This window comes from Rattus rattus, chromosome 4 (genome assembly GCF_011064425.1).
Source record: "Rattus rattus isolate New Zealand chromosome 4, Rrattus_CSIRO_v1, whole genome shotgun sequence".
NCBI classification, from domain to species: Eukaryota; Metazoa; Chordata; class Mammalia; order Rodentia; family Muridae; genus Rattus; species Rattus rattus.
This window is the reverse complement of record NC_046157.1, coordinates 171,351,996-171,496,174: the sequence shown is the minus strand read 5'-3', so window position 1 is coordinate 171,496,174 and position 144,179 is coordinate 171,351,996.

Below are 144,179 nucleotides of genomic sequence, written 5' to 3'. Positions count from 1 at the left end.
AACAAAGAAGTAAAATTAAAGACAAAAAAAATCAAACGTCTCAAATGTCCTCTGAAACTATTCTGATGGCTGCAGCAGCAGAGATTGGAGTGGAAGGAAATGTATTATATAACTTGGACATAATGAGAGAAGCAACATGAATAACATGAAACTAAGGACCTAGGATCGCAGTTTGCCAACATGAATCATAATGCTCTAATTAGCAGTCTTCTAAGTGGCTGAACCTTTAATGAACTATCAAATTCATTGCGCCATCCTGTTTGGAACATTAAAGCATGAAGTTGTGGTAGTTTGGATATGCTTGACACGTAGGAAGGAAGCACTATTAGGAGGTGCATTGTTGGATAAAGTGTAAAGGGGTGGGAGTGAGCTTTGAGGTCTAGGCATAAATTCCTCCCAGGGTGGAGTCTTCTCCCAGCTGCCTTCCTATCAAGAATTCTTGGCAACTCCAGCACTATGTCTCCCTGCAGGTGGCCATGCTTCCAGCCATGATGATAATGGACCGAACCCCTGAAAATGCCCCAATTAAATGGTGTCATTTATAAGAGTTGCCTTGGTCATGGTGTCTGTTCACAGCAACAGAAACCCTAAGACAGGAGTGAAACAACAAAGGGCAGTTCTCCTTTTTGAGTGCCACTTGTTGGATTTTGTTGTTTGTGTGTTTTCATCTCATTTTCTAGTTTCAGAAGACTTCCTGCAGTCTCATTTAGAAATGTCTGAGTGGCAGAAACAATATAGCTCGAAAGGAAGAGAGTTAAGGTTTCATAACAAAAAATTTAATTGCTTAAAGTCACAAGAGGATTCTTGAATGAAAACAAAACAAAAACAAAGCAAACCAACAAAAAAAGTGAGACAAATCTTTGTCATCTGTGCCCTTTGAAATCCATCTTCAAGATAATTTGATAGACATGCTTGCTAATGTACCATTTTCATATGATTTAGTCATGACTTCTGATTAACCCTCATTAGAAATTGATTGACAGGTCTCATTCTGAGGTTTCATTCTTCTGAGTCCACAGCTTTAACATCGTCCAACCATTGTGGCAGTTTTGGGAAAATATATATTATTAAATATACACACAGACAGAAAGACAGAGTAAGGAGAGATAAGGTAATGTTAAGACAACTCAATTCTTTATTATAGAAATTAGAATACACACCTCAACAACTGGACACTGTTGCTTTTGTCTACTTCTAATTTGCAGACAGAACCCTTTTATCATAAATATTCTGAGCATTTCAGTCAGGTTTTGGTGAATCTTGAGCCAATAATAGTCCTCTCCCCAGACAGTGAGTAATATCATCATGATGAGGGACCAAGGTTGATGGATGGCCTGATTTGGTGCTGTGACTATAGTAAAATCATCCTTTCCCATATCCACTTTCCGGATAGTTTCTTAACTTTGAATTATGGTAGCATGCTTGTCTGGCTGTTAGCATTTGCTTAAAAACAACATCATTTCCCAGAGTTGTAAATGTTGGAACCTAATATACTCTAAACTATCACAATCGTTTTTCAGGAATTAGACAAAAATAAAAGTACATAAAATATCTACAATATTATTTTTTTACAAATACAGAAACTAGCTGCAATGAGTAATATCACTGTATTTTCATTTAGTTTTATGTGTGGTTTGAAAAAAAAAATTGCACACTACATATCAGCCTTTAAGATGAGGGATAGAAAATGCCTTCAGAATTGACTAAAGCAATCACAAGGGGCTTAGTTGATTAAGATAAGAAAATATATTAATCTTTTACTTCCTGCCATAATGATTTTTCTAAGTTTAGATTGTAACTGTGGTTTTGTGTCATACACTCTGATAACCTCCTGGTTAACTTTTGTGAGTCTGACAAAGGATTTCCCAGGGCTTTACATCAGGATCACTGAATGATGATGATTTCCATAGAATAATAATTTCTACATGAATAGAGACTGAAAATATTCATTGTTGATGATAATGACTTCCACCTTCATTATAACAAATTTTCATTGGAAAAAATGATTAGCCGACTTCATAAGACATAAGAGTGGTATAATAGAACTTTTAGGGTGACAAAGACTGATTTTAATGAACACTTCATGAGAACCACATAGTTAGACTAATTTATATAACCTCCCTGTGCTTATATTTTGACTTCTGAGAAAGCAAAGAATATCGCTAGCATTCTCCAGGAGGAGTTCATCTCTAATCAAGCGATTACCTCAGCATTAACTAACTAGTAAACATGACACAGGTCTCCATACCGATTCAGCTCCCTGACATGTTAGGAAATTGCTTTAAAGGTTTAACTCTATGTAAATAAAACAATCCCAACTTTCTTAACCAATTCTTACCTATCTCAATATGAAAGCTTTCATTATGACAGCAACCTGCTTTTTGGGCAGATTAATATTTAATGTAACTGGGCCACAAAAACCACCAATGCTCAAGTCAGAGTTAGGCGGGAACGTTTCTGTGAATGAGGAAACGTCTAGGTGGAAATCCCTGGTTTTTTATGAACTCACTTGGTGTTTTCTATGGGTTTACATGTATGGCTGTATTACACATTACATATGGGTGTTAGTTTTTTTTTTCCTATGCAGGAAAATGTTTAACTGTCCACCAACTTCTGCCACTAGCCTAAATATAATTTTGTATATTTCTCATTTTTTTCAGATGAAAATGAAGCAGGCTTCTGACTCCATATTACTTTCTCTTTTCCCTTAAATGCTTATTTAAGCATATTATGGTTTTTTGAGAAAATTGACTACATGTCAATGTTGATAAACACTGAATTACATGATGTTAAGTGTGTACATATCCACAAGATGTATGTCTCTGAGACCATGTAAATGATTTGAGGCTGTAGCTTTTTGTCACCACTGGGATATGTGGGATCTGTAGAAACTTACATGTGTCTGATCAGTGAGTCATACATGCTTATCAATTCCATCTCTGTGTCACTTACTGAGAGCTGGGAAAGCAACTTCCTTGCCTGGCTAAAGGTCTTATTTATTAGACTAATCACAAACTAATAATTTTCTGATAATATTTTCTGAAATTTAAATAGTATTAGGTCATCTGTTTGATGTACATATACAACAGTTTGGTGATTTTTCATGTGTGTGTGTGTGTGTGTGTGTGTGTTGTCATTCTTTACATACTGATTGGTTTGTTTTTCTCTAAGGGTATTATCATATTTGGAATTATTGGTATAATTATATTACCAACTTATATTAATGCTAGTACTTTATATGGAATAGTACATGTCTGATTTTCCAACCCTTACATTATTTTTCTACAAAAAAGGCAATATGGTATAAGATCTAAGTTATTTGTAAACTGTACAATACTCAGTTCAATAGCCACTAATTAATTTTTTCTAATTTTTCTTGTGACAAATGTCAGCGGTGACTTTCAGCTCAGCTTCTCTCTTCAAAGGCGTCATGCTGTATGGTGACAAATGAGCCAGGATTGCATTTTATAATCATGTTAATAACGTCTATTACTGCAGTTGTCTTCACTTCTAGATAAATTGGACACAGCTCAAAGCATTCCATGAACTAGGCTTGTTTATAAACAACCAGTGATTTTGATCCTTGGCACTAATGATTCATATTTGAATTGGATAATTATGTCATACACAACCACCAGACTCAAGTAGCATCCCAATCCTTTGCTAATATATAAACTACGCCCTGACTTTATCTAATTTACCCCAAGTGATGATCACTACTTTTGATACAATCGAGAGAGAGAGAAGAGAGAAAGAGAGAAGAGATTATAATATTATTACATCATTTCTCCCTTTTTTCTCTTCATGTAAATCCTTCCCACATACTCCCGTTTCTCTCTTTCAAGTATTTGTGCTCTCCTATCATTAGTGTTACTATTTGTACATCTACAATAAACTCCAGCACCTGAATCGCAGAGACTGTGAAAATGGATATGGGAAGATTGGAAAATCTAAAGCTATTGGAGTATTTGCTGTGAAACTGTGTTTTCCTGTAATGTCAGAAGCTATGCCTATAAATCTCACCAACATGACTACCAAACATTGAGCTGAACAGGGACAAGAGACAATGCCAAAGTGGGTGGGAAAAGACTAAGAAACTTCAAGCTTACACACAGAGCTAAAGGAATGCTGAGAGTGGGAGAAACAGTTCTTCAGTTAAGCGCACATTGGTTGATTTACCCAATGCTAAATGGCCAGCGTCACAAACATACACATACCTGTAAGATGTGTGTAGGTCAAACTGGCCAGGTCATACTTAGACGTATACATGTATGTGCCATAATTCATTTGAACAAAAAATTATTTTTTCTCACACAGAGAAAACAAATGGTTCCTCAAAGTGGATCCCACTCATAGGACATAATTTGTAGTTGAGTATATTCAAGTTTTTCAGCTACCAAAGTTGATACTATGAAATTCGGGAATATATTAATATAAGGCATGTTTCTTCTAGACCTGTCCCACTTATTCCTAGTTGAGGTATATTTTACATTCTCAAATGGTTAATTCTACTCACATAACATTCCTTATTAAGAAAGAAGAAAGGAAAAAAGTTTGTATACACACACACACACACACACATACACACTTTTGAGACAGAAAACGGAACTAATTAGAAAATTAAACTTTGAGGCTTATTTTTCTGTTCTTTTTCATTATCTCTTCTTTTTCCTATATTTGTGAGTAAACTGAAATGCTTATAGATAATATGTTAAAATCTTTCATGTTGCCAAGCTCATGCAGTTTTCTATTAGGTACTTAAAACTGTCTAAAAAACAAAACAAAAACATTTGGCTTTGTACAGAAACTAACTGCATTATCATACAGCTGGGACTCCCAGGGAGAACCTGTTCTTTTGCTCTATTTCATCTTATGCAGTCTATCTCTACTGTGAACTTAAAATATAACTATGTATTATATCTTTACTACAAGTTAAAACAACTTTTTTGTTTTAAAATAAACTGGAATTCATGAGTGAGAAGGAATAGAACGGGAGCAAGATAAAAATTTAAATACTAGGATGGGAAATTGCAGAAAATGCTACACTCATGAATGCTGTCAAACACATAAACAAGACATTTTAGAACTTTCAAATTTGGAAACAAAGGCTGTAGAGGAAAATACCACCATTATTTCAGTTGTTTGTCGTCAGTACCAACAACCCAAAAATGATCGCGGCTTTCCATACTCTGTGAATTATCCCATGGAGAGTGACTGAGTCCTTTGTCCTTAAGAAGTGCCCAACTCATTTCTTCCTCCTCTGTTTTCCATTCCATCCAGTTCAAATGAACAGGTAAAGAAAAGAGAAAACTATATGTGATGAATCTGGGACGTGAGCAGCCAGTACAGATGGAGAGAGCACAACTTCCTCCGGTGTAGCTGGAAGCATCAACAGGCACAGTAACAATGTATCCTGTGCTAACATTGTGTGTGTGTGTGTGTGTGTGTGTGTGTGTGTGTGTGTGTGATTGTTGATTCCTGTGAACTTTTCCACAGACTGGAGAATAAAGATCTTTCAACCTTTAGTCATGTTTGATTTGTGCTAGAAATGAAGTGGAGAAAAACTGATGTACCTCTTAGGTGCCAAGAACACTGTGGTCTATTAGGCTACATGAGAGAGAGCAAGTGAATGAATGAATCACATAAGCAGAAGCATGATCATATATTCATTTGTGTGAGAAGAAACATGGGGAAATATCCCTCTTCAGGCCTAGAAGGTCTTAGCACAACAAGATGTTCCCCATATCTCTTTCAGTGAACATAGGGTACGATCAATAAGAGCTACATTGGAAGGAGATCAATCTCTGAAATGTCCTCAAATCCGACTTGGCCCCAATAAGGTCCATGCAGTACAAATGAGAAAATGCAATTAAGTATGCAATACAGAAAGCATTTTAGAGACCTCGTTAAACATCTTTCTTTTCTTCAACTATCGGTTTCTATTCTAGAAATACTGTATTATTAAAATTTAACATTTTCTTATGCTAACATATTGTAACACTGGTGAATTTTCTATTCCTGTCATCCAATACTAGCTCAGAGGACACAGTCATTTGAGATTAGAAGACAGACATCCTAAAGCATGTCTGGCATTTGGATAACATCACTTTCCAATAGAACAAGGATGACTCCTCCATGATAAAATTAAAGCAAGGTAATGTTTTCATTAAACTTTTAGATTAATGACACTTCTGCATTGATGGTGTTAGCATCCCTAACCTTTTAAATTATTCTGATCATAACTTTATGTCCTATGCAACTACTAGAGCACAACATTGTTCCTTTTCATTTTGAAGTAGTATTTTATAAAATACAGGCACAATTAGACTCTATATTCTATTGTTTCATATTTCTTAATGCATATATTCAACTTTCCTCTTATTGTTTATATACATAAGAATAATATGTTCATTTTCAATTCTGAGAGGTTTGTTATTTTTCAATTTCTCTTCTATAAATATATACATCTAGAAAATTCAAGACAGGGAGGGCATCGTATCTTATACTCTTACCACTCAAGAGGTTGATGGGCCATGACAGGCAGTTTTAGGTGAACTAGGGCATGATGAGATTTTAGCCTCAAAAGGAAAAATAAAACACAACTAACTGGTTCAAGAGGAATGGCTAGTCTTCCAGAGGACCTGAACTCAATTCCAAACCCATATAGAAGCTCACAACCATTGAAAGCATTGTTTCTAGGATATCTTCTTCCCTTTTCTGTCCGCTATTGGGTGCTAGGCATCCATATGGTGAACACACAGAAATGCAGACAAAACACCCATACACATACATTTTAGAACCTACATAATAAAACTCTTTAATAATGGCTAAACCTAGAGGAATTTTTAAAATTTTGTATTTCTATCTCTATATTTTAATACATTGAACAAATATTTGCTTTAGGATAGAGAACATATCCTGCTTATGAATTATTGCAACAGATTATTTGATTAGTCCAAACATTTAACTTATCATCAAGTTAAATAATGAGAAATGTAGGCACAGACAGTCCTCTTCCAGTTCACACAGTTAGCAAATAATAAAGATGTTATCATATTCAGATATCTGAATTGACAGCTTCTTGTACTTCCATTCTGGGTACATAACCAGTAGGTTTTGGACTTGTTTTCTTAATGAAATTATGTCTGTGTAACAATTCTGATTTTATGTATCACCTTTACCTGGGAGAAAGCATCCTGTAAATTAACCACCTGAAATATTAACATCAAAATGAGTAAAAGTAACTTTTTAAAGACTCTTTGCTACATTATCTTGGGGGAAATATATCTGATTTTTAAATACAAGGTATGTCTTGAATGCTTAACTTCTCGTAGGCTGGGGAAGTGTGTCACATGGTTATTCTGTCAGGAATATACATAACTCTTGTCTCTCATTTTTTTCAAATCTTACCACATCCATACTCCAAAATATGTGAGGCCTTTGCATCACTGGGCTAGAGTTTGTACATGTATATACTGGATGTTGCTGGAAGCCATGAAATCTACATTTTTCACCAACTACCATCACAACCAAAAATTCACTCCAGAAAGCGTTTTACTAAAATCACCAGGAAGCACCCAAGATTCAGTCCAAAAGCAAATTCTGTTCCTCAGCTTTTATAATTACTTTAGTAGACTCTTGCCGGCTGTGCATTTACTCTATCCAGGCGCTCCCAGGATACAATCTAGATTTCCTCCTTTCTGTCTGATTACTTTTAGATCTTCTCTATAGATTTTTTTTTTACTTTTTGAATATGTTCAAAATATAAATCTAAGTGCTGTTATTCTATCGATTTTTATCAATTTAGATGATGGCAAGCTTATCCAAAGCTTCAATTAAACTCTATCTACTGATGGATTCGAAATCTTTAATCAAAAGCCTGACCTTTCCATATGAGCTTCAGATCCATATTTTATGAGCCACCATAGACCCACTTAAGATGTTGTCTTAAAGTTCTCAAAAGCAACCTCGTTTCAACATATATCTATAATCACAAACAAGGGTTTCTATTGGTTCCAACTTATTGAGTGGAAATATTGTGTGAAGCTTTGAAAAAAAAAAAAAAACAGGCTTTTTAGTCAGCCATTGATAAGACTCATTCCCTCTATCCAAATCATCAGAATGCTCTATCTGCTTTCTCTCTCAAATAGTTTCTAAGAGCAGAAGAGAAACAAACTCTCTGATTGGGTCATTTTACTGGACCCAGATCTCTCTGCTTAGCTTACCTAAAGCAGCCTACTAAAACTGTATCAGGAACTGGAAATGTGTCAGGTAGGATGAGGGCCACAGATCAGTAGTTCTCTTAGTGTCCTTTTCCAGCAGCAATGTTGGAAGAGATCCTTCCTGGTTCCTTGTCTCTTCTAAACGAGCATCCTCGACTCAAAGCTGTACATGCAAAGGTGACAGGAGTCCCTTGCGCACCTCCTGTCTGGGCTGGCTAGACTAATGACCTCTCCATGCTTCACTCATTATCAGTCAGTTCTAGTAAAATCTCCAGACTAACAGCTCAGTGTCATGCTCTCTGAGGAACTGCCATCTCTCTACAGGCTCTCTGCCTCTTCTCTCCCTTAAGCTCCCACCTATGAATCTATAATAAAGTTTCTATTGAAAATTCACCCTCTGTGGTAGGCGGTTTCATTAGTTGAGTTTATAAACACGGCCCTCGAGGATACTGACTCAATGGAAATTTTGTGTGGTCATGACCGAGGGGTCCTGTAACTCACAATTTGAAGCCCACCTGAAGCAAGAGAGAAAGCCTCCGTCAAACTCAGACACAGCACCGTTCCCTTATCTCTGTGGTGGCCTAGGAGCATGGTCACAAATAATTCTTGTTTGAAATCCTTATCATTCACTTTTGTGTGTTTTCCCATTTGAGATTCTTGATATGTGTGTGCTTTTATTTGCTCCTGTAGATATCATCAAATGTCACACAAGGAAGGGCTGGAGAATATCTTATCTTACTCATGTATTTTTGAGCTCCCTGCTGCACATGGGACAGCCTCTGTCTGTCTTTTGGATGATGAGACACTTGTAGCCACAGTTTTTCTTTGGCATCAGGTAGCAGACAAGTACGTTTCAAGTGCTGGTGCACACAGCTGACTGTATTCTGACAGCACATAAGCAAAAGAGTTCAGCTGAGTCCAGTGAGCACTTCTGAGCCATCAAACAATGGGCAATTTAAATTCCTCTATGTCATTTCACGCCTATATGCTGATCACCGAGTCTTGATAAGTGGTGGTAAGCTTTTCTAACCTGCACATTGAGCTATATTTTTGAAGAGCAATCTCAGCATATCATGTCTGCTTAATCTCTTGATGGCTGTCAATCATGTTTTGAATAGCAGTACTAGACAAGAACATGAAAACAAAAGGCAGTACATTCTGGCTTGTAAAGATCATCTCCAATTTAATCTTTTGCAGATACCCCATTGTCTCTGCAGGAGAGTAGATGCTTTCCGTACATGCATTTTTCTCTATGCCTATTATATGGACCTGTACAAACGAATGGTTCCCAAGTTTGTATCTCCTGCAATTTCTGTGTATTGAATTACTTATCTGTTTTCAGTCAAGTCATCACTTTCACAGGAGAAAATATATTCACCACTGGCAAAGTCATAGCACAAAGGAAAAGAGCCTTCTAGCATAATGCGCCTCTCTTTGCTGGGGTCATTTAAATTTTGGTCGTCCATGCCTATGTTTATTGTCTGTGACTTTTCTGTGAGACTGTTAACTTTAGGAACAACCTGCTTGTTTCCTTTTCACTTCCTCATTTGCAGTGATTGACACAGTGTCTGGAACATAGAAGATACTCTGTAAATGACTGTGGAAGGAAGGAATGATTGGGAAATAAATTGGCTGAGAAATGTTCAGAATTTACTGTCTCTTAATCATTACACCAAGTTACATATTACAATTATGAAACTGATTCCGTATCATGAAGAAGTACAGGTTGGTGAAGTTTAGCATGCTTAAGAATCTATTGAGTTCATATGCAAATGATCCATTTTGATCATAAACAATGAAGTAAGTAAGCTATGTTACCCACAACCTTGAACTTACAAGGATCAACCAGGGTATATTAAATGCGCTAATTTTATGTAATTTATTTTAATAAATACTGTCTGTCTAATTTTTGACAGTTTTTTTTTAGGTAAAACTGTGTTTTGTCTACTACATTTAAAATATTTCTAGTCAACTGTTGAAAGGTACTCAGAAAATATAAACTGACTTTTATGTTCATCTAAGAAAACAGTAAATGAGGAAATAAATACTTGCAGAAATCTACGATGAAAGAAAAATAGTTATTCTTCAACAACAAGGAGTTTTGGTTATTTTCCATTTTTTATGTATTCTGCCCCTTCTCCTCCTCCCTTGTCACTAGTATGTGAAAGTTAATTGCATCTAAAGAATGAAAACCTCCTGTAGTGCTCAAACAGAATGGATCTATGATTTTTTAAGAAGTATATTCCGAGTGGTTCAATCACTACTTAAGATGACTTTGGAATCTTTTCTTGCTCAATTAAAATTGGGGATTCAGATTTGAAATAAATCGTGATCAAAGTGAGCATCTCATCTGTGGATGATTTAATCCCTTGGCTCCCAACATGACAAACTGTCCAAGCAAACAGACGAAAATTTTAAAACTTTGTAGTGACATATGAACTTGGCTAAATTAATTAAACTAAAAGTCTTTAGAGTTTACTGGTGAATCATAGACATGGGTGCCTCCCCCCCAACACACACACAGAAAAAAAATGAAATGAGAAACAATTGAGAAAACCAGTATAGTATTTGTTCGTCTTTTGATAAAAGGACCCAGAAAATCAAGATGCTATGACCACATAATTGCTAATTTTTCTTATTTATTTATTTCCCTCTTACATTTTCTATTCTGAAATGATTTTACAAGGTGTGGCATAAAGTAGGAGATGAAGAAGGGAATGGAGAGATGGTGAACAAATAATATAATAAATTGAGATTTTCATATCTCCCCTGTGTTCCTAAGGAGACATCCATAAAAACCCAAGACCAGGCAAACAATAAGTTTACTTATTCAGAATTTCAAAACCCAAGCCGGAGAGTACTCAACGTGAGACGAGCATGGAAGCCTTTCCCATGCCACAGAGTATACTTGTAGAAACTGTCTTAATACTGTGAGTGATTCCTTCCCTCCAGCCATCCAGGTTAACTTTCCTTTTCCACTGTGGCTAAATGTAAGAGTAATGATCAACAATTACCACTTAATATGAACACTACTGATTATTAAAAGAAAAACCACTGTTTTAGCAGACAAAGTAACACTTTCTGTAAAAGTAGCATTTCTGCGAAAGGAGTGGGCATTCATTTTTGTAGTCTTAAATACCTGCCTGAAAATTCATCTTTGTTGAGATAGCTTTGCTTTAACAGAGTGAAACTATGAAGTCGACTCATTTTGAAGATCTGTAGTTAAGTTTCAAGCTAATCTGTTTAGACATCATACTGGCCAAAGATAATTCTGTACTGCTGTGTGCTATAAATTTGTAAAACTAAGATGTGGGTGTCTAAAATAGACACACACACACACACACACACACACACACACACACACACCCTTGTTTGATGGAACACATAACATTTTACCACAATACTTATTAAACAAAAATTAGATAAAATTAAGTTATACTTGTCCTTTAAGGTAAGTGATTGTAGAGGCGTTTTAATCAGCAACATTGCTATTCATCCCGGGATCACATTTACAGACCTAGGTTTTTGTGGTCTGACTGGGATGACACACTTTTAATCACTCTGTCTAAAAGACAGACATGTCATTAGAACACACTTTAATCACAAACAATGAAGGAAAAATTTAGTTTATAGAAGAAAGCAGTCATGTTTGAAAGTGTCATATAATTCAGGAGCAGACAAAGTGATGAATCAGGGAAAGATTTCACAGAATGAGTCAGAGATAGGAAACACTCAGTTTTTACAGTAGTAAGACTCTGAGATGACAATTATCTCTAGTAAATAAAAATTACTTTTACAAATAATAGTATTTAGGTTAATTTAAAATATTTATAAGCACAAATCAGAGAAAATAGGATAAAGATGAAAATAATATAAGTTATTAAGTTATTAATAACTTTATAGGCAAGTACAATTTATTCTCTACATTTGACTAATAATTGCCCCTCTCTGTTCCTTTTGAAAGTGAGACCAATAGGTATCTTAGGAGTTTAAAACAAATCCCACCATGTTTGAATAGATATGTATGTCTTTCAAAGTATGTACATGTATACCTGTGTATAAGGACATGGATTTAGTTTTGCACAAAATTCATGAAATTATGAGTAATATTTCATTTCCACTTTCTTTTTCTTGATTTATACCTAGAACATACTTGTAATGGAACTTCAAAGACTTCTATGGTCACACAGAAGACTTATATGTACTGTAGAGAAAAAAAAACAATGCTTCCACTTCTGTACTTGACTTTGAGTTAGTCCAAGTTTCCCAATAGAATTTTTAGGTTATCTAGATTTTTGAAAATCTTCAGTCATCCAGCTGAGCAAATGCCATGATCTTCTACAAACAATTGAATGTTCTTAAAATTCTAAAACCACAAAACTTGGGCCCTTAGGCTCTTAACCTCTTCTTAATCAGGATCATCTACCAGTCATCATGTTGAATACTGTTAATCACACTTTGTTAGGCAAAATTTACAAAGTAAATTTTAAAGTGCATTATAAACCACACTATGTACAAAATTTGGCTTTACATGTTGTCAAGATTCACAAAATATCTGAAGAGGGCTGTGTATCCTATTTTTCACACATGTTCATAGGAGACAGGACAAGTCTGCTGTAGCCCTGATTTGACAGGAAGGAATTATCTTCAGTAGATGACTTCCCCCAAAAGTGGTTGATTTATTGTGGTACAACCTTGATTCTAGAAATGCTGAGCATTTCCTAATTGGTAGTGAACAGGCTGGCCATTTACTTTAAAGGGAGATATTTCTACAACCTTCGAATGCTGATAGTTATTGAAGGATGTATTAAACACTTATTGGAACCAAAGATTCAGATGATTCCTTTCTCAGAATACATCTGAGAAACACAAGAACCATTAGGACAATTTACCACCATTTATCTTCTGTATTTGCTACATCTTAAGCAGAGAAACATTAGTGAACTTGTTGTTTGGAAATGCTTAAATAGAACCAAACCCTGAAATCCTGAGTCTAAGTGCTGAAAAGTCTCTTGTAAGTATGGAGTATTTGTGATTTGGGAACTAAGACAAACAGCTGGACTGGAACAGTTGTCAGGTTGTTAACATATGGAAGGCATAGCGATAAAAAATGCATCAGAATTAAAGCATTCTTAGAAGATTATAAATGTAAGCTCTTTGAAACAAAAGACTGTTTATAAAAATAATTACATCATGCTCCTCATTTAAGAAAGCACACCAACTTCTTAGAAGTGTCGAATATTCCTAGGGGAGGAAAAATACTTCTTCAAGGGCCACAACATAGCAAACATTCTAAAATTAGTATCCTAAGATATTTACTTGCAAACTTTTGTTTTCACTTACCAATTTTTTTAAAGCTGACATATGCATAGTGATTAAACTCAGGCTTGGTTGTTGTTTCTGGTGAATATCATCAGAAAATGCTTGATGTAAAGATAGCATTTGAAATAAGACACTAGGTTGTGCCTGTAGGCCTAGGTCTAGATCTAACAATTTACTGGATAATTATGCTTTAAATATATTATTCGGGACCCAGAATTCTTTATGAGATGGAGTAAGGAGCTATGATAGCCCTTTGGCCCTTTGTACTCCAGAGAATATCAAACAATATTTTTAAAAAAATTTAAGGAAGAATTACTTATGTTATATTTACTATGTTTTGTACATGTGGGTTTTTTTTTTTTTTTGGTATAGAATTATATCACATACACTTAGAGAACTCTAAAACTTCAATAGTCATCCCTTCTTAATTAATACATTCTTAAAAATACTGATACAGTGTCCGTTGCAGTATTCCATGTTTGTAATTCTAAATGGGATGTAAAATGTAGAAGGATAATGATTTTAACTTCAACCTGGACTATAGCACAATTTTCATGGCAGTTTGCGTTATAGAGACAGCGCCTAAATTCTTGCATAAAGCAACCATTCAACAAATAAATCATTGAATTGCAAAACCATTTAAGAGAAGATATGAAGTTCCCATTGAAGGTTAATAGTGTAAAGTCTACTCGTAGGATTTACTAAGTGCATGAGGAAAGAGATGGGTAAAAAGATGGTATTGTCAGGTGATTTTTTTATTTGATATTTTATTTATTTATGTTTCAAATGTTGTCCACTTTCCCTGTTTCCCCATCATGAACCCCTATCCAACCCCCCTTCTCCTAGCTTCTATGAGGATGCTCCCACCCACACCCACCCACTCCCACCTCACTACCCTGGCATTCCCATACACTGGGTATCAATCCTTCACAGAACCAAGGGTCTTTCCTCCGATTAATGCCAAATAAGGCCATCCTCTGCTACATATACAGCTGAAGCCATGGGTCCCCCATGTGTACATTTTGGTTGGTGGTTTAGTCCCTGGGAGCTCTGGGGTGGGGGGGTCTGGTTGGTTGATATTGTTGTTCTTCCTATGGGTTGCAAAGCCCTTCGACTCCTTCAGTCCTTTCCCTAACTCCTCCATTGGGGTCCCCGTATTCAGTCCAATGATTGACTTTGAGCATTCACCTCTGTATTTGTCAGACATTGGCAGAGCCTCTCAGGAGATGGCTATATCAGGCTCCTGTCAGCAAGCACTTCTTGTCCTTCTCAATAGTGTCTGGGTTGGTGTCTGTATATGGAATAGATCCCCATGTAGGGTAGTCTCTGGATGGCCTTCCCTTTAGTCTATGCTTCACACTTCCCCCCATATTTATACAGGAGTAATTCTGGGTTAAAATGTTTGTGAATTGTGGGTAGCTCCATTCCTCAAACGGGGTTCTTGCCTAACCTCTGAATATGGACTCTACACGTTTTCCCTCCATATATATGTATATATATATATATATATATATATATATATTCCATATGGAAGTTAAAACAGTCAAACAAGTAAACATATAAAACCTGCCGTTTCCATACCTACAACCTCAACTTAACTGAGTCACTTACCTTGTCCTGGATCCCAAGGACAGTTCCGAAGTAGCAAATTTAGTGTAACTTTATTAGTAAACTTTGCAGAGAAAGGACTTCCGTATTTTCTGTGTAGTTACAAACATACCCATATTTTCTATTCTCGCCTATCACATTTTCACAGAGTGACCAACGATCTTTTGAAACCTGTCATAGGTTGAAGTGATTTGCTGTCAGTTGCAAACAGTCACGTTACCAGTATCTCTCTGCATGTAGTAACACCTTCATGGAGAACTTCTCCCAACCTGTATAAGCTAAACAAAACAAAGTTTATTATAACACTACGGGGATTACTTACAGAGACTTGTACATGCTAAGACATGGGCTCAATCCTTAGAGTAAGGAAAATAAAACAGTGTTTTTAACTTAATATGACTGTATCCTATGGCATTGCTCACATGTGCTCTTAATGATATATAAGTATGTTTTCAGTAATGTATGCTCTGTTATTTTTATATTTAGTGAGATTCTCATATTTGTCATTTTTTAATTTTAAGGTACCTATAATAATTTTACTCATGTTATATATAGACCTATCTATATCTGACATCACTAGGAAAATAATACAACTTTCAAAGTAACAAGTCATGGTTTACAACCTTTAATCTAGGAGTTTAATAAACATTAGAAATTAATAAAATACAATATTTTATGAAGAAATCCCAAGAGAAACCATTGTAGCAGGTGAAGAATCCATAGATACTGGTCCTATAAACTAAGATATCTTTTTAATGGAGTAATACTCCTATGTCTCATTCGGATGGAGGATAAATCAGCATTAAATAACTATGCAAATTAACAGACCAAAATCATTTGAGATAATTGCTTGAGATTAAGCCTACAAAGACCTTTTGGAGGGGTGAAATATTTTTCTTGATATAGCTTGAAGATTCTTGGAGAGCATACAATTGTTAATATTCTCTTACTATTCATTAGCTACATAGCATTAAATTGCTACCAAGATTATGAAGGTCACCTCTTTCTATGGAAGAAAAGATTGAGATAAATGAGCTTTGTCCCATTCCTTTCCTCTCTCCCGTTAGATTCCTTTCTTCTGTTGTTGTTGTTATTGTTGTTGTTATTGTTGTTGTTATTATTATTATTTTCAAAGTGTGCATTATTTATTTATCATTAATCATTTCATTTGTTTACATCTCAAATGATATCCCATTTCCCGGTTACCCCCTCCACCAACCCCCATATATTCACCCCCACCTGTACCCTTTGCCTGTATGGGAGTGCTCCCCCAACCACCCACATTCTCCTGCCTCACTGCTCCAGCATCTCCCTAAAATGGCATCAAACTTCCCCAGGACCAAGGACCTCCCCTCCCATTGCTGTTAGGCAAGTCCACTCTCTGCCGCGTATGTATCTAGAGCCTTGGATCCCTCCAGGTACACTCCTGGGTTGGTGGTCTAGACTCTGGGAGAACTGGGTGGCCAGGCCACCTTAAGTTGTTCTTCTAATGGCGTTATAATCCCCCTCCACTCCTCCAGTTTTTCCACCAGCTCCCCACAAGTCCCTTGAGCTCGTTCTGATAGTTGGATCCAGGGATCCACATCTGTATTGGTCAGGTGATCTCCGGACCTCCTCAGTAACCACCACACTAGCTAGCTTCCTGTCAGCAAGCTCCTCTTGACCACAGCAAGTGTTGGGTTTGGTGTCTGCAGACAATGGATCCCCAGGTGGGGCGGTCCTTGCTTGGCCCTTCCTTCAGTCTCTGTTCGTTATTTTTGTCCCTGTTCCTCCTTTGGACAGGAACATTTCTGTGTTAAAAACTTTGAGATGGGTTGGGGCATCAAACCTTCCCAGATCCAAGGACCTCCCCTCCCATTGCTGTTAGGCAAGTCCACTCTCTGCTACATATGTATCTGGAGCCTTGGATCCCTCCAGGTACACTCCTGGGTTGGTGGTCTAGACTTTGGGAGAACTGGGTGGCCAGGCCACCTTATGTTGTTCTTCTAATGGGGTTATAATCCCCGTCTGTCAAGCAGGGCCCATGCCTATCTACTGGAGGCGGTCTCTACGGGCTCCATCTCTAGCCGCTCCGCACATTTCAGCTAAAGTCATCCCAAACTGGGTACCGGGAGCTTCACGTTTCCCTGGTGTCTGGGACCCTCCAGTGGCTATACCCTGTTCCTCATGCCCTCTGCTGAAATCGAACCCTTTGTTCGATTTCATGTGAGATCTTTCTCACATCTCCTCTGCCTCACGTTTAACTCGGATTAATTTAAAATGAAAGTCTGTGTAGCCAGCCTTTGGCTAAGTGGTGGGGTCTTCATTCTTCCATCTGTCTCAACCCCTTTTCTACCAATCTTTCAACACAACACTAGATAGCAGAGAAAACAATGGAAAGGAAAGGAAGGAAATAACCCTGAATAAAGTCATGGGCTTGAAAAAAAGTATTGCCTTATAAACCTAGTTACCTTGAGATAGCAGAATTCTATGCTGAAGGCTAGCTCTTGTGGACAATTTAAACCACAAAATGCCTTCTGGATTAATAAATATGAAGGTCTCCCATACCGTGAAGATCTACTTTTTATAGCAGAACGTGTAACATATTCAGTTCTACCTAGGATAATAACTACATTGGCAAAACTGAGACTTTTCGAGAAAAACTAATTAGATTGTCCATAAAATAATATATGACATCACTTAACTTGTTACATTTATTTTCAAACTTTCATTAATAAAAGTAAATTTTCATTTCTCATAGGACACACCACCTACAAAATCACTAGGAATTCAGAAATAACCAAGAGAACATTGTAGAACATTGCTCCAAAGATAGCACTATTTCCTGAAAGCTTTTGATCAGAACATTTTCATTAAAACATTGCTACATAAATTTGTCTTATGTCATTTCTGTTTCCAGATACTGTCTTTAATGTGCACCATGAGTCGGCTAATATCAAACCAAGGTCACAGTAGTAGAGCTGAGGCCTGGAGAAAAATATTTAACACATTTGATTGGGTTGTTGTTTTCCCATAAGGCACTCTACAAACTCTTACACTTAGGATCACTCACAGCACCTCAAACCTATGTTTGGAAATCATGAAAGAAAGGAACAGAAAAATAAGAACAAATGTGTTACCTGAAACTTAGTTGACATTCTAAAGGAGCTTTGCTGAGTGTCCTCGGTGTTCTTTCAGACCCAAGAGACTGTTAAGTCTGTCCCAAAGCTGCCATTAATTCCAGGGTCTTGTTGCAAATATTCCGTGGGAATGGCTATAAGCCAACAACTCTCAGCTCAAGGTTGGACAACAGAATGTCCTGGGAAGAGTGAAAAATCAAACTACTGAGGATCTGAATGGAAGAGTTGCGATGTTCATTTTTTAACACCTTCTTGTGTGGTGTTGTCAGAGACAGAGAGCAAGAGAGGGACAGTGAGACAGAGAGAGACAGAGCTAGACATAGAGAGACACACACAAAGAGAGACAGATACAAAGTGTCAGGGAGGCGAGATGGGATATGTTATGTTTTCCCTTGAAAGGCATCTCCTTCTTCAGATCCCACCAGTGATAAAGATTGGTTGTTGAGGTTTGTGTCAGGGTCTCCCCTTCATCCTACAAGGCATTTTCAGAAACAGTGAGTCACATGCATTGGGCTCCCTGGCTTAAATCCTGCCATGAAACTAACACAACCATTCTCCTTCCAAGGAGACACTACATAAGCATTTGTTTCCATCCACACTGGGAGCATGTTCTACTGCATCCTCGCCCCTTAACGGTTCCTTTCATCTCTAATTGTGATACTCTACTAGTATTTCTGAGTTCAATTGTTATATTCATTGTGCTAAGACATGAAAGTGAATGTGAGATCATACCTAACAGAAAATGTGCAACTATAGTTACTGAATTAGCTTAAGGAATCTCCTTGACTGTTAAGGGATGTTGTGTCATGTATACTGAGGAAAGAAATGCCAAGGCTATTCTATCTGGCTGATTCCAAAGATAAGAAAACTAAGGGTCACATGTAACAATATTCGTTTTCCTTAATGTGGGTATAGTCTATACAAGATCTGTGCCAGTTAATATGCAACATACACTATAACAGTTGTTCTCAGAATACACATAAGTAATACTTCAAAAACAGTAAAACTTTATCAGAACTAAAGTAATCTACCTGTATTAAAACCACCAAATCATACCTTCGGTTCTTATGATTTTCCTCTGAGTTACAGATATGTACATTTTTAGTGTAATTTTTTAATTCTATTAAATTTTTGGCAGCTAGAGTCACCATTATTAATATGAGTTAAACACTCTGCTTAAAGAAATTAACAGCAAGTTGATTCCATAATTCTAGCTTTTGGGCAGCTAATTAAAAAATGGAAGGAATAAGTTTGAAACGTCAATGAGAGATTTCAATTAAATTACTTAATAAACATAAAGCTTTGTAATTATTGACAGACACGCATTGCGTGCAATATAGTTAAGATTGAGTAATGTACATATATTTGGCTTTCACTTTTCTGAATAACGTAAAGCTCATGCAACTTACAACCATGTTTTATGTGCTTATATAGTAGCCACATAGTTTTAGATTAAGAAATAAATGTCACACAATAAAATACTTTATGATTTCATAGGGAGTAAATTATGTTGTTTTCACAGTCCCATGACAGGATACATGCTCAGAGGGATCATACATTTAGGTATAAAATTTATATGCAATTCATTCCTTATTTAGAATTATTTGGAGTTTGAGAGAGACTGCATTGGATTACATATTGATTTATTAACTATGTGTATTCATATCAATCTACTATTTCTTTATTGGAAAACATTTTATGTCGATGACTTTATTAAAATAAACATCTCTAATCAGAGGAGAAAGAAACAGAAAGGGATAAAAAGAGAGACATGTATGTCTAATTGCCTCATGCCATCAACCAATGAGGTAATCTTGGTCATAACACAATTGGCTTTTGAAAGAAAAGCTTAAAATTTGTTATTCTCTAATTACATACACTGACATTTTAATAAATAAGACACTAGAAATTTGGGACTTAAGCTTATACGTTTTGTTATTTTTATTAATTTCAGTTTTAATGCTTTTTTTTACAGTCTGGATTTTATCCCCCTCCTGGTCCACCCTCTGACTCTTCCACATCCCATACCTCCTACCCCCATTTCCACGAGGATGTCCCCACCCCACCAGACCTCCCCAATCCCTAGGGCCTCCAGTACCTTGAGGGTTAGGTGCATTTTCTCTGACTGAGTCCAATCCTCTGTGGTATAGGGTTTGGGAGCCTCATATCAGCTGGTGTATGCTATCTCGTTGGTAGCCCAGTGTCAGAGATCTCAGGGATCCAGGTTAGTTTAGACTGCTGGTCTTCCTATAGGGTCACCCTCCTCCTCAGCTTCTTCCAGCTTTTCTCTAATTCAACCACAGGGGTCCACAGCTTCTGTTCATTTGTTGGTTGTAAATATCTGCATCTGACCTTTTCGCTGCTTGTTTGGTCTAGGGGACAGTCATTATAGGTCCCTTGTGTGTGAGCTCCATAGCCTCAGTAACAGTGTCAGGTCTTGGGCCTCCCCTCGAGTTGGATGCCACTTTGCGCCTGTCACTGGACCTTCTTTTCCTCAGGCTCTTCTCCATTTCTATCCCTGCAGTTCTCTCAGACAAAAACAGATAAGGTCAGAGTTTTGAGTGTGTGATGGCAGGCAACCCCTTCCCTTACTTGATACCCTGTCAGTCTACAGTAGGTGGACTCTACAAGTTCCCTCTCCCCACTGTAGGGCATTTCATCTAGGGTCCCTCCCTTTGAACCCTGAGAGTCTCTCACCTCCCAGGCCTCTGGTACATTCTAGAGGGTTCCCCACCTTCTACTTCCAGAGGTTGCCTGTTTCTATTCTTCCTGCTGGCCTTCAGGACTTCAGTCCTGTTCCCCCACTCAATAAATGATCATGTTTCCCTCTCTTCCCCTGCATGTACCCTTTCCCACTCGGCCTCCTTCCTCCCTTCTCTCTCTTGTGATTGCTTTCTTCTCCCTCCCAAGTGTGATTGAGGTATCCTCACTTGGGTTTTTTGGATAGTTAACCTTTTTGTGTTCTGTGGTTTGTGTCCTGAGTATTCTGTACTAATTTCTTTATTCTGATTTTTTTTTTTTTTTTTGCTTTTTGAGGTTAAGGAGGAATTTTCTTAACTTTTGTTTACCCTATACCAGACCTTTTATCTCCCTGTATCCTGTGTAGATTATAGGCATGACTTTGTAATTTTATTTTTTTAATCTTGACATCATAATGCAATTACATTATTTCTCCTCTCTATCACCTTCCTCCAATCGCACTCATAAATACTTCTTTGCTTCTTTCCAAATAATGTTTCATATCTATACATACATATATATACATATATACATATATACATATATACATATATATGTATGTATGTGTGTGTAGTGTATATATGTATATATGTATACATATATTTCTAAACATGACATGCTTAGTCTGAAAAATGTTAGCTATATGTATGCTCTTAGGGTTGACCCTTTGGTATTTGATGACAAATTGGTCTGCTTTTCCTAGGGGAAGCCTATTTATTTTTCTGAATCTCGGCTTTCCCAGAGGCCTGTCAAATTGAGGCCTCATGGGCTTTCTTCCAGTTGCTTTGGGATGTCTCCTGTTAGTCTTTTTCAACCCATGTTTAGCCCTGAAATATATGTCTTACCACATACCTCAGAATTCTGTCCTATAAATAAGAGGCAGATTAGTGATCTCAAAAGTTACTACAAGGACTACCTCTATTTAGATATGTACTGTGTCAGACACCGGATGCCTGCCCTATTGGCCAGCACATACAAATTTGTATTTTATATTCTTGTCCTTAGTCAACTATGTTCAAGGTGGTATCTTTTGCTGCTTCTTTGCCTTTAATACAGTTTCACATATTCTCACTTTCACATGATACATTTTCTAGTAATAATAATTGTAAAAATAAAGCATTCATTTTGTTTTGCTCCATTTTTGGTTTTGTTTTATTTGTTTGTTTGGTTGTTTGTTTATTGGAAACAAAGTGTCCAGAGTTTGACTGTGACTTAGGGTTCCTGAATGTTACTATGTAGCTTATACTGACCCCCAACTCCTAAGTTCCTTACCTCAGCCTTCCAAGAGTTTGGATTACAGATTTGTTCTATTCATCCTGGTTCTGGAAACCTTCCTGTTATTCATTCTTAGTTCTCTGCCTAGTAATTTCAGTCATTGACTTTTTCAAATAAGCACATGTGATATTTATTTAGTAAATAATGAACTAGATTGGAATAGCTTAACTTTCTATTAAATATAAGCTGATGTATTAACATGACTAGTAGGATACTTAGAGTTTTATGGTTTAGCAATAATTCTTCAGTGGTGTGAAAATACAGACAATAAAATATTAACAACGAAACATGTCGTCCTAATATATGTTAGAAATTCTACACACAGCTTGGAGTTAGGGTAGAAATTCTATTATGCAGTTTGGAGTTAGGGTAGAAATTCTACCACACAGCTTGGAGAAATGTGATGTATGGTCAAGATGATCCAAAGGAACCTCCTTGGAAACCTAAAGCATAAAGGCTAAGGTAGTTAACATCTCAAAAGAGATCAGTTCAAGAAACAGAATCAGTCCTGGGAATAGGCATGATCATTTTTAGGAAGAAAAAAAGGATGAAGCCCAGAAAAAATGAGAAGCAATGTTGACATGAGACAAAATGGAAAAGACATCGGAGAATTGTCATCCAGGGAGATCATACAGAATATTATAGACAGTAGCCACCTTGACACTTTGTTTTGGTTTGCAATTGGAAGCCACTAGAGATTTCTAAGAATAGAGTGTGTGAAGTCCTCTTTAGTATATCAGGAATCCTATGGGAGTCCTCCTTATTAAAGTCTAATCTGTCAAATTCTAATATATTTATAACTTTAATGAGCACTAATATTTTGAAGGTATTATACATTCAGTAGGTATCTTGTAAATCATTGGGTTTTTATGCCACTATCAACAGCTAGACTCAGAGGTACAGGTGTAGGGAATAAAACTTTAGTGGAAGAGTCACCCCGCACATCTCTAATCAGCCACTGCTTATAATTAGCTAGGAAACTCTTCACATGGGTACCTTCATGTTGCTTCTCTCTCTAGGTCTTCAGACCCCAGAGGAAGCTTGCCGCATTTATTGGGTAATAAATTAACAGCAAAGTGCTTCCAGCTACAACATGCTTTTTAATTCCCTTACACTTGCAGGCCTGCCTTTCCGTCTGCAGCTCTCAGACAAAGGAAGAAATATACAAAGTGAATGCTGAAAGCATTTTGTCAGCTTGGTAAATCATGGGAATTTTTTTTTTCTTTCTCTTGCTTGGTAGAAATGGAAAGTCCCTTTCAGCATAAAATAAAACTAAAAAAATATCAAAACCTAAATACTTAATACCAAAATATGTTATATAGACAATCCAGAATCATGCCTTTTTGTTGCAAAACTGAATTTAACACTCAAATTCCCTTAAAGTTCTATTCAACACTCTTTCTGAGAAATATCAACTTCAGTAGAAAAGAGTTTTTCAAAAGTAACTACGGTCTTTAAGTAGACAACAACATTCACTTTCTCAGATACTAGACAGCGGAAGAAATTGCTATTATAAAAGACAGTACTGTCCCTAACCCAAGTGACTTCTGAGACAGTTGCAGAATAATTCTGAAAAAAAAAAAAGCGCCAACTCGGAGGTAATTAAGAACAGAAAATGTCGTCAAAGGCAACCTTCTTCATGGGACATAAAATGTATCAAAATAAATTAATTGAAGTTATGAACAAAGATACTATTCTACTTTAGATAAAAATGATGAGATCTGTCATTTTTTAAGGTAGCTAATTCCAACTAATTCTGAAAAGAACTCTGGTAATATAGAAAATAAGAAGGGAAGAAAATTGCTTCTGTTTCTTCTACTTTGTTTTGCAAATGCTATGTATTTATTATATGCACAGAAGATGTTTTTGTGTTACAAATTCACGGTGAAATAAAATGACAGAAATGTTTTTTTTTAATGATATTTACCTCAAACGTTTCAAGATATGTCTCACTTGGTAAAGATGCTTGCTAGGAAACTCGATGGCGTGAGTTAGATCACCAGAATTCCTATGGTGGAGGGAGAGAACTGACTTCAGCAAATTATTCTCTGACCTTCAATGACACATTCCTGTGGAATGTTCACGTACATGTATGTACACACAATCACTCAAAGATATTAAAATCGAATCAGGAATATCACAGCTTCTTGGCATTTAATTATATATTATTTAAGATACCTTCCTAAACTAACATTCTATAATTTCTGTGATGCTTAGAAACTAGAAAATTCCATATGATTTTTCAAATGTTCTTTAGCGTTAGTTGATCATTTTCATAATCCCTCCTTTAGCCTGCTCTCCCATTTCCCTCTCTATCTCTCCTGGTTTCGACTTTACCCTCCCCACCCCCTCTATTCTATTTCACTTTCCTTGGAAGTGATTCTCCCATCCACAAAACTATTCCTTAGAAGGTACCTAACCTCTTTGGCTAATTATATTGAAAAAAAAGGTTTTCCCATATCTTTGATACTTATAATAATTAATTTGTTTTGACTCTATGAGATCAATCTATCTTAAATTACTACTATATCTTAAAAATAATTTTGAAAAGATAGAGACCATACCTTATCTTTCCTGAGAGAAGACATCTCACTAGTAAAATGAGGTGTATCTTTTTCTTTCAGCTCTAGGAACTCAGTGGTACAGACACATGCATGCTCTGTTCATGTTGCCTCGGGCTCTATTGACATACATGTATCAATGTAGCTTTGTTCAGAAAGACTAATTCCCTTGGTGCCCACCAACCCCTCTGGCTCTTAAACTTAAATCCTAGTACTGTGGAAGATTTACATATGTGAAACACATATGTTTTACATATGTAAGTTGCATATATACATACATGTATAGATGTGTATCATATATATCACCCAAAGACCCAAGGTTATTGCCAAGTTGATATGTTGCCCTTTACAAACTGACAGCAGCGCCTCATTGAAGCAAAGGAAAAGTGGATGTACACCCTCATCTGTAACTCCAATATATCTCTAATTCATAAGCACTTGCAAATAAAAATCTAGTTTTCTCCAAGTCTCACTTTTTCTAGGGAAACAAAATACTCTTAAGGGCAGGCTGCATGCCCAACAGTAGACGGAAAACAGAAAATGAACTCAATGGCTTCTTTGAAGGTTCTTTCTCCCACAATATCATATCATGGCTTTTTCTTTCTTACTTTTTTAATTTTATATTTTTCATTTTTATTTTTATATATTTTTCTTTTTTTCACCTTCCAAATACATATAATTTCACCTTACCTGTACATATAATTTGGCTTCTGGTGTTTTTCTTCTTATGGAAGTCCTGAATGTGAGAAGGAGGGAGTTGCTGTCTTTATATTTGATTCTTGGGCCTTTTCTTGTGCTCTTTTCCTTGTCTTTGTTTCGTCCTATTTAGATGGCTTTGTTTTATTTTTTTATGGCTTTGTTTTCTTTTATTTTACTTCTATCCCTTGGATGCCTGTTTGTTTTTCTATGAGAGTTGAAGGTGAAGAACTGATGGGAGTAGAGAAAGGGAAAACTATAACTAGTATATCCTCTATGAGGAAAAAATATGATTTTCAATAAAAAGAAAGAAATCAAGAATCATGATGCAAAGTATCACAAATATTTCAAATAAGTTTGTCACTTTGGATCCCTGGTATATCAAAACAATAGAGTAAAATAATTGTTAAACACAAATACACATAGTAAATTTTTACTACATTTTACTATCTATATTGCTGGTATATGTTAATCATGTATCATCATGTGTATTGGTATGCATGTGTCACAGTGCATGCTTGATGATGGTCAGAGGAAAATTCATGGGACTTGGTTTTCTCCTTCTACAATGTGGGTCCTGGGTATTCAACTAAGGGGGTCAGCACTGGCTGTAAGTGTCTTTACATACTGAAAGGTTTCACTGGCCTTCAAATGCGTAGTAAAAAGAAAAGTAAAGTAGGCTATTTTAGTGGGTATACATTTGGAGAAAATTGGCAAGCAGTGATGCCCATGGACTAGCATCTAACAACATCCACGCAGTAAGTAATGAGCTTTTTTTTTTTTTTCAAGTCATTTAACCCTCGCTTATTGAGTCATTATAAGAGATTTTCTAATTAAAAGTAGGAAGATGTAACTGTGTTTTCTTCATGGCTTCACTTGGTGACAGAATGCAGTTTGATTTAAAGAGAGACTTCCAATAGACTGCAGCTGACTGATGGGTTATCCTCAGCTTAGGTCACGGAGTCCAACTTTCTAGGTACTCTCTGCAAAACCCTTGAACTTTCTCACAAAAGTATAGTCTTAGACAACAAAAGTAATAACTCTTAAAGATCCATAGCGGGCGAAGGCTAGACAGATGTCCATAATCAGTTCATATAAAAGTGTATAGAAGAAATTGACACCATCAAATGATTAAATGTATTATTTAAACCCTAAAAAAGCAACCCTCAACACACACCTTGCTCAGACAATGGGAAAAGATAAGAATTATTGATGACTTAGAAGAAAACAGCACTTACATTTGTTTAAAATGCAATTAATACATTGCAATTTCCAACGACGATATTATTATTAAACAAAAATGGTAATTGCAGAGTTACTGGTGTTCAATAAAAATGTTAATTTAATAGTGAGTGTGTGTATCACAGAGAGTAGGGTTGATAAGAGGCTGTGTTTTACGGGCCGTGGTAGCTCCTAAAATTTTAAGGTACTTAGCTACCCCACCAGCCTCTGAGTTGGTAAGAACGCATCTCATTATCTGTCTCTGCATCAGTGTTCTCCATAGTCTTAGAACAGACGTTTGGAAAATAATACTTTATTTCACTCAATTATATGTATTTTAAAAGGTTTTAAATTCTTTCCAGATGTTTTATATGTTTTGAAAAACATCTAATTTTATTGTCTATAAAGGGGGCAAATTCACATAATTTATGATCTAGCTAGAATGTTAAAATGTTTCAGGTTTTTTTTGTATCAACTGATAATATGTCCACACAGCAATTGATTAAAATTTCAGACACAAAGAGGAAATGATACTGTGAGTTCTTGAAGCTCCAATGGTAAACATTGGCAGGAAATTTTATAGTGTAGAATAATTAAGTAATAGTTTAGAAAGTATCTATGAATCGAGACCTGTAAGAGATAAACAAAAATGTTGGCAAAGACATTAAACTTACATTGTCCCAAAAGCCATGGCTGGTTTGTGGAGTCACGTGAGTCTATTGCATGCCCAGCATTCAGGTTTAAGGTGACTATTCAAAATGGAAATTAGGTACCTCAAAGCTTAGCTTAGTTCTCTGCTTAACCCTAAGTGTCTGAAAAGTCACATATGATAAAACACATGCGAATGCTGCTGGCTTGAATCCTATATCCCTGGATATATTAGTATGAAAAACGAACAAGAAGCAGGAGAAAGCTGAGCTCAGGTGTGGCGAGGTGTGTCACCACAGTTGTTACTGATATTGGTAATGGATCTTCTCCCTAACAGCGACCTCACATAGCAAGCTCCCTTCCCTATGATACTGGGAACTTTATTCTTCTACCTGAGAGAATCATCAGGTGTCCTGAGTTAGCCCTTGAATATTCTTTTCTATCATCTCAGAGGATTCACACTCCAGTGACTAAACCACGAGTACTTTCCTGTATGTACTTGCCTGCATTTAAAAATGAACCAGTTCACATTAGTAAATGAATAATGTCCTAAAACTCCATAAGGACTTTAAAAGAAACATTTCTTAAATTATATTTACAGACAATTCTCCATTAAAATCACTTCCTTTTCTTATGGAAAACATACTAATTTTCTGTGATAATTTGCCTTTAACCAAGTTTCTTACATTCTCCTCCCTCTAAATTTAAAATACCAGACAATCACACAAAGTACACGTTTTTCTTTTCTCCCACAACTGCTTCGATAGACAAGGTGAGGAGCTTTGTGAGGGGTAAGGGGGAAATGTCAATAGGAAAACCAACAACATTAAAAACAATAAAAAGCACACAAGTGTTTACAACAGGGAAAGTGTAAGGCATTTATCAGGATTTTTCAAGAGACACAAGCAAAATAATGAGAGAGACAGATGCAAATACAAAGGATCTCAGGAATCAACCATTTCTTCTGGGGTCCCTTCACAGTGTTATCAGTCACTTGGCTCAGTGCACGAATGGGGGTGGAGGAGGAGTTCCTGTTACAGATGAACCGGAAGAAAGCTTTCTATCTTCACAGGATGCTCTCAGTGTGGCTCTCAAAAGACCTTCACCTGCCAAGCTACACAGGCAAATGCTCATTTTATCCTATCAGTGTTAACCTATAAACATATACATTGTTTTGAGCAAGTATTTGGTACCATAATCTAGAAAATTGATAGCAATAAAATAGATAATACAATTATCTATTATAACATAGCTACCAGAATCATAAAAATGGTGTGGGAGGCTTAAATATATATGTAACCTTAAACATAATTTCTCCAAAAGTGACAATAGTATAAGGACACAGAAGCATTTTTATGATTCAATTTCATACAGAAAAAAAGACAGACATTTAGCCAATTCCTTTTCAGAAAACAATGTAAATTTAATTGTAAATTGCAAATATTTATATTTAATTTCAGTTAATGGCTACAAACTATAATCCTTGAATCTTGGAGAGTTTGGCCTTTGTTTTCAGTCTCCCTCTCCCTCTCTCTCTCCCTTTCCCTCTCCCTCTCTCCTCCTTTCCCTCTCCTTGCCTCCCCCATCCTACCTTCTACGTACATACAAACACACACACAAACACACATATAAATTTTTATACATTGTATACCCACATATAAATACATTGATAAGTGTGTAAATGTGGCCCATGCTTGTGAACTCAGCATGGAAGAGGTGGATGCAAGACATTCAGGTGTGTGGGTCACACCTGAATAGCCTGGATAGCTTGGGATGACAGCGAGATCAGAGGTAGGCTTACTTTCAGGACTCTGTCTCATGGCAGGTAGTGGGAGAGACTGGAGATAGCTCAATGAGTAAAGAGCTTGTTTCAAAACACGAAGGTCTTCAGAGCCCACTTAAGTGCGAAGGCGGATAGAGGAGAAACCCTAGGGTTTAAGAGCCAGTTGCCCTAGTGTAGACAGAATCTTACCTCAAAACCTCTAAGGCAGAGACTGACACCCAAGATTATCCTCCTGCCCCCACAACGTATGCATACTCATACTCACAGTACACACACACACACACACACACACAGAGAGAGAGAGAGAGAGAGAGAGAGAGAGAGAGAGAGAGAAAGAGAGAGATTATTTTAAAACCAAGAGCCATTTTGACTTAAAAATTAATAATTTCAACAACCAAACAAAAGATGCAATTGCTTAGTGATACTGCATTGCATTTTATATTCTACCTTTCCATATAGTAACATTCTAGTGCTTGATGAAGTCACTTTCCTTAACACACTACACAATGACGCTAATTATTTTTAATAACATGCTTTGATGTCTGTCTCCTCGGCGATATAAGTCATTCCTTTATGGTCATTGTAATGCTGGGCAATGATAAGCTCAGTAGACCCAGTTAATACAAGTGAAAGGTAAGAGTTAGCTAAATAATGTGTACCACATACTTGTACGAGGCACTAATTTAGAAATTTGGAGCAACCAAAGGGAATATCAATGAGGAATAACCTAGAGCAAGAAGAACTCAGTTTGATGAATTGGTCTATATTAAAGAAGTTCTCAGACTTTTTTTTTCTTTTCTCAACTATAGCAATAAAACAGACAAAACTTTCAAGTGAGAAAGTAATATTTTACTCTTGGAAAAATGAAAACTTCGAACCTTTTCCTTAAGGGAAGAATTTTGCATTTAAACCATTGGCTCTTTAGAGACTTTTCAGGATGAAAAAAAAATCAAAAGATTCATTTTACTTGGAGCATTAAAAAAGATGAAACACAAGGGGCTCCTGGTAGTTCTCTCATTTGAGTTCAGTGTCACGATGGCTTGATAGGGCCTGAACATTCATTTAAAAAGATATGCCAAGTAATTAAAAATATTGCAGGTAAGTTGAACATTTGACCTATTTGCTTATTTTAAGCTCTGCCTCGGGATCACTCCTATTCCATATTGGAGGCTATTCTGCAGAACTTATAGGCCACGCATATATTTAGCATGATGAATGCCTGTGCTAAAAGGCTACAGGGTGTCCCACCTGAGGCAGCATTTTATATAAATGTGGAAACTTAGTGTGAGATTGAGGTTTACTGTAGCACGCTAAGGAATTAAGAAAAGTTATACTCCAATATATGAATATTCAGGAGGAATAGCCCATAAATGTATTGAGTTTCCATCAAAACTCTCAAGCTGGATGATAAAATACGGCTTTAAATGAAAGGATTTTATTTTCATTGCTGTGTTTGTTCAACATTATGTTTTAATGTCCTCATTAATGTATTCATTTATATGTTCAACTACTCATTTATTAACATGTGTTGTCCAAGCATCAATCCTGTCTCCAGAAGCTCCACAGTCACACATAGTGGAGAGGAGGAGACGATGACAAGTTCCAGTCTTTACCTCGGTATCTAAACACTATAGGAAAATAAGTACAGGAAAACACAGGATACGTCTTTTTGTCCATTAAAAAGAAAACTGGAAAAATTAACTTGCAATGATCAAATATTTATTTCAGCTTCTAGCTTTGGAGGTGGCTTTGTTTGCTTGTCTGTTTCTTCATGACAGATGGCCTCCTTGTTTTGGCATTTGTGGTGAGTCAGGACATTGCAGCAGGTCCACAGGACAGACTAAAACCCCTCACAAACAGAGCAGCAAATCAAAACTATTGATTAAAACAAAAAGAGCAAGGGTGGTGGTTGGAGAATGTTAGGATATGCAATCTGCTCTAAGATCATTCCCTCAGTGACCTAATGACCTCCTATAAATTTTCTACTCTGAAACGCTGTACCACACACACCTAGACACAAAGCTTTTAATGTATGAGCTTCTGAAGAATAGTTATGGTCTAAATCAGAGGCCCTCAGCCTCCGGGTCCTGATTTCTTTGGGGGTGGAGGGTTGAACAACCCTTATACAACTGAATATCAGATATTTACATTGTGATTCATAACTGTAGCAAAGTTAGAGTTGTGAAGTAGCAATGAAAATATTTGCATGGCTGGGAGTCAGTCTCCACAACATGAAAACCTGTATTACAAGATCAAAGCATTAGGAAGGTTGAGAACAAGCGTTCTAGACCATTGGAGGTTTTGATGGTTAACACTTTCTGTGTGATGTGGGCACAACGTGATGGATCAGAAGGACGAAGTGTGCAGTTTGAGCAGACGTGCTTTCACAAGCCGCAGTGAGTAGCTGCTTGCCCAGAAAATCTTAAAGGATGGGAGGAGAGAGATATAGCTTGTTGGGAAACAGATCATTTTGAAAGAAATAGAAACAATATACAAAACCCCAGAAATTGGAGTGTGATTGACATTTGGAAAACACCAGACAGGCCCATTGCTGGTGTGGAAATCCAATGAAGGAAATTTGAGTCTTTTTTCTTTTTTCTTTTTTTTTTTAAGAAAACAATTATGTTTTTGCTAGATATGGATCTAATGGAAGACAGCAGTTGGGAATAAGATGATATAATGTAGGTTTCAATAGGAAAACGTAGCTTCTGCACTGAGAATTGCTAATACGTTAGCTAGTTGTAAAGCTGTTGCTCCACTCAAAATCATTACCAATAACCCAGATGAGAAATGATAGTGACAGATTAGGTACTAGACACTGGCCATCTGCTAGATGTACTCTGACTCTACAGCAAATAGAATCTGATCACCAGAGACACTGCTGCCCCTTTCGTTTGAAGAACAGACTTGTTTGCTTGTTACTAGGGGTTGCCAGTTACAATATAGCATTCCCAGCTTAATTTGAATTTGTGATAACCTTATAATATAATTTTTAGTATATCACATGTAATTTAGTTTTCACCCAAATTCACCCTATGTAATATATAGTACCAGAGTTATTTTAAAATGGGATTTGTATTTGAAATCAAATCTAACTGGGCATCCTGTGATTTTATTTGACAAATACGGGCATCCTAATTTAATTTATCACTCTCCCTAGTTCAGTGAATATTTACGTCTTGCTTTTGTTGAAACTGTTTTATGCCTTTCTGTGCATGCAGATGCATCATTCTACTAACTCCAACCCTCTCAAGCAATGACTTTTCCTACAAGGCCCCAGGATCCGGTGAGTTTTTTTTTTCTTTCTCACTAGGGTACTTGCTTTATATCAGTTAGAGAATGATCTGAAGGGCAGGATAACGGTTATCATTTTCTCTAATCTCTGCCACAGTGACCGATCATATCTAGCATCCTGCATCCTGTGTCTTGTATCCTGCACCCTAAGTAATGGAGAAGGCACTACTATGCTGTGTCTCATTGTTCTAGGGAACACCATTAAAAAAGACACTTGCTCAACTATGTTCAGACAAGCTTTATTCATAATCGACAGAAACTGAACGTGACCAAGATGTCCTTCAACCAAAAAAAATCTAATGAAAATGTGGCGCATTCACACAGAGAAATACAACTCAGCTATTTAAAACAAACACATCATGAGCTTTTCGGGCAAATGGATGAAGCCAGAAAACATCATCCTCAGTGAGGTAACCAGGACACAGAGAGACATGCACAGTACATCCTCACCTGTAAGTGTATATTAGCCGTAGATCACCATGTTTCAATCCACAGACCCCATAAAGCTAAATAATAAAGTGGGCCCAGGAGATGATGCTTGAATCTGACCAAGTAGAGGAAAAAAGAATACACATCTGAGGCAGACGGAAGAAAGGAACTGGGAGGGAGAGGGGAGGGGAGGGGAATAGGGGTGGGGATCAGATGTAGTTAGAGGTGGGGACAGAGGGCTGGGAGAGAAGAGGGAATTTGATGTGAGGGCCCATCTCTCGGACTAGTTAGGGACCTGGAACTGAAGAGGCTGCAGGGACTCAATGCGAGTGAACCTAGCTGAGGTTCCTAGCAGAGGGCTGTATAGAGGCTGATGGGGTCACCTGCTGTAGCCAGGGGGGATTTCACTGGAGGGAAGGGTATAGCAGCCCATACACAAAACCAAAATTTATCCTACATATAAAAGATGGAGCACAGGTTGAGGAAATGGCCAACCAATGACTGGCCTAACCTGAGACCCAACTCATGGGGGAGAGTCAACCCCCGAGAGTATAAATAATGCTCTGTTGTACTTGAGAGCAGGAGCCTAGAATAACTGTGTTCTGAGATATTTCACCCAGCAGATGACGGAGCAGGTGCAGACACAAATACCCAAACATTAGGCAGAGCTCGGGGAGTCTTGTGGAAGGGTCGGGGAAGATGGAGGGAGTCGGAGGAACACCAGGAAGAGGTATACAGAGTCAACTAACCTGGGTCTATGGGGCTCACAGAGACTGACCCAGAAGGGACTGGATCTAGAACCCCTACACATTTGCAGCAAGTGTGAAGCATGGACCTCATGGGTCCCCCTAACAACTGGGGTAGGGGCTGTCTCAGACTTTGTTGAGTCCCAAAGATCCCCTTCCCCTACTGGGCTGCTTTGCCTGGCTTCAGTGGGACTGGCAGATTGGTATCCATGGAGAGCGTCTCCTTATCTGAGGAAAAGGGGTTGGAAGGATGGGTAAAGGGCGAGAGGTTTGAACTGGGAAGAGAGGAGGAAGAAGGAGGGTCTGTGACCAGGATGTAAAGTGAATAGATAAAGGAAAGAAAAACAAAAAAGGGAAAATGAATTAAAATAACAATGACAAAAAATAGAAATTCACTTTGAACTTGAGGTTCCCAGCTATTTCAAACCGCTCCTGCCTACACTGTCCTTTGTTACCGGTTACTGTTTTTCAATTTTTCACATGTTTTGTTCAGTAACCTCTCTTCTTTCCAAGATCTTCTGAAGGCACGGGATGTTTTTTCATATGTAATTATTTTAAACAGTAACTTGACAAACATTTGAGCTCACCTTTTTTTATTTGTCTTGTGAACTTTTATCACTCTCTGGTGGCTTCAAGCCAGCATAGGTATTTGTGATTCCTGAGCTTTTCCATCCTTTCCATTGCAAATTGTTCATTACCAATATTGTTGGAGACAATATTTTCTTCTACCTTCTACATGCCAGGGGAAATAAATCATATGCATCTTGTGAAAATTCACGGAGACAATTACACCACATTTCAATCCAAAGAGACTAGAGAAAGGTGAATGCTGGCCTGGTTGTAATCAGCAAGAAAAAAAAAAGTTGCCACAAAGGAGAATTCAAATTAATATATATATATATATATATATATATATATATATATACACAAGTAGGAATCCTAGTACTGAGAGAGGAAGTAGACACAAGCCCCATCTGAACTCAGAAGCTATTTCCAATTAAGAATCACCCACAAAGGAAAAATTAGTTTTCCCACACATAAGGAGAGGTCCCATACTGAACAGTAAATGGCCAATGCACAATACACTCAATGTTATCCTTTGAGGGTATATGTGTGTGTGTGTTTATGCTCTGAGAACTTTTTCCTTTTAAAAAATCTTATAGGTCATTTTGCTGAAATATTCTGGTTTCTGAGGTTGAGATTTTATGAGATTTCTGTGTGTTCAAATGTGTGTCACTGCATTTGTATGTATTTTTCTTGTGATTTTCCTTTGTCTTTCTTTTCTGTTTGTTTTCATCTTATTTTACTATAGTAATTAAGTTACTATTGATTATTATTATTATTATTATTATTTAGATGGCTGATTGTTTCTTAATCAGACATTCATACATACATGACACACAGAGTCAGAGACACAAACAGAGACAGACATAGACACGAGAGAGAAGAATTGAATGGGCAGGGGTTTAGGAAGTGTCTGAAAGGAGTTGAGGAACAAAACATTATAATCGGAATATATTGTATGAAAAAATCTATTTTCAATTTACAAAATAAACAACATTCTGACACATGAATAAAAAAGTACAAAAGTGTAAGACATGGTGCCTAACACAATAGTACGTCTTCACTTGCTTTCTAGTTTTCATAAACCCAGGTATTGCTGGGAGCACTCATAAAATCATGTGACAGGCACTCGCGAAGCATCAGTCCTCCTACCTATGAAATTCCACCTAACAATCACTTAGTTTATCCAATGTTGATTCAAAATTTAGAGAGAATGTCCCTCTGTGTCTTCTTATCTGGTTCATGAAAGGTGAATCAAATGGCAAAGACTTCCTCAGCTTAACAAGGCCACAAATAATTTACCTTCACTTACGCTACCTATCACTTTCCACTTTCTGTTCCCCAGAGTTATTGCTTTTAAATAATTATTATATTTTGAGCACATAATTACATATTCTCCCCTTAAATTTCCACCCTCCAAACCCATTGTATATATAATCTTCCTCATTCTTTTCCAAATTCTTGGCTAATTTTTTATGTTCATATATATATATATATATATATATATATATATATATATATCCTAATTCCAACAAACAAAAAGCACAACCTATCCTGTTTAATCTGTATAATGCAGTACTTGTTTGTATGTTTTCTGGGTTTTAGTTGTGCTTTTCAATGTTAGACTATTTTCTCCCAGTCTTAGCATTCCTTAGTTGACGGTGGTTCTTGGTGTCTGAGACCTCCTGGAGTTTCTTCCCTCCACTCTAGTGAGTATTTCTTTTGTTTCTGTCTTTGTTGAGCTCATATTCAGAGAGTCATGTTGGTGAGACTTTGAGACTGTACCATGTAACACCACTAGGAGCAACAGTCTCTTAGCAAACTGCCTAATGTTCTGGATCCAACAATCTTTCTGCCCTCTTCTCTGCAATGCTCTTTGTCCCTTAGGTGAGTAAGATGTTTTGTGGATTTATCTATGGAGACTAGACTCCGCATCTGCATTTTGATTGGTTGTGGCTTTCTGTAACGATCTCTATCTATTGCAAACAGATTACCCTTGTTTGAGCAGTGAGATTGAAACTTATCTATTAGAACATATAATTAGATTATTGTTGGGTACTATTCTTTTTTCGAGAAAAGTGGTGGTTGTAGGTTCTCCTCCAAGATCCACAACTTCACCAGACCTACTGGGTAGTCATTTGTAGGCATAATCTCTTCCTGTTTGAGCAGCTCTTAAGTCCCACAAGAGAGTTGATGGCTATAGCCAAGCTCTGTGTACACTGCTGCAATCTTAGTCCCTGTGCCATGCTGGTCATTGTTGTTCATAGGAAACATAGATGAGTAGGACAGTTAGTAGCTTCCTGACTTTGGAAACTTGCATAAGGGTGTCTGGCATTTTGAAAGATAAACCTTAGAGAGGGGCTTTCAGATTATTTCCAGCTCAGGAACATCTGGGCCACCTGTTGCAGTGAATAGTATCTTCAACAACAGGGACTTAAGTTTCATAACTAGGGAACAACCAAAGGCAACAACAGTAGCCTACAGTATTGTGGGATTCTCTTGGACAATTCTATCAAATACTCAAAAAAAAAAAGCCACTAATGATTGCTGTTGGGGATTTTTGTCTATTGGAGGGAGCATTGTCACATTGTCAGGTCAGACTGGAAAAATCTCCTTTAAATAATATATTCATATATTAACATACATATACTACTAGGAGTTTACACAGTTGATTTACTAGTTTCATATAATTTTTTCAAGGATCCTTATTGTTGTTTTCCCATGGTCTCTCATTCTTATTTATCTCCTGTACTCTAAATATTAGAGTGACCAACCCATTTATCCATTTCCCCAATCAGGTCATATTTTTTATTTTAAAATGTTTAATTTTTTATTGGATATTCTATGTATTTACACTTCAAATGTTATCCCCTTTCCTGGTTCCCCCCTCTCCCACTTGCTCCCCCTGCTTCTATGAGGATGCTCTCTCTCCCATCCACTCACTCCCACCTCAACACCCTGGCATTCCCCTACAGTGGGGAAAAGAGCCCTCACAGGACCAAGGGCTTCTCCTTCTATGGATGCCCAACAAGGCCATCCTCTGCTGTATACTTGGCTGAAGACATGGGTCCCTCCATGTGTACTCTTTGGTTGGTGGTTTAGTCCCTGGAAGTTCTGGGGGGGTCTGGTTATTTGATATTGTTGTTCTTCCTATGGGGTTGAGAACCCCTTCAGTTCCCCCACTCCTCCCTCCAACTCCTTCATTGGGGTCCCTGTGCTCTCATCCCCTCTATATCCCCACCCCACTCACCCAGCTTCCAGTACACACTGGCAATGGTCCCTTGTTAATTTCTTGCTTTCCAAACCTACTCTAGGCTGTGTACTGTCTGAAGTTTTGGAGTGATGGCTCTCACATGAGAGAACATATGGTTTTATCCTTTCTCAATAAATACAGTGTTTTTTTTAAATCCATTAAATTATCTTCAAATGTCATGATTTTGCTGGTGATTGATCAATTGAAGGACTTTTTTGGCTACTACAAATAACGAAACGGTAAACATTGCTAAAGAAGGTTCTAGAGTCCTTTAGGCATATGCCAACATGTGCTATAACTGGATCATATGGTAGTCTAAGCAGTTTGATAATTGTGTAAACTAATTTTGAGAATTGTTGGCCTCATTTGTCACCTAATCAATAGTGAATGCAGTTCAGCCCTCCTTCCAGAAATTGTTGTCCTTGTTTGATTAATCTTTGCCATTCAGACTGCGATAAGAGGATAGCTCCAAGTTGTTTTAATTTGGATTTTTCTAATTACTAGAGATGATGAACATTTTTGAAGTATGTCTTTGTATTTTCTTGATATTAATGCTTTCAAATTAGTAGCTAAAAAGATTCCCTCCCATTCCGTGGCTTCTTCTTTATCCTATTGACACTTATTTAGTTATTCTGGATTTCTAAATTGTTGCCAGTTGTTGTACTCAATCCTTGGGTAAGTGTAGTCCTAGTCAGAAAGTCCTTTCCTACATGGAATTAATGTAGGGTACCACTATGCTTTTTTTCTTAGATGTTTGACCTGTTGGTGCAAGCAGATTATGTATCCTACCAAGTGGATGAGCGTTGTCTTATCAAGAAGTTTTCCCATAGAATTCAGAGATTTAGTAATGTGTGATATCATGCCATCTGCAAAGAGTGATAATTTTGATAACTGTTTTTATTTATAGCTCTTTAATTTTCTACTCCTGTCTTCCTTGTTCCAGCTTGACCTTTGAGGGAAGTATTGAACAGGGATAGTGGCCATCTATGTCTAGTTTTTATTTCACTGACATTGCTTCGCGTCTTTATTTACCTACAGAGACACTGGCTGTGGGCTTTGTGGTCCCAAGGCTTCAATTTTCCAAGCTTATAGATGGCTGGAAATATTACTTTCTTGTTGCAGTTTCCCTGCTTGACTACAAGGTCTTTGTGCTTTTAAAAATTTTCCTTCTCCACCCTAATTTTTTTGTTTTTAATTTGTTAAGCATTTGAGTAATTCTTAATCATGACCTTTATTTAAAATCTGATTCATTCACACTAGCTTTTCTCTTTTCCAGAAAATATTTAAATACTTTATACTTATTATTACCAGTTATAACAGAGGTTTTCCTCAACATATGAGTGAGCAGTCTCCCCGCTATGTATTTGTTGTAGTTTTTCCCTTATACTTATAGCCTGTTATTGTGGTAAATGATAAAAAAGGTTTCTTTTATCCCACTGTATGTAGGGCCACATGGCACCTGCAGGATATTTTCATCTCAATCAACAAAGTATCTCATCCCCTAAGCTCCATCTCATCTCACACTCACCATGGCTACTCTCTGAGCCCAGCAGCAATCTCTCTACCCATCCAGTTCCCAAGGCAGGTTGCTACCATGCCAGTTTCATACAGGGTCGGCCTATCTTGTGGCTCTCCTACTGTGGACTCAAGTTGCCACATGACAAAACACACCACACAATAGTCTCTGATCTAATTGATAAGGTATAATTTGCCCACCTAGACAGCACAAAAACCTGTACACACTCATCCCTTAAAATATTCAGATCACCTGTATCTATGTGCAGAGAAGAATCTTACTGCCATGTTCTCCCAGCTCCTTCTAGCTCCAGCCCCTTTCTCTTGCTTCTAACACTTTGTTCCCACATTGCTCCCTTCTCATATAATGACAGGCCTTGTTTTATCCTGTACCTGCCTTCACCTGCAGAATGACATCAACCTATAATCTGCCTCTCTCTGGAGCACCTATGCCCGAAAATGTTTTGTGCTTTTTAATGAAACAGTTTTGTATTAGGTACATCCTCAAATGCTTACAAACATTAATTTAGCATTTTTGGGTCTTATCTAAATGTGTCTCTCTAAACACCATTGATGTCAAACCTGATTCCATCTTATTTTCTTAAGTATCTCATATATCACAGTAAGTATAATAAGAAATATTTTACTAGATATAGATTTCTAAATGTCCAGATTAATTTTCAAACTTTACCTATCATTTCCTCCATGAGTTCAATCAATCTCTCTCTCTCTTTCTCCCTCCCCCCCCCTCTCTCTTCAAAGTATGTGATTTCCCAAGTGGTAAGATGTCAGCCATTGGGAGAAAAACATCACTTGTTATATTATCTGACAACATATGCATTAAATATCTCAGATAAATCTTATGGAGGCAAATGGGAAGACCTATCAATGTTACAATTGCAGTGGTCAAGAGAAAGACTAAATGAGAGCACAACATTTGATTCATCAGTGACAAAATACTAAACTGGACATTCAAAAATTAAACAGTATATTACATTTTCAAAACACCAGGAAGAATAAAGCCATTTTCATTCACTCAATTACTATGTGCACAAATGCCTGGTTATATCTATTTTTTTAATTTGCTTGACTCTTGTTTTTGTCTTTTGCAAAGCCTTTTATCACATACCACAGTACTTCTCTGAACTCCAAATTAGAGGTCTAACCTTTATTTGGAAGATAAAACTGATTGTTTATCTAATTACCTGTGATCCTTTCTTAGTGTACAGTATCTAGTATTCTTCGCATGCCTGGGCTTTAGTATATTGGAGTGTTTGTCTACAGCAGTGCTTATCTGAAATGCCAGCTTCTCTCCCCAGGTTTGAACTTTTCCATCTTTCAAGATTCATACTTTGAGCTCGATTCCTTCTGAACTCTCCCTTGACGTTCTTATTACTTTCCAGTTGTAATTTCTCACTTTTGTCATTAAATCATCATTAAATATCATCTGTGTTTAGTATTTAGGCAGGATGGCTTACATTCTTCTGTAGTTTGTATATATCCACGGTTATTTTCTCTACTTAATTTTGCAAGATTATTACCCATTATCGCTAGCAACAATCTTATTGATATGCAATGTCGATTATATGACTCTTTTTTCTTCGTTTGATTTTTTTTGTGAGCTTATCAATGTTTTAAACCCACACCACTTCCTTTTAGTTGATCTGTGCTTCTTGAGTCAAATCTTTGTTAACAGATAGGATTTTAGAACATTTCCCCTAGAGAGCTACTTCAAGCTATTTAAGCCGCCATCAGCTTCTGATTTAGCATTTTTAATAAACTTCCTAGGGCAAAGGATTAATTTCCCAGGACCCTCTTTATTCTTGATGTAGAAGTGCGCTGTGCAATCGAGGATGGATCATTGTCTGCCCGCTGTCCTCCCTGCATGCTCAAGTTCAGGGACAGAATAAAGGCTGGGCAGACAAACCTACTCATTGTCCTTAAAATTCATGGCTAAATAAAAATAGAAATGAACGCTTATGAGTGCAAATACAATGCTGCCACCGATTTAATGTTAGCATATTAAAAATATCTCTTCTGCTGAGATAGTTTATAGTCAAATAGCTTAGGCTAAATTGCCAACATGCATGTTGATTCTTTTTTTTTTTTTTTTTTTTTTTTTTTTTTTTTTTTTTTTTGGGGACCGGGCAGGGCCTTGTGCTTCCTAGGCAAGCACTCTACCACTGAGCTAAATCCCCAACCCCATGCATGTTGATTCTTAAGTCAATCTAGGAAAAGCAATTCTACTTCAGGAACAGCAAAGAGTGGACTGGAACATGTGAGCTTCAGCATTGTTGGGTGAATGTAAATTAGGAAAGTAACTCTCCGTAATTTCTGAATATTTTGAAAATAAACCCAAGGAAACCTCAAATCTTTCATCATATATATATATATATATATGAATATATATGCATATATTGTTTCACAAAATATATATCTGTGAATTAGGAATATACGTGTATATGTGTATCTGTCTTTTTGTATATCTATCTATCATCTCAAACTATTTTATATGATTCCTTGCTCTCAATTTTAAGTTCATGGACAAGACTTTCAAGGGATGGGAAACTGTGGGGAGCCACCTGGGAATTAGAAGACCAATGACATAGTTGATTGACAATAACCTTCTCATGACTTCTGGTATGGTCTGCTACAGCTCTTTTATGACAAACGCAGGCTTCAATCTTTGTTCAGGTACAGAGCACTGTGACAGGGCAGTACAAGTCAGAGCCAGTGGAGATCTCTTAATGAACGCCCTTAAAAATTATGAATATATTTACTGTAAAGCCTTTTTAAAATTCATAAGGTTTATTTGTCAAGTGCTGCTCTTATTTCATTAGCTACTAGAGTCCTATTCAAAAAAAGAATCACTTCCTATATCTATACATTAAAGAGCAGCCCTCCTCTGCTTATATCACTTAGACTCCTGTACCAGATCCTGTGCTGAGGGCTGATCTATTTACAGGCATGGCTCGTTTGTTTATTTTATATTATAACGTAATTAAAATATTTTCCCCTTCCTTTACTTTCCTCTAAATTTTCCCATACTCTTAGCCTTTCCTATCACTAATTATTATTGGGTTTATATGTGTACTTGTATTTACGTGTGTTTTCCTAAATAAACCTAATAGAGTTCATAGGTTACTAGTATGTCCGTTCCCTTCACCGACCATTTCACACTAGACAATCCAATGGTGTGCGTTTTCCAGGAGAAGACCACTTCTCCCACTCTGAGTGAATATTCCTGAGTTGCCTAGAGTTCTTTGTGTGTGATTGAGACATGATGGGCGTTTTATGCTCCCTTTAGCACACCTGTTGTCCCTGTTTATCTCACATTATTTCACATGCTCGTAAAACATTAAGGGTGTTATTTCTGACATTACGAGAGGAGACAATCTCACATTAAACTCCGTGATCTTCTGTTTCTTACGATCTTTCTGCCCCAACTTCCTCAGTGTTCTCTGAGCTGTAGGTGCAGAAGTTAAGTTGTAGATGTGTCCAGTGGGTGATGGCTCCATAGCTCTACATTTTGATTCATTGTGCTATTCTGTGGTGTTCACTATATGTTGCAAGGAGAAGTTGCCTTTATAAGGTATGGGGGTTACAGGTATTTGTAGCTATAAGGACATATTTATAGATTTTCATTACAAACTTTGCCATTAATATATCAATAGTTATAGATTCTCCTACAAAAACCAAAAATTTATAAGATTTGAGATATTTAGCTAGTTTTCTTTCTTTTTTATTGCATATTAATTTTCAGTATTCTTTATGTTGAATTCGTTTGACAGCACTGAACATTTTACAATTCTGTCTTTCCTCCAATATGTATGTCTTCCATTTTAGCCAAAACTTGGATATCTAAACTTTCGCTAACATATTTGGTTCTGCTACACTATTAATTTGTCTATTTTTGTGTTAGTACCACGCTGTTTTATTACTATGCTCTGTTGAATAACTTGAAATTAAGTGTAGCGATCACTCTTGCAATATTATTTTTTTCTAGATGGCTTTGCTATTTTGGATCATCTCTGCGTTCATACAAAATTTAAGACTTTTGTTTTGGTTGCATGTCTGTGGATAGGGGCCCTGGAAATTTAACTGGGATGGCACTGACTCTGCAGTTACTGTGATTTCATAACTGGTTAGTCTCTTGACCTATAGTCCAGCTTTAAAATGCATTCTTCTGCTTGCTCTTGTCTGATGTTGATTTCTTTTTTTGCTGTGGCTTTATTTCACTAGTTAATTGCTTGTTTCATCGATTGCTTCTACTTCACAGAGAAAACCTTAACAAGGCCTATTTTTATTTCTTTAGCTCTTTTTCTGATAGGAATGTGGTATATTTACTTTTTGTCTTCATGGGAAATTCTTTGCTAGATCATAAAGTATTTTATTCTAACCCAACATTTTCCCTAGAAGTTGGTGTATTTTTATTTTATAATTATTATTTAATTTTATCATATAATGGATTTTGATCAAATTTCTCCTCCCCTACTTCGTCCCATCTCATTTCACTTTGATCCTACTGAAATAATTTTAACTTCTATTGCTATCTTCTCTCTCTCCCTGTCTCTCTGAAACTTCCTCTTACCCTCTCCTTCTCCCTTCCTCCCACCCTCCCTTCTCCTCCTCCTCCTCCTCCTCCTCCTTCTTCTCCTCCTCCTTCTTCTTCTTCCTCTTCCCCCCCCACACACAGAGGGGTGAATTAAAAATTCTAATTTTTGTCTGTTTGATTTGAATTTCTTATATCTTTACTTCATGTTGTTTTATTGAAGAAGTGTGTCATTCTGTAAGGTGGCATATCATGGACTTTGCGGTAAACTTTCTACATCAATATGAGAAGTACTGGCACTCAAGCAGCAGCCACTAACTACATCCAGCTTTATTGGTGATTTTACTTAATTTGTGTGATTATGCCACTCCTTACTGTGAGGATTACATAATTAATATACATATATGTCACATTTTAATATATATTGGACTCTCTGAAAATGATTTAAGAAGCTCAGAATTCAATAGATTCCAGGGAAACCAAGACATCAAAAATGAGTATTAGGCAGTGTTTCTCACCTCCCCAAGGCTTCGACACGTTAATACAGATCCTCCTCTTGTGGTGATTCCCAACCATAAAATTATTTTCATTACTACTTCATAACTATAACTTTGCTTCTATTATAAATCATAATGAAAATATCTAATATACAGGATATGTGATATGTAAAGCCTATGAAAGGGTTCTTCAACCCCAAAAGGGTCATTATCTACAGATGAATTGCTGACTTAAACGCGTTTAGTATTTCTCGTCAAATGACCTGTTTTCTTCTACTAACATACAAGATATCCAAAATATCAATGTATCTTTATAGAAGATGGTGAGATGGACATTATGAGACATTTAAAAGTAAGCACAAAATATATCTTCTAAATTTTGTTTGAGATTTAAGAAAATCTTGTATTTAACATAGGTGTGCTAAGCCAAAACAATTAAACAAAATGTATAGAAAATAATTAAGGGAATTTTTAGTTGCATTTCAGGTACCCCGTCAAAAGCCCTTCGAAAGTTTGAAATGTCTTTCATGACTCTAAAAGGGTCTAAGGGGAATCAATGGGTTGAGAAATTTAGTGTTTCTAAATTTGTAAACAATAATGGAGGCAACGTTTGCCATGCCTCAAAACCCATATTTTAAAGTCTTGACTCTCAAGGCACATTGGAATTTAAATAAGTATAAACTCACAGAGATTTAATTGATTTTAATCATAGTTATTATTTCAATAACATTATAGTTCACATTTAATCGTATTATAATTATTGAATGCTGGATGTACCAGTTCAAAATTTAAATTTCAGGTTTATGATAATACAAATACCATGTATCCTCATTCACGAGATACATGAATTGTTTATTTCTACCTGTCTTAGTGTAGAAGATAGACAGCAACGGTTGCTATTTGCCATCTGAAGGCCAGCATCCTTCACTACCGGGTACACATTACTCACCAGTGGCACTGGATTGGTCAAGAATTAATGATGCAGTTGCATCAGAAAGAATCTCAACTCACAATATTTTCAACTCACTATGGGCTTGTTGTGAAGTGACTCACCGTACATTCAAGAACATTCATGTGCAAGTGTGGAATTGGACAAGTAGTTTTAGTACTAAGGAAATATTTTTAAGATCTTATTTCACGTTTGCATCATTCCTTCATATTTTTCTCATGTTTTAGGTCTTGTCTGAGAACCTTAGGTTAATATGTTATCTCTTCCTTAAAGTAAAGTTTTAATAATGCTGGTAGTTTTGAAACAAAACTTGAGACTTCTCAGGCTTCTGTTTGGCTGTTAAAATTGTTGACATTTATAGCTTAGAAATTAATTCCTATTTAAATAAAACTATCGAAGTAATAAACGTTTTTTAACCTACAGTCTATGGTTGAGGATTGAGTCTTATTAGGATAAAGAGGCTGTAAAAGGTAAGGAAAGCTTACTCACCATGAGTCCTCCAATGGCATAAAGAAGCTGTCAGTTGTGGGGATGGTTCTGAGGCTAAGGCGCTGTTCCCCCAATTGATATGGGTGTCTCCTGAGATGTTTTCCCAGAGGCTGACAAATACAGCAGCAGAGGATGCTATAGCCAACCACTGAAGTAAGAAAAGGGTCCCCAATGGAGGAATTAGGCAAAGGACTGAGGTAGTTGAGGGGGTTTGCAACCTCACAGGAAAACAACAATATCAACCAACCAGAACTCTCCACCCCAGCTTCCAGGGACTAAACCACCAACCAGAGTACACATGGAGTAACCCATGGCTCCAGCCGCATATGTAGCAAGGGATGGCCTTGTAGGGCACAAATGGGAGGAGAGGCCCTTGGTCCTGTGAAGGCTTGATTCCCCTGTGTAGGGGAATGCTAGGGTAGGAGAGCCGGGAGGGAGTGGGTGGGTGAGGGAGCACCGTCATGGAGGCAGGGTGTAGGGGAATGGGATGGGGGTGGTTTATGGAGGGGAAACAGGGAAAGGGGATAACATTTGAAATGTAACTAAAGTAAATATCCAATAAAAAAAATGCCACAGGCAGAAGGATAGGACTTTTGGGGCCCTGCAGGCAAGGGAGCAGATGCAGTAGAGAGAGGAAGAGACAGGCCAATTCTACAGGCTAGGGATGCTGAGCTGGGACTGACGGTGGCTGAGAAACACAAGTTGAGTGTAAATTTAGGGAGCTGAGCTGGAGTTGTGGGAAAGGCACGGTAGCTGAGGGAGATTGGAGGCGTCCGGCAGTTGAGCCAAGAAGGCAAGTTGAAATTGAGCAACAGTGTGTGTCTGTGCTTTTCATCCACGGATCCAATATTCATTTTCTGGGCAGGGACTGGTATCACTGTCCATTCCTAAAGTTAAGTCAGGGCAGCAAAAGCTGAACTCAATAGTCAGTGGTCATTGTAATGAATGTTTTGGGGTCACTACGTTTAAAGATTTTAACACTGAAAAGCTGTTATATAAATTGAGGCACCGTTTGCAAAGCAGGAAGTTGAAAACTATTTTCTATTTTTTTTCAGAGTTGATACTCTCAATGTGAATTTTCCTTTTCCAAATTATATATATTTCCCTTGAAAAATGTCTGCTTACGTGTGTTGGAGGACAGGATTAGAGTTGAATATCACTGCCCAGGAGAGCATCTTGTTTTCAACAGTATAGAGTTCATATTGCTACTACCTATGACTGTTATCTATGTGTTAAGACTTCAGTAAAGCCATTTTTCTTTCAAATGCATGATCGGTAAGTAGAGATTGCATAGATTACCTTTGGAAAAAACAAAGAAGCAGAAGTAAGAAATCATGGTTAGATTTTTCTTAATTTTAACCATGTTCTCACACCTGAGGCTGACTATTTTTTTTTTTTTAATGAAAATAACCTTTTGTACTGTTTTGTTAAAATTGCCCTCACAACGGCACGCCGGCTTCCTGCAGCCATGTGTTTAAAGTACTCTGGTGCTATGAAGAATATTTAATTATGTGATTATCTTCCATGAGGTGTACAGTTAATTGTCTTTACACCAAATGTAAATGATTTTGAACAATAAATGTGAATGAATAATGTTCTGGCTGTGAGTAACAGATGTCATGTGGATTTTGATTTCTCAGTCATTTTAAACCATTTCTTTTCAAGTCTAGAAAAGCAATTAGTTAAGATTACAAACTAATAACCATCAAAATCTGGGCTTAGCAACAAAAGGGGTTATTAAGAGTAGAATTCAAAAACACTGTCTTTGGAAGAAAATTCATTACGTTTATGCTCCTCAGATATCAAGTATGATTTTTAAGAAAATGCGCATAGCCTGTTTATAATTCTCCGAGAGTAGCTTCTTAGTATAAATCTTTGAAAGATTTACGGCACTGTCATATATGAAGCAGGCCTCCCTGTGGCTCTGAGTCTTACGTTGTTCTATTTTCTTTTGTACTTAAGGGCTAATGATGAGCATGAAGAGAGGCTCAGTGTTAGTCATACAGCAGTGAGCGGGGCTGCTTTCTGACAGTGTGAGGATGCTTTTGTTTGTTTGCTTTAATTTTTCTTTTCTTCTCTTTTTTAATCTATAAGGCATTCAGTGTCCTTCCCTTGAGGCTAGAACAAGGCTCCTGCTCATAGGTGCTAAATTCCTTTCGGGGTAGATGGCGAACATACAGTGATTAAAATTATTAGTGGGGTGTTCATGTTATATCGATTTTATACTAAAGACTATCGCAGTGGTAATTTTAATCGCGGCAACAACTTACCACTGTTTGTCTAACTCGGTGTAAGTGGTCATCTCTTCCAGCAGATCATTGTTCTGTCATGAATATTTCCACGCCACGCAAATCGTTTGTGACGGGCTCGCATCGCACGATAAGAATCCGCCATTTGCACACTGTGTCTCGTGAACCCTGCGCACATCTGTGATTTGCAGTTGCCTCCTCTGGTGTTGTGTAGAGTTTGTGCTTTCAGCTAAAACTGCAGTGAAACAGGACTGCAGTGACCGTGTCCTGTTCCGAAAATAGGGTGTCAGTGCCCTGCCCCACTCTTCTAGCTCTTAACTCTTCTGTTCACTCTATGAAAATTTTGCTGAGCATACGTAGCAACTATGTGTTTTATAAAATTTATGACATTATACATTAATTGCAACCCTTCCTCCTATGTTTTCCTCCTTCCGAACACTACTCTATACACTGCTCCACTCTTCTTTGAAACGCATGCTCTCTTTAGTCAATAATTGCTATAGCATGCTTACAGGCCTCTCTCTAATATACAGATATTTAGAAATACATATGTATGTCTGACGCTGTTCAGTCAATTTAATGTTACTTGTATATATGTTTTCAGGACTGACCATTTTGAACTGAAAAAACAATTACTGTGTTCTTCCTAGAAGAGAACACCTACTACTATTACTACTACTACAGCTTCCAGCATTTGAAAGGTGGGTGTATTATTTTGTGAGGGTTGGGTTGGGCCATTGTGTGCTTCTCCCCATCTATTTGGCATGACTCTTGGTAGCACCTTTTTTCAGTCCGTGTTCATCCTTGGGCAGTATGTCAGGGAGATTTTACTTGCATGGTTTTTGCCTTAAGAGGATCCTGTATTCTTTTTCTTTTAATTATTATATCTTCAGATCCACAATTTATTTACTTTGGATACCAATCTAGAAATAATATTGTAGGATTATATAGCATGTCATTTTTACTCCTTTGGAAAAAATGCTTATGCTGTTTTCAATAATAATAGGCTTCCCGTTTACATTTCTGTATTCGTTAGAAAGAAATACATTGTATTTTAAGCCCTAAATAATTCTATAAAGGATGTCAAGGGACTTTAAAGAAATTAATGATTATTTTAATAAGTATTTGTTTTCTAACTACATGTGCCAAAAGTTAATATCAGAACAAAATCTTATTTGAATGATAAATTTTAAGAGAAACCAATTCATCTATAAATACAAAGAGCATGTTATTTACTTTATAGACCTTAATCATGGATATAAATTAAATATAAATGAAATGTCGGACGGAACAAGAAATTTTATGTTCTTTTTACTTTGAATAACAGCACCAACTTTTGTTAGAGAACTTTAAGCTAATTAACAGCTTTTCAACAATAACAAATATGAGAAAAATCAAGCGGCAATTTTTTGAGTGTAAACATTAATATAAACCAATTAATTTCACTTGAGTTTTAATTTGTATGTTTTAATCACAGAGTAATTTCTAATGCATTCACAGATTTCTAAATTATCTGTCTCCTGAAAATTTGTTGACTTTTGTCTGCCTGTGTTCTCCTCATCCATACTGGAGACATCACATTGTTTAAGTGCAAGTCTTTCTTGTATGTGAGTGATTGTGCATGCTAAAAACATGTTGCTTAACTTGTTAATTGATTTCAAACTCCTTAGTATTCCCAGAAAAGTAAAATTTTTACAAATCAATTCATGAAACACTTTCAAACATGTAAATTGTCTCTTTATTGCACTTCTTATCTTGCTCAGGAAGTTTTCTGTTCTCTCTAATAACATAAAAACAACATCCCTGCAGGCTTTCAATTAATTTCTCTGTCAGTTTTTAAGATATTTCACCTCCTTTCCATGGAGCTTTTTTACACACACACACACACACACACACACACACACACACACACACACACACACACTCCTGATGTAAAACAGTTGCATGGCCCTTTTATTCTATTAAATTATCACTAGCTTTCTGTTTTCCAACTCCTTCCTTGCCTAAGCTTGGCTGTCCTGGAAATGCTCTGTAGACTGATTTGAAGTCAGAGATCTGCATGCCTGTCTTCTAAGCACTAGGATTAAAGGTGTGATCCACCAAGCCTGGACTTCAGCTTTTCTTCACCTAGAACTTGCTTTGTTCTAGGCTGTCCAGGAACTCAGAGATCTGCTTGTCTTTGCCTCCTAGGATTAAAGGCTTTCATTAACATGCCTGGACATAGACTTAGCTGGGTATGATCTTGCCCCAAGGTCATTGCTCCCTTAATTCAATTTAATAACCTAGAACACAGGATTTAGCTTCATTTCACTTCCTGGTGTCCCTTTAATACCATATATTTTATATTTTATTGCTATGATTGTTCAAAATCTTCTTCCTGAGACTTAACCAGAGAATGAAGTCTCCGCTAGGCTTTTTTGAGATTTCCTTTGTCAATGTAATTAATGTAAATCTCATTACCTTAACCTCAGGCAGACTCTTCATTCAAGGGCAAAAAGCAGCCACATTCTTCACCAAACGTCACACAAAGTCTCTGGGACCCATATTGAAATTCTTCACTGAAACCTCTTGGGCTAGGTCTGCGTAGTTTAAATCATTCTCAACAAGTCTTTTCTATTCTTACTTGGATAGCCCATTAAGCTCTACTTCAAGCATTCTATGGCTTTCCAAATCCAAAGTCCCCAATCCATTCTCCCAAACAAAAACATGGGTTGCCCTATGGCAGCAGTACCCCATGCCCAGTACCAACTTCTCTCTTGTGTTTTACTGCTGTGATCAGATACCATGACCAAGGCAACTCTTATAAGGACAACATTAAATTCGGGCTGGCCACAGGTTCAGAGGGTCTGTCCATTATCATCAAGGCAGGAACATGGTAGCATCCAATCAGACTTGCTTTGGGAGGAGCTGAGAGTTCATTTTCATTTGAAGCCCTCTAGCAGAATACCAGGCCGCTAGGATGAGGATCTTAAGCCCAAACCCACAAGGACACACCTACTCTAACAAGGACACACCTTCTAATAGTGCTACACCCTGGGCCAAGCATATACAAACCATTACAGTGAATTTTAACATTTTCGCTTACATATATTGAACCATTCATGTAACTCTGGGATGAGAGACATCTGATATTTTGATAATCTCCTCAATTTGCTCTTAAATTCTGTTTGCCAGTATTTTATTGAGAATATTTTTATATTTATGTTCATCATTGACACTGGCCTTTAATTTTTTTTTCGAGTATTTGTATCAGGTTAATCTACTTCCATAAAAGAAATTTGATATTCAACATGCACAGAATAAAGAAATAGCCCAACAGTTACATCTGCCACCGAGTTGGTGCACTAAAGACTCAGGAAAGAAGTGAAAGGGGTACAGAGAATTGTAAGAGACCAAGTTATGGACAATCAGGATTTATGATGTGGGATAGTGTCTCTGTGGCAGGAACAATTCTTTCATGAACTTCCAGCAACTTAAAAAAGAGGGAGGAGGAAGGAGAGAGGAAGGAGGATAGAAAAGAGACAACACTAAAGGTATGGATCTTTTTATGCAATTCTTTCTATTATTGATGGTTCATTAGGGAATTAAGATTATTAATATAGAGAGTAAATAATGAACGGTGTTTAATAATTGATGTTAATTTGGTTTGTGCCCTTTTCTTATACCTATGGTTGTTAACTGATATGGTATTGCTTATTTATTCCTTATGTCCTTCTGGATGTGTGTACTCTTCAGGCCAAAGTATTCCTCGTAGTGTCCTTTAGAAAGCCAAAGTACTAGATGTATTTTCATAAGTCTGTTTTTATAATAAAAAGTTTTTCTTCTTTAATTATAATCATTAGTTGTGCTGTGTATCATCGTCTGGGCCAGCAGCTTAGAGAATATTACATTTCTACATCCTTGCTTTCCAAGAATACGGTAAGAAGTAAATCATTTTGATTGGTCTGCATTAACATATGACTTGTTCGTTCTCTCTCACAGATTTTTATGAACTTTGCTTTATAAATTTGGTATTTGATAATTATGTGATATGGAGTTTCTTTTCTGGTTCTTCCTACTTCACCTGCTGTATCTCTCTAGTACCTTGATAGGCATCTCATTGATTGGATTAAGTTAACCTTATCTAGGTCTAGAGCAGGTACATGGTCTGTAGTGCTATGGATATTGGTAAGAGGAGTGGAAAGATCGCTCTGAGCATCTGAACCTTATGTTGCAGGGCATAAGACTTCATGTGTCCCAGAGGGGCGGGGCCGGGTGTCTGATATGGAGAAAGGGGGTGAGGTTTGCTTCTTCTGGGTTGCCAAGCTGAATTAAACTCCGTAAGGTTTTGCAGTGATGTGAGCAGTGAAGGAAGTGGTGAATAGTTTGTTCTGCTGTTGTCTTGTTTGTCTACCAAGAACTGTTTCATTGCCGTGTACTTTCAGAATCTGTTCCTTTCCACAAGATCTTCCCACAGTCCTTTGCGGGGATGTTTCCTTTGGCACTACTCTGCCTTGCCCAGCTCATTCCGTAATGAGGATTGACATCACCGAGATTACTGTTTTGCTTTTTCTCCTGCAGAGTGTGAACTTCAATCTTCTGCTGGAATGAGGCAAGTTTAACTGGTTTGCATGGATAGACCCAGTCTGGATCCAAAACGCGAGTTCAACCACTCTCCGCTCCTTCCCTCTTTCAATTTCAATGTGCGCAGTGGGAGGCTCGGGTGTCTTCAGCAATTGGCTGTAGTACACTTACTGTCTTCCTTCTTGTTGATGCTTTCTTCCAGACATTTCTGCATGCATTGTTTGTATGCTTTCCTAAAACTCACTATTATTTTGTATGCTTTGTGTTCATAAACAGGTAAAGTGTACCCCTAACATTAGATATACGTTTAAGCAACCTTGTACATTACATCTTTCTGGTAAAAATGTAATTTGGGAACTTTTATTTGAATTTTTCACTAGACTTCTTAAATGATTAGTCCTTATTTTTTCTTGTCTCCCAAAATGTGATCTTGCTGGAGAAGTCTTCCCTGATAATATCATTAATCTCATTGTTTCTGGTGTCCTATTGAGGCATATTATTGGACATTTTCCCATTGCGACTTGTTGCAAGGAAGCTACCATGATGAGAACACACATCATATACATTTTGTTTAATACTGAATTGCAGGTCATAATATGCACAGTTAAATGTACCTGGTAAGCAGCATCAATATTTGGTTGATGAAAACATGGAGTTATAAGACATTTTGCACATCAATGAGCTTTGACTATTGAAAATATGTAAAGAAAGCATAGCCTATTGTCATGGACTACATATCTTTGGTGTAGCTATCACATAGGCACGATGGGATTCATAATCAAATTGTAACTGCTAAAACTGAACCTTAATTGTCACTTTATTATTTATTAATAAATCCAATGTGAACCGAAGACTTGAACTTACGTTTACAGCATTTACTCTGTCCTTCTAACTCTGCAATTACTTTTCAAAACATCACTGACTTTAAATGAGTAAATAGCATGCAGCTAAGCACAGTGTCTCATCAGAAGTATAAATGTATTTTTGCTATTGTCTTTATGCAGCTAAGGGCACCATGAGAGCTCTGCTGAGTGATCAGAGGCAAGGATATATCTTAGATGACCCATATTCTTCTCTGTAGAAAAATCAATCTCTTCCTCTTTTACTATTTGTGAAGTTTTATACATTATTGCATGTTTATGATTCAAAAAAATATAAAAGAAAAGTCCCTCCAAGGACTAAAAGAAAAATTGAAAGCTTTAAAACATCAAAGTGAAATGCATATTTCATGTCATGGTGGTAAGAGCTGCATTATATTAGCGATTTAGCTATAGGATCAGTGACTTTTCTGTCCGTTACTGAATCTGTAATATCATAAGAAAGTTACTAATGTGATAAAAGTCTTAAAGTATTACTGACTTTCTATCATGCTCTTGAAGTGAATTTTTATAGTATTAGCAAAAACAGAGTTTCAGAATACCATATAAACTGACCAAAATGATAATAGAAGGAGCTTGAAAATCAATAATACAGTTTATTCTGCTGGTCTGTTTGAAGCTTCTCATATTTCATCTTGTGATCTTTCTGTTTTAGTGGTTTCTGTTCCTTGATGAGTTGCAGGGTCCTGGCTTCCTTTGAAACAACAGCTAGCCTACTATAGATTGTCTTGCTAAGAACAGACTTTAATTTTTCTCTATTAGAATTATTCACAGCAAAGACTGCTAACAAGGCATCTGTGATTCAATAAATGTTCCTGTCAGCTTTGTTAGAAATGATAATCTCAGTAAATGCATCAGCCTCTCAATGTCACCATTTGTGTTTCTAAGGGTTTTTCCCATTTATTTTTTATACATGTAGAAAGGACCTCCTGTCATCACAGGTACATGGTATATCTGCTGGGCATTGTGGGGAATACATTAATGTTTAAAGTAGACTTAATATTAAATAAAGGCAGGAACCATTTTTTCTACTAGAAATTTATTTACTGATGTGGGTTCATTATAGGTTGTCCATAACTACAATGTTACATAAGCTGAATATAAAAACATGCTTTAAAAACACTTGAATACCAGTCAGGTTCTAGGAAGTGGCTTAAGTATTTCAGAATTAATATACTATCATTTAAGGCAGAAACGTTGGTTAACTTATAGTTAATTTTTACCACTTCATGGAAAATTAAAATATGAAATATGAAATAAAAAGTATTCTTTATTACAAGAAGTGTTCCATATTTATAAAAGGTACAATATTAGTCATGTTCCCACAACTTATTTCTACAGCAGACTACAAACACAAATTAATAATTGAGAATAAGATAAATGTTTATTTAATGAATTTTGTCATTTTTTGTTACAGAGTATAAATAAATTATCAGTGACTTATAATTTTCTTTAAAGCCACTTTCTAATGATATTTGAACTTTTTGTATTTTTAATGTTTTAACTTAAAACATAATTACATTATATTTCCCTTCCCTTTCCTTAATCCAGCTTTTCCTCAGGTCCCTCCTTCCAACACCTTCCATGTCCACATGTGCACGAGAGCATGTGCACACTCTAAAATATACAGCTACAGCCTGCTGTGTCTGTTTTGCTCTTGTGTTTCAGGGTTGGCCACTTTATATAGACAACCAATTGGAGATATTATCCTTGTGAGATGGTGAGTCTTCCCCTCTCCGTACAGTTTCTTGCAGTCCCTTCTCATGAATGTGAGCCCCGGTGCCTTCCTCCATAGTTTAACTGTGTCCTCTAATGATGCCCTTGTTCAGATTATGTGTATGCAGTAATTTCTCTGAAAGGACATTTCACCACGATATCCTAGTGCTCTGGCTCATAGAGTCTTTCTGGCCCCTCTTCCGAGGTATTGTCTGAGCCATATATGCCAGTGCTCAGTTGTCTATAATTTGTTGATTTTTGCCTTGTGTCCTCTTGTACTTTCTAAAATTGTCACTATTTATTGTAAAGAAATACTGCATTGATGAAGACTCATATCTAAACTTATCTGTGAGTATAACTACAAGACTTAGAATGTGTTAGAGGAATTATGGTGTCTAGAAAAATGACAGTACTAGAGTTTCTGAAATCCATGACTTTGGTATCCCCAGTAAATTGCCTAGGTTTCTAGTGGCAAAGTGTTTTTACTTTGGATGAGTGGGCTTTAAGTCTAAAAGACAGCTGTCCATGACACCAAAATGGCTGTCCAAAATGGTATCCAAAATGGCTCCTGTTACACCTTTATGGATATTTTATCATGTTACTCATTGTTAGGGTTTATACATATCATTGTTGGAAGACTATTACTACTCTTCCTTGCAAACTTGCATAATGGTTCCTTGTATTATGGAAGTAAGAACACATGATGGGGGAAGGCAGTTAGGTCCAGGACCAATAATCTTAGTAATGTGTTATAATTATAAGGCATCTTCAACAATACCAGTTTAGCTTCAACCTCCGAGAGGTGTATAGGACAGCAGCCATAGTTGAGGCTCAATTAAACTACCATAAACAACTTCAGCAATGTGGATGGATATAAAATTAACTCAAATAAATCTGTAGCCTTCCTTTATTCAAATGAGAAAGAAATTAGAAATAACTCCCTTCAATAGCCACAAATAATATAATATATTACTCAAACAAGTCAGAAAAATTATTGAAATTGAAGAAGATCTCAGAAAATGGAGAGATCTCACATGCTCGTGGATTGGCAAAATTAACATAGTAAAAATGACCATCCTACCAAAGACAATCTACAGATTCAATGCAACAATCCCCATCAAAATCTGAACACAATCTTCAAAGACATGGAAAGAGAAATTCTAAAACATCTGAAAAAGCAAAACACCTAGAATAGTGAAAACAATTCTTAAGAATAAAGAACTTCTGGGAGAAATCACCATCGCTGACCTCAAGCTATACTACAGAGCAATAGTGATAAAACTGCACAGTATTGGTACGGAGACAAATAGGTTGATCAATGGAATAGAATTGAAGGCCCATAAATATAACCACACACTTGTGCACACTTGATCATTGACAAAGAAGCCAAAAATATACAATGGAAAAAAGAAACCATCTTCAATAAATGCTGCTATGCTAACTATCTGTATGAAAAAAATGAAAACAGACCCATATTTGTCACCTTGCACAAAGCTCAAGTCCAAGTGGATCAAGGACCTCAACATAAAACCAGATACACTGAATCTAATAGAAGAGAAAGTGGAAAAGAGCCTTGAACCCAAAGGCACAGGGGGAAATTTTCTAAACAAAACTCCAATAGCTTACTCTCTAAGAACAAGAATTGATAAATGGGACCTCATGAAACTGGAAAGCTTCTTTAAGGGAAAGAACAGATTAGGAATAAAAAATCTTCACTAACCCCACATCGATAGAGGTCTAATATCCAAAATATTTGAAGAACTCAAGAAGCTAACCACCAAAAAGAGGGAGGGAGAGGAGGGGAGGGAGGAGAGAGAGAGAGAGAGAGAGAGAGAGAGAGAGAGAGAGAGAGAACGAACTAAACAGAGAATTCATAACAGAGGAATCTCAATTGGCTGAGAAGTACCTAAAGAAATGTTCAAAGTCCCTAGAGAACAGGAAAATGCAAATGAAAATGACCCTGAGATAACACCTTACATCAGTCAGAATGGCTAAGATCAAAATCTCAGGAGACAACACATGTTGGCAAAGATGTGTAGAAAGAGGAACACTCTTCATTGCTGGTGGGTTTGCAAACTGCTACAACTACTCTGGAAATCAATCCAGAAGTTCCTCAGAAAATTGGAAGTAAGATATACCTGAAGATCCAGCTATACCACTCTTGGGCAAAGACCCAAAAGATGCCCCACCATGCCACAGGGGCATGTGTTCTTCTGTGTTCAGAGTTGCCTTGTTTGTGATAGCCAGAAACTAGAAACAACCCAGATGTCCCACAACAGGAGAATGGATACAGAAAATGTGGTTCACCCATTGTGTGGTTCACGAATTAGAACACCATACAGTTATGACAAAAGTATCCTGAGTTTTACAGGCAGGTGGGTGGAACTGGAAAATATTATACTAAGTGAGGTAACTCAGACCCAAATGTACTTTCATGGTATGTACTCACTAGTAAGTGAATATTGGCCCAAAAAGTACAGAATACCCAGAATACAATCCACAGAGCTCAAAAAGGTTAATGAGCCAGAGATTCCCAGTGAAGATGCCTCAATCCTATTTACAAGGGAGAAAGAAGCAATAACAGGAGGGTGAGGGACAGAGGGGTGGGAAAGGGGACAGGGAGGGGAAGAGGAGAACATGAGTAGGTATTGACTCGGGGGAAGAGAATGGAAACAGGCAATCCCAGGAGGTAGGAGGTCAGAGACCCTGTAGAATGTACCAAAGACATGGAAGGTGAGAGAATCTCAGGACTCAAAGGGAGGGAGCTTAGATGATATGCCCTCCGGTGGGAAGAGGGGACTTACAGAGCTGTCTCCAGTAGAAAGACAGTGCGTCTGACCTTATAATTGCTCCTGTCTGAAAGAACTGCATGGACAGAAATGCAGAGAAACCTGCAGAAAAGGAGGTCCTGTGACAGGCCCAAATTGGTATCCTGCTCAAGGCCTGACACTGTTATGAGGCTATGGTGTGCTCACACAAAGGGACCTATCATGGCTGCTCTACAAAAGACCCAACAAGTCAGATGACCCAAAATGTCAGATGCAAATATTTATACCCAACCAATGGACAGAACTGCTGACCCCTGTGGTTGAATTAAGGAAAAGCTGGAAGAAGTTGAAGAGGAGGGTGAAACTGTAAGAGGAAAAGGAGTCTCAACTAACTTGGACCCCTAAGCTTTCTCAAACACTGGGCCACCAACAAGGCAGCATACACCAGCTGGTTTGAGCCCCACCACACACACACACATACATACAGTTGAGGACTGCTGGTTTGAACTTAGTCAAAGAAGATTCACCTAACCCGCAAGAGACTTGAGGTCCCAGCGAGGGGGGATATCTGGTAGGGTAGAGATTGGGGTGATGGGGACATCCTCATTGCAGTGGGGGGAGCTATGCAAAACCCAACTAGAATATCCTTATATATTTATTTACTAGGAGTTATGGGATGTGGAACAGGCAGAGGGTGGACTGGGAGGGGGATAAAATTTGGACTGTAAAAAAAAATTAAATAAATAAATAAATAGAAAAAGATAGAATAGTTATATTTCTAGTTCCTTGTACTGGGCTTTTTATTCATTTTTGGTTATTGTGGTAAGCCTTGTCAGCTCTAGTGGAAGAAAGTGTTTCAGTTTCTCTCTCTCTCTCTCTCTCTCTCTCTCTCTCTCTCTCTCTCTCTCTCTCTCTCTCTCCTCTCTTGGTGTACATGTATGGTGTATGATTTTAGATAAATACAAAATAATAAGATTCCTTGCGTTTTGCTATCATGCTTAATCTAGCACCATTTTTAAAAAAATTAAAACACTACTTACAATGCAAATTGAATTAATCCAATCATATATTTACTGTGATCACATATTTCTCTAATCAAATAAATGTATAATTCCATGGTGTTATTGTTAGAATTTTTTTGAATGGTTAAAACCTATTGTATTACCAGTCATCTCATTAAAATACATTTTTTTTCATTTATAGTGTATCAATGGCTGTTAGGCAAAAACCCACCTAAATTATTGTTATATTTTTGTTAACTAGGTTTTCCTTTTGGGATAAACACACACAAGACTCAATTGTATGAAACTGCAACAGGTTATTTCATAATTTGGTGTATATTAAAAAAGAAGTAGAGTATTTCTCCTATGGATTTGTATATCACTAAGAAATGAGATCCAGCTATAACTTTAAAATATTGTGTAAAATACTCTCCATACACTGAGAATAAAAGTGACACACATGGAAAACTAGTGGCCAGATATCAGTCAGAGAAAGGGACACAAATTACGTTGACTGACAATGTTTATTTGTTTCGTCTCTGTGGTGTCTTAGTTATTGATTGATTGTGTTCAGAATGACTCTGTCTAATGATGTGTTCTTTGAAAACATTAATGCTCTAGAAAAGAATTTTAAGGCTGAAGAGTGAGTGCTACGTTAGTTGACAGTAACACTCACACCTGTCTAATAGAACAGACCACTTCTGATTGTCAGAGATGACATTTCTGTTTCTCTATTTCTTACATATAATTTTAATATATTTACTAGCAGTCAAAGCAGCCATCACATCCACTAATCTATTTTGAATTTGTATCATCTAAATTTTCCAGTAACTCTTTGGGAAGATTTTGAAAAAACATAAATTATTCATGATTGACAGATAAACATATATCACTGTTTATTTTTCAAAGTAAATTATATTTGAATATGAGCCAATAAACCTATATAGAGACAAAACACATGCACACATACACACACACATATACACACACACAGATGCACATGCATACTCACACACAAAGCTTAGCACCATATATGTAAAACTGATAATTTGTTTGGAACTCCATTTCACTAACATTGTGTGACTATTTGTAACCAAAATACTAAAATAAACTGAACTGCTTTCCATACTCTAGAATTAGCTGACTTTCATCTTTAATGTGGTTTTGTGGTTTGGTGTTCAATCCTTAGAACAATGAAGGGACATTCTAAATAGAGCTGTCAGAGGAGAACCAGTGTTGAAGTTCATCAGTGTTTGGATTACTGTTGCCTCTCCCACATGAAGTACATTGCCAACAGAGAAAATTCAGAGTTAGCTTTAACAGCCAATTCCAATCTCACTGGCTGTGTTAATTGTAACTGATTGCTTGATAAACAATTTTAAACCAGTATGAGTCTGTATGAGGGTTCTTCTCCCAAGTCTTGCTTTGGAAAATAGATTAATATTTCATGAATGTGAAATTTAAGACTCTACTCCTAAAACATACTCTATTTCTCCAACCTTATATTGAGTAGAACCTCTTCATTAATTTAATAAATATTCTGTGTTTGCAGGCTAAAGAAATAAAATCTCAGAAGTTGATAAGAGATTGCCTAAAGGCACAAGAAAAGACTGAACCATGCTGTGATTATCATTTCCACAAGTTTGCCTCACAACCATATTGGACAGCCAATAGTGATTTCATTTGCCTTTTTAAATCTATAAAGAAACCTGAAATATTATGCCACATGGCAGACAACTCTTACTATGTAGCCTGTGTCTCTAATTCAGCCAGCACGGGAGCTGATGAGGTTTACAGCCTTCTTGCACTAGCTACCCCTTCAAAACACCGCCAGAAACCACCAAAGCAAAGCGTCCAGAGAGGAAAAATAGATTTATAGCAGATATCGACTAATCAAAAATTAATTGGACATTTTCTGCATAAGGGCACCACTACAGTTGCTAATCTCGTTCAGATCATCGTTGAATTGATGTGCTTCAGAACAAGGTGACATCCTCTATTGTTGGTCAATTGAAAGAGAACAACAACGTGCCTGCAATTTGCCTCTCCCTTTGCAGAAATCTATTAGTAACTGTAAAAGCAATTTCTCCTAATAAGACAACAGTCAAATCACTAGAGAGGAAAGAGGAGGCAGCAACCCGCCAAGGAAGATCATCAACAGTTGCCCAGCAACCAAACCTAAGTGGTATTGTCAGTTTTATATTCTTTTCAATGCTCTAAATATCATTCTTATGAAAAGATCAAAGATAAGTTTTCCTGAAACAAATGTAAAGTAATAAGAAATTGTCTTTTTTTAACCAACAATCAAATATCTTAAATAACTTGACATTTTCACTCTTAATAAAAGTTTCAAATTTGAAGATAAAATATGCATCCTAATTTCCTAGTCTTTGTTTATATAACAACAAGCAAACAAGAAAAGAATCATGTGCACTCAGTGAGATTTAGACATGCTTCCTTAATTATAGCGCTCCAGGTCATTTCTAGAAAAAATAATTAAATGTCATTTTCTCAATTAATTAATTGAGTTTCTTACTTATCAAATGACAAAGGAAGTAACTAATTTACATGATGAAGGAACATGATAATTAATAAAAGCACCATGAATAATTCCATTTTATAGATGAAGAAACTGAGAATACAAAATGTTCAACTATTTTTTTATGAATTATACAACTAGGATTATTAGAATCCACCTCAATAATTTATTTCAGACCAGTAAGAATAGCACAAAAATGTAGTCAACCAGTTAACATAGGAAATTATGTATCTAGTTTTCTCAAAAATGTATCTATAAATTATGAATGCTCAGCTGAAAAGGAATAGTTATGCAGTCTTCCCAGCAATGTTTATGTGAAGTAAATATTATAATGAATTATGAAAAATATCATCAGTGTATGTTTTTTATTAATTAATTTACTTTATATCCCAACTATATTTTCCCACCCCTTTCTCTCCTCCTCACCTTCTCATGCCACTATCTACTCTCCTCCCTTTCTCTTCAAAAAAGTGTGAATCTCACTGAGAAGGGGAAATAGAATAGACATTTTGAAAAAAGATTTATTTATTTAATGTATGTATGAGTACGCTGTCACTATCTTCAGATACACCAGGAGAGGGCATTGGGTCCCCATTATAGATGGTTTTGAGCCACTATGTAGTTGCTGGGAATTGAACTCAGAACCTCTGGAGGAGAAGCCAGTGCTCTTAACTGCTGAGCCATCTCTCCAGCCCTAAAATAGACATTTATGTGGTGGTAGGGACTGGATATTGTGGGAATGGAGATAGAAATAGGAGGGATCAGGTCGGGGACGATGGAGGCAGACAGTACTGGAAGAGACAACTGGAATGGCAGTTATTGCTGGGACTATCTGGAAACCTACAAGAGAAAACACAGAAATCTGGGAGGCTGAACCTAGGTAAGACTTGAGGCAATTTTAGTTGTAGAGCCTGAAACGTCTATCTCCTGTGACCAGGCAACTCTTCCAATGGAGGGACTGGGACACCAACCTAACCACAAAACCTTTGACTAACAGTTTGTCCTACCTACAAGCCTTGCAGAAGTAAAGATAGTGCAGAAATTAAGGCAATGGCCGAACAAGGACTGGTCCAGCTTGAGGCCTATGTTATGAGAGGCCCCTGTCGGTATTAATGACTTCTTGTGTACTCATTGAGAGAGAATGAGCATAGACGCCATAAAAGAGGCTTCACCCATATATTAATGGAAACAGATGCAGAGACCCACAGTCAAACATGAAGCAGAGCTTGGATAATCATGTGAAAGTGGGGGAGGAAGGTTTATAGGAACCAGAGGGGTCAAGGACACCACGATAAACACCTGTAGAATCAACTAACCTGATGCTAAAGGGGCTCACAGAAACCAAACAGCCAACCGGGGAGCATGCATGGGATAGACCTGGGCCCTCTGCAAATATCTAATAGTTGTGAAGCTGGTTATTCATGTTGGTCTTCTAACGGCAGCAGCAGAGGCTCTCTAACACTGCTGTCTGCATTTAGGATCCTTTTTTTTCTACTGGGCTGTCTTTTCTAGCTTCAATAGAAAGTGTGCCTGGTCATTTTGCAATTCGATACACCAAAGCCAGTTTATATCCACCACTGTGTAATTGTATGTACTGTCCAGGGAAGTTTGCATGATGGTGCTTATATGTAACAGATTCATGTTGAATTAAAGTATATGCCAACAATTCCATGAAAATATTTCCTACTGTAGATGATGAGTCAAGTCAAACAAAATGTAATTGTTTTAAGATATATTTGAATCTATTGCTGCTGATTTTTTTCCTGGACTTGAGAACAAACACAAATAATAAAAGAACAAAATACTCAGTCTTGTCTTTTTCAGCATCCTACAAAATCAGAGACGTTTCTGCAAAACTCAAATTTCCTGTGTTGATTAGAGCTATGATCTTGTAATTTACCAAAGAGATAACTGCTATTCATACATGAGCTTCACAATATCAATAACTTTATGCTGTACTCACATGGGCACTTTCTCTTTTTTATTGTATTTTATTTTATTTTCTTTCTTTTATTGTTTTTTTTTAATTTACATTTCAAATGGTATTCCCTTTCCCGGTTTCCCAGACATAAGCCCCCTATCCCATACCCTTCTCCTTCTTCTATAAGGGTGTTCCTGTCCTCATCCACCCCCACTTCCCACCCCTGACATTACCCTACACTGGGGCAGGGGTCCAGCCTTGGCAGGACCAAGGGCTTTTCTTTCCATTGGTGCCCAACAAGGCCATCCTCTGCTACATATGCAGCTGGAGCCATGGGTCTGTCCATGTTTGTACTCTTTGTATGGTGGTTTAGTCCCTGGGAGCTCTGGTTGGTTGACATTGTTGTTCTTATGGGGTTGCAAGCCCCTTCAGCTCTTTCAATCCTTTCTCTAATTTCTCCACAGGGGTCCCGTTCTCAGCTCAGTGGTTTGCTGCTAGCATTCTCCTCTGTATTTAACATGCATGAGCACTTTCAGTGTGGACACAACGTGTTATGATTTTGTTTCCCTATGGATTGTTAAAAGGATATTCTTTAAAACTTTGAGGGAAAAAAAGGCCAAAATCTATCCATATTCTGTCTCTGTAAGAATATTACATTCCTTTAAAATTTAAGAACAAATATTCCAGCATTAAGTAATTTTCTTGGAAATCTAACAGCTATAAAATCTTGGAATACAAAGAACGTTTAATAAGAAGATGATCCGACTGTTCCTCTCAAAATCTTCAGTGATATTGTGTGCACTTTCTATTTACTGTCAGATTTGTATTTTGGTTTGTTTTATCTTGCTTCAATGGCTAACACATGCTCAGTGGAATCTTCTGTAAATTTGGGCTTAGTAATTTACATTTTGACATTTAAAACTATCATTATAGCTCTCATTGCCTACTTATATCACAAATTCTGCCGTTTCACTTTCAGCAGATGCATGCATATGAAAACAGAGTATTAAGTTGGAAATATCAAGTTCACAGCTTTACATCTCATTGGGTAAAGCCAAATTCCTTGTCAGTAATGTGTGTTAATAAATTTGATGACATTATTTTCCCGTTAGGGTACTGTGGAAGTTGATTTTCAATTTAACACTTGAAAATATTCGCAATCTTTTCTCAAACTTCAAATTCATTTCAGGGATCATTGTAGTTTTCCTTGGAGGTGGGAGACTTAATAATTATTTGAGAGTTCTTAGATGCATTTTAAATATAATAAAGGTCTGGTAATGCTAAAAAGTTCCTATGTATACAATCTTAGAAAAACAACAACTTTTTGAGGATTTCGTACATGAGTTTTTCAACAGCATTCCTACCACACTTTCTCCTCCTGCCAATATCTTTCATATATCACTCTTACTCCTCTTCAAAGTCATAACCTCTTAATTTTTTAAGAGTATTGATACACAGTTATAGATATGGTTTTAGGATTGTGCGGAATCCATTTAGTGTTAAACAAATGAATATATGTTTAGGGTTCATCACTTAATCCTGTTGAACAATTGGGGATTTCTCCCCTGGGAAGGCTGATTCTCACAATCTCAGGAGTCATTATGTTTCTCAGCCTCCTTCCACATTTATCCTTCTTTGTGTTTCTTTTCCCTTAAGTACAGGGTTTGTGCAAAGAAAGAGAAAAAGAGAAAAGAAAAAGCAACATTAACAGCAGCAAACATAATAGTCCACATTATAAACAGCTGTGACAATAATTCCTGTGTAACCTTTCTGATATTCTCAAATATGGAATGGTAAAAATATTAGTTATATGACAAATTATCCTTCAAGGGTTAATACTTACATTTTAAAATAGTACATATAAATGGTAAGTACATCATAAGTATTTATTAACTCAAAATAATATTACTTCAAAATGAATCCTCCCTAGAGTTGATGGGACTAAAGTTTACAAAGCAACATGAAAAGTAATGCATAAATGAAAAAGATTATATATTCAACAATTAACGTGAGACTCTGTTCAAAACAAATGATATCCATGGAACGTGTCTTTACACTTGAGAAGCACAGTGATAAAAACAAAATGCTAGTGGACTAAACCAGCAATAGGAACAGAGACCTAGGGGTAAACATGTAACTCTGAATTTTGACAGAAGTATGTTCCTTAACCTTTGCTAGATATTCTAAAACAAATATGGAATGGAAAACAGTAATGAAAATATCTAAAAAAATATATCAGGACTTTCTTAGTCCTATGAACAAACAGGTATCAACCAAACATCTAAGAATGAGCTAATGCCAAAACTACACAAAAAATAAATAAATAGAACCCGTAAAGAAAAAAAATACAATCAGAACAATTAAAGGATAAAACACAAATAAATAAATGTTTTCTTAAAGTGTTCAGTACTAGCCTTCAGGGAAATGTAAACTAAAACTACATGGAGATTCCATCTCATCTGAGTCATAAATGGTTATCACCATAAAAACAAATGACAGCAAATACTACTTTGGAATAAAGAACCCTAAATTGATTATTCTATCATTGTAGAAAAGTGTGGATGAATATAAAAGTATAACTCCAATATATGGCATACATTATACCAAAGGGGTTTATATTCGAACACAGAGATATTTGAACATCCATGTTTATTCCTGCTTTACTAATAACAGTAAAGAAATTGAATCAGGTTAAATGCTCATAGACTAATGAATGCATAATGAAATATGGTATGTATGAACAATTGAATCATATTTATAAACACTAAATAATGCAATGCAATTCTGAGAAAAATTGATGAAACTGGAAAGTGTTATATTAAGTATAGTTGGTAGCAACATCTTTACTTCATTAATTCGTTCATATTTTTGTGCTAGGGTCAAGACCAGGACCTCCTACATGCAAAGTACATGCTCTACTAGTGGACTATATCCTCACACCCCTTATTAAAACACTATAAATAAATAGATGCTAAATGATTTATTAATTTAATTTTTATGAAATGTGTATTACATCATCTAGTAAGTGTAATGAGATTCACAAGTCAGTTGATGAAGCTAGAATAATATCATCTTGAATGAAGAAACAAAGAGACAGACATTGTGTTTTCTTCTGTATGTGAGTGTTAGCTTTGAAGCCTTCAATATACATGCTACAATCCATGTAACCTCAGATGTTAGATGCCTAATAAGAATTGGGAGGATGAGGGATTCTCTCATGAATGGGAAATAGAATATATAGTTATGAAGGGACAGGTGGGAGACTGAAGTGGGAGGACTGAATGGAGAGAAAGAGAAGGAAGACTGGGAAAGGGAGTGAATATGAGGGGGGACAATTCACACTAAGGGCAATCTGAAAGGCCATATAGAAAAATTACACTCTGTATTCATGCTATAATATATACATGTGTGAAAAAAACTAAATCTAGTCACCAAACAATGGAAGTTACCATGTCCCAACTACACATCTAATGCCACCAAGTGCCATAAATGTGTTACATATAGACGAGTTATTGCCTGAAGTGGTTCCAAGGAATCCCTGATCATGGCAGGCTACTAATTTCTCTCCACAAAATGATGGTAATGCTCTATTGTTGAAAACAACACTTACAAATCTTTTTTGATTACCCCTGAATTGGAGAAGTAGATTTGATTTAGAGAGAGGCTACTAAAAAATTTAGTTTGAAACTTGCTTCCACAGGGTAGCTACAAATATTCTATTACAATGGCGAAAGTATTAAGTGGCACAAGGGGTTGCAAAATGACAGCACATGTGGCCTAATCCATGAGCTGTAGTCATGCACAACCCTGCTAATGTTGCTAAGAACCCAAGAGAAAATAGACAATAAAGGCAAATACTAAATTCAATTTCATTAGAAAATATAGGATCAAGTAATTATATTCTATCATGAAAGTATTCACTATGGCATACATTTGTAATATTTGTACCAGACGTATAGATGTACACATGAATAGAGGAAAGAGTTTGTCAGAGAATATTAATTATTTATAACATGAAAGGTAAGCATTCTGGAGATGTTAACATGTTTTGAATGAAATTCAAGATTGAAATAAGATACAGAGCTGTAATATTCAGAGACCTTGGTACAGCTGATGAATGTGTGCAAATTAACATGAAGTGGTAGATACAGTAAGACAACACACTGCCCAGAGGCTGGTAGAGTACGGTGCAAGGCCCGTGCCTGCTCGCTTCACACGACTTCTACTTACAGTTTAATTTTTACGCAATTTGAAAATAGTTGAAACTTTGTGGTAGTATCTTAAAAGTAAATTTTGCAAAATAGGTACAGAGGAAAACTTTTCTAAAATAAAATAAATTAAATGTGAAGTCAGTTCTTAAAAAAAGAAGGCTTAAATTAAGAGGGTTCATGATCATCAGGGTGGGAAGCAGATAGCCATGGTTCTGGAGCAGCAGCTGTAAGCTTTACATCTGATCCATGTAATGCAAGGTGGAAGGGAAGGAGAGAGAGAGAGAAGGGGAGGGGGGAGATGGAGAGGGAGAGGGAGAAGGCTAGACTAGGTCTGTTGTGAGTTTTAGAAATGGCAAAGCTTATGCCAGATGACAAATCTCCTCCAACATGGTTACATATCCCAATCTTTCCCCACAAGTTCCAATATCTAGAGAACAAGGATTGAAAGATACAAGTCTATGGGGACTACTCTCATTCAAACCACCACACTTCTTCAAGGATTTACATATTTTGGAAGCTAGATGATGGTAATATCTTAAGTGTAAACTCTTATGTCCTTTAGTTGTCATTGATGAACAAACATTTCTGTAAATCATTTATACATCTAACATAGATGTGGTTCAGTAAACATAAAAATGATTTATAAGCCGTGTTCTACTATCTTATAAATATCTTCATTATAATTCAGATACACTTGAATTAATGCAAAGTAATAATATACCTCACACCAGGAATAAAACTCTTATTTTAAAAGAGATATAATTTTTTTAATTATCTTATTTTATTCTGTGTCAATCACATCTAAGAAATGACAATAAAGTTCAGGCCTTAGTTATTGTTAATAAAGACATTCAGTGACTAGTGTCCATGTATGATTTTTAGTTATATTTAAACAGGTATAGCATTAAAATATTGACTTCTGACAAGAAATATGGAACATGTAGTGAGTTGATTAAATGCATATCTTAAGACACATTAATCATACTTAACTCATCATGTTTTCAAATAAAACACTATCAACTAACTTTGCTGACATGAAAATCAGTCAGATTGCCTATGCAATTAATGCATATTTGACAAACAGTATTAAATACTGGATAAACTCATGTTCCTATATTGCCCAGCCTACCCTATCAGGAAATAAAGTGAAGTGAGAAAATTTTAATATTGAAAATGTCTTAGCTTAGTTAATAAAACGTTTCCATGGAAATTTTTAAGAGTATTTCAATGACTGTAATGCAAATTGATGCCAAAGGAGCTGTGTGTTTTACAGAACCCTGCGGAAATGGCATGCACTGAGTGAGTGGACCTGAGTGAGTACATGCACACCACTGCACCAGTCCCCACCTCACATCAAACTGAGGGAATGGGAACTAAAGACAAGGCAGAATGGTAAACTCCACTTACATAATGAAGATACGCCGGATACATGGCGCCCTCACTGGCTGCTACCCATTCTTCCTCCTGGGCTCTAGTTTCTCCCATCTCTCTCTCTTTCCTCCCTTATCTTTCTACCATCTCCCTCTCTAGGTATCTAAACAAATTTATGTTCAGTCACTTTCTTCCAGGGAATTTTAAGACCACTCAAAACAAAGAACATGGTGTCTGTTCACTTGAGTCATCAGGGAAAAATAATTATAACAGGTGACAACCAATCCTGAGAAGAGGGGATGTTCAGACATCCCCACACCTTATTTCTAAAACTGCTTTATTACAATATTCAAAAATTTCTGAGGTATTCTAACAAACCAAAGGCCCATGAGCTGATTGAGATAAGCGTAGCTGCTTTTGAAGATCTTCAGATAACGCACTACAAGATAAATATCTAAATTAATTTTAAAGAGCATTTGTAGATAAATACAGTAATCCTTAAGCAAAATGAAGAAACTTGTACAAGTGGTATGTCAGTAACAAAACAAAACCACTCAAAATTAAAGTGTAAAATCAATGTGTTTCCCAGGGTGGTACCACAACAGATTTGAGAAAGCAGAAGCTGTAATCGGCAAAATAAAGATGGTGGTCAACTGAAACTACCTGGTGTGAAAGATAAAGACAACAATAAATGTAAATGAGCATTGTCTAAAATGCAGCATCCAACAGTCAGCCTGACAGGCCATCTATTTACAGAAAGACCTAGATAAAACATCTGAAGGATTACTTGAAGTAATAGTGACCCAAGGTCCATGATGTCTATGACAGACAGAATATCATCTAGATACCAGACGCAGCTTGACGACCAGTGTTCAGGCCCAACAAAACCTCATCGAAAGCCATCGAAAACCTCATACTTTCAATCCAAGTAATAGAGAGGAAGAGCTAGGAGGATGCTTGAGACTTGCAGGCCAGTCACCTCAGGTTAATTGGTGATTTCCAGATTCTTTGATAGCTCTTGAATGAAAAGGCATAAAATGAAGAGTGACGTGGGAAGACAGTATATGTGAATTTCTGGCCTCTAGCAGATGAATACTTGTCCACATACACACGGGCACTGCACAAATGCAGTCACATGCAAAAAACTAACTGACTAAAATAGATCATCTAAGAACCTTAGAATAAATTCCAAGAAATGCTCAATGAAAAAATTTGAGAATTCAGACTATTTCTATTATCAGGAAAACTGAAGTAGTTCTTCACGCACAAGAGTGCCTTCTGATTTCTCTGAGGTTCACCAGGTACGTCAGAATGTAGAGGGACAGTATATCATCAGGGCTGATTAACTGCCTTCTGACAAGTCTGGATCTGACAAAACATTTCTCTGAAACAAAAGAGAGATTAATACATTTAAAGTTAAATTTGATGTTAATTGAGCAGTATAACAAGAGAGTCCTTGTGGCTGAAATAAAAGGGTCACAATTAATTCAGGATCTTACGCTGAATAAGGATGTGAACAATGGTAAGCGTGTAGGTAAATATCTAAAATATCTTTTTCTCCTACTTCAAATTTTTACTCACATTTTATCCTACATGGCTTTAAACTGAATCATTTTACAAGATGCAAAATGAAGATGTAAAATGATAAAGAAGATCTTTGTAATGACCACAAGCCTAAGAGTATTCTGAAGAGAAAGGATTGCTTTTATGGAATACTTATTTAGACTACTAATAATTTAATATGGATTTTATTAGCTAACATTTAAAACTATTGCAGTACTAAAATCAAGACTAAAATATTTAAAAATAAATAAATGAAATCAGTACATATGAAATATAAAAAACTCACACACACAAACACACACACAAAATGGAAAGAAACAATCACAAAAACAATAAAAAATGAAAACAAACAGTAATTATAGAAATAACAGCTTAATTGCAACTGTATTCATCAAGTAAATGGATATTTAGCTAGACAAAGAATGATATTATCCAGAGTAAAATGCGAAATGATTATACTCAATTGTATGGTCCCTACAAAAGAAAATTTTGGATCCAGAGACTATAGGCTACCAATTAAAGAATAGAAAGTAATATAACATGTTAAATGCTAATGTTAATTACATGTAAGTCTAAACTATGACTGTGGACAAGTAATTAAATTATCTTTTAGAAAGTGTAAATTCATTACAAAGATAATCAATTAAAACATGTGAATATAACAGACATAAAAAATATGACAAAATTGACAAACTGAAAGTTAGAACAGTTCAAAACTGATAGCAGTATTAAGTGCTTATATTTAGTAATGGATAGAAAGGTATATGAACAATATCAAGAGAATAGAATGACAGAAGAAAAGCTACAAAACACCTATAACTTAACTGATATACATGAAAACATTCTACATGATCGATAGCAGCATAGCTTTCATTTTGAATGACTCGGTGTGGGGTTTTGATCAAGTAGACCCTCTACAAGCTGGATAGCATCCAGGAAATGGCTACTGCTTACTACTGTATGGTGAGATAGATCAAATTATAAAGTAGCAATGTATAAAAACATGTGGTTTGTCAAGATAGAGATCAAATTTGATTAACTACCCAGGCAAGGGAAATTCAAAGGCAATTATAATCCTTAGAGAAGTTAGCACCATTACAAAGTCATAGTCTTTGCACCAAAACAACAAGAAAGGTGGTCTGACTGGCAAGATTCTATCCTATGATGGCCTAATTTTGTAAACAAACAATCAAAATGTAATTGTACATGAAAGGAGAGAGACTAACCTGAGATCGTTGCTGCTTGACAACAACCACCTTGGTAAGTGTTTGCTCAAATGAACATAGAACCCTGGGTTAACAAAAGCTAGGCTGAATATCAGATGGCAAGAAAGACCACCTGCACATCGATGTGGTATGAGCTTTGTAAACAAGAAAGATGCTAGAATAAGGATGTAATGGAGTCTTACGCCACAGTTACGGAAACCCATTGAGGTCAATCTGTAACAGGCTCAGAATCCTTGCAAGGAGACATCAGGGTGTTCTGTGAGAAGCTGCGAAGGAGAAGCCGCGATGGAAACTCTAGAACTTTGAAGCTTCTCGATCCACGTGATGAACACCAAAACATCTGACTATAAGGAGTGGAATTATCCCATAAAAACGATCTATGCATATCGCAAGCAGGAGAGCTGGAGGAAAGGAGGAAATGGCTTGCCTACAAAGTGTAGAGACAAGATGATTCCCATTATAAGCCGCAGGTGCTAGCCATCCATGGATCTTCAGGCTTTGGTGATTGGGCTTCTAAATTTTGATATTGTTTTCACTTGTTCTTGCTTTTTTTTTCTTTTTTCTTTTTTGTTCATTCTGTCTTTGAATGGCAGTATTTACTGCATGCTACTGTTTAGCTACTGTTATTAGCAAGATGTATCTTATTATTTTGTTCTACCCTGTGAGGTTCAAAGCAAAGACATTAATTCTCAGGAACGAAAAGTTTTGACCAACGTTGAAAATATTAATATAGAAGGGAGTACTCTGAAGAAAGCCTAGATGGATTTATTTCTGAGATGGAGATGTTTAGCCTAAATAAAAGCAGGGTGTATTCCTGAATTGACTTGTCAAACTTCAGCTTACATAGATCAAGATTATCCTCCTTTATACTACCCTAACCTCTTTGGTGATGTGTTTCTCCTTGGATCTTTGTGTGATATTTTTAAAGCTGTTTTTTGAAGCTATAGGCACTTAAATCCTAAGTGTGTGCTTCCTTAGTGGGGAAATATGCAGCTTGTCAGACTCATCGCTTCCAGTACCTCTTTCTAAGTATTTCAAATTCATGAAGCTAGCTAAAAGTACTTATCAGGATCACAAAATAATTAGGCAGTTTGGGTGGGTGGAGTTAGAACAAGGAAGGATTATACATAGGATTTCAGATGGTCAGAAGACTTGGTAGAAACGTTGAGATAACTAGAAAGTCATTCATTGCTGTTCTTTTAGTGACTTAAATATTGATATTTACAAATACTTGTTATTAACTGTTCTGCTAGTAATTTAGAGGGAGAACGGGGGAGGTGGAATTCCTGTAGATCCATGCAACTTCAACTACATGGATCCCAATGACTGTCCTGGTACAGCCATGATGATAGCTTCAAATGGTCAGATAGCTTTCTCCATTAACCAGAAAAGTTATTTGATTTGTACCCAATCAAAGCCACTGTTGTGTACACTAATATTCCCTGATTCGTCCTTTTTTCAGTGTTTTGGTATTGACAGTGTTGCCTTAGGAATGTTTCAGATTAGCAAAGGTAATGTTGAATTGTAAAAAAAAATATTTAGAGTTTAAAAGGACAAATTTATACAGCATTCACACAAGAATTTATTTCTTGTATGAATGGCAAATTTGCCATGAGGTTTTGAGTCTAAGCATGGGATCCAGAAATCCTTTGTCTTACAGTCTTCACATGGTGGATTCTGTGGTACTCCAGCATAGATGTGTCCTGTGGTGCATGGCGAGGGGACATGGGGAGAGAAGGAGAAATGAGTGTGGCCAAAAACCAGTTGGTGAAAATTCTTTCCAACATCAAATATATAAAATGCATTCCTTATCCACACCTAGTCAAAACAGAAGCTCTTCCTGCAGTGCAAAGCATTACAATTGCTCTGTGTGATTTTTTGACAGAAAATTTTCACAAATACTACAGTCCTTGTTCACAGGACCCAAACATGAAGCCAGCTGAACATAGCACACAGTTCTGTGCCTGACTTAGCATATTTTAAAGATTCCAACTACTGATTATAAGAGATTTTTAGATTAAAGGTAATAGGAAGGATTAGGCCATCTTTCTTGTCCCTGAATAGATAAAAATGCTATCAAATTGATATCTATTGATTCGCCTGAAGAATCAATCAGCTAGAATACAGATCCAAACAGAAGGAGAATATAAAAGGAAAGCAAAAAGGAGTTCATGAAAACATTGTGACATTTTTTTAAAAAAATATGTCACCTTTAATTTGTCTCATTTGTTTATTTGCTTGTTGTTTAGTTGTGGGGGATGGACAATGTGCTTTGATGCCAGGTGGCAATTTGGGGGACTCAGTTCTCTCTTTGCACATGTGGGTCCTACAAATGGAACTCAGGTCATCAGGTTTGATAGCAAGTTCCGTTATCTATTGGACCATCTGGCCCACCAAATTTACTTCCTTTGGAGGAGCTAAATAATGGCCCCCAAAGGTATCTGAATTTTCATCACCGGATGTGTGTCTGTTACTTTATTTGTTGAAATAGAAATTACAATATGATTACCTAAGTTCTGTTGCTGTAAAATTATTAAAAAAATTGCTGTCTTTTACCCAGTACTAGGTCTGGCACTGCAGTGCCTCAAGATACCTGGTAGACTTCATCTCAGTCAGCAAAGCCTCTCACCTGCTTTGCTCCATCCCATATCACACTGCCAATGGCTTCTCTCTGAGCCTAGCAACAATCTCTCTACCTGTCTAGTTCCCAAGGCAGGTTGCCACACACATCTCAATTCCATGGTGGCCCAGTGTCCCCAGCCATTAGAAACTCTCTTAAATTCAATTAAATCACCACACGAAAGAACACACAGCACATTAACCTCTGATCCAATGATAATATATAATTTGCTCATGTAGATACACAAAGCTTTGTCAACACATCCATCCCTTAAGAATATTCATAGCAACCTTTAAAGGTGCAGAGAGGAATCTTAACATTCACCTCCATGTTCTCCTGGGGGCTTCTCTTTTCCTTCCAGTCTCCTCCTCTCTCTAAAACTTTTTCCCCACCCATTCTTCCTTCTCGTCCAATGATAGGCCTCATTCTATCTTGTATATGCCTTCACCTGTGTAAAGACATCATCCTACAAAGGTCTTTGAATGGATGGTAAAATTCTCTGGGTTTTAGAGGTCACCCCTCAATATAGTCATATATCAGATATAGGCATAATATAATTTGACAAAAAAATAAGATTTTAGAAAAAAAACTATGATTTCCAGAATACCTGTACCAGTTTGCAGTCCCACCAGCAATGGAGGAATGTTCTCTTTCTTCACATCCTCGCCAGCGTCTGCTGTCACCTGTTTTTTATCTTATCCATTCTGATTGGTGCAAGGTTGTTTTGATTTGCATTTTCCTGATAGCTATGGGTGTTGAACACTTCTAAGGGTGCTTCTCGGACATTTGAGATTCCACACTTGAAAAATTCTCTGTTCAGCTTTGTAGCCCATTACTCAGTTGAGTTATTTGGTTTTTTTGAGTGCTTTGTACATTTTGCGTCTTAGCTCTCTGTCAGATGTAGAGTTAGAAACGACCTTTTTCCCAATCTGTAGGTTGCCATTTTGTTCTATTGTAGGTGTCCTTTGCCTTACAGAATCTTTTCAGTTTCATGAGGTCCCATTTGTAAATTTTTTTATATTAGAGTCTGAGTCACTGGTGTTCTGTCCAGGAAATGTCCTCCTGTGCTAATGGGCTCAAGGCTATTTCCCACTTTCTTTTCAATTAGATTCAGTTTTCTATGGTTTTATGTGGAGCTCGTAGATCCACCTAGACTTAAGCATTGTACAAGGAGGAAAATATGGATCAATTTTCATTCTTCAACATGCAGACCATCAGTTAGACCATCATTTTGTGAGGATGCCTTCTTTTTACACTGTATTGTTTTGGCCACTTTTTAAAAGATCAAGTGTCCATAGATGTGTGGGTTTATTTCTGGGTCTTCAATTCTATCCACAAGTCTGTCTCTGTACCAATACCATGAGGTTTTTATCACTATTGCTTTGTAGTACAGCTTGAGGTCAGGAATGGTGATTCCTCCAGAGGTTCTTTTATTGTGGAGAATTGTTTTTGCTATCCTGTGTTTTTTGTTTTTTCCATATGAAGTTGAGAATTACTCTTTCTATCTCTATGAAGAATTGAGTTGGAATTTTGATGGAGAATGAATTAAATCTATTGATTGCTTTTGGTAAGATAGCCATTTTAACTTTGCTCTTCCTGCTGATCCATGAGCTTGGTAGATCTTTCCATCTTCTGCTATCTTCTTTGATTTCTTTCTTCAGGGACAAGTTCCTCTCATACAAATATCTCATTTATTTGGTTAGAGTTACACCAAGATATATTATCTGTAACTATTGTGAAGGCTGTTGCTTCCATAATTTCTCTCTCAGCATATTTGTTCTTTGTACAGAGCAGAATACTGATTTGTTTGAGTTAATTTTATATCCAGCCACTTTGCTGAAGTTGTTTATAAGCTATAGTTACCTGGTAGATCTATTGGTGTCCCTTATGTTTACTATCATATAATCCTCAAATAGTGATACCTTGACTTCTTCCTTTAAGTATCCCTTTGACCTCGTTTTCTAATTGCTATAGCTAGAACTTCAAGTATTATATTGACTAGATAGGGAACAGCCTTGTGTTGCCTCTGATTTTAATGGGATGGCTTCAGGTTTTTATCAATTTAATTTAATGTTGCCTGTTGGTTTGCCATATATTGCTTTTGTTATGTTTAGGTATGGGCCTTGAATTCCTGGTCTTTCCAATATTTTTTAACATGAAGGGCTGTTATATTTTGTCAAAGACTGTTTCAGCGTCTAAGAGATGATCATGTGATTTTTTTTTGCTTTCAGTTTGTTTATGTGGTGGATTATGTTGATGGATTTTCATACATTGAACCATCCCTGCATCTCTGTGATGAAGCCTACTTGATCATGGTGAACGACCATTTCGATGTGTACTTGGATTCAGTTTGTAAGACTTTTATTGAGTAGTTTTACATTGATATTCATAAGCAAGGTGGGTCTGAAGTTCTTTCTTTTTGGGTCATAGTGTGTTTTATGTATCAGAGTAACTGTAGCTTCATGGAATGAATTAGGTAGTGTTGCCTCTGTTTCTATTTTGTGGAATAGTTTGAGGAGTACTGATACTCAGTCTTCTTTGAAGGTCTGATAGAATTCTCCAAAATGATCTGGTCCCAGGCTTGCTTCTTTGCGGGGAGGGGGGACTTTTAATGACTGCTGCTTCTAACTCCTTAGGGTTATGGGGCTGTTTAGATAGTTTAACTGATCCTGACTTAACTTCCTTATCCATCTAGAAAATTATTTATTTCATCTAGTTTTTCCAGTTTTTTTGAATATAGGCTTTTATAGAAAGATTTAATGACTTTTTGAATGTTCACAGTTGATGTTGTTATGTCTCCCTTTTCATTTATGATTTTGTTAATTTGGATACTGGCTTTGTGACCTTTAAGTTAGTTTGGCTAAAGATTTTTCTATCTTGATTTTCCTGAAAGAATCAGCTCTTAGTTTTGATGTTTGTTTGACTTGTTCTCTTTGTTTCTAATTGGTTGATTTCATCCCTGAGTTTGATTATTTCCTGTCATCTATTCCTCTTCAATAGTTCTATCTGAGAACCAAACTATACCACTCCTGAGCATATACCCAAAAGATGCTCCACCATATAATAGGACACATGCTCCACTATGTTCATAGCAGCCTTATTTATAATGGCCAGAAGATGGAAACAACCCAGATATCCCTCAATTGAAGAATAGATACTGAAAATATGGCACATTTACATAATGGAATACTACTCAGCTATTAAAAATGAGGACTTCATGAATTTTGCAGGAAAATTGATCAACTAGAAAATATCATTTTGAGTATGATAACCCAGACCTAAAAGGACATGTACAGTATGTTCTTACTAATAAGTGGATACTGGCAAAAAAGTTTCAGAGTACCTATGACACAACTCTTAGACTTAACAGGAATGAAGCTTAATGATTAGGAAGATCCAAGCGTGCATGCTTAAATTCCACTTAGAACGGGACACAGAATAATCAAGGGAGGCAGACTGAGAGGGGGACCTAGGTGGGAATGAAGATGAGGAGGGAAAATGGGGCAGGGGGCAGGATCAGGTATGGGGTTAGACAGGACAGAAGCCCAGAGAGACAGAATAGAAATATTCAACAGAGTGGAGTGGGGAACAGGTAGAGTCACTAGAAAGTCCCTCACACCAAAAGACATGGGAGGCTCTCAGGACCCAATGACTATGACATTAGACAAAATGCCCAAGAGAAGGGAAATAGAACCTAAAGATATGACCTCCAGTATAAGAAATGGCCCCCAGTTGAGGGATGAGGCCACTCATTCATCTCAAAAATTTTAATCCAGAATTGTTCCTCTTTAAAGGAAATGCAAGGACAAGAAAAATGGAGCAGAAATTGAAGGAAAGTCTATCCAGAGACCACCCCACCTTCGGTTCCATCCTATGCGCAGACACCAAAACCCCTGCACTATTGCTGAAGCCAAGATATGCATGCAGACAGGAGCTCAGGAAAGCTGTCCTCTGAGAGGCTCTGAGAGCATCTGGCTGAGACAAATTCAGATGCTTAAAGCCAACCATTGGAGTGAGTCTGCAGACCCCCTAAAGAAGAGTTAACAGAAGGACTTACTGAGCTGAAGGGGATTCCAACCCCCTAGGAAGAACAACAGAATCAACTAACTGGACCCCTCAGAATTTCTAGGAACTAAGCCACCAACCAAATAGGATATATTGGCTGATCCTTGACCCCCACTACAAATGTAGCAGAGGACTTCCTTGACTGAACTCAATGGTATTGGATGTGCTTGGTTCTGTGGAAGCTTAATGATCTGACCTAGAGAAGGGAGATTCTAGAGGGGCGAAGTGGGAGTGGCTGAATGGGTTGGGGAACACCCTCTTAAATTCATAGAGAAGGTGGATTAGGGTGGGAGCTCATGGAGGGAGAACTGGAAAGGGGGCAACATTTACAATGTAAATAAATAATAATAAAAAGGAAAGAAAAAAACTAGGGATTCACTCTAATGTGAGATTTGAGGTGAAATAACATGCTGTTCTTGGGAATGAGAGCAATGTCATTCAATTCCAGAGGCAGAAGAGAAAAATAGATTATCACTACAGCTTCCAGAGAAGTAAAGGCACTGTTGTCACTTTGACTTTAGTGTGAAACTGACCTGACTTTCTGGCCTCCAGAATTGTAAAAGAATTAATTTGTGTTGTCCGAGATTCATGATTGATAATACTTTGTCAGAGAAGCCATAGAAATTGATATGTTCCAATAAAAACTATATAATCCTGGGGTTTAATTTCCCTTTCCAAATATTTAGTTGCATTTCAAGTTAATGAAAGTTTTGTTTAAAATTTTACATTTGTCTTTCTGTCAGCATATTCACATTTTCAATTTTTTAAAAAATTAAAATAGTCAAAGATCCTTTTATCAGTTTAGTTATTTTAGTGGCATAACAAATTCAATAATAATTTAAACAGAACATAAAATTCTAGTCATAGAAGAAAGAGTGTATAAGTTATTCCATGTTATCCTAAGAAGCTATGTTTTTCAATATTCTCTCTTATGAGAATGTAAAGGTCAATTAGGTGTAACGTATGCATTGTATCAATTGTATCAATCCAGATCAAATGGAGAATTAAAAAGATGAAAACTGAATTATTAGACTTTTTATAAAGAAACCCTAATATTTTTGTCCCTTTATCACACATGTTCTACAATGATACAAGTAGGCATTTCCTCCGTGTCTATGGTCTCTTCAGATGGGAATTTGTGGCTAGGCTTACTGTATCTCATATAAGTTCTTCCTAATTGATTAGGTCTTAATTGCAGTCATGCAATGGTAGTTAGCCCCCAAGACATCTGTGACATGACTGCATCATCGGCCACGTTTTTCTTGGCCAGTAGTTGCTGTATCAATCAAGATACATAGCTTGGTAGGCTTCTCCATACCTTTTCTCACCCATCATCATGCTTAATATCTTCTGAAGGTAACCATCAGAAAAAAAGTCCCCAGGTCAAGAGTGGCTTGACTTATACATGTCTTATTTCTAAATTAGGTGTCATATTCTAATGGAGGGTCTCATGCTCAAATTTTAATTAAAAAACAGGAGCCAGTATTGTTTGGGGAGTCTTTGTCTAACACCAAAAACTAGCATTAGTGTGACACACACTTGGTGTTGAAGATTTTATTTGATAGAAACAGTGGCTGAGTTTGGATTTCACTGCTGTGAAGAAATACCAGGACCAAAGAATCTCTTGGAGAGCACAGCATTTAATGGAGGCTGGTTCACAGTTTCAGAGGTTCAGTCCATTATCTTCATAGTAGGAAGCATGGAAATGTGCAGGCAGGCATGGTGCTGGACAAGAAGCCAAGAGTTCTGCATCTTGACCAGAAAGCAGCCAGGAAAGGACTGTCTCCTGCAGGGGATGGAGTTTAAGCACTAGGGCCCCTCGAAGCTCTCCCCCAAAGTGATGCACTTCCACCTGTCCCAACAAGGTCACATCTCCTAAGTGTAACACTTCCCATGAGCCAAGCATACTCAAACCACCACATATGGCTTCTAGGTGGAGCATCCTTCCCCGATGTTTGTTAATGGCTATCCGATAATTTTAGATGTGTATGTTTTACATAGATTACAAATTATTATATATAATTCTGGATATTTCTAGCATCTCAAATATTATTTATTCTCACTTCTAGTCACACTCTGCTTTACCCTCCAAACATAGGAGGCCTGCATCTATGTAGTGTCTTCTGAGGTTAAAAGGAATATCCTGTTTATATTATCTGAACAGCTGTGCCTATACGTGATCAAAACAGTCAACACTGTAACATGAGTGGGCAAAGAGCTCACCGTACCTTACTTGTAGTTAAGGCACTCAAGGCATTCCATAGTAACTGCCAGGAGGGAAATAGAGTATTCTTCAAGGAAATGTTCACCAGTTGCTTAACTTCCAGTGGTCAGCCCTATAGCCATGTGTTCATTGGCAACACTTACTGGACTTTGTGCATTACAGTAGATTAAATACATTTTTTTAAAAAATAGAAGAAGCCATGAATTTGAGAGGAGGACATTTGTGTAGGAAAACTAGAAGGAGTTTGAGGGGAGATGGGAGGGAGGGAGATGATCAAAATAGATTGTTGTCATTGCATGACATGAAATATTAATAAATGTATCCCAAAATAAAAGCCCAAAACATTATAACATAATTATTCAATCTCTCTCTCCCTCCCTCCCTCCCTTTCTCCCCTCCTCTCTCCCTCTCTCCAAAATGATTAATAAACTTAGAGAATCATATTCAGTTGGCAATCAGGTAGTCAGGGAATACAATTTGAAATCGATGTAGAGCCTGAAATCTCGGCATTCCAGAGTATGAGGCAGGGAGATAAGGACTTGGAAACCAGCATGGATTACTGTCTGAAACAAAGTGAAAACCACACAAACATGAAACAAGAAGACAAAACAGAAACGAAACAATGTCTGTATAAAAACTTTCTAACACAGATAAGGTTAAAACTAAAAGTATCATCCTTTGGTAAATTATGGGAGGAAGGACAATGTGCACATTGAGTGAAAAAACAAAAAGTCTAAAAAACGAACAGCCTAGGAAGCACAAGCCCAGGTTGGTCCAGCTCGAAAAAAAAAAAAGAAAAAAAAAAGATCTTTCATTCACTACATGCACACATAAACATTCAAATCCTCTAAGCCTACAACATTCATAGAAAATGATAATCTTGGTTAAATCACAACAAAAAAATCTTGTGCGATGCTGAGAACAAATCACCCTAAATAAAGAAAATCACGATTTCAAATGTTTTTTTTTTTTTAAATAAAAGAAGTCAGAAACAATGAATACATTTCCACTGGTGCAGAATACAAAAACAAGGAAAACCAATGTGTGACATTACCGCTCATGTTAATTTGCCACAGAAAAAGGAGTGGGAAAAAAAACCCAGATGAGTTCCTAATTTATGTGATGATTACAACGGGTAAGATTGATTGCAAAGACTCATTATGGTTTTACTTACAAGCACTTTATGCTACTTCACTTCAATGAAAGCTTTAAGAATGTGTTTCCATCGCTCAAGTCGACTCCTATTTACCGTGCAGTGTAAGAAAATAAAAACATCTTCGATAAGCCGGCTTATTGTTCCCGTGGTTGGCTCCCATCATTCTTTCCATTCATTCATTGTATTTGGCTATAACTCAACGCAGTCTACACCACCAAGTGCCCCGATGACACAGTCTAGAACATTCCTTCCAAACACTGGATTTTGATTGGAAGAGAGCAGTCCGCTAAAGAAATCAGTTTGTTAAAAGAGCTCATGCTTTAAAGGGTTGCAAATTCTGTTGTAAGACAGCAGATAACGAGAACGTTTACATGGAGATTAAGTTAAAAGTTGTGGATGAAGACTGTCAGACCCCAAGCGGGCTCAGGGTAGTCTCTGGATCACATGATCGTCAGCTTCAATGTTGCGGGATTCTTCTGTGGTTTTGTTTTCTTCACTCGCGTATTGTTGTGAAACAATTTCTGAGCGCAGGGCATCCCTTCAGTATCACCTAATTCTGCGTAAATGGTTTTTGACACCGTTTTCTGGTCCAGTTATTCCAAAACTATATGGCTCTCTTTAAATTGCTTACTAGTTAAAAATTTCAGAATAAACTGTACAATTATTCAGGCAGGGCACAGAGAAGGTCAAAGCATTCTGTTTAAGCCCTGGGTTGGATCTTATCTTTGCTCTCAAAAGCTTCAAGATTTTCAAAGTAAAAGCCTAATCGTGATGGATGAACAATGGAGAAATACGTTTGCTTGCTTTAGAGGAAGGTTTTTGTTCTACTCAGTAACTCCAGTACGTGTGCTTAGCTATCCATTTCCCAACAGGACCAATATGCCATCTCCTGCCCTCGAAGTTCAGTGCAGCCCAGTTAGACTTTGAAAAACAGCTACATTTAGTACAGACCTTACCGTAACTGTTTGATTCTGTGTTTTTGTTTGTTTGTTTGTTTTTTGTTGTTTTTTAATGTAAACCCTCACAGTGCTTCTCTGATTTGTACTAGTTGGAAGCTCGGAGGCTTTACAACATTCGTTCTCCATCTTCCAAACACTGAGACATTTAAATACAATTCCTCATGATATGTTGCTGCCTATCATAAAATCATTTTGTTGCCAATTTATAACTTTAATTTTGCTACTGTTTTGAATCATAATGTAATTGTCTAATAGGCACGATATCTGAAATGGGACCCTGTGAGACTGATGTACCTTTATTAGCCTACACTAGTGACATATGTATGCCAAGTTTTATTACAACTTCCTTTTCCTCATCTGGATGGAAGCTTTATTTAAATTTATTTATTTAAGCTTATAAAAAACTCAGTTACAATGTGACTTTTTCAAAATGCTTTCAGTGTTATTTTTCCCTCCTTATATTCCCTCTTCTGTATTTTTAAACTCTATATTTGATTCCCTTATTTTTGTTATTAATTAATTAAATCATTATTTATTCATATATTAATTACTTATACCTCCTCATATTTCGTCCTCTACCTGGCTTTCTATACAGCCCACTTTTACTAAAGCCTTCATTTTACAATTTCCCCTTCATGCATTGTAAACTCTATGTTTGATTTCACCTTCCTTGGGAGATCCCCTCTCCACATATGGTTATTTTCAATAAATAATTTTATTTTAATAAAAATCAAAATTTTTGAAGACTCATTTATTCTAAGTCGAGGCCATCATTTTATCATAACAAAAATAGTCTATTCTAAAAAAGCCACTAGCACTATTAAATTAAAAGTAAATGTAATATAGAGTTTTATGTTTAAAGCCTAATGTTTTTAGTAGAGAGCTGTCAGTATATTTTCAATGATACAAACTGAAGATTTCTTCCCCACTAGGCCCACTGCTCCAATATTTATCGCGGAAAATGATGATCATAATTTTAGAGAAAGAACTAAACATCATAACCAAAGATATAACTGTTCCAACTTTAATGCAAATATATACGATTGTGCATAAGTAATTGACAACATCGTTTATACTTCTGTGTGCATGTGCTGTGCACATGAGAAACAAACTCATGTGATGAATGTGTTCACATGTGCATGTGCACACACGCATGCAAAGGTAAAATGTCAATGTTGGGTGTCTTCTATTCTTTTCATCCTTACTTTTAAACTATCAGGAATTGGAGCTCAACAGTTCAGAAAGACTATCTGTATCACCAGCCCCAGTAATTCCCTGTCTTTACCAATTCAGCACCAGGGTTTTAGGCATGAGTATCATATAAAAACCAGGACTGGATTTTACATGGGTTCTGGAGACCTAAACTCAGGTCATCATGTGTTGGTGAAAAGCACTATACCAACTGGGCCGTTTCCCCTGTATATTGTTTGTAATTCACTTTCAAACAATAGTCTGTGCATCTTCTTGACCAATGTTAAAAGAGTGTGTCTGGGTGTGTGTATGGGGGAGGAGCACCCTCTTAGAGACAAAGAGGAGAGGCATGGAGTTGTGGGTCATGGAGGGGGAGACCAGGAAGGAAGATAACATTTGAAATGTAAACAAGTAAAATGATTAATAAATTTCAAAAAAGACTGGATCTGTATGGACCAGCCAAAACAAAAACAAAACAAACAAAAACATCAACAACAATAAGAAAAAGAGTAGACAATGTGTTCATGATGGAAAAACATTGATCAAAGTAATTTACTAGTGCATGAAGTGTTAAAGCAAGAAGCTCTAAGCCTTCATTTTAATTGCTAACCCAATGAATAATTAGCAAATAAAAAAATTAAGGCCTCTATTTTGAATTCAGCGGTGGCAGAAAAATGTATGGACTCAGTGACTAAAGTAACACAGAAAGCAGCTTCTTTCTTGCCTCGTAGGACCACCTTCATTGTGTCTCATAGGTTTAGTATGCCGTGTTTTCACTTTCGTTCAATTCTAAAAATGTTTTGGTTTCCTTCTTAATGTCTCTTCTTGACTCAGTTTTCATTGAGTGGTGAATGGGTGAGTTTCCATTAGATTGTATTCTTCTTATTGTTTTTGATGTCTAGGGTTTTGTTTAAGATTTATTTATTTATTTTAGGTATAGGAGTACATTGTCACTGTCTTCAGACACAACAGAAGACTGCATTAGACCCCACTATAGATGGTTCTGAGCCACCACGTGGTTGCTTAAAATCGAATTCAGAAAAAAACCTCTGGAAGAGCAGCCAGTGCTGTTAATGCTGAGCCATCTCTCCAAACCCTCTCATATTTACAAAGTTACTAAGTTACATGAGTTACTAAGAAAGAGTAGTTTAAGCAATTACGTATCACTGGTCAGATAGACTGCAGTCTGTTACTTCAGTTTTCTTATATGTACTGAGGTAAGCTTTGTGTGTGATCAACCTTGGAGTAAAGTCCATAAACTACTGAGAAGAAATGCTATTATTTGGTATCTGGATGGACAGTGCTATAGTCATTTTCTAGGTCTCTTATATTTGTGATAATTGTGAATTACAACATTTCTTTGTTTCACTTTTGTTTGGATAGCAAGTCTATTGGTGGGATGGCAGTATTGACACCATCTAGATTCACTGTTTGAGGGTCCATATGTAATATAACTATAGTCCTGATTTTTCTCAGATGTTCAGTGCCCTTTTACTACAGTTAATGAATATATGGTGTCTTTTTCTGTCATTTCAGATTAGCTTTAGTTTGAAGTCTATTTTGTCAATTATTAAAATAGCTACACTTGCATGCTTCTTGTATTTATTTGCTTGGAATAACTTTTTCCATCTTTTTACTCTGAGCTGGCATCTATACTTGATGGTGAATTATATTTCTTGGGTGCAACAGAAAGATGGGTCCTGTTTTCTAATTCAATTTGTTATGAATTTAATTATTTAGTACATCAACACAGAGAGTCATCAATGAACAGTGTTTATTGATTTCTATTATTTTCTTGTTTTAGTGTGGGCTGTCCCATCATCCCTCTCTTTACTCATCTGGGATTATTTACTCCTTGTGTTTCCTTGGGTGTAGTTGACCTCTTTAGGTTGATGTAGCACTTTCTGCTGAGCTGGGCTATTAGGTAGACAGTATGGAAATTTACTCTCATTGTGGAATGTTTTCCTTTCTTTGCAGATTGCAGTTGATAGTTTTGCTGGTTATAATAGTCTTCGCTGGCCTCTGTAGTCTCCCATTTTGGTTTTCAGAATCTCCACTGAAAAACTTAGGGTTTGGCTCTGCTTCTCACTGGCTGTGTGAAGCACTCTTACTGTGTGGCAGCACTCAGGGGAGCAGGTCCTGTGCCTTGACCAGACAGCATAGTGAAGCTAGACCTGGTGTCGGAGATACAGGTGAGCCAGGGATGGGGGTGAGAGCATAAGATTGTTGGCCCTGCCATTCCTCTGCCTTCTGAAATGGCATGTGTGTGTGGAAGGGGAGTGGGATCCCCTTCCACACCTTAGCCTTCGACACCTTGGAGAGCTGTCTGTAAGATCATGAGAGCAAGAGCAATGTATGTTCCCTCACTGGTGTTGTCCAGAAGATCATGAGAGCAAGGGCCGTGAACCATATCTAGGCAACAAAGTGAGCTGGCCCTGATGGCGAAGTGAACCGGTTCCCAGGGTGAAAGTGGGAGATCTGGCCCCACCCATTTCTGGCTGCAGCACTTGGGAGCTTGAGTTCTAGAGAACCGGTAGAGGTTGTTCTAGAGACATGCATTTGTTGTAAGTGAGCCACCCAGAGGACCTGAGGGGAGGAGATCTGGCCCAGCCTCTTGCAGATGGTGGAAAGGCTTGGCTAGCAGGAGCAGTGAGGGAGAGCTCACAGTGGGAGTGGAGCTAAGAGATAGCCAGCTCTGCCACTACTTAGGCCTAGATTCAGGACTTTGATTGGCCCACCCCATTATCGATATCACTGTGAACTGTTGGAATCCGTGTAATAGCTCTACGTGCTGATCCAAAGCTACAGGATCTTCGTGACACAGAGCAACAACAGCATAACTAGGGGAAGTCTTGGTGAGGAGCCAATATTGATGGTGTCTGAGAAGCCAGAGACCTCAAACCACACGCCACTGACTCATTGCAATGAACATTCAGAAATGTTGAGGTGTGGACAGAAGGGTGTATTTTGAGAGACACAATGGTTTCCATGATAAGATGTTTTGTACACTTTGTTTATTTGTTTGTGTGATTTTTTTTTTTGGAGTGGAATTTGCAAAGATAGAGAGCAGATAGGAGGGGGAAGGACTGGGAATCAGGTACATAATGTGAAACTCACACAGAAACAATAAAAAAATATATATATATATATATATATATATACACACACACACACACACACACACACACACACACACACACACACACACCACACCCCATAGTCAGGGTTATTGTATTGGGCCTGTCTCATGAATTACCTGATATTTTTCCCTCATAGCTTTTGATATCATTTTTGTCCTGTCCATTTACTATTTTGATTATTATATTAATATAGTATCTTTTCTTTTCTGTCCCTGTCTATTTAGTGTTCTATATACTTCTTGTGCCTTGATAGGTTCCTCCTTCTTTAGATTGGGAGAAACTGTCCTCTCTGATTTTGTTAAAAATTATTTTCTGGGTCTTTGATCTTGGTTTGATTTTTCCTCTATCCCTATTATTCTTCTTGGGTTTTGTCTTTTCATGATGTCCCCGATTCCCTAAATGTTCTTGGAAGAAGTTTTTTGCTTTACCATTTTCTTTGACTGAGATGTTTATTTCTGCTACCTTGTCTTTAGCACCTGAGGTTCCACCTTGGGTATCTCGTAATTTGTTAGTGAGGCTCATCATCACCACTGGGGTTTTCACTGACAACTCACATTTTTCATTTCCAGGTTTGTTTCAGTTTTGTTTCCTTTAGTGATTCTTATAGAGTAATTTTAATCTAGTGATATGGCTGCTCTGACAGAGGATCACATCCAAGGACCTCCCAGGTCTGCGTGATCCCACTGGAATGACGCATCTTTAATTCTAAATATCCAGAGTTCAGAAAGAACTAGAAAGAATACATTTTACAGATTCTACTTCTAATTTCACGTCATGAGGTGTTTTCATTATTTAATTTCAACTACTTCTGTTTGCTTGTTTTCATGGTCTTCTTTATATTCTCTTTAAGGTTCTCAAAGATATCCACGATTGCTATTTTGAAAAGTCTGCCTTTTGCTTTGTCTTGACTGCATTTATCACAGCATCTTATTACATGGACTGACTTCTAGAGGAGGAACATTGTATTGGCTGTTTGTATTAGTGTTGTTGATGTTGTTGTTGTTGTTGCTGTTGTTGATGTTGTTGTTAGGAACAGACATCTGGAATTAGGATGTTTGAAGTGTTCATTAGTGTAGATATCTGATGTTGTCTTTGTTGGGCAAATGCTCTTTTTGTTTGCTGTTGACCACTTTGAACCCAGTGTTAGTGTCATGGCTGTGCAATCCCTGACACTAAGATTCCTAAGGATCTGTACAGAAATGAAGATGACTAGGAGGAAAACATTGAGAGTGGCAGTTAGAAGAAGGTATGTGGCATCCTCACCAAAGTCACAATGCCCAGGAATTATAGGTGAGGTAGGGAATGGTGAGACTACAGTGTTGTCTGCTACAAGACAAACACTGAATCAAAATAGGCAGGAATGAGGATGGGGGTACCTGTGTCCCTGCTGAGTCAGACTTTCCAAGCAATGGAAGTAGGGAAGGAGGAGGAGCTCCTGAAAATAGGTTTCTACATGACTGAAAATAAATCAAGAGTTATCAGAATGGAGGACAGAAAGGATAGGAAAAATTACCTAACTTGATCCCAGCTCATAGTGTCAGGAGGCAGGGGATAGTCCCTGGTAGAGAGTAATTATATGAATATGAGAGTCACAACAAAAGTGGATATGGAATAGAAAGGGAGTCTGGAGGGTCCTCAGGAAAGGGCTAAGTTAAGTGCATACCAAGAAATGCCTTCTCTAGAGAATGAACATTATCTTTATGCTCAAAGTATGTCACACATTTCCCAACTTTGACACCATGGTGTGGTATTTTTCTAAAGTGTGAGGCTTCATACCATTTTGATCATCTCCCTATCCTTTTCTGTGTGATTTTTCCTGAGAAGACAAAGCAAATAAACAAAAGCAAACCCTCCAAAGCAAAAACAAAACAAAACAAAACACTGTTCACTCTATAGAAGGCAACAATTATAGACAAAACAAGTAGTTGCATGTAAAACCATCTAAGTGTATGAGTGAGATTACTGGAGTTATTTACCATATTGTGCGGGAGGGATTTCTACAGGAACATTCAAAACTCAAAGGCAGCTGTGTGTCTGAAAACCCCTACCACGTGAGTGATGACTCATGAATGCTGTATCTCTGGAGTTCTTTGTGTAAATTCCATACAGCTCAGCTAGCTGGTCAGTGTCTCATTTTCCCAACAACTCGTTCTCTTATAAAATCTTATGCCTAGTAATACTGTATCTTGTTAGTCTGTGTTCAGCAGATATCCCTGGGAGGGCTGCTCTTATTTTTTGAAGGGAATAGAAGGAGATGTGGATCTGGGGAAGTGGTGTCAGGGAATGGCTTCCTTTGGGTTTTCTTGCTGTGAAAAGACACCATGACCAAGGCGAGTCTTATAAATGCGAACATTTAATAGGGGCTGGCTTACAGTATCAAAGGTTCAGTGGATTATCATCATGGTGGAAAGCGTGGTATCATGCAGACAAACTTGGTGCTGAAGGAGCCAAGAGTTCTACACCTTGATCTGAAGGCAGCCAGGAGGAGGTTCTACATCGCACTGGCCAGACTTGAGAATATTATATGAGAATTCAAAACCCCACCTCCACAGTAACTTCCTTCCTCTAACAAAGCTACAACTCTTCCAATAATGCCACACTTCCTAATGGTGCCACTATTGATGGGCCAAGCATATTTAAACCACAACAGGGGTGGACTGGGAGGGATTACAGAGGGGAAATTTCAGTTGAGATTTAATGTACAAAAGAAAAAGAAAAGAAAAAACCTTAAAGTGTCTTTTGATCTCATTTATTTCGATCCCACTCATTATTAACCCCAATAACTGTGAACAAATATTATTTTGCCCTCACTCATTTCTCTTACCATTGTTATGTAAAGGCGTGAATGAAGTAATATATTACCTCATTTATAATGCTTAATCAGAATCTTAAAATGAAAGAAAGTTGTATGAGCTACAGTTTCAAAAAGATCTCTCATGAGATTTGATAATACTCTAAACTGTGAGACTTCATGGTGAAATCATATTATTTCTAAAATTGATTATTTCTCATAAACAGACAATTAAACCCTGGAACCTTCTTGAGAAGTAGTTGTGTGCTGAGAATTTCTTCTTCTCTGACACTTGAAACGGAGATATACTTTTTGGAGTATAGATATTTACTGAATGAGTGCAAAAATATTTTATGTTCAATTTCAAGATTTATTACATCAGTGTCACACAATTTTCTTTGACATAAAATTTAATGGGGAGTCAATAGTTGATGAAAGCACTAATACTCACTAGCATATATCTGAAGGAATATTTTAGCAAGTCATTGATAAAAAGGTAAAAATAATAAAATTTTGTGTGTCAGAGAAATTAAAGTGACAGGTTTTAATAGTGATGACTGACAAAAATATGAACAATTTTAAAAGACATACGCTTGTTTAATATATTTATATTATACAAGTTATATATTTTAAGTATAAATAGTAAACTTAGACAATATAAATTGCATATTAAGCAAATAAGAATGAATTCTAAAATATGAACTGTAAAAAACCTCTAGAAAATATTGAAATAATTATTTATCACCCCCATTTAATATGTCTGCATGCTCACTCTCTTGGTGCTTCAGCTCTGTTTACTATGGGTACAGCATTTGAGAATGTAAGTCCTGGTCTATATATGTTTCATCACTGTTAGAAAAAATATGTGTAATTAAATCCACTAAATTCAGAAGTAATAGGATTATTAGGTCTTATAGTTCAAGCTTTGAAGACGATAAAAAATAAACCCAATTTATTGGGAAATCCATTAATATGTAGTAATGCTATGTTTTGAATCCTAGTTACATCAGTACAACATTTCTTTCTCTGTCTATCTATCATTTAATTCCAGATCATGATAATATAGCTTAACAGAAATTAAGCTGTGTTCAGATATAAAAGTAAAAGGTACTTTTTAACATAATGTGTTCAATGTGATATTTGGTCCCACTCTGACAAATAAGAGACTTATGTAGAATGACCTATGGAAAGGGAAGTTTATACATAATAATACCATGTAACAACCATGTATTTAGTTTCATTTCTATCCACAGGTAATGAGAGACCCACACACACACAACACAGGCACACAGATCCACATACACCCACACCAGGCACACATACAAACACACACACATACATACATACGTACATACATACATACATACATACGTACATACATACACAAACACATGTGAGCTCATACATATATTTCTGGAAGATGTTATGTTTATACTTACATAAAATACATATAGTGCCTATATAATACTGTGCATAGATAATATTAATAATGAACCTAAAATAAATGCAACATACAGATACATAGTTATAACCATGAATTTATTTTACCTTGGAGTTACGACTAATTTTTGTTGTCAGCTTGACTAAATTTTAGAATTTACTTAAAGTCAAGCAGAAGGGTACATCTGGGAGAGATTATTATTATTATTATTATTATTATTATTATTATTATTATTATTTACTATCATTATTACTATATCATTTGATGTGAGAAGACTCACCATAAATCTGGATCTTTTGAGATGGGAAGATCCACCTCTAATCTGGGTCACACCTTCTGCTGGCAGCTTATATAAAGGAAATAGAGGAAGGAGGCTTTAGCACTTTGCCTGCTTGCCCTGGCAAGCGTTCCTTCACTGGGATAAGAGTTGACTACTTCAAGATTCCAGAGCATTCTGAAGAACAGCTGAGACATGCAGCCTCATCAACTGGACAACTACCAACCAAAAGGCCAGCTGTGCAACAAAACAAAAGGAAAACAAAGGCACCACCGCCCCTCCAAAAATAAACAAGCAAACCAAACCAAACAAAGGCCTTGTATTTTATGTTTGTAAGGCAGTTCTTATTACACGAGGTAGGTAATGTGTAAGCCATTTTAATGAATCTGAAGGGGTTCACAAGAGTGTGGAGAGGAGGATGTTCAACCATGATCTGCTTATTTAGTCTTCTCGTAAAAGGGGTAGATGGTGAAGAATGTTTACCCCAGATGGTAAGCTAAGAGCTGGGGATGAGAGTGGGGAATTTGATCTGGAGAAACAGATGGGGAGGTCTGTAGTCACCTTGCCTGTTCCCCTGGCTGGTCTTCGGGTTAGCAGGCTGTTCCTGTGGAAGTTAGGGACTGAGGTAAACCAAGTGTCCTGAGGGAGGGAAGGAAGGGAAGATCTGTGGGGTCCGCGGGAGATGTGAGTAGTGTGGAAAGGGCTTGCAACAGATGTTCTGTTGCAGAGCTAAGGATGAGCCTGGGCATTGGGTTTGCAGGAAAGGGGGAAGTTTCGATGGTCGAGTCCTTAGTTGGCTTCCTTTTCCCTGTTTGCTTTGCTGTTGTGTTCTCAAGGGATGCTTACTGATGTTGGAAGCTGGAATACAGGGATGAGTAGGGGGAAGGTTGGAGGAGAAGACCTTTATGGATGTGATCAGACAGGAGAGGAGGAGGACAGGAGGTTTCCTGCTACAGCACTGGGGAAGAGACTGGTGTGGTTGGGACTGGAGGAGCGGCTGGAAAAGTGAAGATCTGTCTTCGTTAGTTTCTTTGTTTTTGTTTCATTTTTAGTTCCATTTTGGTGTTTTGGCACATTGGCCTTTTGGTTAGCAGGAGCAAAAAGAAATTTCCAAGGCAGAAGGGATAACAATTATACTAAGTTATTATAGGCTTACAGGATATTATATAGAAAAGGACCAGAAAGGAATCTTCTTTTATTTTTATTGCTAAAGTATTAAAAACACATAAAAGTCCATTGAATGATGCAATAGAGAACGATCGAATATGTTATCAAGGAATGCCCAAGAATGTTTTAAAGCCAAAGGGGCCAATGAATTCATACCCATATTGGAAAAGTGTTTTGCCAACCCAGACCAATTTTTCATCATAATTGAAAAAAAATCAAAACTTCCTATAATTAAACCAAACTAATGTAAGTTAGGACCACTAAAGTATCTCTACAAAAAATACCGAAAGGAATATTTCAGTATGAAAAGAAGAATAAGTGTATTCAGGAGGTCACATCAGAAGAGTCAACAATGCTGAACACTTAGAGAAAAGGAGTGTAAAAGAGCAGCTCTAAGTCAATAATACACAGAAAATCATCAATACACACACCTTTCAATGTCAGGTCTAAATAATAATGATCTGAATCTCCCTAAGAGGGTACAGATAAGTAGAGTGGATTAGAAAACAAGAACCACTTTTTGGTGACTTGAAGAAAGGCACATCACAATCAAAAAACAGATAGATACAAACTTAAGGTAAAAGGATGTGGGGAATATTCCAAATGACAAAATTCAGAAGGCAGTGGGTATTGCTATTTTAATATGGGACAAACTAAAGTTCAGGTCAAAACTAGTGTGAAGAGATAAAGAAGGCCGCCTTGTACTCATCCTAAGGGATCACGGAAAAGTATTGTGTTTCTAAATGTGTATGCACCAAACACAGGTGTTATTAATTTTATAATATAGATATTACTAAATGTGAAACCATAAAATAGTCCAGATCGAAGAAATCAAAAAAGAAGTGAAAAATGGAATTAAATCAAAATATAAATACATCAATCCTACATCTACTTTTTAAAAAGATAAAAGCAGTCCAGAAAGAGACATTTATAATGTCAAGTGTATATAGTATAGATCAAAGAAGAACTCACATTAATAATTAGGAGATGAACCTAATGTCTTGATAAAGCAATAACATATCACTCTCAAAATCAGTAAATAGACATAGAAAAATAATCCAAATCAGGGGAGAAATTAATAAAATTAAAAACAACACAAGGAATAAATGAAAAGAAATGTATCTTAAAAAGTAATCAAAACTATCACACCTTTAGTTAAACTAACTAAATGGGAGAGAATACACAAATTAGAGACAGAACTAGAGACATAAAAGACACCAATGAAATTAAGAAATTATAAGAGACTTTCTTAAAAAATAATCTACATTAAGCCAAATTGGTAAACTCAAAATAAAAGAATGGTTTGTTAAACATATATGTAGGTGTGGAAATGACACCAAGGCCATAGAAAGATGGCTCATCGTTTGAGAGCATTGGCTGCTTTTCCAGAAGACGTTAGTTTAAATTGTAGCATCTACATGGTGGCTAACAGCTCTCCATAATTCCAGGTCAAGGTGAGCAAAGACCTTTTCCAGCCTCTTTAGAAAATGGGTACAGTGTGATGCACATGAATTTGTGCAGAAAATACACCAACACATATAATAGTTTAAACAATTTCTTAGAACATGAAAGTGATACATAGCAAAAACAATCATGTTGATGTCATAAAACTGAAGGCATAGGAGTGATTACAAGGTAGAAGGTGGGTTAATCAAAAGTTATGATTTATAAAAATATATCATGATATCTCAATACTGTATAAGATAATTGTTAAAAATTCAAAAACCTAAGAGGTTTGAACAGAGGTATCCTACAGAGAATGGACAGAACTGCTCGTCAGAAATTTCCCAGAAGCCTGTCAAACAACATGAGCTGTTCCTATTGTTTTTGGTTCCCCATCTTAACTAGATTATTATACCCTGTTGATAATGATACCATACTCTGAAGGACAAAGAAAAATCAACCTCAAAACGACTATGAAACTTCTGCCTTCTAGCTCATGCTACTATGGGACAATGCATGCTAAAATATCAAACTTCAGGAAAGGTGTGCCCATTGATAACACAGTGGCATGACTATCTTGGGGGTACGCAAAGATATTCTGAATGTATTCAAGGTAAAATCTACCAGAATGGATTCATGCCTAGTGTTCTAAGCCTGGTCAAAAACCATAGACTCAAATACCCATAAACCCTAGAGTACAAATTATATGTTATTTTTGCTAAATTCAAATAAAATTATCTTCTAAATATGTATATTCATGCCCATAGTCCTTGGCTGTTCTCAGTCCTGGTCAGAGAAGCTCCCATTGTGCAGGAGGGAACACTTAAATGTTATTAATATAGTTATTAAAAAAGTCCCACGATCAAAAATGGCAGGAGGAATGGATTTTTTTTTTTTTTTTTAGAACAGAAGTAAGTTTTAATTCATTGAAAAGTGCAGCAGTGAACAGGGTCCGTTGAAGGGCACTTTCTAAGTGAGTGGCTGAGATGACAGATCCAGGGCAGAGGAGCTTCTACAACAGGTGATGCTAATAAAAGAATTTACAAAGTCCATTGAGCGGAAAGTGCTGGAGGAGGAATGGATTTAATGCTCAAACATACTGTCCTCTCCACTTGGTGTGGCTGTTACACTCATGAACTCAGTTGTTATGCTCACCTATAAGATCTGTACAAAATCAAGTCAGTCAATATCTCAGCATGAATAGAGACGAATCCGAAAGGTCTCACCCCTAGCTGAGAGGATCTATCATCACCTGATGGCTGTTGAGGGAGAAGTAGTTATTTGTCTTTGGGGGCATAGCCAATGATAAGCACAGCAAACAGTGCCTCTCTTCTCTATTCGACATGCATACATTAATTTGACTTGCTTTGGGAACCTGCTTTCCTCTTATTGAGTTGCCTTGCACAGTCCTGATGTGAAGGTTTCTGTCTGGTCTTATTATAATCTTGTTGTGCCATATTCATTTGATGCTCCTGGAAGGTGGAGGTAGAGACAGGGATAGAAGTGGATCTCAGGGAGAGAAGAGGGGGGAATGGGAGGAGTGAGGGGCAAGGAAGCTGTCAGGTAGTATCGCATGAGGGAAGAATAAATAAAAACTTAAAAATACACTAAATAGTAAAGGAGACTATGTAAAGCTTGGAAAGAAAAGTGCTAGGTGGCTTTGAGGACATAATAAGGGGATGACATAAGATAGATATAATGAAAATACATTGCTTACATGTATAAAAATGAATTATATAAATAAAAATTTAGAACAGAACACACATAAAATAAATTTGTAATTGATCTTTGACATAAAACTATCACGACATAATAACATTTTTCAATAAGAGTCTTATGTCAGAGGTCTCTGAGATTGTGAGTCTCCAAATGGCCCAAGTGTTTTTCGTAAAAATAATAAATGGTCACGAAACCCACAAATACTGCTCCCCTCTTTCCACTGTGATAACTTTAAAGTCTTTTTCTGGTTTCCTGATTGCCTGGATGTGGTCATGCTAGGTAAAACTGTAATTGTATGAATAATCATCACTTTAAACTTACTGTCTTCTGAACAACATGGACAGAATCTGAAGGTAACCTATGTATCTGTAGACATGAGGTTTCTTCTACTTACCTTCAGCTGTCAAATGGGTCCAGCCTAAAGTCTCTGAGTCAGTTGAGAGCTATTGAGATCAGACTGGCCTGTGGCTACATCTGTGAGACATTCTTACAATTGATGATTGATATGGGAGAGCTGTGGTAACTGTGGATGGTACAGCCTCAGGCTGTGGATGCAACCTCTGATTTGCAGGAAGGGTAGCTAGCGATGAGACAATGAGAGAGCAGGTGGGTCGCATTCCTTCGTGATTTTTGCTTCAGTTCCTGTTTGAGTTTCTGCCCTGACCTCCCTAAGTGATAGATTGTAGCCTGGAAGTATATAGAAAATAAAACTCTTTGCTCCCCAAGTTGCTTTTGGTTTGCAGCCTTTGGTTGGTTTTGTTGTTTTGGGACAGCAAAAATACTGTTAGCATCATTTAAAAAATCAAAATGTGTTCCCTAACAATTTTAGATGTTACCCAAAGTAATTAGAAGTATGGTTAGACTCCTTTCTTCTTTTGCTTTTAATTTTTTCCATAGATTATGTTAAGCCAGTATTAGTAGCCATACATGTTTTATTTTCTTATTTTTGGGGGGGAAGAAGTGTTACACACAGGAAGATATATGAATCGAATTAAAAGTGAGTTTCAAATGTTTATTTATTTTAGAGCAATGAGGTGATAAAAGAAGATTTTGTTTTGGGATACGCGCCAAGATGTCTTTGCTAATAGCTATTTGGTTGCTATTTTATTTATTTACATTTTTAGAGTGTTATGAGGCAAGATATTTCTATATTGCTAAGATTGGTCTTGAATTTATAGTTTCAGTAAACTCTACTGCCTCAGCCCCCTCATAGCTGGCAATATAAATGTATTTTCCCCTTTTTTTCTCGTACATACTTTTTAATGAAATCCTCTCAGAAATATGTTCTGCTAATCGTGGTGTTATTTTACAATGAATTACTGTTGTAAAACATCCTGCTTTGTGAGTAAATTCTCTTACCCAAAAGAACACCCAACAGAAGTAAAAAATAATAATTCATGCTTGAACCATAATGCACACTCTTTCTGAAAGCCTGTTTAAAAATTATGCTTCAAAAAAGATTGTTAATGGAATTATGCATCACTTTATAATTAACCAAACCTACAACAAATTAAAGCGCTGATTGTGAAGGCAAAATAACACTAATCTATAATTATAATCAAGAATAGCATTAACTGCAAACCTTAGCCAGCTCAACACAAAATTTTTATGGAAAGTAGGTACCACGGGAGAGTCAACTTGAATCTAAAGCAAACTATATAAGTGTACTCACAGGCTTACACAGTTCTGATAGACCATTATTATTTATTTTGAATGGTTCCTAGCTGTTTGTGCATAAGCCAAAATTATATGTTGTTGGCTCTCATATTTTCCACAAGTTAAAAATAACTTAAATGTCGACCTTTTTAACCACCTTTCATTAGAACTCTTGTTCTCTGCCTTAAAAACCACTTCTAGAGAACATGAGAAGCCCATAAACAGAGCAATATTATTGCAATAATATTATAATGTTAAGAGATTTAGGCTGTTTCAATTAGATCTCTATATATCATAGATTGGTTGAGCATTCCTATTGCTAGTAAAAGAAACGAGTTCATAGATAAACTGTCTTTGATTGACTTCAATTTCTTGGCAGCTGTAAACATCAGATCTCAAACGATCCATCATTTGTAACGTGTGCTTTGGTACAGAAAGGACTTAATTAATACAAAAGTCCAAATGATGTGAGTTGTTTATATTAAATGCTTTGCAACAGACGCTGACCGGAGCTTTATTCAACTAGGGATGAAAGCTACATATTTTCAGAGATAACATTAGCAATATTAAATAAGGAAATGCATATGCATCATTTTATATGATGTATGTAACTTACAACTCATACCTTATTGTTATTATTATTATAGTCATGACTTGTTTTTCCCTATTGTATGAAATCCAAGTGACCCTCTGCAAGTTCCATATTATGTTATTTAATGCACCTTCCAGTGCACTTTTAAATGTCTTCATACAAATATTATGTCACATTAAAGAACTGTTATGCTTCACCAATTTATTTTACTCTATAATCTTTTGGAATTAGAGTTCGTGAAAATGTTGTTTCTTAAGGGAAACGGTAGATATTTCATAGAATTATTAAATATCTAAATGTGTTCCCAATGGTTTAAAATGAATTGTGAACACACTTTGAGGGACATTGGTATCGTTTTCTTTCACTTCAATATACATCTTTAGATGTTTTGATGAAACTCTCAATGAACTTCACTAAACAAAAGTATGAGATCTAATGCTATGATTACTACAATTCATTGTAGTAATCTAAGGCAAATAAGTGTTCGATTAGCTTTAAGAGTAGATACATAAACATAAGAATATCTTAGAAGAACTACATCTTTTCTTTGGAAAGACTGCATTTTTAATTTTTTTATTTATTTTACATTCCAGATTTTATTCCCCTCCCGGTCCACCCTCTGACTGTTCCACATTCTTAAAGATTAGTTTTCAAAATAATTTCTATATTCATAAAATTGAAATAAAATTGTCTAATTTTGGGTTGTTTTTATACAACATACTGTGCAAATTGGGTTTATTAACTACACATAAATTTGGCCAAAATCACACAATAATTTAAGAATAATCTGAGAAGCTTTAAAAAGCGTTTTACATACACATAGTATATTTTAAATAGTTATATAACTTCTTTCATAACTGAAGAAACCAAGTTGCTCCCTATCCTATGGAGACAATGTTTGGTAGAAAAGCAGAAATAATGAGATGTCTGTCTTACTCTAGATGTGCCCAAAAGATGTTCAAACATATTCGATTGATTAGTCACTGATTCTCTTCCTCACGACTGAAAAGTATTAGAGGGAAAAAATTACCTCTCTTCATATTTATTTCTTTAGAAAAAAAGTTTAAAAAGCTCAGTGTCTAGAATATTTAAGAAATCTGAAATTACCATGTTATTAAGAAATTAATTTTAAGTTCAGTGTAAAAATGTATGAATAGTTTGGCATTTAGAAAGAGTTCATAATTTCACTTTAGTAACCACTAACTTATTTTCATTATATTTTTCTCAATGTTAACTCTTTTATTATAGTTTACACATACATGCAGCTTCCTACCTATAAAACATTGCAAAGAAAATTAGAAATGACAAGAATGGTTTTTATTCTTTTTATTATCTTTACTTCTGACAGCAAAAGATGCTTAATAAATCGATAAATGGATTTTCACATTGAATCGTACTACAGTTCCAAAGATATTGCTGCAGAACTAAAGTGCATTGAGAAATAACATATATTTAGTGTGGAAACGTAGGAATATTAATGGTTATGATGGTTGTGGGGAAGTTTGGAATTGGTTTTAGAGTCTAGATATGTTTGAAAATCCCCAAGCAATTTTGACAAATCTCAACTGAGCTAAGATTTTAGATAAACTTGAAAATCATTAATTTCAAAACAAGTGCTTGTTTAGAGTCTGATGTTAGAAGAAGCAATAAAAATAAGTTTTTATATGCTCATTCCTTATTTAAACAAAGCAAAATACATTTTATATTTTAATATTTATTTCATAAATGCAGTATTCCATATATATAAATGCATTTCTTATGAGATGTTTAAATGTAATTTTTCCATATCCTAGTGATTGCGTGTCTGCTGACTGAAGTTTTTTGTTTTTGCAGAGAAAGCACAGATATCTTTAATGATCTTTGGATATATACACTTCTCTTCAACCCCCAATTCTGACTTTTTCTTATCATATTTGATATTATAATATAATTATAATGTCTCCCTTCCCTTTCCTCGAACCAAAACCTTCCACATACCTCTCCCTATTTGCTTTCAAAGGTATGGCTTCTCTTTTATTATCATGGAATATATATATATATATATATATATATACATGTATATATATATTCATTAATACAATAAATTCAATCATAATATAAATTGCATTTATATTTTCAGGGCTAACAATTTTACATTGGATAAGCAATTGCATGGTCTTTAATGAGGAAGAGTATGTCTCCTACTCTGATCATTCCTTAACAGCCTATAGTTTCTATGGAAGATTAAGGCGTCATGAATTTACCTAGAGTACTTTGTCATGTCTTTGTGTTGTTCTAGTTGATCGCATATTTAGGCAGTCTTGGTGCTGAGACTTTATGGTGTACAGCTTCTGATATTGATAGGAGACAAAAGACTTCTTTATATTCTGGTTCTTACAATCTTTCTGCTCCCTCTCCCACAGTGTTCCACGGTCCTTATGGAGGTGAAGTGTTTTGTTATCTGTCCACTGGACAGTGTTCCACTCCTTTGCATATTGACTGATTGTGGGTTTTTGTAGGGCTATGTGTCTTTGAAAAAGAGATAGATAGGTAGATAGATAGATAGATAGATAGATAGATAGATAGATAGATGATAGAGATAGAGAGTATACTTATCTTTGAGTATAAGCATAAATATTTATATTTTTGTTTGAAACTCTGCTGGTTTAGTAAACTAGTGGTTGGAGATTATCCTCTAATAACCAGGATTTCACTAGCACTCAGTATTGAGGTAGGTTTCCAATACTAGTCATGGTTTCCCTTTTGAGGTGCAAGTCAAATTGGAAAGCTGTTAGTTAAATCCAAGGTATGCGTGCTACTAGGATACCTTAAAGTTATTGTGCCTTGATGGTTGTTGGTGTCATTCATACATATCATAGCTGGGTAGGACTGTTGGTTCCTTCCCTCCTTTGGAAACTTGCATAGTCTTCTGGAATCATACGATCTAGTCCTCACGGAGGAATAATTCAAGTTCAGTTCCAGCTCAGGAGGCCTCTTTGTCCTATTTCAGGAATTTGATAATAATGACTTACCTTCTATTTCTAGGAGATAACCGAGGGCAGTACCAATAGGCTGTATATTTGGATAGTCTCGTGGACAGGCTTGACCCGCAACTCCAAAGAGGGCTTCTTATGTTTGCTATTGCAAGCTTCCATAGGTGGTCTTGTCTTCTTGAAGGAACCATCATCAGCTCACTGAGAAAGATTAATTAAAACCAAATGTATATATTTATATATAGAATTATTGAATTATAGGGTTTTTAAGTCAAAGCTTAATACCATGACTCCTAAAGGCTGGCTTCTTCAGAAAGTTTTTTTTTTCACCCACTTTCGTCCTTCTGTTTTTACTTCTCTTTCCTTCCTTAAAGATTAAATCTTTTCCTTTTCTCTCATCTAATCACTTGTACCCTGCTGTATCTATTGCTCCCCAAATCCTCTATCCTGGAAATGGATACATTTTAATTCTCTAGTTTCTCCAGTTACTATACACTACATGCCCAAATTTGGAGTTTAAGGTTAGGAATCTCTAGTAAGATATAGCATGCTAATTTATCATTTTATATCTGAATCCTCAGTCAATATATTTTATAGTTCCATAAATTTCCTTGAAAAAATTTTTTCTTTCTTCTTTCTTTTCTTTTTGTCTTTCTTTTTGTTTTCTGAGATAGAGACATCACATTTACTGTCTTGCTATATTACATCATTAGAATCCAGCACAGATTTTTGATATCATTTATAGTATATGTGGAATTAATGAAAATATTGATGGATGTATCTACATATGGTAGATATTACTTAAATTTCATAATTAATTCTTAACTAAAATATTTGGATATATCTTGAATGTAGGTATATGAAAATTAAAATTTATAAAATACATCATTGAATTTCAAGATTAGAACCCCCTTTTCAGTTAGTGGCATTTATTTTACAGTATTCAAATTGAATTAAAGCAGAATAATTATTGTCGTTGAAAATATCATTTTTAATGTTTTTTAATTTATCTTTTGTCATAGTTAGGGTTTGTAATGTTATAGTAAGGTACCATATTCAACAGCAACCTATCATGGTTGGTTTGTTATCAAAGGAAAAAAAGGGCAATAACTCAGACAAGGTAGGAAACCTTGTAGAAGCTGATTCCAAGTCCGTGCGTAGTGTTGCTTACTGCCTTTTCAAGCTGATTTCTTAAATATCCAAGACCATCTATCTACCTATGGGTGACACAACCCACAGTATATTGGGACTTCCTATATGAATCAGAAATTAGGAGAATACAGCCTTGTGTACAGATAAATATTATAGAGGCATTTTCCTAATTGAGAGTATCTTTTCCCCCAAAATACTAACTTGTGTAAACTTAACAATAAAATTGCATGGGCTCCATTCTTGTTTCAGAAATTACTCCAGTTCATGAGGATATGAAGTACTTTTATGGACAAACATGCAGGCTCTCTCTTGCAGGTAGATGAGTTTAGGTAAATACATATGTTTTGTGAATCTGTCTTTTGAACTCCCTTGTACTTTACAGATAATTTTGACACCTCAATATTACCTTCCCTACAGAATATGTTCCTGTTACTTATGTGTGTTTCTTTTTCTTTTAACGGAGTTTTAGAAAATGACTTTCAGCAATGCATTTATTAGAAATGTGTACTTAGGTAGATGAACAGTTCATAAATCTGCATTTTTGGAAGTTAATATTTGAAGATGATCCCATAGCTTCCTTTTCACATTCCATGAGTAATAAAAATGTGTACACTTCTTACTAGTGCTAAAGATAGTTGTAGATCATGGCCAAATCCCTCCTTATGGACTGCTTTTTTATAAATGGCTGTCTATGGGTTGGTTCCCTGACCATTGGAGCAGGGGCTGTGTCTGACTCTGTTGTCTACCATTGGTTCCCCTTCCTCTAACTGGACTGCCCGGTTAGGCCTTAGTGGGAGAAGATGTACTGAGTCCTGATGGGAATAGATGTTCCAGGGCAGGGTGATATGCAAGCAGGGCCTTCTCATTCTCTGTGAAAAAAAGGATACATGAATAGAGGAAGGGATTTGTAAGGGTGGGACTGGGGGGGATTTGTAGGGATGGGAGCTGTGATCAGATGTAAAGTGAATAATAAATAATTAATGTGGGAAAAATGGCTGTCTTACTCGAGATGTCGTTTGAACTTCCCCCAAATAAAAACATAGATAATATGGGATCCAAAGGACAAAGTCTCTTGCTTCAATTTGGGACAACTTTAAAGGTTCCTTCTAAATACTTTTGTTATATCACTGGATAGTCCAAAATGTTCATTTCCTTTTCTCTCTCTCTCTCTCTCTCTCTCTCTCTCTCTCTCTCTCTCTCCTCCTCTCTCTCCATCTCTCCCTCCCTTCCCTTCCCCTTCCCTTCCCCTCCCTCTCCCCCCTCCCCTCTCCTCCTCTCTCTAGCTCTATCTCTCTAACCCATTCTCTCCTTTACATAACAACATAGTTATTACCACCACTTCATTATGAAACAACAGTGTACACATGCATCTTATATTCTAATTTATTGAAAAAAATGTCAGGAAAAGAAAGCACTGGAGACACATCTTATAAGGGAAGTTAATAGACTAAACACATCAAATGATTTTGGGAAAGTTATAGAGTTTTAAATACACCTATAAACCAGCGATTTAAAGCTTTGAGGTTGAGAAGTTGACTCAGCGGATAAATCACTTTCCATAGGTGGGAGAATCTAAGCCAGATGCTTAGAATGGCTTAGTATGAGCTGGGAGGAATCTCCAAAACATTCTAAGCTAGCTATCCTCCCGGAAGCTGTAACCAACTCCAGTTCTCAAACCAGGTCCTCTCATGAGGACCAACACCTGAGACTGTCTTTTGCCTTCAATATGAACTTAGTGGTACAAATTTGCCCACACTCACATAGACACCACCACAAAGACCTTAAAAATTCTGTACCAATCCTGACAAAGTCTAAAAGTTCAAATGAACCCTCTGTTAATTGTCTATAATTACATTAAATAAATCACTATTTGCAAACATAGTCCTAGCTCAAGGCCATGAGCATATAACTAGGAATACATTCATAACAAAAGGGATTTCTGTGTATATTCACAGATTTATGATCAGTAAATATTTTCACTAAAATGCAATGTTTATTTTTATTTATTTATCTATTGCTTCCTCTAGTAATTATTTGTCAATGTAGATTAAATTTTAACTATATTAGCACCTAATTAGTCTACATATTAACTGAAAAATTTGTGCTTTTAATACATACATATAGTAGATTGATTAAATGAGGTTAAATATATCTTTTTGCTAAAATATTTAACATTTACTCATGGGGACATCTTAGTGTTTTGAAATCTACAATATATAATTGTTATGACAACTCGATGAAGATATCTACTTCATTGAAACAATCTCTGAAGCCCATGGGATCTGGGAGATGTTTCAGATTCAAAATGCTAAGAATTGTAGCATTTTATACTAATACACTTTTAACTTAATGTTTGTATATTGGTTTTTGCAGGGCTCATGTCAGAAAGGGGATACGGGTCTCCTGAGATTAAATTTAGGTTAAACTGATGTAGTATTTCCCTGAGCCTTGGGAAAGACGAGGTGAGATGCAGACATTGCATTCAGAGCTGAGAGTTCCGCTGTTATATGTTCCCTATATTTTAAAAGTTCTGAGTCTGTATTAAATGTCATTCACAGTAAAAGGACGCTTCTATGAAGAAAACTGTGGGCTTAGAATTGGCATAACCTGTGGATCTCAAGCCAGCCATGCCTATTCTAAAATAGGATATAATACCTATTTTATTTGACTACCTTTATTTCAACCCAGTCCTTACAGAGAGAGATTAATGCTTAAATGATATTAGAAGAAGGTCTCAGCAAAAAATTCAAAAGTGGAAGACTCAAGTTATGCTTACATATTTATATGGTGAGGGCATTTATAATTAGAGAGGTGGAAAAGAGCAGGGAAGGAGTTGAAGGGGTGCAGTGTTTCGCACACTGGCAAATGGTTTTCAGGAGATGAATTTTTAAAGGCCTGTGAAGGAAGTCACTACTGTCAACTAGAGGTATAATCATTGATGTGTTATTCTTGGTAAAGAAGAAGCCAACGTCAGAAAGAAGTCAGGTCGAGTCATTTCTTTATATAGATAGTTGCCCCACATAAGAAAAGAACATTGTTGCTGTTAGTCGAGCAAAATCACACTGATCTAATATTTTATCTTATGTAGGTGATACTTCGAATGTATTCCTCCAGACCATACAAAATAACAACTGGTATTTTTTTTTTGAGTGTTAGTACTACTTTTCCTTTTAGAGAGCTTATGATGGCAATGTGTGGCATTTTTATTTAACTTCCAGAATTAAAAACTGTATTGTTGATTATGATCATAACTGTGATCTATACTTTATCCTACTGAATTTTCACTGATTGCTTTCAAAGTATATATCTCCTAGAAAGACTAGATGTAATCTTTATTTCCTTTAGTTTTCTAACATTTCATTATATTTTTAAGCCCAATATATTAAAAAACTTTTCTCACTAAGTCAACCAACATGACTCTGCACTAGACATATTTGGTATTGGAGATACTGTCTTACATCCATTCACCCAGACGACTAATCTTTCTTGTAAAACCTCCTCTTCATAGGCAGTTTTGTACATGTGTGCACAGACGGATGCATATTACTCTTACACTCTTGGATACAAACTCTCTTGCTTGCTGATACATATTTAGCCCTGGTTTTATCATGTGCCATTTTCAAGTTCATCTTCTCTTCATGAATGTATGACCAACTAAGAAAGTCACATTCTTGAAAATTGTCAATATTACTAGACTTCTTTTCTGATAAAAATTTACCATCGCCCTTTGCAAATCTTACCTTAGCAAATCTTCTATCTAAATCTTTTTACTTCTTTATTTGTTATTTTATTTATTTATATTGCAAATGTTGTGCCCCTTCCCGGTGTCCCCCTTTCAACCACCTCATTCTATCCCCCTCCCCTTTGCCTCTATGAGAGTCCTCCCCAACCCGCTCATCCATTCACCATTCTAACATCACCTTACACAGGGGTATCAAGTCTCTACAGGATCAAGGGCCTCCCCTCCCATGATGCCAGATAAATAAGACAATCCTCTGTTACATGTGTATCTGGAGCTATGGATACACTTTGGTTGATGGTTTCATCCCTGGGTGCTCTGGGATTCTAGCTAATTGATATTGTTTTTCTTCCTATGGCACTGCAATCCCCTTCAGTTACTTCAGTCCTTCCCCTAACTCTTCTGTTGGGATAAGCATGATCATTCTGATGGGTGGCTGTGAATTTTTGTATCTGTATTAGTCAGGTCCTGGCAGAGACTCCCAGGGAACAGCTGTCATAGGCTCCTGTCAGCAAGTGCTTCTTACATCAGTAATAGTGTCTGGGTTTGGTGTCTGAAGATGGGATGGATCCCTAGATGGGGCAGTCTCTGGATGGCCTTACCTTCAGTCTGTGCTCCATTTTTTGTTCTTGCATTTCATTTAGATAGGAACAATTCTGTATTAAACATTTGGAGAGGAGTGGGTATCCCCATACCTCAACTGGGGACGATGCCTAACCTCTGAATATCATCTCTACAGGTTCTCTCTTCCTTTCTTCAGTATTTGCAGCTTTCAACTGGGTCGTGGAAACCTCTTGCTTCCCTGGTCTTTGCTGTGGTTACTCCCAGTTCTCCATAGCCCACTGCTACATATTTCTGTTCAATTTCATGACCTGATGTACTTCTCTCTGTCTGTTCTCGAACCTAGTCCTGCCCCTCCCCCCTCCTTTCTCCCTCCCATCCACACTTTGGTCTTCCTTCTTAGGCTTCATATGATCTGTGAATCTTATATGATTTTTTTTTATTTTAACAGTTCCAACTGTTCCACTATGTAATTTATTTTTCCTATCTTCTAAGGTTGAATAAATTTTTAACTGAAATGATAAATAATAAATGTAAAGATATTTTAATTCATTACCAGAAATAGTTCAATTATATATGTTTACATGATTGTTGTATGTTTTATAAAAGAAAAATGTTTTTGACATTAATTTTAAAGAAGGCTAGTATATACTTTACAAATATTTTTCATGTATTAAAAGAGGATGGCTGAATCCAGTGCATATGAAGGCTCTAGGAAAAAAAACAAAGGAATCAAAAACCACCAGGAGTGGCCCGCAGGAGAAAATGAAGCTCATGTCCAACAGTGGGAAGATGAAACCAGAAGAGACCACCTCCAGCAGACAGAACCCAAGTGGAGGAATGGGGTCACCAACCCATCTTCTAGTTGCTTTAGGGAATAGCAACACCAAAGGAAGTCCAATAGTGTCAGCTAACCCAGAATCCTGGGACCGGACCTCCCAGAGTCTAATAATCTGTCAACCAAAGAGCAAACAACGTGTTAGGATGTAAATTGCGGCTCTGGTATGGACAAAACACACCAGGCCAAAATGGTCTCCTGTGGAGAGGTTTATTGGAATATCAGATGGATGGGGGAGGGGGTTGGTAGTAAGAGAGGAAGGGGGGGGGAGAGTAGAGGGAGAAAGAGAAGAGTAGAGGCCAGCCACGAGCATGTGAAGAGAATTGGGGAAGGGAATGCGGAGAGAAGAGACAAAGGGGGAAGAGGGTAAGAGCAAGAGAGCAAGAGCAAGAGAGTGAGGAGGGGGCAAGCAGCCCCTTTTATAGTGTCAGGCACACCTGGCCGTTGCCAGGTAACTGTGAGGTGGAGCATAGCTGGCTGTTGCCAGGTAACTGTGGGGGTGGAGCTTAAACAGAATGCTAACACAGGGTTCATCCAAGGACCCCTGAACATTATGTAGCAGAGGACTTCCTTTTTTGGCCTCAATGAAAGAGGATTTGCCTAATCCTGTAGAGACTTGAGGCCTCAGGGAACAGGGATACCTGAGAGGGGGAGTGTGGAGAAGAAGGGAGCACCCTCTCAGAGGCAAAGCAAGATAATGGGGTGAAGAACTCTATAATAGTTCATTGGCTAAAATTATTTCACTGTGAATAAGGCATGCCATTTTTGCTACTTTAGATCATTTAGGTGGACACAGCATCGAAGTACAAGCACACATTGCCACATCTGTCCCTCATCAAACAATGAACAGCACCTGAAAGCCGTGTGTTCATAAGACAAATGCTTGTCATGGTGCTTTTCTTGTTCTAAATCAGGAAATACATGGTTAGCTCTCAGGTGATTGTGAAGCTGTTTAACCTCTTTGTTGCACATTATCGCTAACATAGAGGGAAGCATTTATAATGATGCCCAAGACTATATGTTTCTAGAAATTAAGATTGTGTTTCTACATCTAGATATTCCACAAAGCATTAAATATCATGATCTAAACATACATATAACTAAGCTAAACTGAGGGTATAAACGGAAGTTTCAGAGTATGGAGACCCCTTTATCTTCAATCCCTGAGAAAATTATACTTATTTAATTCAGTTATAAATTATTATTTGTGCTAAAACAAAAATTGTGAAATTGTGCAAAATTTAGTTTTCAACCACATCTTGTCTAAGATTATCATGTGATTTCATAGTTACAACAAATTTATAAAGATATTAAATACATACACCTTAATATTTAAGTGTCAACTGCAAGGATACATGGAGAGATACTGTCATAGTTTGCAAAACAATATGTATTAATTTAGTTATGTTGATTCATTGTAACTAAATTTTGCTATATGTTTAGGCTTGTATTAATATATCAATCCTACGTAAAGAAAAATAAATTATAATGATTATTGCCTACTATGTCTATCTGCCTTACCAAAATACAGAAGTGAATTGGGTCAACTTGACAGAGTTGTAAAGAGATAAATTTATCTAATTAATATCAAAGTAAAAGTTACTTTGAAGGCTTTAGTTAGTTAGATAAATAAATTACTGATCAATAGTATTGCCAAAGTCTAGAGATATATGATGTTCTTGTCCATTATCACATTTATATGCTATTTTTTTTATAATGAATTCATATGGGGCTTTATTAGGACTCATAGATATTCAACATTGGAGTGAAAGTAAAATCATTTGTAGTAGCATTGATATAGATTGGGCAGAATTGAGCATTAGTCCTTCTGAGATTAATATTGATATGAAAACTGTGTCTATATTCTAGGAAAAGTGTTGGTTAATTTATTCCATCCAGTCAATTTCAGGAAATAACAAAGGTGTCACCTGCGCAGAACTAGAAAGGCTAAGGGATTCATAGGAGCCAGAAGTCAGAAGACCTATACGCTAACATTGCATTCCATAGAGCTTTGACAAAAATGCAATGCATTGCTTAGAAAAAAACCTTCGTGTATTTCATAAAAGGTTTTTAATTGGAAACTCCAAACCTAGGCTATACTTTATGACACTAAATCAGGGTTAGAATCAAAGAAAATATCCTTTTGGTAAGATAAATGCAATCAGTTTAATGGAAATTTCTAAGAGCCAAGACAGATATTTAAGAAATTATTTGCTCATTATGCTAAATTAAAAGGGAATTTAGGAATCATGAAAACAAAACTGTGTTTAAAATGTAAAATTTTGGCCTGATGACAGCAAAGAAAGGAAATACTGTTGTTGTTATTTTTCATATTTTACTAACATTGCCAAATTAGTCAATCAGAGGGGACTAGCAGGGATGTAAGAGTTTAATCATAGTTCAGCAGTCTTTTGGGATCCATTCATATCCTTGGTCAGTTCCCTCACTTCCATTAGGAAGGTGATTCTTCACAAAGATCTTGATGTGTTGGAGAAATGGTGCAAATTGACTAAGAGACCAAAATGTCAAGAAAACACTTATTTCTGACTGATGATATTTGTGGATCAACATGTTTTATAAAGGTAGAGAGATCAAGTGGGCAAGATGGGTCACTTATTCCCTGTGCTATTGCAAATAAAAGGTTGCGATTTTCATGTATCTCATATAATGGCCTATGTTTAACAAAGGGATTCAAAACTGTTGAAAGCTGAAAGTTTCACAGGCCTTTTAAAATCAAACTTATCACAGAAGTGATATGAGTTTAAGAATTATAAGCAATTATTACTGGCACTGCTGTGCCATACTTATTTCATATGACTTTAAGACAAAGTAAAATGTCTATGAAGAAAATATTTTTTAAAAAAGCAGTTCCCATGTGAAGCTAATCTACAGTTTCGAATATATATGGAAGAGAGACAGAGACTGAGAGCGAGACAGAAGAAGAGAGACAGAAAGACAAGAGAGAGAGAGAGAGAGAGAGAGAGAGAGAGAAAGAGAGGAACAGAGAGAGATTTTGCTTATTCTTGTCTTCCTATAGGAGAAAAGTGTGTTAGTAATTCAGTACAAGGAAAGAAATGCATAGATTCTGTATAAGTTTAAAATCTTTGGTATCTTAATTTCCCATGCACACTGGCCAAAAGTTGAAACTGATAAAAGTACCAATAGTTGAAGAACAGCACATTTTTGACTGGTTTTATTTATCCCTTGTACATGGTAAGTGTTGTTTTCCTTAGAAAGAAAAATTTTATTTAGTTAAATCTATGTGTGTATGTGCGCTTGTGTGCGTACATGTGTGCGTGCGTGCGTGTGTGCATGTGCACGTGTTTGTGTGTGTGTGTGTGTGTGTGTGTGTGTGTGTGTGTGTGTGTGATTGTAGATGACTGAGGATATCAAATCCTGAAGAAGATGTCAGATCTCTTAGCTAGAGTGACAGGGGCTGTAGGCTGTCTCAAACAAATGCTGGGAACTAAAATAAGATCTTCTGCAGGAACCGCATGCCCTCTCAATCAGTGGACCACGTCTCCTGCTCCTCCTTTGTATTTTAAGGTACTAACCTATTGTATGGGTCATGAAAGTCAACAAAGTGCAGTTTCAATCTTAAAACATTTGCTACCAAAATTTAAGACACTGAACAAGGCTTTTATTGTATGATCATATTTCCTTCCAGTAAAGCAAACACTTAATCAATCTTTGCAATACACAATGCTGTGTGAGAACAGTATGTACCATGGTAAACACTGATAGCTTTCTACAGGGGAGTCACTTGATTGCAAGTCTAAGAAATTCTGCGGCCCAGGGGTGTTCTGCATATTTAATATGTGAAGGTGTATGCTAACAAGCTGATGTTTTAATATGTGATTTGCAGTATAACTTCTAGATAATAATGTTATGTGTAAGTTAGCATTTCTATGTATTTACTGCACCAGCTAAAATGATAGATTATTAGCACCTACCCTATAAAAAGCAAATATTTAACACTTGATTTCTACACTGAAAGATTAACTCTATTCCAGTGACTACTATTATGGTCATTCTAATAGTTTCTATTTGATTCTGTGCACTTTTAAAAACTATAGCATACAGTATGAATCTTGAAAACCAAGTATTTTAAGATTTGAACCCAATCACACCTTTGCCCCTTACTTTCTCCAAATGTAGAGGGAAGTCAGCAGTATCTACATCACTTGGGAGCTTGTTAGAATCTGAATTTCCAGGGTGGCTCTCAGCAAGCTGTTTGGTAAGCCCTCAAGATACTTGGGATGGATGCAGTTTTTTGGGATTCGGGGCTCTGGGATAATTGGCTTGAGGATCAGCGCTGTAGAATAATTGGACCTAAGGAAACCCCCCACATTAAGGCTAGCAGATCTTCAGTGGGGAAATGAATCTAATACTATTGAGCCAGACCTCACAGATTACTCCCCACTTTTCTTTCTTTCTTTTCTCTCCATCTTTATTAACTTTGGTATTTCTTATTTACATTTCAATTGTTATTCCCTTTCCTGGTTTCCCGGCCAACATCCCCCTAGCCCTTCCCCCTCCCCTTCTATATGGGTGTTCCCCTTCCCACCCCCATTACCGCCCTCCCCCCAACAATCACGTTCATTGTTGCAAGGCCAATGTGGTTTTTTTTCCACAGCTTATCCAGTTGTCAGCATTGCACTTGTGTATCCTCAATGGCAAACTGGAACATTCTCTAGTTCTTATGTTTCACAAGAAGCTTTCAGACAACTAGATAACATGTAACATTTTTGGCAGGAAGAATCTGATACTTTTCCATACACCTAATTGTTCAGGAAAATGGGCAAACTTTTCCTTCTATAGGAAAGAGAGATAAGGAAACTGGAGTCTACTTGCAGCCAGAGCCCTCAGGGGAATGAAAGTTAAGGCATATTGTGCCAAGGATGCTCTCCTGCCACTGTCTTGAGTCCTGCATCTAAAGCCTGCAGTTTACGTTGCCTGTTTTTTGTTTATTCTCTTTCACTTATAATTTGGAAGGATAGCGAAAATCAGTTTTTTCCATTTTTAAAAATATAATGTAAAAGCCTTTAGGATATAATGAAACTTTGTGACAGTCAATTATCCTGGGCTTTTGAATGAGAATATCAGGCTCTTGGTCAGTATTCCTGTGTGTTGTGATAACACCCTTTGCTATGTTGAAATCTCTTTCATCAATATATACAGTATGATCTCTCTATTTAGCTGGTTTTATACCCTGCATACAGATTCATCTGGTAGATGTCTCAGGACACTATTATTACCAAACTCTTTGAGTTTCCGCTGAAATTCAGACTTCCATTTCTCTCTTTATTATATGATGTTCTCTTAGGGTGTCTGGCCTTCTTAGGGCCAGCTACTCCTGTGACACATGCTACCTGTCCTCAGCAATCATTTCAAATGGTAGAGAAAAAACACCCGAAGAAGTCACTGGTAAGAGCCCAAGGACAGAGCTAAAGGTTAAAAAGTAAAATTTTATTAAAAACTAAAGACTTAAAATATACTTTAGGAATACTTCATTTAATATCTCTAAAGTGGAAGGTGGCTACTAAAAACATACAAAAGTTTTAAGGCGTGCAAATAATTCAAAGGTTTTTATTGAGACAGCGGGTACATCCAGACTGCCACCCCTAGCCTTAAGCAGTGGAATAAGGATTGGTGCTTGTAAATCGAAGGTGCCAAATTGGCGGGGAGCAACCTAAATTGTTTAGAGGCTCATGAAATAGAGCTGGCAAACTCAAAGCACTATGTCGCAAAGCACAAGGACAGCACGGATTAAATGCTATGATGAAAACTGGCTGATCATAAGAAGGTACAGGAGATGGCCCCAGGAGGGAACGCTATCCAGACAGATTACTTGAAGTAAAACAAATGATAAGGAGAAGGCAATGTAGGTAAGAATGTTCGCTTCATAAGGATTGAATGTTACTTAAATATTGCACATTGATTACATAAAGGATAGTGTAAGGATAAATATCCACATATGAGATCAGATGTGTTTCTCTAGATATTTTGACACCATTGGTTTCATAGAAGTATGAACATAGGTTCCTTTCTAATAAAGTCCTATAAAGTAATGGAAATATTTTTTAAAATATGTGTCTTCATTTTTACCAAGAACGCTACTTAACCCATCTTTAAAATCTTTAAAGTTGTGCTCACTTCGGCAGCACATATACTAAAATCTTTAAAGTCTCAACAAGCTGTAGGATTTGTCACAACTATGTGTATAATCAGTGGGCATGACTATGGTTTAAAAAAAACTTTAGAAGAACACAGTTGAGATACAACTGGCTGCAATTCCAGCTTTAGAATTATGAACTATGCAACCTGCACACAAATGCACACACACACACACACACACACACACACACACACACATTCACACACACACAAAAAAATTCAAACACACACTTAAAAATCTAAAAGTCTCTTAAACAGTTTCATTCTGGTGTTGATTGTGGTTTTAGTTATTTGCACAATTTTACTTTTTAAATTAATACAGGATAGATACAGGGAATAATGTTCTATGTTCATAACTACATATATAATGCTTTATCTAATGTAATCCATGAGAATTTTAAAACATTAAATTATAACATACATTATACAATTCATTATTCTCACATCAATAAATCCATAATGTTTAAAATAAATACCAATAAGCATTATCAAACTCAGATGGGGAAAAATCACCTATGTTAGTGTCTTAGTCAGTGTCCTATTGCTGTGAAGAATCACCAAGATCTGACAACTATTATAAAAAGAAAACACTTAATTGGGGCTTGTTTAGAATTTCAGAAATTCACTTTGTTAGCTTCATAAAAGGGAGCATGGGCTCATGAAGATAGACAAGGGAGCCGAGAGTTCTAGATCCAGATCCACAGGCAGAAAAAAAAGAGAAAAAGGACTGTGTTTGGTTTGGGCTTTTGATACCCTAAAGCCTACCACCAATGACACACTTCCTCCAACAAGGCCATACAAGGCCAAGCCTCCTCAAATAAGGTCATGGTCTATGAGGTCCATTCTTATTGAAGCCACAAGAAGTGCTTTTGAATAACCTATGTCATTTTTAATTTCACAGTTAAATTTGAAAAAAAAGTATCAAAATCATAAGTAGGCAAAATACATCTGAACATTACGACGACTCTGGAATAGATATGTTTTTCTGTGAGTCTGGTATTGTATATATGTGACTATTGGGTTGTATGTTGGCCCACAGTTTGAGGGAGTAACAACCTGTCATATTGTCAGAAGGCGGTTTATGCTGTGGCAGAAAAGTTGTGAAGCTCATTGCGTATATCTTGCTTAATGAGAAAACAGAAAATAATTTTTGTACTAACTTTGCTTTAAATGCCTCCCTCTAAAAATAGTATATATATATATATATATATATATATATATATATATATATTATACGATACTTAGTAAATATACATCACACACATTATATGGTAACTTCATTTAAACTTATTGTATTATATATATTATATACACACACATTTTTGGAAGCTTCTAGAGTGGTAAGTATTCATATGGCATATGGCATATGCTATCCTTCCTCTATTCTGTTCTGCTATATAATTAAGAAGGGTACATATTGAACACAAGGAACAACCTGTAGTCATTATTACTCTTCTACCATGTGGGTCCCTGGCATCAAGATGAGGTTGTGTAGTTTGGCAGCAAATGTACTTAACTGATGAGCCTTCTCACTGATTCACTGATTCTCAATCTCTCTCTCTCTCTCTCTCTCTCTCTCTCTCTCTCTCTCTCTCTCTTTCTCTCTCTCTCTCTCCCTCTCTCTCTCTTTCTGTGTGTGTGTATGTGTATTTATGTATTGAAAGAAATTTTAGTCCCAAATACTTGCCAAAGAATAATAATCATTACCATGAACCTCATGCCAACGTATTCTCCATACACAACTCTACCAAAACATAACATTCCATCACTAATACACATGGGCTCTTGAATGCCTCATAGTTTAAAACATACTCACTCTAACTTTTATCCTGACGTCTTTATTAGGCTCAATTCTGTTGAAAACTTGAATTTTTTTTTTGAGAATCAAATAAATTCATTAATCGGTGGGCCCCTGTAACGTGTAAGTGGTAACAATAAATATAACCATATAATCAACAACCAAGCAAGTTATATATTGACAATGGCACGCACACACACTGAATTTCACCTGAAAAAAGAAACAGGATAAGGTTATGAAAGGAGCAGAATAGTTTAATACTGAATGACAGCAACACAAATATTGATCCATGTAACTCTATATCCAGCACCTAAGAAGGGTAAGATAAATATGACATGATTCAGGGAAATAAAATGGACTCAGTTAGTCCAGAATTCATAGTATCGGTAAGACCCAATACAAGGTAATGATTTCTTTCTGAAGAGAATGAAAGCTCTGGCCTGGATGAAGATCTAACATTCTATTTTGGCTGTAAGATCTTCCCTCAGATAGGTGGGATTTTTCTGTGAAATGATCATCAGTTTAAAGAAATAAGATGTGGAAATTTGTGGCTTACAAACACCATATTTAGGGGTCAAGTAGACAAGAGTAGGATTTTGATGTAGGATCATGTTAGTCAACTTAATGGGATTTAGAATCACCATGAAAGCAAATCTCTGTGCATATTGGTAAAGAATTATGTAGGTTGAGGTAGGAAGACTTAAATATGGGTGAAAGAGTTCCTTGGAGTCCTTTAACATCACCTAGAAAAAGAAACAGAGTGTAGATATTGCTCTCTGTTTCCTGAAAGAAGATACATATGACCAGATGCCTTAGAAACTGTCACCTCAACTGTCCCATTAAGACAATAAGATAGCCTGTACCCTCATATCTTCTATAAATTACTTTTTAAGGTATTTTTGTCATCACAAGGATACACATAACTAATATGTAGGACTTCCATACAGGTGAAGGCAGGTACAAGATAGAACTAGGCCTGTCATTGGATGAGAAGGAAGGATGGGCAAGAGAAAAGTTTGAGGGAAGAGGAGACTGGAACTGAAGGAGACTGTGGAAAAGCCTTGGAGAGAACATGGAGGCTGATGAAAGATTCTACTCTGTGTGTTTACAGGTTGTTATGAATGCTCTTAAGGGATGGATGTGTATCGGGCTTTGTATGTTTAGGTGGGCAATTCTATCTTATCAACTGGATCAGAGGTTATTGTGTTGTATGTTCTTTCATGTAGCAATTTTAAGTTTAAGAAAGTGTGCAGCAGCTAGAAACACTGGGCTGCCACGGAGTTGGATTGTGTGTTTCTGGCAAGATATTCACCAGGTGCCTTGGGGCAATGTGGTGCAGGTTCTAGTGTGGGGTAAAAGACAGCCTTTTATTTTTTTATAATTTTGCAACAGCACTAATATGCAGTCTCTAGTGCATTTGAGGTTAAATCTTTAAAAAATAAACTCTTCTCAGGTGACCCTGCTTGTTACAGGGATCTCTTAAGACTTTTTGCTCAGTCATCCTTTTTTGAAATAAAAGCTTTACGGTGAATTTATATTGTTTCACCCTGTAACTCTTAAAGCAAGTGGAACCATACCTTCATGATACTTTGACTGTTGTCCCCCTACAAAGTCTGTGGTTTCTTTTTGACTGAGTTACTGTTTAAATATTATAGATGCTGTTGTTACACCTGCCTCATATGCAATATTTAAAAGGCTCATATTCCTGAACTAGACAAACTACCTATTTTCTATGTTTGTGCACTTGTTTTACTCTTCCTTATTCTAAATCCAGGGAAGTACAGTATGCAAAAACTTTACCACAGCCAAAATGTTATATAGTCTGATATCTTGAGTTTTTTTCAGACACTTTAATCCACTGTATTTTAGTTTATCCTTGCTCAAATATTCAGGATGTGGGCAGAATCGGCAGAATTCAGCTAGATATTTTTCTTATTCTCCAACATCAATAACCTGTAGCTCCCTTTTCCTGTTGATTTCTTGTTATCCTCTAAATTTTAGAGACACGGTATCACGTAAACAAACCCACTATGTATAACTCTCCTGCATCCACCTGCCAAGTACCAGGACCCCAGATGGGAGCCAACGTTCTTCATTCTTCATAAACATAGTCTTTTGCAGCTGATTTTCTATGAATTATAATTTTCTGATTCCCTACCAAGATTGCTTACTCATCTGTGCTTAAAGTGTTCCAGGGCTTTGCTGTTCCACAGCTCCAAATTTTTGACATTCCACATGGACAGTTTTATTAAAGCAAGAGCTCTGTTTCTGGCACCAATGTTCTGTATTCCTCTTTTTCTTTATTTTGTACAAATACCTGACAAGAAGCAACTTAATAGATGAGTGGTGGATTTCGGCTCACAGTCTCAAGTGATCTCTTCCATCTCAGCCTAGAATGCACGGTGGCTTAGATCTATGGCAGCGAAATGTCATTTTCAGAACAAAGAGGAAATTCCAGAGTTGAACTGTTTCTCCCTGTTTTCTTTCTGGCTATTTCAGCACCTTGAATGACGAAATGGTCCTCCACATTTTCAGGATGATAATTTCTCCCTCAGTTAATATTCTTTGGAAACATACTTACACACACACACACACACACACACACACACACACACACGCACAAAGATATGCCCCATCATGAGCCTATACATTTACAGATGCATACATAGAATACACATAGGCATATACAACACAGATATACACTACATATAAACGTATTCTGCCACATATACACCCAACCAATACATGCGTTGATGAAATCTACATTATTTCCTTAGAGAGTTAAGATGGTTATGATTCTGAAATTCAATATATAAATGAATGACAAAATAATACTAACACAAAGACTAAAGGGCTTGTACATTTTTGAAACATGTAAACATCTAAAAAATGCTTTTGTTTCCATAGTTTTCTTTTGAAGAATTTTTTAATGTTTCTTCCAAATTTCACAAGATTATTAAGGAAGGCATGCTGATAGATTGTATCTGCAATTTAATTGTCTCGGTTTTTGGCCATCATATTGTGACTTTTCTTTGTGCTTTTAGAACGGTATATTGTTCTAAATATATATTGTGTGCTTAAACCTAAGAGAAATGGAGTATAACTGACGTTTATTTGTTATCCAATGCCAGTCAACTTGCTTGGATTATTCAATTATGCAAGCCACACAACAACATACTCATACATTTACATTTTGAGATTGAGAATTTTCCCTTAAGTACCTGCGGCTCAGAGCAATTGAAAGACTTGCTGAAGATCTCTGAGCTTTGAGAATTGGATGCAGGATTTCAATCGCAAGCCTTGTGCTCTGTCTAATACATCTGTCACCCATTTCAAGTAAACACTAATGTGTGGAATACACAAAACGGAATTTCACATCAAGGAAGGAATAGTTGGTAACACGCATTTCATTTCTAGCATAGGACCTAACCTTATACTTTGAAATCCTTGTACTTTGATCAAATAAAAGTTTTAATACTTGTTGAAGGCAAAGAGTTGTGTGAGGGAAGCACTAAAGCTGAGTTATTCATACTATGAAATTACCTAATAGAACTTGATTCCATGGCAAATTGTCTGCGTAGACTTTGCAGAGACTTAAGAATATGTATTTGCTTTTTTCCTCCCACAGCTGAGGCAGAGGTTTAAATCATAATAGGAGCACCATAAATAACTTGCTTTTTTTGAAGTAAATGAACTCTTCTTAGCATTGGAGTCTCAATAAACTTAACCTTCACCTAGAAAAAAAGCATGCTTTAGTCTCCAGATGCATTTCATATCATTTTATTTTTTAACTCGTAGACTTGAAAAATCATTTTGAAGTAGAATCCATAACTTGGTGAGACAGTCAGTTATAATACATGGAGTAATGTTCACTTTCCATATTTAAAATAGAAAAATGATAAATTATATAGGTCAAGATGCTTTGCTTATAGTAACACAAATACCCAACCATGGTAAAAAAGAAAAAAGGCATTGCTTCTTAACAGTTCCAAAAAAAAGAGGCATGAAACAGTATTAATTAAAAATTTCCATAGAAAATGAGGAAAATATGATTATATTTAGGTATCCACAAAGAACTAGGTATGGTGTGTGTGTGTGTGTGTGTGTGTGTGTTTGTGAGTGTGCAGACATGTGCATGTGTGTGTGTGCCTTCCAACATTTGTCAGATATACATATGATTTCTTCTTATATGAAGAATTATTGTAAGGTTATGTCTTCTAAACTTACAGAGAATTTAGTGCACATGATGGATTATTGAGGAACATTGATTAAAACATAATCATAGGCAGATATTTTGGAAGAATTTTGGAGTTTTTTTTTCTATCTAATACAACCAATATTGTAGGTTACAATGCTGAAGTACTAACCTGTTTTGTACTTCAACTTTAATTAATTTTCATGGACTTATCTCTCTCTCTCTACTCTCTCCTCTCTCTCTCTCTTTCTCAATTTTATTCTCAATACTGCATTCATCTCATTCTGTATGGCTCAACAATTCTGATAATATTCAGATTCTTATTTGTACAATTTGGTTTATTGATAGTATCAACCCAACTAGCAAAAAGTTTAATTTGACAAAATTATCAAGAGTGTTTCTTATCTTCTTATGGTTTTGGTAATCAACAGGACAACCCATAGGCTACTTTCTATGGCTCATCTTATTCATTGTCATTTGATGCTTTTGGCAAATTAATGCTAGATCAAAAAAGAACATTCTTTCTAATGAGTTCAGTGTAGATAGAGTGTACATATTACAAAATATTTTGGCCTATAGTCAAACAACACCAAACTTCAATGGGTTGAACAATAAGCCCTGGATTATGGCTGTCAACCTTACTGCTCAGCTTAGTGATGTTCTACCTGTTTACCATAAAGCATTAATAACTACTGGTAGGCTCTTAACAGATTCTTTTCAACCAGGTAAAATCAAATTTAGTTACATAGAATGTGAACAAAGCAATGAAGTTATTATACTAAAATCTGGTATTAGAATAGCATCTGTTTCACAGTACACTATTGATCTAAAATATAAAGTCAATTTCAGATCAATTGCTGAAAGGGATTTCCATAAGAGGAGGAGCCTAAATATAATAAAACAGTGGTAGATAGTGAGAGAAGATTGATTTTGGGGAGTAAGGACGACTTTGTAGTAAGTCTACAACAAAGAACTTCATTTATTCCTACAAAGAAATAAAATCATGTTCTATGAAGGTTTAGTCTTCAAATCTAAGATAAGTTATTATTCAGATCATAGATTAAAAATTGATTTTGAGATTCCTGTTTTTGCCTGCAACCTGAGCTGAACCTGTGACACAGCTCTCTGTACCCAGGTCCCGTGGGAAGAGAACTGGTTTCTCAGAAGTGAGGACAATCCTGAGGGCACAGGTGAGACCACCACTTCTGCTCACGTTCCTGTCCCAAAAGGAACCCACCTGGAGCCCTTTAGACACAGGAACGGAGCGGTCTGCAACAGGATCCTTCCAGTTTCTGCCTGCACCTTCCTGGACCCTGAGACACAGCTCTCTGTAAACAGATACCGCTGGCAGAAATCCAGCCTCCAGGAGTGCTGACACACAGGAGGGTCAAGCCACTGTCAGAGACAGCAAGACCAGCTAACACCAGAGATAAGCAGATTGCAGGAGGCCAGGGCAAGAACCTAAGCAAGAGAAACAAAGGTCACTTGGTATCATTAAAACCCAGTTCCCCCACCATAGCATAACCTGGATACTCCAACACACAGGGAAGGCAAGATTTTGATTTAAAATCACAACTCATGATGATGTTAGAGGACTTAAGAAAACATAAAAAAAAACCCTTAAAGAAATACAGAAGAACACAGGTAAACAGGTAGAAGCCATTAAAGAAAAAAACACAAAAATACCTTAAAGAATTACAGGAAAACACAACAAAACAAGTGAAGGAATTGAATAAAACCATCAAGGATCAAAAAATGGAAAAAGAACCAATAAAGTAATCACAAATGGAGACAAACCTGGAGATAGAAAACCTGGGAAAGAGGTCAGGAGTCATAGATACAAGCATCACCAAATGATACAAGAGATAGAAGAGAGTCTCAGGGGCAGGGGATACCATAGAAAACATTGACACAATTGTCAACAAAAATGCAAAACACAAAAAGTTCCTAACCCAAAACATCCAGGAAATCCAGGACACAATGAGAAGATCAAATCTAAGAATAATAGGTATAGAAGAGATCAAAGAATCCCAACTTAAAGGGCCGGTAAATGTCTTCAACAAAGTATGTAAGAAAACTTCCCTAACCTAAAGAAAGAGATGCCTATAATCATATAAGAAGCCAACAGAACTCTAAATAGATTGGACTAAAAAAATAATTCGTCCCATCACATAATAGTCAAAACACCAATTGCACAAAACAAAGAAAAAATATTAAAAGTAGTAAGGGAAAAAGGTCAAGTAACATAAAAATGAAGATCTATCAGAATTAAACTAGACTTCTCACCAGAGACTATGAAAGCCAGAAGATCCTGGGCAGATGTCATACAGATCCTAAGATAACAAAAATGCAAGCCCAGGCTTCTATATCCAGCAAAACTCTCAATTAACATAGATGGAGAAACTAAGATATTCCATGACAAAACCAAATTTATGCAATATCTCTCTACAAATCCAGCCCTACAAAAGATAATAAATAGAAAATTCCACTACAAGGAGGGAAATTATACCCTAGGAAAACAGGAAAATAATCTTCTTGCAACCATCCACCCAAAAAAGAGAGCTATACAAACATGATTCAACCTCTAACAACAAAAATAACAGGAAACAGCAATCACTATTCCTTAATATCTCTTAACATCAATGGCCTCAATTCCCCAATAAAAAGACATAGACCAACAGACTGCATACATAAAGAGGACCCAGCATTTTGCTGCATACAAGAAACACACTTCAGTGACAAAGACAGCTGCTACCTCAGAGTAAAAGGCTGGAAAAAAATTTTCCAAGCAAATGGGCCAAAAAACCAGATGGAGCAGCCATTCTAATATTGAATACAATTGACTTTGAGCCAAAAGTAACCAAAAAAGATAAAGGACACTTCATATTCATCAAACTAAAAATCCACCAAGTTGAACTCACAATCCTGAATATTTATGCTCCAAATGCAAGGGCACCTATATGCATAAAAGAAACCTTACTAAAGCTCAAAGCACACATTGTACTTCATATAATAATAGTGGGAGACTTCAACAGGCAACTCTCATCAAGGAACGGACCATGGAAACAGAAAATAAACAGATATAGAGAAACTAACAGAAGTTATGAACCAAATGGATTTGACAGATATCTATAGACCATTCATCCTAAAACAAAAGAATGTACCTTCTTCTCAGTCACTCATAGTACCTTCTCCAAAACTGACCACATAATTGGTCACAAAACAGGCCTTGACAAATATAAGATGATTGAAATAATCCCATGCATCTTAACAGATCATCGCAGACTACGATTGATCTTCAATAACAACAAAACAACAGGGAGCCCACTTACGCATGGAAGATGAAAAATGCACTACTCAATGATAACTTAGTCAAGAAAGAAATAAAGAAATTACAGACTTTTTAGAATTTAATGAAAATAAAGGAACAACATTCCCAAACTTATGGGACACAATGAAACCAGTGCTAAGAGGAAAACCTATAATGCTGAGTGCCTCCAAAAAGAAACAGGAGAGAGCATACATCAGCAGCTCGACAGCACACCTAAAAGCATAAGAACAAAAAGAAGCAAATGCACTCAAGAGGAGCAGGAAATAATCAAAACAGGGCTGACATCAACCAAATAGAAACAAAAAGAACTATACAAAGTATCAAGAAAACCTGGAGCTACTTCTTTGAGAAAATCAACCAGACAGATAAATCCACAGCCAGACCAACCAGAGGCACAGAAAGAATATGGAAATTAACAAAATCAGGAACAAAAAGGCAGACATTACATGAGAAACTAAGGAAATTAAAAAAATCATCAGATCCTACTACAAAAGCTTATACATAACAAAACTGAAATCTAGGTGAAATGGTGTATTTTCCAAACGGATATCAGGTACCAAAGTTAGATCAGGATCTGATAGACAGCCCAATAACTTCTAATGAAATAGAAGCAGTCATTCAAATCTCCCAAACCAAAAAAAGCCCATGACAAGATGGGTTTAATGCTGAAATCTATCAGACCTTTATAGAAGACTTAATAGCAATACTCTCCAAACTATTCCACAAAATAGAAATGGAAGGAACACTACCCAATTCCTTCTATGAGGTCACAATTACACCTAAATAACACAAAGACCCAACAAAGAAAGAGAACTTCAGAGCAATTTCCCTTATAAATATCCATGCAAAAATACTCAATAAAATTCTTGCAAACGGAATCCAAGAACACATCAAAAAGATCATCCATTATGATCAAGTTGGCTTCATCCCAGGGATGCAGGGTGGTTCAATATACAGAAAACTATCAACATAATGCACTATGTAAAACAACTCAAAGTAAAAGACCACATAATCATTTCATTATATGCTGAGAAAGCATTTGACAAAATTCAATACCCATTCATGTTAAAAGGTTTGGAAAGTTCAGGAATTCAAAGCCCATACCTAAACATAGTAAAAGCAATATACAGCAAACCAGTAGCCAACATCAAACTAAATGGAGAGAAACTTGAACAATCCCAATAAAATCATGGACTGTGCACTCCCTCACTATCTATTCAATATAGTATTGAAGTCTTACCCAGAGCAATTAGAAAACAGAAAGAGGTCGAAGGGATAAAATTTGGAAAGGAAGAAGTCAAAATATCGCTATTTGCAGATGATATGATTGTATACTTCAGTGAAGCCAAAAGTTTCACCAGAGAACTCCTAAACCTGATAAACAACTTTGACAAAGTGGCTGGATATAAAATTAACAATTCAGTAGCCTTCCTTTATTCAAAGGATAAACAGGCTGAGATAGAAATTAGGGAAACAACACCCTTCACAATAGTCACAAATAATAACAAATACCTCAGTTTGACTCTAACCAACAAGTGAAAGATCTGTATGACCAGAACTTCAAGTCTCTGAAAAAAGAAATTGAAGAAGATCACAGAAGATGGAAAGATCTCCCAGGTTCATGGATTGGCACGATTAATATTGTAAAAATGGCCATCTCGCCAAAAGCAATCAACAGATTCAATGCAATCCCCATCAAAATTCCAACTCAATCCTTCATAAAGTTAGAAAGAGCAGTTTGCAAATTAATTTGGAATAAGAAAAATATGAGGGTAGTAAAAACTATCCTCAACAATAAAAGGACTTCCGGGGGAATCACCATCCCTGACATCAAGCTGCATTACAGAGCAATCATGATAAAAACTGTATTGTATTAGTACAAAGAAAGGCAGGTAGATCAATGGATAAGAATTGAAGTCCCAAAAATGAACCCACACATCTATTGTCACTTGGTCTTTGACAAAGGTTCTAAAACCACCCAGTGGAAAAAAGATAGCATTTTCAACAAATGCTGCTGTTTCAACTGGAGGTCAGCATGTAGAAGAATGTAAATCAATCCATGCTTATCACCCTGTACAAAGGTCTAGTCCAAGTGGATCAAAAAACTCCACATAAGACCAGATACACTCAAACTAATAGTAGAAAAAGCGGGAAAGAGCCTTGAATACATGGGCACTGGGGAAAATTTCCTGAACAGCATACAAATGGCTCATGCTCTAAGATTAAGAATCGACAAATGGAACTTTGTAAAAATGCAAAGCTTCTCTAAGGAAAAGGACACTGTCATTAGGACAATTGACAAGCAACACGTTGGGAAAAGATCTTTATTTACCATTCCTACTTCAAATAGAGGTCTAATATTCAAAACATACAAGAACTCAAGAAGTTAGACTCCAAAGAATCAAATAACCCTTTTGAAAATGGGGGACAGGGAAAAACAGAATTCTCAATTGAGGAATACTAAATGGTTGAGGCATACCTAAAGAAATGTTCAACATTCTTAGTCATCAGAGAAATGCATATCAAAATAACCCTGAGATTCTACATCACACTAGTCAGAATGGCTAAGAAAAATCTCACGTGACAACAGATGCTGGTGAGGATGTGGAGAAAGAGGAACACTTCTCCATTGTTGGTGGGATTACAAGTTGATACAACCACACTGGAAATCAGTCTGGAGGTTTTTCAGAAAATTGGACATAGTACTACCTGAGAACCCAGGTATACCACTCCTGGGCATATACCCCAAAACTGCTCCAACATACAACAAAGGCACATGCTCCACTATGTTCATAGCAGCCTTATTTATAATAGCCAGAGGCTGGAAAGAACCCAGATGTTTTTCAACAGAGAAATGGATACCCAAAATGTGGTACATTTATGCAATGGAGTACTACACAGCTATCAAAAACAATGACTTCATGAAATTTATAGGCAAATGGATTGAACTAGAAAATATCATTCTGGTGAGGTAATCCAAGCACAGAAAAACACACGTGGTATGCACTTTCTGATAAGTGGATATTGGTCCAAAAGGTCAGATTACCCATGATACAAATTACAGACCACATGAAGCTCAAGAAGAAGGACAACCAAAGTGTGGATACTTTAATTGTTCTTAGAAGGGTGGACACAGAGACAAATTTGGAGCAGAAACTGAAGGAAAGGCCATCCAGGGACTGCCCCACCTGGAGATCCAGCCCATATGTACAGCCATCAAACCCAGACAATCTTGCTGATGCCAAGATGTACATGCTGACAGGAGCCCGATATATCTGTCTCCTGAGAGGCTCTGGGAGAACATGACAAATACAGAGGTGAATGCTTGTAGCCAACCATTAAATTAAGAATGGGGAACCCATTGGAGGAGTTTGAGAAAGGATTGAAGGAGCTGAAAGGGTTTGCAACCCTATAAGTACAACAACCAACCAGAGCTCCCAGGGACTAACCACAATCTGAAGAGTACACATGGATAGACCCATGGCTCCAGCTGCATACGTAGCAGAGGATGGATTTGTTGGGAACAAATGGAAGGAGAAGCCCTTGGTCCTGTCAAGGCTTGACTCCCCCAGTGTAGAGAAATGTTAGGGTAGGGAGGAGGAAACGGGTAGACTAATGGGTTGTACAGCATACTCATAGAAGAAGGAGGAGAGGGGGTGGGATGGGGATTTATGGACGGAAACTGGGAAAGGGGATAACATTTGAAATATTAATAAAAATATACAATAAAAATTGTTTTAGAAATAACTTCAGATATCCCAGTGACCCTGTTAAATGAAAGTTTTCTGTTTTCTTTCTTGTGAAAAGTATGCTTGTGTGAGACATCTCTGCTTTTCTGTTTCAATATGCATACTTGCAAGCCTCTTTTTAAATTTGTTTTATTTTAATTTTCTAGAATTTTGAGTATGAACACTCTATCATGTTTGCCCCTTCCTTCCTCCCTTTTCATTCTATGTTCCAAATATATAGCCTTTTCTTTTTTAGTTGTTTAGTCATATACCCTATTCACATATACACATGTACATATAAATATATTCGTATTGTCATGTATACACACATAACTAAATACATATATACATATATTGTTATATGTGTGTATATGCACATGTATGCCTATGTAACTTACTAAGTCCATTAACTATTTCTCATTCTCATATCTACAAGTGTTTAGGGCTGACCAATTACATAACTTATTACAAACCCTATTTCCAGAGAAAATTGTTTTTTCCTACTTTAGCTGACATTGATTGCCTCTAGCTGACCATCTAAGGATTGGGCCACGTCAATATTTCCTCATCAACATTATTATGTGAGTTGTTGTCATTATGCAAGTCTCCTTGAGATTTCATGGTACAGCTTCCTTTACAAGTCTAGAAGCCGTCCATTGTCTTAAGAAACTACCCTGCTGCTTTGGCCCCACCAATTTTTTTTTTTTTTTTTCCTCTGCAATATTCTCTGAGTTTACGTGTAGTTGCCTTGTAGATGTATCATTTGTCTTTGGGCTCAACACCATCACTTACTGTCCTTCATTAGGCCAATCAAAGGTCTCTGTAGTCACATCCATCTACTTTACAGAACATGCTTCATTGATGAGGAGTGAGGGTTACATGATCCTCTGGGTCTAAGCAAAATTAGAGTATAATTCGAAATTCTATTTGTTTAGGGCCTGTCAGTAGGAGGCAATTCTCTGGCATTCATGTCTTCACCAGCCACAGGTAACCAGCTTGAATTACAGCACCAGTTATGAATTCGCTTCCATCAGTGGACCTTAGTTCAAGTTGAATCAGTCATCTCGAAGAGGGCAGGACGAGGATGGAATAGCTGAGCTGAACCAGCCAGTCAGACCTCAAAGAACTAGAAAGGGTGAGCTTATTCAGAAGCAAGTCTGAGACTGAAAACCTTCTATGCCTAAGTAAGATTGTACAGAGGCTAGAAGCTTTCAGGAGTAGGCCTAGGGTAACTGACGGGAGCAGTTAACCTTGGAGACAAGGATTGCTACAGGCAAAAATGATCCTTTTACAATAAGACTCTACTGATTGAAAGCATAGATGCAGTAGGGAGGTAAACTGGTCAATCATCTTACCATGCTAGGTGCCTGGGTACATTTCAGATTCAGTCCTGTTCTCACTACGATTTTTACAAAAGGGAAACTACTTTAGATTAAAAAAAAAAAAGAATAATAAGAAAACAATTGACCTCTTTTCTGGCATACCTGGCCTCTGGCCAGGGCAAAACCAAAGATATTTTGACTTAAACCCTTCTGACATCCTGGCTTTCAGCACAGATGAGAATGTCAGAAGAGTCAAGGATATTTGCAGCTTTAAGCCAAGAAAAGAATTGTACCCTTTGGTGGTCCTAGCAAATCTCTGCCTACTACATTTCTGAATCATAGTCTCATTTCCAGGAGCTGGAAGCTCTGTACTTCCAAGAAACACACACACACACACACACACACACACACACACACATAGATATAGATATAGAGATAGATATAGATATAGATATAGATATAGATATAGATATTATCTTCTATTGGCCTACTGGTATAAATTCTGGTATAAATTGGCCTGCTTTAATGAATAGGATTCGGCAAGTAGAAAAAGACTGAGCAGGTGATGCAGATTACAGTGTATTGCCGTCTCTGGCATATGAGAGATAATATGTTTGGCAGGTTGTGGCGTTAGCTGCATGGCCTATGTTGTAGACAGGAAGGTTATACAATTGTGGTGAGGCTACCTTCCCAGAAAGATACTGCTGATACAGAATGGGATTACCTCAAGAAACAGCATGCAACTACTGTCCTCTTTGTTAGGTCCTGATTTGCCATGTGTAGTAGATAAGAGAGGATGAAAAGAGATGAAATGAAGTTGCCATCCTGTCATTTCTTATAACTGTCAAGATGCAAGGGGAAAAGAACCGAAGTTGGACTGGTGGTAAAGATATCTTTCTGATGGATCAGCAAGATGGCTTAGAAGGTAGGCATGCTTGCTACTCAAGTTAAGCCTGATAATCATAGCTGGAACCCAAGCATTACCTAAAGGTGGAACAGAACAAATATATATGAAGAACAAATATATATTCAAATATATATATATATGAATATATATATATATATGAAGTCCATGTGAAAATTGAATACTGAACAGTTGCAAGGAAGAGAACATAGTAGAAGTAATAAAATATATCTCTCAACTCCAATGTTTAATAGAGAAGATGGGAAAATCTATCATTCAACTTGTAGATGGAAGGGATACTAATGACCCAATACAAAATAAACATGGGCATCGTAAAATACTCTGCCTCTGAACTGCTAGAGTTTGAGAGACTTTAAAGTAAGCAATGCAAAGGCCTTGCAAGGTTATTGGACGTGGGGATGGGGATGGATGAATTCAGCATGAGAGTTCTGAAAGCAGTAAAAGGAAATAATATATCTGACCATCTTTCTCTGAGACACAAGCAGCATAACCTGAGGCAATACAAAGGAAATAAGTCTTTGATAGACTGGCTTACATGAGCCATTATGAACACTTGGTTTAACTGGCCAAGGATCCAATGAATACAGGAAATCAAAGACAGTAAAGGAAGAAGGGGACTTTTGATGGAAAGGGGTATAAAAGGAGCAGTATTTGATGCTCAGTTAACCGGTCTTTATAGGAGTGTATTCACAGTAAAGTTAAGGAAAAGGGTGATTCGGTAGCAGCCATACATCTAGAATTGAACATTCTTGTCTTTGCTGAAGCCCATAAAGTCATCACATGCCAACTCAGGGTAAACAATCTGTTTGAGACTCTCCTCCCTTGTGATTCAGTTTCACCGTGTAAGCTAACAATCTCAAATGCCTTCAGCAATAATGTTTAATGTGATAGGTGACAAAGTAGGATGGCAAGAATCTAGGGGCCTTTGGAACGTCACTGCCAGCAACTCATAAGAGGTAACCCACACCTGGAACTGGATTTTTGTTGAGTAATTAGAGCTTTTAAGAGCATTAGTGTGGCAAGGAGGATATCTGTGCTTTAAACTTGTGTATTTAAATTGAGTTACAAAATAGGTTTCCATGTGGCTTTTTCATAGACCGTTCTTTATGGCTATCCCTCATCTTACTCAATTACCAACTTCTTCTCATCCTACTTAAACCTACCTACCTACCCCCCTCCGCTAGATATTCTTCCTTTCTTTTTTCATTTTACTGTGTTCTTACATCCTTTCGTTCAGGGTATCATCTTCAGCATCCCATTTTTGGATGGCTGGTTTTCAAGGCCCATAATATTCTTTAAAAACATTTAGTGACTGAAGATAAGTTAGGAAAACAACCAAATAAAGTAAAGAAAATGCCAATACAATATGAAAATATGCCATTTACCACTACATAACTAATTGACTAATTATGAAAGCTAAGTTATTCAGGACTTAAAAAAGACAATTTTCTGATTTTTCAGAACATAGTTAATAGCACTGTTTTGCTATATCTTATAGGGTGTACCTTATTATCTCACAGATTTGCATAATCATAGAATGCTTGATTAAGGAATGGAAGCGTTGAATGTAATGGATATGCGTGCATGATTAGCTGTAGGAGGGGATCTGTAATTATGTGGTGTATAAATATACATCTTCATCTCTTTAAATCTTTACAATAAACATAATATAAAGTTAACTTTTTCAATTTTTTTCTAGTTGTAACTTCAAGAATAAAAAATAGGTGAAAATAAAGAGAAGTATGGGTGGTCTTGATTACAATCTTCTAGGGGGTAATTTTCCAATATAACAAAATTTATATAAATATATATCTCATGTGATATTGATATGCACAAGAGTTATGATATCAATATTATATCATAATATTAATTATACATTATAATGGCAACATTTATGTTAACATTTCAAAGGCCATTTACCATCTTGGTCTTGCAAGCAGACCCTGCCATCCATCCGCATTATAATTCATCATACTATATACACAGACATACTATTCCCTATGACAGTAGCTATGTTGTGATTGTTCCAGAGATACTCCATCCTGATGAGAATTAGACTTTGTTCTAAGTCTCAGCACTGCAGAAGACATTTAATCACTTCTCTCCGACTCATTTTTGCTTCCTGGGCAGACTGTGTTGTATAGACTCTTCCCCAAAATTCCTATTCATCCTTACAGGCTTAGATTAATAAGGATTCCTAAACACTTTAGCCTCCCTTCTAACTCACCACCACCTGAGATAATGACAAGGAAGGTTAATAGAGCAAAGGAGGATGTGGACCTGTTTAGAAATAGTTCTTTGGAGCAATTCCAATCTTTCTTGTGAGGCTCTGCAAATCAGACTGAGGGTGAGAAGTTTTATTTTTGTTTTGTTTTTTTGTTTTTGTTTTGTTTTGTTTCTCTCTATGAAGTCAGCAAACAAAACAAGGCAAGCTAATGCCACACTATTATTCACTGACTATTGCATTATAATTTTATCCTCTCCAAACATCATGTGTCCTCTCAAGTGTCCACTTTAGCATCAGGTAATGGAAAGCAATGGACGTACCATTTGGTAAGAGAAGACCAGTTGGGATCCTATCTCCTCAGTATTTGACAATTTCATTTAGATTGCCTTCATATATATGTATATATTAGGATGTTTCTATTTTATTTGATTTTGTACTAACCCTCAAATGTTCCTTCATTTTAGATATATATCCCCATATCCCCCCCCCACAACCACACTAGGCACCACTTGACCAACTGTCCCTTGGAATGTTGATGGGGACTGCACTGAATCTGCAAATGCTCTTGATAGTAGGGCCGATTTTTACTCTGTTAATCCTGTTTATCCACACTCATGAGAGATCTTCTCATCTTCTGAAAGCTTCAGGTTTTCTCCTCAGTGACTTGGTGGTTTTTTTTCATACAAGTCCTTCAATTACTTGGTTAGAGATACCACAAGATATCCTATATTATTTGAAGCTTTTGTGAAGGCTGTTGCTCGCCTATCTTCTTTCTCTGTGTGTTTGCCATTTGTATGTAAGAGACCTACTGATATTTGTGAGATATCATTAGATTCAGTTATCTTGCTGGAAGTGTTTATTAGCTGTATATGTTTCCCTGTCTTTTTGGGGGTTTGGGAGTGTCACTTATGTATACTATCATATCATCTGCAAATAGTGGTACTTCTTCCTTTCCAATTTGTATCACTTTGATCCCCTTCAGTTGTCTAATTGCTTTATCTAGTTTAGAAACAATGGGCAGTCTTATTCCTGTTTTAGGAAACTTGATTGGAGTTTCTGTCAATTTAAGTTGATGTTGGTGAACTTACTGAAGTCATCCTCAGATATGTTGAGGAATGTCTCTTTTATCTCGAATCTTTCTAGGACTTTTATTATGAAGGTATGTTGGATTTAGTTGAAGACCATTTCTGCATCTAATGAGATGATCATGTGGGTTTTGTCTTTTTGTTTGTTTCTACTGTGGATTACACTTTTCGATTTACTCTGTTCACTGCATCTCTAGGATGAAGCCTAGTCGATCACAGTGATCAGCATGTTGGTGAATTCTTGAATTCTGTTACCAGGTATTATTTCATGAGGATTTTTGCATGTCCATAAGGGATTTTTTTTTATTTTACTGTAATTCTCATTCCTGTGGGAACACTATGTGGTTTTATTATTACAATGAAATGCATAAAGTTACTTCTGTTTCTGTGTTGTGGAATAATTTGAAGAGTATTGGCATTAACTCATCGTTAAAAGTCTCTTTAAAATTCTTAGTTAAAAGTACATGACCTTGGGCGCTTTTTGTTTTTGTTTTTGTTTTTTTGTTTGTTTGCGTTGTTTGTTTTTGTTTTTCAATGAGAGAAATTGATAGCAGCTTCTATTTCACTAGAGGTTAAAACTCCTTTTAAAATACTTCTATCATCTTTATTCGCTATGGTAAAAGGTTCTTATTAAGAATTTTTTTTTTTTGCATTTTCCAATGTGCAGTATAGATTCTTAAAGAATGTCCTTGTGATCTTCAGGATTTCCTCCATATTTATTGGCGTGCCCTACTTTTCACTTTTATTTCTGTTAATTTAGCTATTATCTATATTTTTGGTAATTTCGATAAGAGTTTTTCAATTGTATTGATTTTTCTCAGAGAATTGACTGTTTCTTTCATTTATTCTTTTGGTGTTGTTGATGCTGTTTCTATTTTACTGATTTTAGCCCTGAGTTTGATTCTTCATATCCACTCTTTTTGGTTGTGATTTTTTTTCTGAGATTTTACTTGTGCTGTAAAGTTGCTAGTATGAGATCTCTTCAATTTTTCAATGTAAGGCCTTAGTCCTATGAACTTTCCTCTTATAACAACCTTTATAATGTCTTATAAAATTAAGTATGCTGTGTAATCATTTTCATTCAATTATAGAAAGTCTTTAATTTTCTTCAAATTTTTTCTGTCTTGACACATATTTCACTTTGTAGAATATTATTGAATTTTCATTGGTTTGAACAGTTTCTGTGGTTTCAGATTTTGTCGATTTCTGACTTTAATTCATGGTGTTCAGATATGATGCAGAATGTTCTTTTGATTTTTTTGTGTTCGCTGAAACTTGCTTCGAGTCTCAGTATGTGTTCAGTTTTGGAGAAAGTTCCATGAGGAACTGAGAAGAATGTATAATTCGTGTTTGTGTGTGTGTGTGTGTGTGTGTGTGTGTGTGTGTGTGTGTGTGTGTGTGTGTGTGAAATGCTCTATAAACATATGTTAGGTCCATATTTTGGTAATGTCTATTAGCTCTCACATTTCTGCTTAATTCTTGTCTGGATGATTTGTATATTGGCAAGAGTAGGATACTGAAGTCTCTCAGTATTGCTATGTGAGGGTCAATATGTGATTTAATCTACTAGAATTTCTCTTACAAATTTAGATGCACTGTGTTTGGAACAAAGATGTTAAAAATTGGAATGTCCTCTTTGTGGGTTTATCCTCTGTCTAGTATGTAATGTCCTTGACGATCTGCTGCATACCTGTGTGTGATCCTGCCACAGTGGAAGTCTATAATAAACTACCTTCTTCACTGGCCAGAGTGGCCTGCGGATTCACAGGGAATGCCTTCTGGACTTGGGAATTGGAACAATGTAAGAAATAGGGAGAAAGTTTAGGAGGGTAAGGTCTATGCAATCCTCTTGGCTGGGAGCTCTCCCATGTTGTCTACTGCATAGTTGGGGATGAAACAGGGGTGCTTGATAATGAGAAGCAAAAAGAAAGGGGGAAGTCTGCCTATCTTTACACTTAACTTACACTTAGGCTACCTCATTGTATAGTGCTTATGCTTTGTCTGTGTGTGTGTGTGTGTGTGTATGTGTGTGTGTGTGTGTGTGTGCATGTGCAGCATGTGTGTATACGTGCAAAACTATCTTTATATTCTTTCTTTGTAGAATATTTGAAGTTTTATAAAGATATTTATATTTTTCTAAATGTATTATCTTGTCATTGAGTAAATGTTTACACTGTATATTCTTGAGAGAGCATTAAAGAAACTCGAGCAAGCATGGAAAGTGAGTTTAAGGAAAAAATGTCACTATTTTATCTAATAATAGGTACTTTGATTTTAAACCATATGCTTTTGTCTTATAAGTTCGGGATGGTTCATAAAGACATAGAGTTTCTAAACTCTCGCAACGAAATATTTACCCAGGCTCTCAGTTGTTGAAATACATGTTACTGAAGACAGATTTCATTAAAATAAGTTGTGTAATAATAGGAACACCTTGTGCAGAAGGCCAGGGAGACCTTAATGGCTAATATGTGGAGAATTCCAGTAGCAGAGACTTTATTAATTGTTTCCCATGTTCAGGGACAGGAGGGGACCCCTTAAAGACAAAGTAGGGACAGGTTAAATCTCAAATATGATTTAATGTATCTTTCTTCCCTTTTATATTGATATAAATAAATTCATATTAGAAAAGAAAGGTTACAGTATATAATAAAATTTGTAGAGATTATGGAATATTTTATGTAGCATTTGAAGTATTTACATGACTCAGTAAGTTATATTGGCATTAGTCCTATATACAGTAGAGATTAGGGCTTGTTAGGATTGCATACTGTATGTTTTTGGTGGCTGTGCTTAGGTGTCAACTTCACTACATCTGGAATTCTCTAAGCCTCAAGTGCATATACCTAAAAGGGATTTTTCTTAATTTCAAATATGAATACCTACTCTACATGTGGACCTTTTGAGGTGAGAAGACCCACAGTAAATCTAGGTCATATGTCCTGGTGTCAAGCTATACAAAGGAGATGGAAGAAGAAAGCTCTTGCTCTGTGACTGCTGGCCTTGGCTTTCCCTACGCTGATATCAAACCTACTGTCTATAGATTCTGACGTACTGAAGAGCAGATGAAACTTCCAGGTTCACTGAGTGAATAACTACTGGATTTCTGTGCTGGACTGTGTGTGTGTGTGTGTGTGTGTGTGTGTGTGTGTGTGTGTGTGTGCGCGCGCGCACGCGTGTATTTTCATATACATGCTATCGGCCTGCTCCTTTAGAGGCCCTATTACAGTTTCTTGGAAAGTTTAGTGTTACTGAAGAAAAAAGTTGCATATCTGATCATCTGAACAGCCAATGCATATTCAGAACGTAACACTTGAGCATTTTTGTCTCCAAATTCATATAAACAGCAGAGCCTTACACATACTTCATACAATTTTATATTTTGATGGATAATTTAATATTTAATAAAAATTGTCTTCAAAAGAAAGATACATATATGCATACATTTGTCTGTATACAAAAACATTATTTCCAATATATGGATTTGTTAATAATTATATCATTAAAGAAACTTGATTATTACTGTGTGAATGTGAGTGTGTGTACATGTGGGAATCGGAGAAGACTTCTGTGAAGGGGATTCTGTCCTTCTGCCCTTTGAATTTGGGGGATCAAATTCAGCTCCTCATGTTTTCATGCTAAGTGCCTTTACCTGCTGAGACATTCTATGGATCCAAAATTTACATTTTATATACAGGTTGTTGATGGCTCAGGGGATTGTGAGCATTCTTTTCCCAGAGTCATTAACCAGACTTGTTGTACTGAGACTTGAAAAAAAACCTTCCTACATGTTTTAGACAGAAATAACAATACTATTAGATGGACCTATGGACAGACCAGCACCATTTATTATTAAAAGCACATCCTTAGTAATGGATTCAGCCTCGATGCTTTATTAGTAACAAATATTACATGTTCTATTACCTGGTAATATTGAGTGTGCACTTTAAATGGACGAACAAGCAATGAGTCTGCAAATGCACACACTCCAGCTTAGGTTGGAGGTAAATAGTGCACACATGTTTAGCGGCTACCTGTCTGGTTATTAGCTCCTTAATCCTGAGGAACTGTAACTGGGCCTACATCACCCACTGGGAGTTAATATTAAATTCCTTGTTTATACAGTAACCCAGGAGCAGGAGCAGAAATAGGCTGAGAGGTTTGAGAGGAGGAGAAGAGCCACGCATTCTTCTGCGCTGTGATTTTGCTCGGAGCTTGATTTATTTTCCAGTTGTGATTTATAACTCTGGGAGAGCTCTGAGCACTTCTATGGTTTCAAATTAACATCTTGCACTATCCTGGAAGATTTAAGTTCTTTTGAGTAGTTTACTGACACAACATTTTCTTTACTGTGGAATTATTCCAAAAATTCCAGCTCATATTTGGGTGAATACTTATCACCGTTACTTCTGTGAAGAGATTATTATTCATCCATCATCAAAAAATAAGAGCATGTGGGAGTGAAGACATCTAACAATGCCTTGATATCCATTTTCTTTTTAGAATCAATGATGTTACTTTATCTCTCTTCTTTCTGCCATGCTGCTGGCCAACATTGTAAATCCCAGAACTACTACCTAGATGGTTTTCATCAATAGTGTAATCTTGTCATTAATGAAGACAGGATAAAACATGCTTGTTGCAAATACTCATTTGGTGTCCTTTGCATTTCTCCAGGAGAAGTTGAAATCATGCTATCTTTCTGTCTCCAAAGGAAAAAGAAAGAGAGGAAACAGGAAAAGGGATCTTTCCATAAGATAGAGACTGCCTTCAGAAAATTAGAGAAACATTAGAGAATGACTCAAAGCAGTATAAAGAAGACGTGCATTACATTCACTTACAAATTACTTTACATAAAAATAAGGAAAAACCGATAACTAGTTATGTAGCTATAGGTATTCATACAAAAACAAATAAATTGATTGAACTGTATTAGAATAAGTTTGGAGCTACTATCTCATACAATGTTCATAACTGGCACTAGGTAAACAGGGAAATAATATTACACACAAACAAAGTCATACAAAGTATTGTTGATAACTTATGTGACTACTATTATAAACATAATGGACTCAGTAAACTTTGGATCACGATGATCTGAGAAATAAGGATGTTGAGGACTTTGAACATTTTCACACATAATCAACTACTTTTTTCTGTTTTGTAGAATATATCCACAGTTGATTTGTTCCTTTTTTGTTTGCATAAAGGGTTTCCTTCCTTAAGTTTAGACACATGAGCTAGACAAATATAAAATAGGAAAATACTCTCCATTTTGTAGCCCATTTCTTCCCTCTGCTAATTGCTCTGTTCACGGAAACATTTTCATTCATTGTGATCTCACTGTTATGTTCTGGTTTAGTCACTCCTTTGCCTATACCCATAACTTTTATTTCTTGAATTTTGTTCTATGAGTTTCAAAGTCTTACATTAAGGTCTTAGATCCATTTAAAGAAAAAGAAGAAGGAAATTAAGTTTTATTTTCCATGTGTTGTTATATTGGTATCCTAGAACCATTTACTGGTGAGAATGTCTTTTCTTGCCATACATCTTTGCCATTTGGCATCTTTGACAAAATTAAAGTGAATGTAGTTATGGGTGTTTATGTTGAAATCCTTTATTTCTCTCCTATTGTTCTGCACATGCATTCTTCTCCTGGTGCCTTGATGTTTTGTTACCATAATTTTATACTATAACTTGACTTTTGATCTCTGTGGTCATAACAACTTAATGTCTTTGGGGGTATTTTTGTGATTTCACATAAATAAGATCGTCTTTTAATTTTTAGTCCTGAGGAGAATGCTATTGGAATGTCGATGGATTATTACTTGTAATTTGGAGATCTCAGAAGTTCAGCTCTCATATGGGTTGTGTCAGTCAATGAGCCTGGGGGGAGGGGTCTTTCTGTTATCTGTTGCCTTTTTTATGCTCTTCTGTTTTTGTTTTTTTGTTTTTTTTTTTTAACAAAAATTCCTGTAATTTTACTCACAGTTTAGTTTTTGCAAACAGAAGAAAGTAAAATCACACTAAAATTAATTAGAAATTACTAAACTATTCGAAAGAGATTTTGCTCACCTGTAAGGTAGCAGGATTAACTTACAATGAGAAAACTGCATATACAATTATTTAGCACACACAGTTAGTGGGAGAAAGAATAGATCACTCCACCAAAGTGAGAGCTTCTCTGTATAGGAGGACACAGTTCCAGAATTACATGACTAGTCAAGGGGAAAGGATAAAAGACACTTAAAAGGAGCTCAGGGGTGAGAATAGCAAGAAAAGGAAATCAGAGCACTACAAAGATAAAGGGGGCTATTAGATAAAATTTAAAACTAACGTTCTCAATGCCCAATGAAATTAAAGACATATTAAGTGAGATGGAAAAATTGCTATGTTTAGGAAGAAATAAATGGTATTTTTAATTCAATAATTTCAACAGGAACAAAACAACAGAACACCTAACACTAGTCTATGATTTGAGTTCATCATAAGCATAGAAAAGCAAATTAAATATATATTTATGTTGGAATGTTTGCACTGCCATGTTTCTGGAAAGTTTACGGAATGGGATAAAGAAACTACAAAAACCACTGGCAACCTAAGTGGAAAATACACCTTTACCTTTGGGGACTTGAATTAAAACCATTATTTTCTGGTTGTCTTCCTCTGGGCACCAACCAAGCACGAACATGCAATTCCTTTACTGAAGAATTAGAGGTCAAACTATAGATGATAGAAGACTGAAATGTGAGCAGGGGCATGAACATGTGGAAGCCGTAAGAAGCTCCAAGATTAACACTTGCTGAATGGAACAATTAGGTAATAACAGGATGTGACATAGGAGACAGGGACTGGACATCAAACAGAGATGAGAGGGTGCAAGAGACACATGGAGGACAGTGTCAATTTGGGATTGGAGACTTGTGAGTAGAAGCAGTTCTATTCTGCATGCCCCTCCTTAATGACTGACCAGTTGAACATTATCATGAAGTCAAGATTTCCTGACTTAGACATTATCCTAGACAGTGCTGAACACTGGGTTCAGAAAAGTCTGAAGCAGATGTTAGTGTCCTCAGTACATATAATGGTATCATGTAAATATCTCTGTCTCACATAGTAATGGTTGAGGCTTTGGGTGGTCTAATCAAATCTAATCATATCTAATAGGAAAGAAAGAAGTGTTTGTTTCGCTTGCTTGTTTGAGAGAAGGGAGGCAAGTAGGAGTGATCACCGAGAACGTGGGCTTGAATCCCAGCAAGATGAGTTTGCATCAGGGGAGAAGATTATTTCTAAGCCTTGGAAAGAAATAACGGGGTTTGGATAAGCATGGCAGACAGAGCTAGAACAGCTTTCTGGGTGCAAAGAAGACACAAAAAAATTTCCAAAATCCAAATTTTCCAAAGTTATTCCTCAAATATTATTTTTAGAAAGTTATCAGGAAGCAGCATTAGAAACACATAAAAGTCTCGGAAACTCAGCCTGGGAACCCGTGGGAGAATAATCTTCTCTTTCTTATGCTTGCATTAATTTACAGTCAACATCTCTCTGTATCACCATACAAGCCTGCTTGGTGAACTGTGCGCTTAGTGAGGAATTTATTACTCTAAGGGAGCATGGTTCATCTTGACCTCGAATAAACTCCCCTGTACTTTTCAGAACAACCAGAGCTACAGAAACCTAACAGCAAAATTGAGGGTGGTAATAAAAAGTTTTAAACTGGAATGCTGAACAAGCAGAGAAACTGGATTATCAAATCCCTTCCTTCCTTTATATCCCGTCCCTTCCCTCAGGTCCCATTCAGAGCTAGTTACCTCCACTGAAGGCAATTAGACTCCCTTCTATGCCCACTCAAAGACTGGATTTAACATATGGCAGTTTAGATGCACTTGCTTGTCTCCTTAAATGCCTCTCTAAGACCATTTACTGTTTTTATGGGCACTTTTAATGTGCTGCCATGTTTTCAGTACTTGGCTGCCAGACACTATTTTAATACTGGCATATCTCTTGCAAGGAAGCAACTGGATTCATTATTATTAAGTTATCTTTCTTGGCAGTGTGCTCTGCCTGGCTCACAGATTATGTAGAAGAAGAATGTCCTTTCACAATCACTGGGAACTCCTTGACGTTTCTCTGATAAACTTGTTCTGTATTATCTCCTGTTTTCTCTCTGGAGCTTTTCTCCTGAGATTTCATTACGGCCAGGGTGACACGGATTTTGTTGTTGTTGTTTAGGTAACTTGGCATGTGCTAAATTGCCTCTGATAGAAGAAGAACTCAATCAGAACTGACATTGTCTGTCTAGCATTTCACTAAAGGCCCACTAGGTTGTGATGTTTTAATGTGGAGTCAGTTCCACAGAGAAGATTAAATCCACAACGCGGGCTTGCATACCAATCCCAGGAATTAGCACAGAACTTGGATCGTCTTGAAAATCAGGTGTGACCCTGCTGAAGATAATTCTGGCTTCAGGGCTTTCATGGAGGATATTTTAATTCATTAAATTATCCAAGCATGATGCATACAAATGCTGACAGCTATTCAGAAGCTTGTTGTCTCCCATTAATCACTTTATTATTCATATCATTCTTCCACTGGAGGCACTAGAATATGTTTGATTAATATCTTATTTCCATTGTTTTTATGAGCAGTGCTCACTTTCTCTGCTGTAGAGAACTTTGTCTCCTTGCAAGAACATGGGAGCATAATAACTGGTAATTACCAAATCTTGACATTATCTATTGTGATTGCATCGTGTATCTAAATAATCATAGTCCTTACTCCTGGTTTAGTCCGTGGCTCAGAGAGATGCTAGGGATTTCAATCCAGCTTGACTTGAAGAGTCTCTGAAGGTCACCAGTCTGAAGGAAAATTTTAGCAACTGTGAGTACTCCTAGATCTCTCCACCAGTGTTGCAAATGCTCATGTTCTCATTTGAAATCCTGGAGATGTTGTCTCCATGATCAGTACAAGAAGAATATTTATTTTTAGTTGAAAGGAAAGAATTTTTCAAAGGTTCTTCATGGATCCCGTACTGGGTATTGCATAGCATGTTTTTTTTTTCTCTTCTGTTGAAGATAAAACCATTAGAAAGATCTGCATTGCTGACATGACAGATAATTTGTTTAACTTGAGAAAGTATCAGTTATTGTGCAACATGTTTTGAATGATTTAGGAAAATTTTACGATTGTATGAATTTAAGGTGCAAATGTCAAATGTTACACACCAACTATCTTGACCATTATACTTAATGATTTAAGAAGGAAGAGTTCATCTATTTACCATAAGAATGAACAAACGAACTGAATTGGAAGAGTCTCTGGACATATTTATTCTTGGTAATAGATTCTTTAGATGTTTCCTATAATTCTTTTTATTCACCGTAGTATCGTCATAATTATGAGCTGGTTTGGGATTTCCGTTCTTCTCTGTCTCATCTGCCTTGCATTCATTGCCTTCCTACTTGGGTTGCTTTGCCATAGGAAGCTTCAGGGACCACAGTGCTTATAGTTAACTTCTCAAGATCCGAAGGAGCCAAGCAGACCCTGGCAAGCTTCACTGCATCCACACGATGCCTCCTAATTCTCAACCGTGCTCCTTCCTCTCTGCCCATGACATTGCCATTGTTTGGGCTTCCTTTTCGGCCCTTGCCAAAGGTAATAAGTAACCAACCATAATATTTACCCCAAATAATTACCCCAGGAAAGTCAGTGACACCTGATTACACTTTTCTGGCTACCTTAATTCTACAAAATTAAGCTACGAAAAAATTCTAAGTATATAATTGATAAGCCATTGAATAAGAGTTTAGATTTACACACGATGTTGAGCAACCCGGAAGTATAAGGAAATAAAGCACATATCAGCTTTCCCAATCACTGCCACCATGTATGATTGCTCTCTTTGGTACCACTCAATTCTTTTCTACGGTACCAGTCTCTACACTCTGTTGTATATGTTCCGTGGGAGGTAGAGACAAAGGAAAGGTAATGGCATTCAAGGAGAGAATGCAATATAATGAAATAATCATAAGTTATTAAATTCTTAGAAACAAAATTCCAAGTCTTTGAACAACTAATACTGGAGAAGTTCCTATGATTTGAGTTTTATTGAATTCATCTGTGGAATATGAACACTATCAACCATTTTCAGTTTGTTCAAAGGCCTATGTAGTTTGAAATAATATTTGTGACCCATCGTGAAACCACACTATTTGAAAGTTCATATTTTCATATATCAGTGTCTGTAGTTTAAATCTCGGTTCTTCTTTCATTTATTTTCAATATTTGGAAAGATGAAAAACACAATAAATATATGATACATAGTTACAGAATAGAATGTATTCATAATATTCTCAAAAACATTAGACTTCCATTAAGATAAATTAGTAATTAAAACTTCCTTACAAGGCTACTGCAGCTACCATTATAGCTTGAGAGAAGAATGCTCGATTTATGATTTCTAGGGCCTGAGTTCAACTTCCATCATCACAAAGATAGAGAGAAAATGGAACTATGTATAAGGCTCTTTATTGTGTTTGTCAGATTTTAGAATTAAATGTTACAGTAAGTTAGAATAATTTCTTATTAGGTATAGACAAAATGGTAAAAGCTACAGTGGATGTAACAGAAAAGCTGAGAACCAGTTGAATGCTCCCCTCTCTACGACTCTCCCCGCTGTGGTTTCCATCTGGCATAACCACATTACTGAACAGACTGACATTCTTATGGAGAGATACTTTGAGACTTAATGGAAAGCTAAAATTACATCAAAGTCATTCCCGCTTAGAATGCATAGACGTGTGTAATACATTTTAGAAATATTTCTACAAGAATGCTTAATCGTAGTGCTTAGAAAGTTACGTTTCAGTTATCTGTTAAATTAACATATGTGTGAAGACCATTCCCCATCAACGTCAGGTTATGAGAACCCTTTCTCTGTGGCCGTTAACGGTCGTTCTTCTGACACTCTTTGTCATTTTTCTGCTACCCAAATGTGTTACAGTGATGAAAAGATCTTTTTCCCAAGGATCTTCTCAGGGAAGCTGTTATTAAGATCTATTTTTACATTAGCAAAAACCCATCCCAAACCTGTTTCCACTGATCATTCTAACTTTTATACTTCACTGTGATGTCAGTGAAATACCCAGGCTAAAGCTGCCACATTGGAGCTGCTGTATGTGCTCGTAATCAGAGCCAGACATCTGTGAGTGGACCAAACAAGCCCCAGGGCAGGAAGGCTGGCATCGTTCCACCTGCATGACTATTTAAGTAAAAGCAGCACCAGGAAGAAAGACAGGGTAGTCTGTTCTCTTTGTAATTGGTGTTGGCGTGGCTATATGCAATTCATAAACTGGTTCTGACCCGGTTTGTTTTCAAGATGATGTTTTCACACATCCTAACACAAAGAGCTGGAAGATACAGTTATTTTTGGGCCATGTATCTTGCACTTTCCCCTTAGAAGCTTTTGCAAGCATAGTTCCCCTCCTTGCCAAACAGACCACACACACACACACACACACACAGGCATGCACCTGACATATATAACAATTTTTCTTGACATCAAGGATTGTTTAACAAATGAGTTAGAGTCTCACAGAGGTGCTTTTCAAGTTTCCTTTGAGGGCTGATGGAGTGGAGAAATGCATGGCTGAACTAATGGTTTTCTGAAGAGCAAATTAAAAGTAGTCATAAAAATATGCAGAAATATATTTTAACATTCGGATGTAAAGCATACCTTCACAGTGTGCAGCAAAAATAGCAACTGGTGGGTATGACTGAGTGTAGAAATCAAATGGGAGCCTAACTTTATAATCATTGTGGAGAAACCAATAGAAACACTTGGCTACAACTGAGGTGCCAGATTATTTGGCAAAGGCTGACACCGTTTAGTACAAGGGTCAGCTGGTGGCACTTGTAGAGGGTCAGTTATTGCCTGTGGGATTGTGTCACAGCAAAGGGAACCTGACTGGGCATAGCTGACATGTATGGGAGCAATGCTCTCAGAAACACACCCTTTGTGCTCAAGGATGAATCAGCTAAGCTGCCTGTCAGTTTTTGGGAGGCTACAAGGAAACATCATCTGCCTGAGTCTTGTAGACATTTGGGGTCTTCAGTAGGGTTTGAACATAAACAACTTCACCAGAGAGAAGAGTAAATAGCTACTCCCCTTTCAGTCCTAGACAGACAACACAACAAATCAC